Here is a 125,813-nt window from a genome sequence, read left to right on the forward strand (position 1 = left end):
TGACGTTTTTTATGACATTTTGAGGTCGAAAAAAATTTTGACTTTTTTTGGCCGATTTTGACGCCTTACTATACTATGACGTTTTTAATGACATTTTGAGGTCGAAAAAAATTTTGACTTTTTTTGGCCGAAAAAAACGCCATACTATACTATGACGTTTTTTATGACATTTTGAGGTCGAAAAAATTTTTGACTTTTTTTGGCCGATTTTGACGCCTTACTATACTATGACGTTTTTTATGACATTTTGAGGTCGAAAAAAATTTTGACTTTTTTTAGGCCGAAAAAAACGCCATACTATACTATGACGTTTTTTATGACATTTTGAGGTCGAAAAAATTTTTGACTTTTTTTGGCCGATTTTGACGCCTTACTATACTATGACGTTTTTTATGACATTTTGAGGTCGAAAAAAATTTTGACTTTTTTTGGCCGAAAAAAACGCCATACTATACTATGACGTTTTTTATGACATTTTGAGGTCGAAAAAATTTTTGACTTTTTTTGGCCGATTTTGACGCCTTACTATACTATGACGTTTTTTATGACATTTTGAGGTCGAAAAAAATTTTGACTTTTTTTGCGGGAAAAAAACGCCATACTATACTATGACGTTTTTTATGACATTTTGAGGTCGAAAAAAATTTTGACTTTTTTTGGCCGAAAAAAACGCCACTCTGTACTATGACGTTTTTTATGACATTTTGAGGTCGAAAAAAATTTTGACTTTTTTTGGCCGAAAAAAACGCCATACTATACTATGAGGTTTTTTATGACATTTTGAGGTCGAAAAAAATTTTGACTTTTTTTGGCCGATTTTGACGCCTTACTATACTATGACGTTTTTTATGACATTTTGAGGTCGAAAAAAATTTTGACTTTTTTTGGCCGATTTTGACGCCTTACTATACTATGACGTTTTTTATGACATTTTGAGGTCGAAAAAATTTTTGACTTTTTTTGGCCGATTTTGACGCCTTACTATACTATGACGTTTTTTATGACATTTTGAGGTCGAAAAAAATTTTGACTTTTTTTGGCCGATTTTGACGCCATACTATACTATGACGTTTTTTATGACATTTTGAGGTCGAAAAAATTTTTGACTTTTTTTGGCCGATTTTGACGCCTTACTATACTATGACGTTTTTTATGACATTTTGAGGTCGAAAAAAATTTTGACTTTTTTTGCGGGAAAAAAACGCCATACTATACTATGACGTTTTTTATGACATTTTGAGGTCGAAAAAAATTTTGACTTTTTTTGGCCGAAAAAAACGCCACTCTGTACTATGACGTTTTTTATGACATTTTGAGGTCGAAAAAAATTTTGACTTTTTTTGGCCGAAAAAAACGCCATACTATACTATGAGGTTTTTTATGACATTTTGAGGTCGAAAAAAATTTTGACTTTTTTTGGCCGAAAAAAACGCCATACTATACTATGACGTTTTTTATGACATTTTGAGGTCGAAAAAACTTTGACTTTTTTTGCCCAAAAAAAACACCATACTATACTATGACGTTTTTTATGACATTTTGAGGTCGAAAAAAATTTTGACTTTTTTTGGCCGATTTTGACGCCTTACTATACTATGACGTTTTTAATGACATTTTGAGGTCGAAAAAAATTTTGACTTTTTTTGGCCGAAAAAAACGCCATACTATACTATGACGTTTTTTATGACATTTTGAGGTCGAAAAAATTTTTGACTTTTTTTGGCCGATTTTGACGCCTTACTATACTATGACGTTTTTTATGACATTTTGAGGTCGAAAAAAATTTTGACTTTTTTTGCCGGAAAAAAACGCCATACTATACTATGACGTTTTTTATGACATTTTGAGGTCGAAAAAAATTTTGACTTTTTTTGCTGGAAAAAAACGCCATACTATACTATGACGTTTTTTATGACATTTTGAGGTCGAAAAATGTTTTGACTTTTTTTGGCCGAAAAAAACGCCATACTATACTATGACGTTTTTTATGACATTTTGAGGTCGAAAAAACTTTGACTTTTTTTGCCCAAAAAAAACACCATACTATACTATGACGTTTTTTATGACATTTTGAGGTCGAAAAAAATTTTGACTTTTTTTGGCCGATTTTGACGCCTTACTATACTATGACGTTTTTAATGACATTTTGAGGTCGAAAAAAATTTTGACTTTTTTTGGCCGAAAAAAACGCCATACTATACTATGACGTTTTTTATGACATTTTGAGGTCGAAAAAATTTTTGACTTTTTTTGGCCGATTTTGACGCCTTACTATACTATGACGTTTTTTATGACATTTTGAGGTCGAAAAAAATTTTGACTTTTTTCGGCCGAAAAAAACGCCATACTATACTATGACGTTTTTTATGACATTTTGAGGTCGAAAAAACTTTGACTTTTTTTGCCCAAAAAAAACACCATACTATACTATGACGTTTTTTATGACATTTTGAGGTCGAAAAAATTTTGACTTTTTTTGGCCGAAAAAAACGCCATACTATACTATGAGGTTTTTTATGACATTTTGAGGTCGAAAAAAATTTTGACTTTTTTTGGCCGATTTTGACGCCTTACTATACTATGACGTTTTTTATGACATTTTGAGGTCGAAAAAAATTTTGACTTTTTTTGGCCGATTTTGACGCCTTACTATACTATGAGGTTTTTTATGACATTTTGAGGTCGAAAAAAATTTTGACTTTTTTTGGCCGATTTTGACGCCTTACTATACTATGACGTTTTTTATGACATTTTGAGGTCGAAAAAAATTTTGACTTTTTTTGGCCGATTTTGACGCCATACTATACTATGACGTTTTTTATGACATTTTGAGGTCGAAAAAAATTTTGACTTTTTTTGGCCGAAAAAAACGCCACTCTGTACTATGACGTTTTTTATGACATTTTGAGGTCGAAAAAAATTTTGACTTTTTTTGGCCGATTTTGACGCCTTACTATACTATGACGTTTTTTATGACATTTTGAGGTCGAAAAAATTTTTGACTTTTTTTGGCCGAAAAAAACGCCATACTATACTATGACGTTTTTTATGACATTTTGAGGTCGAAAAAATTTTTGACTTTTTTTGGCCGATTTTGACGCCTTACTATACTATGACGTTTTTTATGACATTTTGAGGTCGAAAAAATTTTTGACTTTTTTTGCCGGAAAAAAACGCCATACTATACTATGACGTTTTTTATGACATTTTGAGGTCGAAAAAAATTTTGACTTTTTTTGCTGGAAAAAAACGCCATACTATACTATGACGTTTTTTATGACATTTTGAGGTCGAAAAATGTTTTGACTTTTTTTGGCCGAAAAAAACGCCATACTATACTATGACGTTTTTTATGACATTTTGAGGTCGAAAAAACTTTGACTTTTTTTGCCCAAAAAAAACACCATACTATACTATGACGTTTTTTATGACATTTTGAGGTCGAAAAAAATTTTGACTTTTTTTGGCCGATTTTGACGCCTTACTATACTATGACGTTTTTAATGACATTTTGAGGTCGAAAAAAATTTTGACTTTTTTTGGCCGAAAAAAACGCCATACTATACTATGACGTTTTTTATGACATTTTGAGGTCGAAAAAATTTTTGACTTTTTTTGGCCGATTTTGACGCCTTACTATACTATGACGTTTTTTATGACATTTTGAGGTCGAAAAAAATTTTGACTTTTTTCGGCCGAAAAAAACGCCATACTATACTATGACGTTTTTTATGACATTTTGAGGTCGAAAAAACTTTGACTTTTTTTGCCCAAAAAAAACACCATACTATACTATGACGTTTTTTATGACATTTTGAGGTCGAAAAAAATTTTGACTTTTTTTGGCCGAAAAAAACGCCATACTATACTATGAGGTTTTTTATGACATTTTGAGGTCGAAAAAAATTTTGACTTTTTTTGGCCGATTTTGACGCCTTACTATACTATGACGTTTTTTATGACATTTTGAGGTCGAAAAAAATTTTGACTTTTTTTGGCCGATTTTGACGCCTTACTATACTATGAGGTTTTTTATGACATTTTGAGGTCGAAAAAAATTTTGACTTTTTTTGGCCGATTTTGACGCCTTACTATACTATGACGTTTTTTATGACATTTTGAGGTCGAAAAAAATTTTGACTTTTTTTGGCCGATTTTGACGCCATACTATACTATGACGTTTTTTATGACATTTTGAGGTCGAAAAAAATTTTGACTTTTTTTGGCCGAAAAAAACGCCACTCTGTACTATGACGTTTTTTATGACATTTTGAGGTCGAAAAAAATTTTGACTTTTTTTGGCCGATTTTGACGCCTTACTATACTATGACGTTTTTTATGACATTTTGAGGTCGAAAAAATTTTTGACTTTTTTTGGCCGAAAAAAAACGCCATACTATACTATGACGTTTTTTATGACATTTTGAGGTCGAAAAAATTTTTGACTTTTTTTGGCCGATTTTGACGCCTTACTATACTATGACGTTTTTTATGACATTTTGAGGTCGAAAAAATTTTTGACTTTTTTTGGCCGATTTTGACGCCTTACTATACTATGACGTTTTTTATGACATTTTGAGGTCGAAAAAAATTTTGACTTTTTTTGGCCGAAAAAAACGCCATACTATACTATGACGTTTTTTATGACATTTTGAGGTCGAAAAAATTTTTGACTTTTTTTGGCCGATTTTGACGCCTTACTATACTATGACGTTTTTTATGACATTTTGAGGTCGAAAAAAATTTTGACTTTTTTTGCGGGAAAAAAACGCCATACTATACTATGACGTTTTTTATGACATTTTGAGGTCGAAAAAAATTTTGACTTTTTTTGGCCGAAAAAAACGCCACTCTGTACTATGACGTTTTTTATGACATTTTGAGGTCGAAAAAAATTTTGACTTTTTTTGGCCGAAAAAAACGCCATACTATACTATGAGGTTTTTTATGACATTTTGAGGTCGAAAAAAATTTTGACTTTTTTTGGCCGATTTTGACGCCTTACTATACTATGACGTTTTTTATGACATTTTGAGGTCGAAAAAAATTTTGACTTTTTTTGGCCGATTTTGACGCCTTACTATACTATGACGTTTTTTATGACATTTTGAGGTCGAAAAAATTTTTGACTTTTTTTGGCCGATTTTGACGCCTTACTATACTATGACGTTTTTTATGACATTTTGAGGTCGAAAAAAATTTTGACTTTTTTTGGCCGATTTTGACGCCTTACTATACTATGACGTTTTTTATGACATTTTGAGGTCGAAAAAAATTTTGACTTTTTTTGGCCGAAAAAAACGCCACTCTGTACTATGACGTTTTTTATGACATTTTGAGGTCGAAAAAAATTTTGACTTTTTTTGGCCGAAAAAAACGCCATACTGTACTATGACGTTTTTTATGACATTTTGAGGTCGAAAAAAATTTTGACTTTTTTTGGCCGATTTTGACGCCTTACTATACTATGACGTTTTTTATGACATTTTGAGGTCGAAAAAAATTTTGACTTTTTTTGGCCGATTTTGACGCCTTACTATACTATGACGTTTTTTATGACATTTTGAGGTCGAAAAAAATTTTTGACTTTTTTTGGCCGATTTTGACGCCTTACTATACTATGACGTTTTTTATGACATTTTGAGGTCGAAAAAAATTTTGACTTTTTTTGGCCGATTTTGACGCCTTACTATACTATGACGTTTTTTATGACATTTTGAGGTCGAAAAAAATTTTGACTTTTTTTGGCCGATTTTGACGCCTTACTATACTATGACGTTTTTAATGACATTTTGAGGTCGAAAAAAATTTTGACTTTTTTTGGCCGAAAAAAACGCCATACTATACTATGACGTTTTTTATGACATTTTGAGGTCGAAAAAATTTTTGACTTTTTTTGGCCGATTTTGACGCCTTACTATACTATGACGTTTTTTATGACATTTTGAGGTCGAAAAAAATTTTGACTTTTTTCGGCCGAAAAAAAACGCCATACTATACTATGACGTTTTTTATGACATTTTGAGGTCGAAAAAACTTTGACTTTTTTTGCCCAAAAAAAACACCATACTATACTATGACGTTTTTTATGACATTTTGAGGTCGAAAAAAATTTTGACTTTTTTTGGCCGAAAAAAACGCCATACTATACTATGAGGTTTTTTATGACATTTTGAGGTCGAAAAAAATTTTGACTTTTTTTGGCCGATTTTGACGCCTTACTATACTATGACGTTTTTTATGACATTTTGAGGTCGAAAAAAATTTTGACTTTTTTTGGCCGATTTTGACGCCTTACTATACTATGAGGTTTTTTATGACATTTTGAGGTCGAAAAAAATTTTGACTTTTTTTGGCCGATTTTGACGCCTTACTATACTATGACGTTTTTTATGACATTTTGAGGTCGAAAAAAATTTTGACTTTTTTTGGCCGATTTTGACGCCATACTATACTATGACGTTTTTTATGACATTTTGAGGTCGAAAAAAATTTTGACTTTTTTTGGCCGAAAAAAACGCCACTCTGTACTATGACGTTTTTTATGACATTTTGAGGTCGAAAAAAATTTTGACTTTTTTTGGCCGATTTTGACGCCTTACTATACTATGACGTTTTTTATGACATTTTGAGGTCGAAAAAATTTTTGACTTTTTTTGGCCGAAAAAAACGCCATACTATACTATGACGTTTTTTATGACATTTTGAGGTCGAAAAAATTTTTGACTTTTTTTGGCCGATTTTGACGCCTTACTATACTATGACGTTTTTTATGACATTTTGAGGTCGAAAAAATTTTTGACTTTTTTTGGCCGATTTTGACGCCTTACTATACTATGACGTTTTTTATGACATTTTGAGGTCGAAAAAAATTTTGACTTTTTTTGGCCGAAAAAAACGCCATACTATACTATGACGTTTTTTATGACATTTTGAGGTCGAAAAAATTTTTGACTTTTTTTGGCCGATTTTGACGCCTTACTATACTATGACGTTTTTTATGACATTTTGAGGTCGAAAAAAATTTTGACTTTTTTTGCGGGAAAAAAACGCCATACTATACTATGACGTTTTTTATGACATTTTGAGGTCGAAAAAAATTTTGACTTTTTTTGGCCGAAAAAAACGCCACTCTGTACTATGACGTTTTTTATGACATTTTGAGGTCGAAAAAAATTTTGACTTTTTTTGGCCGAAAAAAACGCCATACTATACTATGAGGTTTTTTATGACATTTTGAGGTCGAAAAAAATTTTGACTTTTTTTGGCCGATTTTGACGCCTTACTATACTATGACGTTTTTTATGACATTTTGAGGTCGAAAAAAATTTTGACTTTTTTTGGCCGATTTTGACGCCTTACTATACTATGACGTTTTTTATGACATTTTGAGGTCGAAAAAATTTTTGACTTTTTTTGGCCGATTTTGACGCCTTACTATACTATGACGTTTTTTATGACATTTTGAGGTCGAAAAAAATTTTGACTTTTTTTGGCCGATTTTGACGCCTTACTATACTATGACGTTTTTTATGACATTTTGAGGTCGAAAAAAATTTTGACTTTTTTTGGCCGAAAAAAACGCCACTCTGTACTATGACGTTTTTTATGACATTTTGAGGTCGAAAAAAATTTTGACTTTTTTTGGCCGAAAAAAACGCCATACTGTACTATGACGTTTTTTATGACATTTTGAGGTCGAAAAAAATTTTGACTTTTTTTGGCCGATTTTGACGCCTTACTATACTATGACGTTTTTTATGACATTTTGAGGTCGAAAAAAATTTTGACTTTTTTTGGCCGATTTTGACGCCTTACTATACTATGACGTTTTTTATGACATTTTGAGGTCGAAAAAAATTTTTGACTTTTTTTGGCCGATTTTGACGCCTTACTATACTATGACGTTTTTTATGACATTTTGAGGTCGAAAAAAATTTTGACTTTTTTTGGCCGATTTTGACGCCTTACTATACTATGACGTTTTTTATGACATTTTGAGGTCGAAAAAAATTTTGACTTCTTTTGGCCGAAAAAAACGCCATACTATACTATGAGGTTTTTTATGACATTTTGAGGTCGAAAAAATTTTTGACTTTTTTTGGCCGATTTTGACGCCTTACTATACTATGACGTTTTTTATGACATTTTGAGGTCGAAAAAATTTTTGACTTTTTTTGGCCGAAAAAAACGCCATACTATACTATGACGTTTTTTATGACATTTTGAGGTCGAAAAAATTTTTGACTTTTTTTGGCCGATTTTGACGCCTTACTATACTATGACGTTTTTTATGACATTTTGAGGTCGAAAAAATTTTTGACTTTTTTTGGCCGATTTTGACGCCTTACTATACTATGACGTTTTTTATGACATTTTGAGGTCGAAAAAAATTTTGACTTTTTTTGGCCGAAAAAAACGCCATACTATACTATGACGTTTTTTATGACATTTTGAGGTCGAAAAAATTTTTGACTTTTTTTGGCCGATTTTGACGCCTTACTATACTATGACGTTTTTTATGACATTTTGAGGTCGAAAAAATTTTTGACTTTTTTTGCGGGAAAAAAACGCCATACTATACTATGAGGTTTTTTATGACATTTTGAGGTCGAAAAAAATTTTGACTTTTTTTGGCCGAAAAAAACGCCACTCTGTACTATGACGTTTTTTATGACATTTTGAGGTCGAAAAAAATTTTGACTTTTTTTGGCCGAAAAAAACGCCATACTATACTATGACGTTTTTTATGACATTTTGAGGTCGAAAAAAATTTTGACTTTTTTTGGCCGATTTTGACGCCATACTATACTATGACGTTTTTTATGACATTTTGAGGTCGAAAAAAATTTTGACTTTTTTTGGCCGAAAAAAACGCCATACTATACTATGACGTTTTTTATGACATTTTGAGGTCGAAAAAAATTTTGACTTTTTTTGTCCGATTTTGACGCCTTACTATACTATGACGTTTTTTATGACATTTTGAGGTCGAAAAAATTTTTGACTTTTGTTGTCCGAAAAAAACGCCATACTATACTATGACGTTTTTTATGACATTTTGAGGTCGAAAAAAATTTTGACTTCTTTTGGCCGAAAAAAACGCCATACTATACTATGAGGTTTTTTATGACATTTTGAGGTCGAAAAAATTTTTGACTTTTTTTGGCCGATTTTGACGCCTTACTATACTATGACGTTTTTTATGACATTTTGAGGTCGAAAAAAATTTTGACTTTTTTTGGCCGATTTTGACGCCATACTATACTATGACGTTTTTTATGACATTTTGAGGTCGAAAAAAATTTTGACTTCTTTTGGCCGAAAAAAACGCCATACTATACTATGAGGTTTTTTATGACATTTTGAGGTCGAAAAATTTTTGACTTTTTTTGGCCGATTTTGACGCCTTACTATACTATGACGTTTTTTATGACATTTTGAGGTCGAAAAAATTTTTGACTTTTTTTGGCCGAAAAAAACGCCATACTATACTATGACGTTTTTTATGACATTTTGAGGTCGAAAAAATTTTTGACTTTTTTTGGCCGATTTTGACGCCTTACTATACTATGACGTTTTTTATGACATTTTGAGGTCGAAAAAATTTTTGACTTTTTTTGGCCGATTTTGACGCCTTACTATACTATGACGTTTTTTATGACATTTTGAGGTCGAAAAAAATTTTGACTTTTTTTGGCCGAAAAAAACGCCATACTATACTATGACGTTTTTTATGACATTTTGAGGTCGAAAAAATTTTTGACTTTTTTTGGCCGATTTTGACGCCTTACTATACTATGACGTTTTTTATGACATTTTGAGGTCGAAAAAAATTTTGACTTTTTTTGCGGGAAAAAAAACGCCATACTATACTATGACGTTTTTTATGACATTTTGAGGTCGAAAAAAATTTTGACTTTTTTTGGCCGAAAAAAACGCCACTCTGTACTATGACGTTTTTTATGACATTTTGAGGTCGAAAAAAATTTTGACTTTTTTTGGCCGAAAAAAACGCCATACTATACTATGACGTTTTTTATGACATTTTGAGGTCGAAAAAAATTTTGACTTTTTTTGTCCGATTTTGACGCCTTACTATACTATGACGTTTTTTATGACATTTTGAGGTCGAAAAAAATTTTGACTTTTTTTGGCCGATTTTGACGCCTTACTATACTATGACGTTTTTAATGACATTTTGAGGTCGAAAAAAATTTTGACTTTTTTTGGCCGAAAAAAAACGCCATACTATACTATGACGTTTTTTATGACATTTTGAGGTCGAAAAAATTTTTGACTTTTTTTGGCCGATTTTGACGCCTTACTATACTATGACGTTTTTTATGACATTTTGAGGTCGAAAAAAATTTTGACTTTTTTTGCCGGAAAAAAACGCCATACTATACTATGACGTTTTTTATGACATTTTGAGGTCGAAAAAAATTTTGACTTTTTTTGCTGGAAAAAAACGCCATACTATACTATGACGTTTTTTATGACATTTTGAGGTCGAAAAATGTTTTGACTTTTTTTGGCCGAAAAAAACGCCATACTATACTATGACGTTTTTTATGACATTTTGAGGTCGAAAAAACTTTGACTTTTTTTGCCCAAAAAAAACACCATACTATACTATGACGTTTTTTATGACATTTTGAGGTCGAAAAAAATTTTGACTTTTTTTGGCCGATTTTGACGCCTTACTATACTATGACGTTTTTAATGACATTTTGAGGTCGAAAAAAATTTTGACTTTTTTTGGCCGAAAAAAACGCCATACTATACTATGACGTTTTTTATGACATTTTGAGGTCGAAAAAATTTTTGACTTTTTTTGGCCGATTTTGACGCCTTACTATACTATGACGTTTTTTATGACATTTTGAGGTCGAAAAAAATTTTGACTTTTTTCGGCCGAAAAAAACGCCATACTATACTATGACGTTTTTTATGACATTTTGAGGTCGAAAAAACTTTGACTTTTTTTGCCCAAAAAAAACACCATACTATACTATGACGTTTTTTATGACATTTTGAGGTCGAAAAAATTTTGACTTTTTTTGGCCGAAAAAAAACGCCATACTATACTATGAGGTTTTTTATGACATTTTGAGGTCGAAAAAAATTTTGACTTTTTTTGGCCGATTTTGACGCCTTACTATACTATGACGTTTTTTATGACATTTTGAGGTCGAAAAAAATTTTGACTTTTTTTGGCCGATTTTGACGCCTTACTATACTATGAGGTTTTTTATGACATTTTGAGGTCGAAAAAAATTTTGACTTTTTTTGGCCGATTTTGACGCCTTACTATACTATGACGTTTTTTATGACATTTTGAGGTCGAAAAAAATTTTGACTTTTTTTGGCCGATTTTGACGCCATACTATACTATGACGTTTTTTATGACATTTTGAGGTCGAAAAAAATTTTGACTTTTTTTGGCCGAAAAAAACGCCACTCTGTACTATGACGTTTTTTATGACATTTTGAGGTCGAAAAAAATTTTGACTTTTTTTGGCCGATTTTGACGCCTTACTATACTATGACGTTTTTTATGACATTTTGAGGTCGAAAAAATTTTTGACTTTTTTTGGCCGAAAAAAACGCCATACTATACTATGACGTTTTTTATGACATTTTGAGGTCGAAAAAATTTTTGACTTTTTTTGGCCGATTTTGACGCCTTACTATACTATGACGTTTTTTATGACATTTTGAGGTCGAAAAAATTTTTGACTTTTTTTGCCGGAAAAAAACGCCATACTATACTATGACGTTTTTTATGACATTTTGAGGTCGAAAAAAATTTTGACTTTTTTTGCTGGAAAAAAACGCCATACTATACTATGACGTTTTTTATGACATTTTGAGGTCGAAAAATGTTTTGACTTTTTTTGGCCGAAAAAAACGCCATACTATACTATGACGTTTTTTATGACATTTTGAGGTCGAAAAAACTTTGACTTTTTTTGCCCAAAAAAAACACCATACTATACTATGACGTTTTTTATGACATTTTGAGGTCGAAAAAAATTTTGACTTTTTTTGGCCGATTTTGACGCCTTACTATACTATGACGTTTTTAATGACATTTTGAGGTCGAAAAAAATTTTGACTTTTTTTGGCCGAAAAAAACGCCATACTATACTATGACGTTTTTTATGACATTTTGAGGTCGAAAAAATTTTTGACTTTTTTTGGCCGATTTTGACGCCTTACTATACTATGACGTTTTTTATGACATTTTGAGGTCGAAAAAAATTTTGACTTTTTTCGGCCGAAAAAAACGCCATACTATACTATGACGTTTTTTATGACATTTTGAGGTCGAAAAAACTTTGACTTTTTTTGCCCAAAAAAAACACCATACTATACTATGACGTTTTTTATGACATTTTGAGGTCGAAAAAAATTTTGACTTTTTTTGGCCGAAAAAAACGCCATACTATACTATGAGGTTTTTTATGACATTTTGAGGTCGAAAAAAATTTTGACTTTTTTTGGCCGATTTTGACGCCTTACTATACTATGACGTTTTTTATGACATTTTGAGGTCGAAAAAAATTTTGACTTTTTTTGGCCGATTTTGACGCCTTACTATACTATGAGGTTTTTTATGACATTTTGAGGTCGAAAAAAATTTTGACTTTTTTTGGCCGATTTTGACGCCTTACTATACTATGACGTTTTTTATGACATTTTGAGGTCGAAAAAAATTTTGACTTTTTTTGGCCGATTTTGACGCCATACTATACTATGACGTTTTTTATGACATTTTGAGGTCGAAAAAAATTTTGACTTTTTTTGGCCGAAAAAAACGCCACTCTGTACTATGACGTTTTTTATGACATTTTGAGGTCGAAAAAAATTTTGACTTTTTTTGGCCGATTTTGACGCCTTACTATACTATGACGTTTTTTATGACATTTTGAGGTCGAAAAAATTTTTGACTTTTTTTGGCCGAAAAAAACGCCATACTATACTATGACGTTTTTTATGACATTTTGAGGTCGAAAAAATTTTTGACTTTTTTTGGCCGATTTTGACGCCTTACTATACTATGACGTTTTTTATGACATTTTGAGGTCGAAAAAATTTTTGACTTTTTTTGGCCGATTTTGACGCCTTACTATACTATGACGTTTTTTATGACATTTTGAGGTCGAAAAAAATTTTGACTTTTTTTGGCCGAAAAAAACGCCATACTATACTATGACGTTTTTTATGACATTTTGAGGTCGAAAAAATTTTTGACTTTTTTTGGCCGATTTTGACGCCTTACTATACTATGACGTTTTTTATGACATTTTGAGGTCGAAAAAAATTTTGACTTTTTTTGCGGGAAAAAAACGCCATACTATACTATGACGTTTTTTATGACATTTTGAGGTCGAAAAAAATTTTGACTTTTTTTGGCCGAAAAAAACGCCACTCTGTACTATGACGTTTTTTATGACATTTTGAGGTCGAAAAAAATTTTGACTTTTTTTGGCCGAAAAAAACGCCATACTATACTATGAGGTTTTTTATGACATTTTGAGGTCGAAAAAAATTTTGACTTTTTTTGGCCGATTTTGACGCCTTACTATACTATGACGTTTTTTATGACATTTTGAGGTCGAAAAAAATTTTGACTTTTTTTGGCCGATTTTGACGCCTTACTATACTATGACGTTTTTTATGACATTTTGAGGTCGAAAAAATTTTTGACTTTTTTTGGCCGATTTTGACGCCTTACTATACTATGACGTTTTTTATGACATTTTGAGGTCGAAAAAAATTTTGACTTTTTTTGGCCGATTTTGACGCCTTACTATACTATGACGTTTTTTATGACATTTTGAGGTCGAAAAAAATTTTGACTTTTTTTGGCCGAAAAAAACGCCACTCTGTACTATGACGTTTTTTATGACATTTTGAGGTCGAAAAAAATTTTGACTTTTTTTGGCCGAAAAAAACGCCATACTGTACTATGACGTTTTTTATGACATTTTGAGGTCGAAAAAAATTTTGACTTTTTTTGGCCGATTTTGACGCCTTACTATACTATGACGTTTTTTATGACATTTTGAGGTCGAAAAAAATTTTGACTTTTTTTGGCCGATTTTGACGCCTTACTATACTATGACGTTTTTTATGACATTTTGAGGTCGAAAAAAATTTTTGACTTTTTTTGGCCGATTTTGACGCCTTACTATACTATGACGTTTTTTATGACATTTTGAGGTCGAAAAAAATTTTGACTTTTTTTGGCCGATTTTGACGCCTTACTATACTATGACGTTTTTTATGACATTTTGAGGTCGAAAAAAATTTTGACTTTTTTTGGCCGATTTTGACGCCTTACTATACTATGACGTTTTTAATGACATTTTGAGGTCGAAAAAAATTTTGACTTTTTTTGGCCGAAAAAAACGCCATACTATACTATGACGTTTTTTATGACATTTTGAGGTCGAAAAAATTTTTGACTTTTTTTGGCCGATTTTGACGCCTTACTATACTATGACGTTTTTTATGACATTTTGAGGTCGAAAAAAATTTTGACTTTTTTCGGCCGAAAAAAAACGCCATACTATACTATGACGTTTTTTATGACATTTTGAGGTCGAAAAAACTTTGACTTTTTTTGCCCAAAAAAAACACCATACTATACTATGACGTTTTTTATGACATTTTGAGGTCGAAAAAAATTTTGACTTTTTTTGGCCGAAAAAAACGCCATACTATACTATGAGGTTTTTTATGACATTTTGAGGTCGAAAAAAATTTTGACTTTTTTTGGCCGATTTTGACGCCTTACTATACTATGACGTTTTTTATGACATTTTGAGGTCGAAAAAAATTTTGACTTTTTTTGGCCGATTTTGACGCCTTACTATACTATGAGGTTTTTTATGACATTTTGAGGTCGAAAAAAATTTTGACTTTTTTTGGCCGATTTTGACGCCTTACTATACTATGACGTTTTTTATGACATTTTGAGGTCGAAAAAAATTTTGACTTTTTTTGGCCGATTTTGACGCCATACTATACTATGACGTTTTTTATGACATTTTGAGGTCGAAAAAAATTTTGACTTTTTTTGGCCGAAAAAAACGCCACTCTGTACTATGACGTTTTTTATGACATTTTGAGGTCGAAAAAAATTTTGACTTTTTTTGGCCGATTTTGACGCCTTACTATACTATGACGTTTTTTATGACATTTTGAGGTCGAAAAAATTTTTGACTTTTTTTGGCCGAAAAAAACGCCATACTATACTATGACGTTTTTTATGACATTTTGAGGTCGAAAAAATTTTTGACTTTTTTTGGCCGATTTTGACGCCTTACTATACTATGACGTTTTTTATGACATTTTGAGGTCGAAAAAATTTTTGACTTTTTTTGGCCGATTTTGACGCCTTACTATACTATGACGTTTTTTATGACATTTTGAGGTCGAAAAAAATTTTGACTTTTTTTGGCCGAAAAAAACGCCATACTATACTATGACGTTTTTTATGACATTTTGAGGTCGAAAAAATTTTTGACTTTTTTTGGCCGATTTTGACGCCTTACTATACTATGACGTTTTTTATGACATTTTGAGGTCGAAAAAAATTTTGACTTTTTTTGCGGGAAAAAAACGCCATACTATACTATGACGTTTTTTATGACATTTTGAGGTCGAAAAAAATTTTGACTTTTTTTGGCCGAAAAAAACGCCACTCTGTACTATGACGTTTTTTATGACATTTTGAGGTCGAAAAAAATTTTGACTTTTTTTGGCCGAAAAAAACGCCATACTATACTATGAGGTTTTTTATGACATTTTGAGGTCGAAAAAAATTTTGACTTTTTTTGGCCGATTTTGACGCCTTACTATACTATGACGTTTTTTATGACATTTTGAGGTCGAAAAAAATTTTGACTTTTTTTGGCCGATTTTGACGCCTTACTATACTATGACGTTTTTTATGACATTTTGAGGTCGAAAAAATTTTTGACTTTTTTTGGCCGATTTTGACGCCTTACTATACTATGACGTTTTTTATGACATTTTGAGGTCGAAAAAAATTTTGACTTTTTTTGGCCGATTTTGACGCCTTACTATACTATGACGTTTTTTATGACATTTTGAGGTCGAAAAAAATTTTGACTTTTTTTGGCCGAAAAAAACGCCACTCTGTACTATGACGTTTTTTATGACATTTTGAGGTCGAAAAAAATTTTGACTTTTTTTGGCCGAAAAAAACGCCATACTGTACTATGACGTTTTTTATGACATTTTGAGGTCGAAAAAAATTTTGACTTTTTTTGGCCGATTTTGACGCCTTACTATACTATGACGTTTTTTATGACATTTTGAGGTCGAAAAAAATTTTGACTTTTTTTGGCCGATTTTGACGCCTTACTATACTATGACGTTTTTTATGACATTTTGAGGTCGAAAAAAATTTTTGACTTTTTTTGGCCGATTTTGACGCCTTACTATACTATGACGTTTTTTATGACATTTTGAGGTCGAAAAAAATTTTGACTTTTTTTGGCCGATTTTGACGCCTTACTATACTATGACGTTTTTTATGACATTTTGAGGTCGAAAAAAATTTTGACTTCTTTTGGCCGAAAAAAACGCCATACTATACTATGAGGTTTTTTATGACATTTTGAGGTCGAAAAAATTTTTGACTTTTTTTGGCCGATTTTGACGCCTTACTATACTATGACGTTTTTTATGACATTTTGAGGTCGAAAAAATTTTTGACTTTTTTTGGCCGAAAAAAACGCCATACTATACTATGACGTTTTTTATGACATTTTGAGGTCGAAAAAATTTTTGACTTTTTTTGGCCGATTTTGACGCCTTACTATACTATGACGTTTTTTATGACATTTTGAGGTCGAAAAAATTTTTGACTTTTTTTGGCCGATTTTGACGCCTTACTATACTATGACGTTTTTTATGACATTTTGAGGTCGAAAAAAATTTTGACTTTTTTTGGCCGAAAAAAACGCCATACTATACTATGACGTTTTTTATGACATTTTGAGGTCGAAAAAATTTTTGACTTTTTTTGGCCGATTTTGACGCCTTACTATACTATGACGTTTTTTATGACATTTTGAGGTCGAAAAAATTTTTGACTTTTTTTGCGGGAAAAAAACGCCATACTATACTATGAGGTTTTTTATGACATTTTGAGGTCGAAAAAAATTTTGACTTTTTTTGGCCGAAAAAAACGCCACTCTGTACTATGACGTTTTTTATGACATTTTGAGGTCGAAAAAAATTTTGACTTTTTTTGGCCGAAAAAAACGCCATACTATACTATGACGTTTTTTATGACATTTTGAGGTCGAAAAAAATTTTGACTTTTTTTGGCCGATTTTGACGCCATACTATACTATGACGTTTTTTATGACATTTTGAGGTCGAAAAAAATTTTGACTTTTTTTGGCCGAAAAAAACGCCATACTATACTATGACGTTTTTTATGACATTTTGAGGTCGAAAAAAATTTTGACTTTTTTTGTCCGATTTTGACGCCTTACTATACTATGACGTTTTTTATGACATTTTGAGGTCGAAAAAATTTTTGACTTTTGTTGTCCGAAAAAAACGCCATACTATACTATGACGTTTTTTATGACATTTTGAGGTCGAAAAAAATTTTGACTTCTTTTGGCCGAAAAAAACGCCATACTATACTATGAGGTTTTTTATGACATTTTGAGGTCGAAAAAATTTTTGACTTTTTTTGGCCGATTTTGACGCCTTACTATACTATGACGTTTTTTATGACATTTTGAGGTCGAAAAAAATTTTGACTTTTTTTGGCCGATTTTGACGCCATACTATACTATGACGTTTTTTATGACATTTTGAGGTCGAAAAAAATTTTGACTTCTTTTGGCCGAAAAAAACGCCATACTATACTATGAGGTTTTTTATGACATTTTGAGGTCGAAAAATTTTTGACTTTTTTTGGCCGATTTTGACGCCTTACTATACTATGACGTTTTTTATGACATTTTGAGGTCGAAAAAATTTTTGACTTTTTTTGGCCGAAAAAAACGCCATACTATACTATGACGTTTTTTATGACATTTTGAGGTCGAAAAAATTTTTGACTTTTTTTGGCCGATTTTGACGCCTTACTATACTATGACGTTTTTTATGACATTTTGAGGTCGAAAAAATTTTTGACTTTTTTTGGCCGATTTTGACGCCTTACTATACTATGACGTTTTTTATGACATTTTGAGGTCGAAAAAAATTTTGACTTTTTTTGGCCGAAAAAAACGCCATACTATACTATGACGTTTTTTATGACATTTTGAGGTCGAAAAAATTTTTGACTTTTTTTGGCCGATTTTGACGCCTTACTATACTATGACGTTTTTTATGACATTTTGAGGTCGAAAAAAATTTTGACTTTTTTTGCGGGAAAAAAACGCCATACTATACTATGACGTTTTTTATGACATTTTGAGGTCGAAAAAAATTTTGACTTTTTTTGGCCGAAAAAAACGCCACTCTGTACTATGACGTTTTTTATGACATTTTGAGGTCGAAAAAAATTTTGACTTTTTTTGGCCGAAAAAAACGCCATACTATACTATGACGTTTTTTATGACATTTTGAGGTCGAAAAAAATTTTGACTTTTTTTGTCCGATTTTGACGCCTTACTATACTATGACGTTTTTTATGACATTTTGAGGTCGAAAAAAATTTTGACTTTTTTTGGCCGATTTTGACGCCATACTATACTATGACGTTTTTTATGACATTTTGAGGTCGAAAAAAATTTTGACTTTTTTTGGCCGATTTTGACGCCTTACTATACTATGACGTTTTTTATGACATTTTGAGGTCGAAAAAAATTTTGACTTTTTTTGGCCGATTTTGACGCCTTACTATACTATGACGTTTTTATGACATTTTGAGGTCGAAAAAAATTTTGACTTTTTTTGGCCGATTTTGACGCCTTACTATACTATGAGGTTTTTTATGACATTTTGAGGTCGAAAAAAATTTTGACTTTTTTTGGCCGATTTTGACGCCTTACTATACTATGACGTTTTTTATGACATTTTGAGGTCGAAAAAAATTTTGACTTTTTTTGGCCGATTTTGACGCCATACTATACTATGACGTTTTTTATGACATTTTGAGGTCGAAAAAAATTTTGACTTTTTTTGGCCGATTTTGACGCCATACTATACTATGACGTTTTTTATGACATTTTGAGGTCGAAAAAAATTTTGACTTCTTTTGGCCGAAAAAAACGCCATACTATACTATGAGGTTTTTTATGACATTTTGAGGTCGAAAAAATTTTTGACTTTTTTTGGCCGATTTTGACGCCTTACTATACTATGACGTTTTTTATGACATTTTGAGGTCGAAAAAAATTTTGACTTTTTTTGGCCGAAAAAAACGCCACTCTGTACTATGACGTTTTTTATGACATTTTGAGGTCGAAAAAATTTTTGACTTTTTTTGGCCGATTTTGACGCCTTACTATACTATGACGTTTTTTATGACATTTTGAGGTCGAAAAAAATTTTGACTTTTTTTGGCCGAAAAAAACGCCATACTATACTATGACGTTTTTTATGACATTTTGAGGTCGAAAAAATTTTTGACTTTTTTTGGCCGATTTTGACGCCTTACTATACTATGACGTTTTTTATGACATTTTGAGGTCGAAAAAAATTTTGACTTTTTTTGCGGGAAAAAAACGCCATACTATACTATGACGTTTTTTATGACATTTTGAGGTCGAAAAAAATTTTGACTTTTTTTGGCCGAAAAAAAACGCCACTCTGTACTATGACGTTTTTTATGACATTTTGAGGTCGAAAAAAATTTTGACTTTTTTTGGCCGAAAAAAACGCCATACTATACTATGAGGTTTTTTATGACATTTTGAGGTCGAAAAAAATTTTGACTTTTTTTGGCCGATTTTGACGCCTTACTATACTATGACGTTTTTTATGACATTTTGAGGTCGAAAAAAATTTTGACTTTTTTTGCGGGAAAAAAACGCCATACTATACTATGACGTTTTTTATGACATTTTGAGGTCGAAAAAAATTTTGACTTTTTTTGGCCGAAAAAAACGCCACTCTGTACTATGACGTTTTTTATGACATTTTGAGGTCGAAAAAAATTTTGACTTTTTTTGGCCGAAAAAAACGCCATACTATACTATGACGTTTTTTATGACATTTTGAGGTCGAAAAAAATTTTGACTTTTTTTGTCCGATTTTGACGCCATACTATACTATGACGTTTTTTATGACATTTTGAGGTCGAAAAAAATTTTGACTTTTTTTGGCCGATTTTGACGCCTTACTATACTATGACGTTTTTTATGACATTTTGAGGTCGAAAAAAATTTTGACTTTTTTTGGCCGATTTTGACGCCTTACTATACTATGACGTTTTTATGACATTTTGAGGTCGAAAAAAATTTTGACTTTTTTTGGCCGATTTTGACGCCTTACTATACTATGACGTTTTTTATGACATTTTGAGGTCGAAAAAAATTTTGACTTTTTTTGGCCGATTTTGACGCCTTACTATACTATGACGTTTTTTATGACATTTTGAGGTCGAAAAAAATTTTGACTTTTTTTGGCCGATTTTGACGCCATACTATACTATGACGTTTTTTATGACATTTTGAGGTCGAAAAAAATTTTGACTTTTTTTGGCCGATTTTGACGCCATACTATACTATGACGTTTTTTATGACATTTTGAGGTCGAAAAAAATTTTGACTTCTTTTGGCCGAAAAAAACGCCATACTATACTATGAGGTTTTTTATGACATTTTGAGGTCGAAAAAATTTTTGACTTTTTTTGGCCGATTTTGACGCCTTACTATACTATGACGTTTTTTATGACATTTTGAGGTCGAAAAAAATTTTGACTTTTTTTGGCCGAAAAAAACGCCACTCTGTACTATGACGTTTTTTATGACATTTTGAGGTCGAAAAAATTTTTGACTTTTTTTGGCCGATTTTGACGCCTTACTATACTATGACGTTTTTTATGACATTTTGAGGTCGAAAAAAATTTTGACTTTTTTTGGCCGAAAAAAACGCCATACTATACTATGACGTTTTTTATGACATTTTGAGGTCGAAAAAATTTTTGACTTTTTTTGGCCGATTTTGACGCCTTACTATACTATGACGTTTTTTATGACATTTTGAGGTCGAAAAAATTTTTGACTTTTTTTGGCCGATTTTGACGCCTTACTATACTATGACGTTTTTTATGACATTTTGAGGTCGAAAAAAATTTTGACTTTTTTTGGCCGAAAAAAACGCCATACTATACTATGACGTTTTTTATGACATTTTGAGGTCGAAAAAATTTTTGACTTTTTTTGGCCGATTTTGACGCCTTACTATACTATGACGTTTTTTATGACATTTTGAGGTCGAAAAAAATTTTGACTTTTTTTGCCGGAAAAAAACGCCATACTATACTATGACGTTTTTTATGACATTTTGAGGTCGAAAAAAATTTTGACTTTTTTTGCTGGAAAAAAACGCCATACTATACTATGACGTTTTTTATGACATTTTGAGGTCGAAAAATGTTTTGACTTTTTTTGGCCGAAAAAAACGCCATACTATACTATGACGTTTTTTATGACATTTTGAGGTCGAAAAAACTTTGACTTTTTTTGCCCAAAAAAAACACCATACTATACTATGACGTTTTTTATGACATTTTGAGGTCGAAAAAAATTTTGACTTTTTTTGGCCGATTTTGACGCCTTACTATACTATGACGTTTTTAATGACATTTTGAGGTCGAAAAAAATTTTGACTTTTTTTGGCCGAAAAAAACGCCATACTATACTATGACGTTTTTTATGACATTTTGAGGTCGAAAAAATTTTTGACTTTTTTTGGCCGATTTTGACGCCTTACTATACTATGACGTTTTTTATGACATTTTGAGGTCGAAAAAAATTTTGACTTTTTTCGGCCGAAAAAAACGCCATACTATACTATGACGTTTTTTATGACATTTTGAGGTCGAAAAAACTTTGACTTTTTTTGCCCAAAAAAAACACCATACTATACTATGACGTTTTTTATGACATTTTGAGGTCGAAAAAAATTTTGACTTTTTTTGGCCGAAAAAAACGCCACTCTGTACTATGACGTTTTTTATGACATTTTGAGGTCGAAAAAAATTTTGACTTTTTTTGGCCGATTTTGACGCCTTACTATACTATGACGTTTTTTATGACATTTTGAGGTCGAAAAAATTTTTGACTTTTTTTGGCCGAAAAAAACGCCATACTATACTATGACGTTTTTTATGACATTTTGAGGTCGAAAAAATTTTTGACTTTTTTTGGCCGATTTTGACGCCTTACTATACTATGACGTTTTTTATGACATTTTGAGGTCGAAAAAATTTTTGACTTTTTTTGGCCGATTTTGACGCCTTACTATACTATGACGTTTTTTATGACATTTTGAGGTCGAAAAAAATTTTGACTTTTTTTGGCCGAAAAAAACGCCATACTATACTATGACGTTTTTTATGACATTTTGAGGTCGAAAAAATTTTTGACTTTTTTTGGCCGATTTTGACGCCTTACTATACTATGACGTTTTTTATGACATTTTGAGGTCGAAAAAAATTTTGACTTTTTTTGCGGGAAAAAAACGCCATACTATACTATGACGTTTTTTATGACATTTTGAGGTCGAAAAAAATTTTGACTTTTTTTGGCCGAAAAAAACGCCACTCTGTACTATGACGTTTTTTATGACATTTTGAGGTCGAAAAAAATTTTGACTTTTTTTGTCCGATTTTGACGCCTTACTATACTATGACGTTTTTTATGACATTTTGAGGTCGAAAAAATTTTTGACTTTTGTTGTCCGAAAAAAACGCCATACTATACTATGACGTTTTTTATGACATTTTGAGGTCGAAAAAAATTTTGACTTCTTTTGGCCGAAAAAAACGCCATACTATACTATGAGGTTTTTTATGACATTTTGAGGTCGAAAAAATTTTTGACTTTTTTTGGCCGATTTTGACGCCTTACTATACTATGACGTTTTTTATGACATTTTGAGGTCGAAAAAAATTTTGACTTTTTTTGGCCGATTTTGACGCCATACTATACTATGACGTTTTTTATGACATTTTGAGGTCGAAAAAAATTTTGACTTCTTTTGGCCGAAAAAAACGCCATACTATACTATGAGGTTTTTTATGACATTTTGAGGTCGAAAAAATTTTTGACTTTTTTTGGCCGATTTTGACGCCTTACTATACTATGACGTTTTTTATGACATTTTGAGGTCGAAAAAATTTTTGACTTTTTTTGGCCGAAAAAAACGCCATACTATACTATGACGTTTTTTATGACATTTTGAGGTCGAAAAAATTTTTGACTTTTTTTGGCCGATTTTGACGCCTTACTATACTATGACGTTTTTTATGACATTTTGAGGTCGAAAAAATTTTTGACTTTTTTTGGCCGATTTTGACGCCTTACTATACTATGACGTTTTTTATGACATTTTGAGGTCGAAAAAAATTTTGACTTTTTTTGGCCGAAAAAAACGCCATACTATACTATGACGTTTTTTATGACATTTTGAGGTCGAAAAAATTTTTGACTTTTTTTGGCCGATTTTGACGCCTTACTATACTATGACGTTTTTTATGACATTTTGAGGTCGAAAAAAATTTTGACTTTTTTTGCGGGAAAAAAACGCCATACTATACTATGACGTTTTTTATGACATTTTGAGGTCGAAAAAAATTTTGACTTTTTTTGGCCGAAAAAAACGCCACTCTGTACTATGACGTTTTTTATGACATTTTGAGGTCGAAAAAAATTTTGACTTTTTTTGGCCGAAAAAAACGCCATACTATACTATGAGGTTTTTTATGACATTTTGAGGTCGAAAAAAATTTTGACTTTTTTTGGCCGATTTTGACGCCTTACTATACTATGACGTTTTTTATGACATTTTGAGGTCGAAAAAAATTTTGACTTTTTTTGGCCGATTTTGACGCCTTACTATACTATGACGTTTTTTATGACATTTTGAGGTCGAAAAAATTTTTGACTTTTTTTGGCCGATTTTGACGCCTTACTATACTATGACGTTTTTTATGACATTTTGAGGTCGAAAAAAATTTTGACTTTTTTTGGCCGATTTTGACGCCTTACTATACTATGACGTTTTTTATGACATTTTGAGGTCGAAAAAAATTTTGACTTTTTTTGGCCGAAAAAAACGCCACTCTGTACTATGACGTTTTTTATGACATTTTGAGGTCGAAAAAAATTTTGACTTTTTTTGGCCGAAAAAAACGCCATACTGTACTATGACGTTTTTTATGACATTTTGAGGTCGAAAAAAATTTTGACTTTTTTTGGCCGATTTTGACGCCTTACTATACTATGACGTTTTTTATGACATTTTGAGGTCGAAAAAAATTTTGACTTTTTTTGGCCGATTTTGACGCCTTACTATACTATGACGTTTTTTATGACATTTTGAGGTCGAAAAAAATTTTTGACTTTTTTTGGCCGATTTTGACGCCTTACTATACTATGACGTTTTTTATGACATTTTGAGGTCGAAAAAAATTTTGACTTCTTTTGGCCGAAAAAAACGCCATACTATACTATGAGGTTTTTTATGACATTTTGAGGTCGAAAAAATTTTTGACTTTTTTTGGCCGATTTTGACGCCTTACTATACTATGACGTTTTTTATGACATTTTGAGGTCGAAAAAATTTTTGACTTTTTTTGGCCGAAAAAAACGCCATACTATACTATGACGTTTTTTATGACATTTTGAGGTCGAAAAAATTTTTGACTTTTTTTGGCCGATTTTGACGCCTTACTATACTATGACGTTTTTTATGACATTTTGAGGTCGAAAAAATTTTTGACTTTTTTTGGCCGATTTTGACGCCTTACTATACTATGACGTTTTTTATGACATTTTGAGGTCGAAAAAAATTTTGACTTTTTTTGGCCGAAAAAAACGCCATACTATACTATGACGTTTTTTATGACATTTTGAGGTCGAAAAAATTTTTGACTTTTTTTGGCCGATTTTGACGCCTTACTATACTATGACGTTTTTTATGACATTTTGAGGTCGAAAAAATTTTTGACTTTTTTTGCGGGAAAAAAACGCCATACTATACTATGACGTTTTTTATGACATTTTGAGGTCGAAAAAATTTTTGACTTTTTTTGCGGGAAAAAAACGCCATACTATACTATGACGTTTTTTATGACATTTTGAGGTCGAAAAAAATTTTGACTTTTTTTGGCCGAAAAAAACGCCACTCTGTACTATGACGTTTTTTATGACATTTTGAGGTCGAAAAAAAATTTGACTTTTTTTGGCCGAAAAAAACGCCATACTATACTATGACGTTTTTTATGACATTTTGAGGTCGAAAAAAATTTTGACTTTTTTTGGCCGATTTTGACGCCTTGCTATACTATGACGTTTTTTATGACATTTTGAGGTCGAAAAAATTTTTGACTTTTTTTGGCCGATTTTGACGCCTTACTATACTATGACGTTTTTTATGACATTTTGAGGTCGAAAAAAATTTTGACTTTTTTTGGCCGATTTTGACGCCTTGCTATACTATGACGTTTTTTATGACATTTTGAGGTCGAAAAAAATTTTGACTTTTTTTGCCGGAAAAACACGCCATACTATACTATGACGTTTTTTATGACATTTTGAGGTCGAAAAAAATTTTGACTTTTTTTGGCCGATTTTGACACCTTTCTATACTATGAGGTTTTTTATGACATTTTGAGGTCGAAAAAAATTTTGACTTTTTTTGGCCGAAAAAAACGCCATACTATACTATGACGTTTTTTATGACATTTTGAGGTCGAAAAAATTTTTTGACTTTTTTTGGCCGATTTTGACGCCTTACTATACTATGACGTTTTTTATGACATTTTGAGGTCGAAAAAATTTTTGACTTTTTTTGGCCGATTTTGACGCCTTACTATACTATGACGTTTTTTATGACATTTTGAGGTCGAAAAAAATTTTGACTTTTTTTGGCCGAAAAAAACGCCATACTATACTATGACGTTTTTTATGACATTTTGAGGTCGAAAAAAATTTTGACTTTTTTTGGCCGAAAAAAACGCCATACTATACTATGACGTTTTTTATGACATTTTGAGGTCGAAAAAATTTTTGACTTTTTTTGGCCGATTTTGACGCCTTACTATACTATGACGTTTTTTATGACATTTTGAGGTCGAAAAAAATTTTGACTTTTTTTGGCCGATTTTGACGCCTTGCTATACTATGACGTTTTTTATGACATTTTGAGGTCGAAAAAAATGTTGACTTTTTTTGGCCGATTTTGACGCCTTCCTATACTATGACGTTTTTTATGACATTTTGAGGTCAAAAAAAATTTTGACTTTTGTTGTCCGAAAAAAACGCCATACTATACTATGACGTTTTTTATGACATTTTGAGGTCGAAAAAATTTTTGACTTTTTTTGGCCGATTTTGACGCCTTACTATACTATGACGTTTTTTATGACATTTTGAGGTCGAAAAAAAATTTGACTTTTTTTGGCCGATTTTGACGCCATACTATACTATGAGGTTTTTTATGACATTTTGAGGTCGAAAAAAATTTTGACTTTTTTTGGCCGAAAAAAACGCCATACTATACTATGACGTTTTTTATGACATTTTGAGGTCGAAAAAATTTTTTGACTTTTTTTGGCCGATTTTGACGCCTTACTATACTATGACGTTTTTTATGACATTTTGAGGTCGAAAAAATTTTTGACTTTTTTTGGCCGATTTTGACGCCTTACTATACTATGACGTTTTTTATGACATTTTGAGGTCGAAAAAAATTTTGACTTTTTTTGGCCGATTTTGACGCCTTACTATACTATGACGTTTTTTATGACATTTTGAGGTCGAAAAAAATTTTGACTTTTTTTGGCCGAAAAAAACGGCATACTATACTATGACGTTTTTTATGACATTTTGAGGTCGAAAAAATTTTTGACTTTTTTTGGCCGATTTTGACGCCTTACTATACTATGACGTTTTTTATGACATTTTGAGGTCGAAAAAAATTTTGACTTTTTTTGCCGGAAAAAAACGCCATACTATACTATGACGTTTTTTATGACATTTTGAGGTCGAAAAAAATTTTGACTTTTTTTGGCCGATTTTGACGCCTTACTATACTATGACGTTTTTTATGACATTTTGAGGTCGAAAAAAATTTTGACTTTTTTTGGCCGATTTTGACGCCTTACTATACTATGACGTTTTTTATGACATTTTGAGGTCGAAAAAAATTTTGACTTTTTTTGGCCGATTTTGACGCCATACTATACTATGACGTTTTTTATGACATTTTGAGGTCGAAAAAAATTTTGACTTTTTTTGGCCGAAAAAAACGCCATACTATACTATGAGGTTTTTTATGACATTTTGAGGTCGAAAAAAATTTTGACTTTTTTTGGCCGATTTTGACGCCTTACTATACTATGACGTTTTTTATGACATTTTGAGGTCGAAAAAAATTTTGACTTTTTTTGGCCGATTTTGACGCCTTACTATACTATGAGGTTTTTTATGACATTTTGAGGTCGAAAAAAATTTTGACTTTTTTTGGCCGATTTTGACGCCTTACTATACTATGACGTTTTTTATGACATTTTGAGGTCGAAAAAAATTTTGACTTTTTTTGGCCGATTTTGACGCCATACTATACTATGACGTTTTTTATGACATTTTGAGGTCGAAAAAAATTTTGACTTTTTTTGGCCGAAAAAAACGCCAATCTGTACTATGACGTTTTTTATGACATTTTGAGGTCGAAAAAAATTTTGACTTTTTTTGGCCGAAAAAAACGCCATACTATACTATGAGGTTTTTTATGACATTTTGAGGTCGAAAAAAATTTTGACTTTTTTTGGCCGATTTTGACGCCTTACTATACTATGACGTTTTTTATGACATTTTGAGGTCGAAAAAAATTTTGACTTTTTTTGGCCGATTTTGACGCCTTACTATACTATGAGGTTTTTTATGACATTTTGAGGTCGAAAAAAATTTTGACTTTTTTTGGCCGATTTTGACGCCTTACTATACTATGACGTTTTTTATGACATTTTGAGGTCGAAAAAAATTTTGACTTTTTTTGGCCGATTTTGACGCCTTACTATACTATGACGTTTTTTATGACATTTTGAGGTCGAAAAAAATTTTGACTTTTTTTGCCGGAAAAAAACGCCATACTATACTATGACGTTTTTTATGACATTTTGAGGTCGAAAAAATTTTTGACTTTTTTTGGCAGATTTTGACGCCTTACTATACTATGACGTTTTTTATGACATTTTGAGGTCGAAAAAAATTTTGACTTTTTTTGGCCGATTTTGACGCCATACTATACTATGATGTTTTTTATGACATTTTGAGGTCGAAAAAAATTTTGACTTCTTTTGGCCGAAAAAAACGCCATACTATACTATGAGGTTTTTTATGACATTTTGAGGTCGAAAAAATTTTTGACTTTTTTTGGCCGATTTTGACGCCTTACTATACTATGACGTTTTTTATGACATTTTGAGGTCGAAAAAAATTTTGACTTTTTTTGGCCGATTTTGACGCCATACTATACTATGACGTTTTTTATGACATTTTTAGGTCAAAAAAAATTTTGACTTTTTTTGCACGAAAAAAACGCCTTACTATACTATGACGTTTTTTATGACATTTTGAGGTCAAAAAAAATTTTGACTTTTTTTGGCCGATTTTGACGCCTTACTATACTATGACGTTTTTTATGACATTTTGAGGTCGAAAAAAATTTTGATTTTTTTTGGCTGATTTTGACCACTTACTATACTATGACGTTTTTTATGACATTTTGAGGTCGAAAAAAATTTTGACTTTTTTTGCCGGAAAAAAACGCCATACTATACTATGACGTTTTTTATGACATTTTGAGGTCGAAAAAAATTTTGACTTTTTTTGGCCGAAAAAAACGCCATACTATACTATGAGGTTTTTTATGACATTTTGAGGTCGAAAAAAATTTTGACTTTTTTTGGCCGATTTTGACGCCTTACTATACTATGACGTTTTTTATGACATTTTGAGGTCGAAAAAAATTTTGACTTTTTTTGGCCGATTTTGACGCCTTACTATACTATGACGTTTTTTATGACATTTTGAGGTCGAAAAAAATTTTGACTTTTTTTGGCCGATTTTGACGCCTTACTATACTATGACGTTTTTTATGACATTTTGAGGTCGAAAAAAATTTTGACTTTTTTTGGCCGATTTTGACGCCATACTATACTATGACGTTTTTTATGACATTTTGAGGTCGAAAAAAATTTTGACTTTTTTTGGCCGATTTTGACGCCTTACTATACTATGACGTTTTTTATGACATTTTGAGGTCGAAAAAAATTTTGACTTTTTTTGGCCGATTTTGACGCCTTACTATACTATGACGTTTTTTATGACATTTTGAGGTCGAAAAAATTTTTGACTTTTTTTGGCCGATTTTGACGCCTTACTATACTATGACGTTTTTTATGACATTTTGAGGTCGAAAAAAATTTTGACTTTTTTTGCCGGAAAAAAACGCCATACTATACTATGACGTTTTTTATGACATTTTGAGGTCGAAAAAAATTTTGACTTTTTTTGGCCGATTTTGACGCCTTACTATACCATGACGTTTTTTATGACATTTTGAGGTCGAAAAAAATTTTGACTTTTTTTGGCCGATTTTGACGCCATACTATACTATGACGTTTTTTATGACATTTTGAGGTCGAAAAAAATTTTGACTTTTTTTGGCCGAAAAAAACGCCATACTATACTATGACGTTTTTTATGACATTTTGAGGTCGAAAAAATTTTTGACTTTTTTTGGCCGATTTTGACGCCTTACTATACTATGACGTTTTTTATGACATTTTGAGGTCGAAAAAATTTTTGACTTTTTTTGGCCGATTTTGACGCCTTACTATACTATGAGGTTTTTTATGACATTTTGAGGTCGAAAAAAATTTTGACTTTTTTTGGCCGAAAAAAACGCCATACTATACTATGACGTTTTTTATGACATTTTGAGGTCGAAAAAAATTTTGACTTTTTTTGGCCGATTTTGACGCCTTACTATCCTATGACGTTTTTTATGACATTTTGAGGTCGAAAAAAATTTTGACTTTTTTTGGCCGAAAAAAACGCCATACTATACTATGACGTTTTTTATGACATTTTGAGGTCGAAAAAAATTTTGACTTTTTTTGGCCGAAAAAAACGCCTTACTATACTATGACGTTTTTTATGACATTTTGAGGTCGAAAAAAATTTTGACTTTTTTTGGCCGATTTTGACGCCTTACTATACTATGACGTTTTTTATGACATTTTGAGGTCGAAAAAAATTTTGACTTTTTTTGCCGGAAAAAAACGCCATACTATACTATGACGTTTTTTATGACATTTTGAGGTCGAAAAAAATTTTGACTTTTTTTGCCGGAAAAAAACGCCATACTATACTATGACGTTTTTTATGACATTTTGAGGTCGAAAAAAATTTTGACTTTTTTTGGCCGATTTTGACACCTTTCTATACTATGAGGTTTTTTATGACATTTTGAGGTCGAAAAAAATTTTGACTTTTTTTGGCCGAAAAAAACGCCACACTGTACTATGACGTTTTTTATGACATTTTGAGGTCGAAAAAAATTTTGACTTTTTTTGGCCGAAAAAAACGCCACACTGTACTATGACGTTTTTTATGACATTTTGAGGTCGAAAAAAATTTTGACTTTTTTTGGCCGAAAAAAACGCCATACTATACTATGACGTTTTTTATGACATTTTGAGGTCGAAAAAATTTTTTGACTTTTTTTGGCCGATTTTGACGCCTTACTATACTATGAGGTTTTTTATGACATTTTGAGGTCGAAAAAATTTTTGACTTTTTTTGGCCGATTTTGACGCCTTACTATACTATGACGTTTTTTATGACATTTTGAGGTCGAAAAAATTTTTGACTTTTTTTTGGCCGATTTTGACGCCTTACTATACTATGACGTTTTTTATGACATTTTGAGGTCGAAAAAAATTTTGACTTTTTTTGGCCGATTTTGACGCCTTACTATACTATGACGTTTTTTATGACATTTTGAGGTCGAAAAAAATTTTGACTTTTTTTGCCGGAAAAAAACGCCATACTATACTATGACGTTTTTTATGACATTTTGAGGTCGAAAAAAATTTTGACTTTTTTTGGCCGAAAAAAACGCCATACTATACTATGACGTTTTTTATGACATTTTGAGGTCGAAAAATTTTTTGACTTTTTTTGGCCGAAAAAAACGCCATACTATACTATGACGTTTTTTATGACATTTTGAGGTCGAAAAAAATTTTGACTTTTTTTGGCCGAAAAAAACGCCATACTATACTATGACGTTTTTTATGACATTTTGAGGTCGAAAAAAATTTTGACTTTTTTTGGCCGATTTTGACGCCTTACTATACTATGACGTTTTTTATGACATTTTGAGGTCGAAAAAAATTTTGACTTTTTTTGGCCGATTTTGACGCCTTACTATACTATGACGTTTTTTATGACATTTTGAGGTCGAAAAAATTTTTGACTTTTTTTGGCCGATTTTGACGCCTTACTATACTATGACGTTTTTTATGACATTTTGAGGTCGAAAAAAATTTTGACTTTTTTTGCCGGAAAAAAACGCCATACTATACTATGACGTTTTTTATGACATTTTGAGGTCGAAAAAAATTTTGACTTTTTTTGGCCGATTTTGACGCCTTACTATACCATGACGTTTTTTATGACATTTTGAGGTCGAAAAAAATTTTGACTTTTTTTGGCCGATTTTGACGCCATACTATACTATGACGTTTTTTATGACATTTTGAGGTCGAAAAAAATTTTGACTTTTTTTGGCCGAAAAAAACGCCATACTATACTATGACGTTTTTTATGACATTTTGAGGTCGAAAAAATTTTTGACTTTTTTTGGCCGATTTTGACGCCTTACTATACTATGACGTTTTTTATGACATTTTGAGGTCGAAAAAATTTTTGACTTTTTTTGGCCGATTTTGACGCCTTACTATACTATGAGGTTTTTTATGACATTTTGAGGTCGAAAAAAATTTTGACTTTTTTTGGCCGAAAAAAACGCCATACTATACTATGACGTTTTTTATGACATTTTGAGGTCGAAAAAAATTTTGACTTTTTTTGGCCGATTTTGACGCCTTACTATCCTATGACGTTTTTTATGACATTTTGAGGTCGAAAAAAATTTTGACTTTTTTTGGCCGAAAAAAACGCCATACTATACTATGACGTTTTTTATGACATTTTGAGGTCGAAAAAAATTTTGACTTTTTTTGGCCGAAAAAAACGCCTTACTATACTATGACGTTTTTTATGACATTTTGAGGTCGAAAAAAATTTTGACTTTTTTTGGCCGATTTTGACGCCTTACTATACTATGACGTTTTTTATGACATTTTGAGGTCGAAAAAAATTTTGACTTTTTTTGCCGGAAAAAAACGCCATACTATACTATGACGTTTTTTATGACATTTTGAGGTCGAAAAAAATTTTGACTTTTTTTGCCGGAAAAAAACGCCATACTATACTATGACGTTTTTTATGACATTTTGAGGTCGAAAAAAATTTTGACTTTTTTTGGCCGATTTTGACACCTTTCTATACTATGAGGTTTTTTATGACATTTTGAGGTCGAAAAAAATTTTGACTTTTTTTGGCCGAAAAAAACGCCACACTGTACTATGACGTTTTTTATGACATTTTGAGGTCGAAAAAAATTTTGACTTTTTTTGGCCGAAAAAAACGCCACACTGTACTATGACGTTTTTTATGACATTTTGAGGTCGAAAAAAATTTTGACTTTTTTTGGCCGAAAAAAACGCCATACTATACTATGACGTTTTTTATGACATTTTGAGGTCGAAAAAATTTTTTGACTTTTTTTTGGCCGATTTTGACGCCTTACTATACTATGAGGTTTTTTATGACATTTTGAGGTCGAAAAAATTTTTGACTTTTTTTGGCCGATTTTGACGCCTTACTATACTATGACGTTTTTTATGACATTTTGAGGTCGAAAAAATTTTTGACTTTTTTTTGGCCGATTTTGACGCCTTACTATACTATGACGTTTTTTATGACATTTTGAGGTCGAAAAAAATTTTGACTTTTTTTGGCCGATTTTGACGCCTTACTATACTATGACGTTTTTTATGACATTTTGAGGTCGAAAAAAATTTTGACTTTTTTTGCCGGAAAAAAACGCCATACTATACTATGACGTTTTTTATGACATTTTGAGGTCGAAAAAAATTTTGACTTTTTTTGGCCGAAAAAAACGCCATACTATACTATGACGTTTTTTATGACATTTTGAGGTCGAAAAATTTTTTGACTTTTTTTGGCCGAAAAAAACGCCATACTATACTATGACGTTTTTTATGACATTTTGAGGTCGAAAAAAATTTTGACTTTTTTTGGCCGATTTTGACGCCTTACTATACTATGACGTTTTTTATGACATTTTGAGGTCGAAAAAAATTTTGACTTTTTTTGCCGGAAAAAAACGCCATACTATACTATGACGTTTTTTATGACATTTTGAGGTCGAAAAAATTTTTGACTTTTTTTTGGCCGATTTTGACGCCTTACTATACTATGACGTTTTTTATGACATTTTGAGGTCGAAAAAAATTTTGACTTTTTTTGCCGGAAAAAAACGCCATACTATACTATGACGTTTTTTATGACATTTTGAGGTCGAAAAAAATTTTGACTTTTTTTGGCTGAAAAAAACGCCATACTATACTATGACGTTTTTTATGACATTTTGAGGTCGAAAAAATTTTTGACTTTTTTTGCCGGAAAAAAACGCCATACTATACTATGACGTTTTTTATGACATTTTGAGGTCGAAAAAAATTTTGACTTTTTTTGGCCGATTTTGACGCCTTACTATACTATGACGTTTTTTATGACATTTTGAGGTCGAAAAAAATTTTGACTTTTTTTGGCCGATTTTGACGCCTTACTATACTATGACGTTTTTTATGACATTTTGAGGTCGAAAAAAATTTTGACTTTTTTTGCCGGAAAAAAACGCCATACTATACTATGACGTTTTTTATGACATTTTGAGGTCGAAAAAAATGTTGACTTTTTTTGTCCGAAAAAAACGCCATACTATACTATGACGTTTTTTATGACATTTTGAGGTCGAAAAAAATTTTGACTTTTTTTGGCCGATTTTGACGCCTTACTATACTATGACGTTTTTTATGACATTTTGAGGTCGAAAAAAATTTTGACTTTTTTTGGCCGAAAAAAACGCCATACTATACTATGACGTTTTTTATGACATTTTGAGGTCGAAAAATATTTTGACTTTTTTTGGCCGATTTTGACGCCTTACTATACTATGACGTTTTTTATGACATTTTGAGGTCGAAAAAAATGTTGACTTTTTTTGGCCGATTTTGACGCCTTACTATACTATGACGTTTTTTATGACATTTTGAGGTCGAAAAAATTTTTGACTTTTTTTGCCGGAAAAAAACGCCATACTATACTATGACGTTTTTTATGACATTTTGAGGTCGAAAAAAATTTTGAATTTTTTTGCCGGAAAAAAACGCCATACTATACTATGACGTTTTTTATGACATTTTGAGGTCGAAAAAAATTTTGACTTTTTTTGGCCGAAAAAAACGCCATACTATACTATGACGTTTTTTATGACATTTTGAGGTCGAAAAAAATTTTGACTTTTTTTGGCCGATTTTGACGCCATACTATACTATGACGTTTTTTAGGACATTTTGAGGTCGAAAAAAATTTTGACTTTTTTTGGCCTATTTTGACGCCTTACTATACTATGACGTTTTTTATGACATTTTGAGGTCGAAAAAAATTTTGACTTTTTTTGGCCGAAAAAAACGCCATACTATACTATGACGTTTTTTATGACATTTTGAGGTCGAAAAAAATTTTGACTTTTTTGGCCGAAAAAAACGCCATACTATACTATGACGTTTTTTATGACATTTTGAGGTCGAAAAAATTTTTGACTTTTTTTGCCGGAAAAAAACGCCATACTATACTATGACGTTTTTTATGACATTTTGAGGTCGAAAAAAATTTTGACTTTTTTTGGCCGAAAAAAACGCCATACTATACTATGACGTTTTTTATGACATTTTGAGGTCGAAAAAAATTTTGACTTTTTTTGGCCGATTTTGACGCCTTGCTATACTATGACGTTTTTTATGACATTTTGAGGTCGAAAAAAATTTTGACTTTTGTTGTCCGAAAAAAACGCCATACTATACTATGACGTTTTTTATGACATTTTGAGGTCGAAAAAAATTTTGACTTTTGTTGTCCGAAAAAAACGCCATACTATACTATGACGTTTTTTATGACATTTTGAGGTCGAAAAAATTTTTGACTTTTTTTGGCCGATTTTGACGCCTTACTATACTATGACGTTTTTTATGACATTTTGAGGTCGAAAAAAATTTTGACTTTTTTTGGCCGAAAAAAACGCCATACTATACTATGACGTTTTTTATGACATTTTGAGGTCGAAAAAAATTTTGACTTTTTTTGGCCGATTTTGACGCCATACTATACTATGACGTTTTTTAGGACATTTTGAGGTCGAAAAAAATTTTGACTTTTTTTGGCCTATTTTGACGCCTTACTATACTATGACGTTTTTTATGACATTTTGAGGTCGAAAAAAATTTTGACTTTTTTTGGCCGAAAAAAACGCCATACTATACTATGACGTTTTTTATGACATTTTGAGGTCGAAAAAAATTTTGACTTTTTTGGCCGAAAAAAACGCCATACTATACTATGACGTTTTTTATGACATTTTGAGGTCGAAAAAATTTTTGACTTTTTTTGCCGGAAAAAAACGCCATACTATACTATGACGTTTTTTATGACATTTTGAGGTCGAAAAAAATTTTGACTTTTTTTGGCCGAAAAAAACGCCATACTATACTATGACGTTTTTTATGACATTTTGAGGTCGAAAAAAATTTTGACTTTTTTTGGCCGATTTTGACGCCTTGCTATACTATGACGTTTTTTATGACATTTTGAGGTCGAAAAAAATTTTGACTTTTGTTGTCCGAAAAAAACGCCATACTATACTATGACGTTTTTTATGACATTTTGAGGTCGAAAAAAATTTTGACTTTTGTTGTCCGAAAAAAACGCCATACTATACTATGACGTTTTTTATGACATTTTGAGGTCGAAAAAATTTTTGACTTTTTTTGGCCGATTTTGACGCCTTACTATACTATGACGTTTTTTATGACATTTTGAGGTCGAAAAAATTTTTGACTTTTTTTGGCCGAAAAAAACGCCATACTATACTATGACGTTTTTTTATGACATTTTGAGGTCGAAAAAAATTTTGACTTTTTTTGGCCGATTTTGACGCCATACTATACTATGACGTTTTTTAGGACATTTTGAGGTCGAAAAAATTTTTGACTTTTTTTGGCCGAAAAAAACGCCATACTATACTATGACGTTTTTTATGACATTTTGAGGTCGAAAAAAATTTTGACTTTTTTTGGCCGAAAAAAACGCCATACTATACTATGACGTTTTTTTATGACATTTTGAGGTCGAAAAAAATTTTGACTTTTTTTGCCGGAAAAAAACGCCATACTATACTATGACGTTTTTTATGACATTTTGAGGTCGAAAAAATTTTTGACTTTTTTTGGCCGATCTTGACGCCTTACCTATACTATGACGTTTTTTATGACATTTTGAGGTCGAAAAAATTTTTGACTTTTTTCGGCCGAAAAAAACGCCATACTATACTATGACGTTTTTTATGACATTTTGAGGTCGAAAAAATTTTGACTTTTTTTGGCCGATTTTGACGCCATACTATACTATGACGTTTTTTATGACATTTTGAGGTCGAAAAAAATTTTGACTTTTTTTGGCCGATTTTGACGCCTTACTATACTATGACGTTTTTTATGACATTTTGAGGTCGAAAAAAATTTTGACTTTTTTCGGCCGAAAAAAACGCCATACTATACTATGGCGTTTTTTATGACATTTTGAGGTCGAAAAAAATTTTGACTTTTTTTGGCCGATTTTGACGCCTTACTATACTATGACGTTTTTTATGACATTTTGAGGTCGAAAAAAATTTTGACTTTTTTTGGCCGAAAAAATCGCCATAGTAACTATGGCGTTTTTTATGACATTTTGAGGTCGAAAAAATTTTTGACTTTTTTTGGCCGATTTTGACGCCTTACTATAGTATGACGTTTTTATGACATTTTGAGGTCTTACAAAAATTTGACTTTTTTTGCCATTTTTTGAGGCCTTACGGCCGTATGACGTTTTTTATGACATTTTGAGGTCTTCCAAAAATTTGACTTTTTTGCCATTTTTTGACACCTTACTATAGTATGACATTTTGAGGTCTTCCAAAAATTTGACTTTTTTTTGCCATTTTTTGACGCCTTTCGGCCGTATTACATTTTTTATGACATTTTGAGGTCTTCCAAAAATTTGACTTTTTTTGACGCCTTACCGCCGTATGACGTTTTTTATGACATTTTGGGGTTTTCCAAAAATGTGACTTTTTTTTGCCATTTTTTGACGCCTTACGGCCGTATGACATTTTTTATGACATTTTGAGGTCTTACAAAAATTTGACTTTTTTTTGCCATTTTTTGACGCCTTACGGGCGTATGACATTTTTTATGACATTTTGAGGTCTTACAAAAATTTTTTTGCCATTTTTTGACGCCTTACGGCCGTATGACATTTTTCATGACAGCATTCTGTGTTTTGCACAGCTCTTACTTTAACGAACTCGTCCTAGGAGAATGGTCCGATCATGCTGAAAATTGCTCTGTTTGCTCTTAAGGCCTTCATGACTAAAAGTTTTGAAAAACTTTGGTCTGGGTTACACGGTTTGGCTGTGGCACGGCCACGAAATTGACCCTTCGCCAACACACAGGAAATGGATGTATTTGTGCCTGTATCTCCCACATACTTCATCCAACATGGATCAAACTTTACAGTCATGTTGATCATGTGATTCAGAACAGATTGATGTACTGATACCATGGTACACAAATAGCGCCATCTACTGGGAATAGGAAATATGTGTATTTTTCATGTAGTTATGTGTATTTTTCATGTCGTTCACTGGAAAGCAGACCAGATGAAGAGGGAGAAACCGATCAGCATGCAAAAGAGAACACAGTGACATGCTCATATTATGCGACACACATACAGCACCTACTGGGGGAGAAGACATGTCATGCATTGGTGCAGTTGATCTCCTTTTACTTGGAGCTATAAATGTCTGTTTATGCCAGTGTGCCTTGTGAGCTATATAATGGAAATACATACATTCTACATTGATGTGTTAACATGGAGTTGTTATGACAAGCTGTGTAGATTTAGGATTTTGTGTGGATCTTACATCATCAATCTATTAGCAGGGCACTGCAGGGAATTGAACCCCACCCTAGTGTACTAGGTGTACCATAACCAGTGCCTTTTGCTTTTTTTGAAGTGATGCATAGGTAAAGCAAAACCTATATTTCAACAGCATTTCTTAAATTTTGTGTTATCAACATGTCTAGTTAGAATGAGATATGGCATTTGTGGAAATGCTGTTGTAATGTAGGAAAGAAAACCTTACTTTGAATAATGTATATGACGTATTACTGCTATAGAATCAAAGCATGGATTTATGACATACAATCTATAAAGTGTTATGTATTTTTGCGTTACGTCTGTGGGTAAATGGTGATGTACATGATTGTATATGATTTGAAATAGTTCTAAATTGTTGAGAAAGTAGAGAAAGCAAAGGATTAGGACGTTACAATTAACACACTGTCCATCAAACCAAATTACATGTTTTATCTGCACAGATAATGCATCTTACAATGCAGATCAACATTTGTACTGCCAAAATAAACCCCATCTAACCAAAACCCAACACACTATGCAAATTATACAAAGCTTTAACTATTACCAAATCATCCACATGGCAAAAATGTCTACCTACACTCACCTTGTTTTTTTATTCACACTTTGGCAGAATTCCCAAATCAAAAGGGGGTGGGGCCACAGACATCATTCATCAATCATAAGACACCACTGAACCAAACAACTAGTCCCACTCAACTAAAGTCCCAGCTCCCTACATTTAATCATGAAATGTGTATGGTTAAAATACAAATTATACAATGTCTAACAACAGGCTCCATTAACCTGCTTCATCAACATCTCTCAAACTGAACACTGATTACGTGAGTTATCCTCTGACAAACTTCATGATACTTTTTCTTAACATGTGCAACTTTCTTGTAACCACATTACACATGTAGTCACAAAAACACAACTCACTCAAAGTACAAACGTCCATTAAAGTTAACTTTTTCCTATATATATCAACAAATACCAGGGTATATTTAACCAAGGACATCCTGGCATTTAACATATGTGGCTGAAAATAACACCATTGAAATGTCTACACAAACTCTAAACAACACTAAAGTAATTTACAAATAACAACACACTGTCCATTAAACCAAATTACATGTTTGCTCTGCACAGATAATCAGGATGACCTTCACACACTCAACTCATTTATATGCTCATATGATGATACACTCATAGCGCCCCCTGCTGGGAGGAGGCTGTGTCTTTTCTGTTGCTGTATACTCTTGTGCTTCTCTGGGGAGAAGAGCAGGAGAGAGGAGAGGACATAGGAGGACTCCTGAGCGTGGCTGCGCTGGCTGCGACTCCCGCGGCTCACAAGGGGTGCGAGGGCCCACCCATTACTGCTTGCAGCTTTAATTTTAGTTTGTATTTTTATTTCATAAATACGAGGAGGACTCTAATAGACACTAAGTATTTTATTTTAAAGTTAGCATCAAACAAGCGTCTTTTGTTCAGAGAAAATGTTTTTGTTACATACAACATAAAATTTCACGTTCTCTGTAGCAGTTCATTGATTTCATAAATGCAACACACTAGTTTTTTATACATAGCATACAGGTAAAAAATATTATATATATATATATGCAGTGTTATCCTCATTTTAGATATCAAAAGGGTTTTGTGGCTCCGGGTGTTTTCTCTTCTTGTGGGAGACGGTCCAAATGGCCCTTTGAGTATATAAGGTTGCCGACCTCTGGATTAGATTAACTGGTGTGGCTGTGGACAATCAGTGGAACCTAAATATTCATGTCTCTTGCAAGGGCCCATTCAATGTGCTACATGCATCAACAAGGTTGTTTTGAGCATCCATGTATCCAGCCATCCAGTTTACAAACCGATTATCCAGGTAAGGACTAAGAAGTGGGCTTTTCCAGTTCATATTGGGCAGAGGTAGGTGTACATTGGACAGACACCTTCACAAGGCCTGGCCCTGAAGTTAACATCTGTAACAAGTCCAGAACTAAAGAGAAGGCAATGCAGGAATGAAAGCTGTACTGTTCAACTCTCTATAAATCAACAGACAATAAAAAAGGATACATCTTTAATCAACTGTCAAATTACCATCTGTCAAATCAAGGCCAAGATGTCCCTTCTCAGCCCCCTTATCTCACCCTGTCACTCCCACAACTCTCTCATTTTTCTTCCCCTCTCTCCGTTAATATTTATCAGAAGTGTTTTCAGTCTGTACAAGCTTCTGACAGGTTGTTCTAAGGTCATCATGCCTCACACAGAAATCCACAGAGGAGTTGGCCATAAGTGGTCTCTCTTTCTTGTTTCTTTGTCCGTCTTTCTCACTTTCACTTTCCCTCTCCTGCCTCTACAACCAACTAGTTCACCATTGACAGGACCATTGAGATGAGCTCCTTTCTTTAACACCTTGCAATCTTCAGCTGAGATTCCGATTCAGAATCTACTCTTAAAGCTAATTAGGACAAGAGCTGCTTCTTTCATGGAGTAATGCTCCTGCTCTGTATTAACGGTGCCCACCTACTCCTTCCCACTCCAGCTCACTAACAGTACTTCACTCTGCATAGATTAGAATGGGAAAGTCAGATTTTCCCCATGAGCTTTGCCAACACGGCATTGATGCAACACAATGAGTCTGTTTCTGAGCCGTCTTTGCTGAGTGCTTTGTTATATTCCTGGATGGGCTGTGGATAGAAAGCAGGATATTAACTATCAAGAAAGGCAGTGAGAGAATGAGAGGGGTAGGAGGGGAAAAGAAGGAAGACGGAGAGAAGAAGAGAGGAAATGAAGGGTGAGAGAATATCTTAATATCCACATGTTAAACGTCAGATCCAGAGATCTGGAGTCTTCTTTCTTGAAGTGTATAGTTTGATTTGAGTCTGTCAAAATGGGCTCGCTGCTTCAGTTAATCCACAAATAATCTATAAATAAGTCAAGATTTCTGAAACTGAATATTCGAATGAAATGAAAAGTTGGCCATTAATTCAAGATCCACAGTGCATCCATCTCTTGAATAGTGTCATTTTTGAAAGAATGTCAAATAATGTCCTTAAAAATGTTGCATTTTAATTTAACTGCAAAAAAACAAAACTTTTTAAAAAAGTTTTTGTGACATTTTGAAAATTGTCAGTAAAATGTGGAGGCACTGCAACACCACACTCACAAACGCTTGCACACACACACGTTGGTCCACTTGTTTCATATTGAATACATGAATACATTTATTTCTCCTCGTCACTGGGTGAGTAAACGCACTTTAAATGAGGTAAAAATAAGTGTCTGTTGTTTGACACTCAATATCCCTGCTTGATGCTCTCCATTGCGGCCCAGTGCCAGTGCACCCCAGTGTCATTGTCCTCCAAAAGAAAAACCATTTGCCCAGTCACCCTCTAAGCCCATGTGCCACCTTTGTCTTAGTTTCTATGGAGACGCTTTCCTCCAGGCCAAGTATGTGGAGGGCACCCCTCCAGCGGAAGGAGGTGGAATAACATTGTGGCAAGGCAATCATACACCAACCTCATTTACATATCCAAACATGAACCATGGACCGTAGCATGCAGTGTTTGTTCACTAAACACTTCACAGTAGTTGATTAAACCCAGCTGGAAATGGAGGACACACACGTAAATGATAATAATTTTTTTAACAACACATAGGTTGGCTCTGAAATTGTGTAAATGCAGGAGTCAAAGAAATCAGATGAAAGGGAAGTTATAGAAAAGACTGTAGAAAATATCTGCCTTTGTACACTGGGTTCATTCAGCATTCTGATCACCGTTGCTCCCTTTGTACAGTTGACATGAATGATGCATGCCCGTGTCTGGGCCTGATGTGGTCACTCCTCAGCACCTCCAGCTGGGGGTACTGTTCTGTCTGTCTGTCAGTGACTCTGTGGTATTTCCTTACCTATTCAGGAGACGCTCTGCTGTCAAATGGAGCTAGGTGTCTCTGACCTTGAGGAAGATGAAAGACAGCCACCACGGAGGCTACTGCATTCAAATACACAGACCTCAAAGACTCCCCAATGTTAAGCATGTGGCACAGAGGCAAGGACACAGACAAAGAGGGGAAGAAGCAAGGTGATAAGTGACTTTTTTATTTTAAAGTTCTAACCACATTATATTATTTTCTACCACATTATATAATCAATTATCATTTCTGGACTACTTCCTTAAAATACTTTTATAGTTGAGACTTGTGATATATTTTTTGGTTTAATGTCAAATCCAATGCTATTTGTTTTTGACTTTTTACACAAAGACACAGAAAAATAAAGCTTATAAAACATCACAAAAAACAGGACAGTTTTCTCACTCTTTTAAACACTTGTGAAATGGAAAGGCCACTAATTAATAGGCCAAATAACAATGGAAGCAAAGAAACAGAATGCAAGCTAACAGTCATTAACATATTTTACTGGGGCAGTAATTGTGGCAGTGACTGATTGCTATGCAGCCGCACTGATTGCTATATAATCCAACACTGATTCTCAAACAGTAGGACCAACTGCTGTGAGGACGGCAGTAATGAAAATTACTGTTTTAAAGTCACCGGAATGCCCTTTTCAAACTTATCACAAGAACACATGAGTATATATATAAATTTCAAACAAAGGCTGAAAAAAACAAAAAGCAAAATCAGACACATTTTTACACAGGAAGTATCCTATGTTCACTTACTTCACACACACACACAAAAAAAAAAAAAAAACTTGTGATGGTATATAAATCATTTTCACTACCATACAGTAATGGCACTTCACTAGTACTGCACCACAGAGTGGCTAATGAACCTCATAATAAAATCATCAATATAGATTTATTTACAATTTGTCATTTCTAAGAGAAAAAACACACTCATCTGATATCATGTTCACTACAGAGGAGACATTTATGAAGCTTCACCTATAATGTCTCATAGTAATGATTGGAATTGGCACTAAGTGTACAGTGTGTGTTCTTTATGAATGATGGTAATGAATAATAAGTATGTCACCATCATTACGCAGGACACATAAAGTGCTATTAGCTAATAGAAAGATACCAGAAAAGCATGTTATTACAGTTAAACGATTCATATGTTTGGTTCTGCTTGAGAGCACCAATCCTCATATTATTCAGTCTCCTGTAGTGCTGTGTAATTAGTAAACAAAAAAAAAAACCCAGAAAATTTATATATACTCTGAACTCATTTATATTATTCAAAGCAGAGCTAGACAATGTATCTCTGTGTCAAATCTGTGTGAAATTCAAGAATATTCTTAAAACAGCATCCTATCATATTCTAAGAGAGAGCTTCATCTAAAACAGGAATACAACAGTTATTAAGATGGACATTTTCTGGAGTGCAGCAGGGTTGCTTAGCTTCTCACTGACCAATTACAATATTGTCTGTAGTGGAAAAGTCTAATTTGTTTTCAAAGAAAGACAGCAACACTGACCTACCTCTCTCTGCCAAGAAAAAAAAACTACTAAAACCTCTTGCTGTTTGACTCAAGCCAGACAAGTTTGCTATCCTAATTGCTCTCAGTGGGCAGAACATCAAATGTGTAAATAATTTTCTCAACAATTGGCCTGCTCTGTCTTTGGCTACCATGGCTTTCTTTCTTCGACTGTGAAAAGAAAGCTGTTGGGACGCCGTTCTGTGCTGAAATTCCTGGAACACATTGTTTTTCATTTGTACGAAACTGCTTTAAATATGGTAATGAGAGACCAGCTCAATCATAGAGCCACCAGTCTCATAACACATATCAGCCAGAGCGCACGGCCAGCCGCGTCTGTCGGAGGCAACAGTTTTCAAACGGGGCTTCAACTGTTGCTGCATTATGTTCAGCTGATTTGTGGTTTAAGGGAATCAGGTTACTCTGTAATTAAGAACATAACTAGGAGCAGGTCCCACCCTCCACTGGACCAGCCTTTGAGGTTCTGAAGGGCCACAAGCTGTTAATTTCTGTCTGTCTGGACTGTTGGCACTGCAACATAAACTTGGATTAACATTGTATAATTGTGTCCTGTATTGCTCACTCTTACTGCTTTTTTACTTTCTTACAATAACCATCCAGTGGAGCAGCATACACACACACCAAATGTGTGTTAGAGGCACGCAGCCAAACCTCCAGCAAATAGTGAAGTGTCAACATTTTATGACAAAATTGAACTAAAGCTATTTCTTTTACATGGTTTGTGAGCTGATATCACAGCGCTTTTAGTGATTTGCGAGCAGCTGGTAGTTTGTGTTCATTATTTTTGCAGCAGCTGGGGAGGAAAAAGGAGAAGTGCGGAAATTACAACTTGACCACAATCACAGAGGACACAGAAATGCTATTAGTTTTCCAATGCAATCACATAATCTGATGGCCCAGACATTTGCTTTAATCAGACACCTGGGACATGCATCCATTCCATTTCATTTCATCAGCTCAAATCAATCTTATGTCGGTATTAAATGAATACGCTGAGATGAGAAATCTGGCTGGACAAGCTATTATTATCAAAGGGAACTCCTTCATTACTGCCTTTCATGATTGTCTGTCTCCCTTCTCTGTCTTGCATGCAGTATGCAAAGCATTCTGCTCTTGTGTATTGTAGATCCATTTTGAAAAAACAAAAGGCGGCTGTATTCAAAAGCACAAATGTTACATTAAAATTCAAATGGTGCAAGATGACTCCTTGCTGATCTGTAACAGGCATTCTTTTCATCCCAACAAGCAATTTATGAGAAGAAGTCACATCATCAAGAGGTGCATATCGCACTTTGGAACTTAAAAAAGCACGTTCATTACAGTGTAACAAGTAGCAGCTCTGATGTATATGTGAACTGCTTCATCTGACTGGTTAAAGCCTTTACTTTGAGCTTCTCTCTCCTGCTCTATCTTTGTATGCTGGTGAATGTGGGGATGCTGCTGGTATCAGTGATGCTGAGAGTGCTGCACGAGACCAGTCTTTGTCTGCTCTGGGAAGGCTGGGCTCCAGCTGGCTCCTGCTATGTGGTTGCATGCAAAAGTCAGCGGGTCCCTCAGCACTGAGTGCAGGAGGCGAGCTGGTTGATTGATTGGGATACACACCACTAACACCCCCCCACCCACCCTCCTCCCGTCCCCACCTCCTCCTCCTCCTCTTGCTTGTTCTTGCTCAGAGAGCACATGTGCCTCTCCTGCTCTCCATTTTTTTCCTACCCAGACCTGCTTTATCACACACAAGCATTCATGCAGCCATGCATGCCTACATGACCATGTACATACATAAACAAAGGTAGATGCTCACCCACAGATTTTGAAAAAGAAAAAAAAAACAAAAAAACAACACTAGGGTTAATTGATTAAATTATATAAAATTAAGGAGAGTGGATTTTGCATGATTGGAAAATAAGGTTTTGCTGATAAACATCAGAACTATCTCCAACACTGGGTTCATTCAGGGCAACACATTAGCAGTCATTACAGATAACCACTTAGCCAGACCATTCTCCACACTTCGTTTTGCTCTAGCAGAGAATGAAGCATTACCCTAACGAATTCATCGTCCCAGACAGACGGAGAGGGCGCCTGGGGTAAAATATATTTTGACAAATTTGATATGAAGTGTTTCAACCGCGTACCCGCTTTGAATTGATCCTCCCAAATGTTAGTGGAAGGCATGGAGCTGAACAAAAAAAAACGGGGGGGGGGGGGGGGGGTGTGTTAGAATCACCGACAGCTTTTCAGGACTCCAGCGACTACCAGCCAGCCAGTGTCTGGTGAGCGTGCGCGCACGGGAGCGCGCGTGCGCCCGTGTGTGAGAGTGGTTGTGTGTGTGTGTGTGTATGTGTGTGTGTGGGGACCAGCAGCCAACACACACTTAACATTCGTTCGCAACATGGCGTTGGAGCGCCGAGAGACACGACGGCTCTCCCCCGACTAATGCAACCTTATTGTTAGGAAAGCCAGGGGACTGTTTACCAAAGAGACCTAAACATTCACAGAGACTCTTTTACGCACCGGCGGAGACAATAGCGGATTCTAACATATGCATGTCGCTGTAACGGTATAGCTGATTGTATAGAGACGCACGCTGCTACCCCACTGGTTGGAAATCAAAGGCTGTACATGGCGGTGGAGAGTACAATTTGGCTGTTCTGTCTTCTTTCGCTGTTTTCTGGTCCATCCAAGCAAGGTAAAACGCTCACTTAAATCATTTGTAGGTTTTTCTGTGGAGTGCATGTGTGAGGCAGCGGGCCACTCGTATTACACTAAAGTAGTGCAGTTACTCACTACATAAGTGGGCTGTGACATAAAGATATAGGAGAGAGCTACTGGGTGAATTTGCACCTTGCACGGTCCGTGTCGTATCCCCTCCGTACTATTCTGTGTTCACCTCATGTGGCCTCTCCGGTGCTTATGAGGTAGTGGTGTATTGTTACTTCATGGGTGTTTCTCTCAGGACGCGCTGGAAGGCTTTAGCGATACGAAGTTGCAGCACATTGCCCGAGGAACAGCCTTGAATGTTGCCACAGGGCGGCCAGGGGGAAGTTTGGGATCAAACAGAGGATGGGGCTCATTATGAGGCTATATGTGGCTCGGCCGTGGTGTTTAATAAGAGCGGAGCGCGCTGGAAGCAGCCCAGACTTAAATGTGTTAATTGCTTTGCCAAAAAAAAAAGTCTGCACTTTTTCTCACAGTTTAATAACCTTGAACGACTGCGCGCTTGGGACGTCTGGTTTTAGCCACTGGCTCACAAAAAGTTGAGCGAGAGAATATGTGAAAATAGTAATAATGTCATCAAAAGGACAAAAGATTTAGAAACACACGATCTTCATTAATTTGCAGACGCATGTATCTGGGACACGAGATGATGACAGTGAGAGATGCACATTAGCTTCTGAGAGTGAAAGCGGGCTGGTTGGAGAGGAAAGTCTGTGTCGCCTTCCCACACAGGCGACGACGAGTGGGTGAAAGACTGGCCACATGGATTTACATGACAAAGACCTGTGCAGATCCTTAAGTGAAGGTTATACAGTTAAATGCTCTGCAGGGTGAGGAAAAGAAGCTATTAATAATAGTGAACCTACCATTCATTTGTTATCTGAAAACTTTTTTTTTGAACACCCATAGAACACACACAAACATGTTTTGTCCCATGCACTGACATGTGAGAACTTTTCTGTGTGACTGTATGAAATCACTTTGAACAAGCTACAGGTGAAGAGGTGACAAAAGTAAGAGCGATGTAGTGAAGCTAATTAGACCAATTACCTTAACTGTAGTATATTACCAACATTATCCTTGTACAGACCTTTAGGGAGTGAAGGAGAGGTGAAATGTAACAGCTGCTTTCGTGTAAACTGTGGTAAACTCTCATATTGTAGCTGTAGTGTTCTGCTTTCAAGTTTTAAGTTTGAAGTACCAAGCATTAACATTTTAACAGGTGCATCTGTTAAGAGTCTGTCACAAGGACCAAACAAGTAGGATTGTGTGTAGACATTATGTGTGTGTTTGACAGAGAACTACAGAACTTTGAGATTTATCCTCTTTGAGATCGCCAAGAGCTGGCATTCATATTCAGGCTGGTCAAGTGGTAGGATTGATGACGTTAGTACTGAAAACATGAACATGAAACATGAAATCTGTGGTGTTTCACAGTTTGAAATGAATCAGCAGCTATCTTGGTAACTGATTTATGGTTGTAGTCATTTTTCAATCAAAAATGCCAAAGATTATCAGAAAATGATCCCTGCAGGGACGTCGCTTTGTCACAACTGCACAACACAGGAAAGATGAAGTAAATGAGTAAAAAAAAAGTAAAAACTATATAAAATAGTAATAATAATGATAAACAAATTATCTGGTTACAGGTTCTCAAAAATGAGGACTGTTTACATTATCTTTGGGGTTTGTGCTCATGGTCTTGTAAAACAAGGAATCAGAAGATGCTGCATTACTTGTGGAAAAGGATGTTACTCACTCTTTTTCAACATCTTAAAAACAAAATTGCTAATATATGAATGCAGTAAAAAAATATCTCCAGATCAACTGATAAAGAAAATAATTATTAGTTGCAACTCTAGTCTGAACTTCTACCAAATTAGCGTGGAAAAGGCTATCGCATCTTCTCCGTGATATTCTGTTTTATTTTATTTGTGTAGTTCTGTTGTAGCTGTGCTATTAAAAGTTTTTCATTTAGAATTTTATCCGTCTCTTGTGTCTGGAGGTTTGCTTGCACCATAGATATGCTGCTGCTGCAACTCTAGTGTGTCAAGCTCTGCAGTGATTGTTACCCACACTCATGAGAAATAAAGCAATATTGTGCACAAGGACTGGTGTGGTGGTGAAAAGTCAAGCGTGGCAGAATGAATATTTCAGAAACTCTAAAGTACCCACGCACATCCAGTCAGACTCCGACTCCCTCTGAGATATAGTGTAATTTTATAACATAAGTTCTGTTATTCATTGTTCACTTATGCAAATCAAACAGAGGCAACCAGAGGTATGCCTCCTTGACTTCCATCTGATACAGTAGTCGAAGGTCAGCGGATACAATTTATATAGAGTTAGATTACCATGCCCTGCAGACTCCAGCAGAGACAGAATAAGGAATTACTCCCCTTGAGATCCTCCTGACAGGAGAGTGAGTGCCACACTGAGGGCAATCACATCCAGATGATGAAATCTCATGCAAGTAAATGGCGATTGTGATGGAGGTTGTCTGTGATAAGGGTGAAGGGGAAATTAATTTATTTGCACTGCAAGATTTATCACTGAAAGTTGGTACCAAACAGTCCTGACAGTTTGCTTGGTATCCTAAAAGCTTTTGAATTCTTAAAGCATTACATTTATAAAAAACCATCAGAAAGAAAATTAAATAAATCACAGATCAAAATCTGTTGCAGTATTTAAGAGTTGCCATCAAAGAGTGTTTTGCTTCAGAGCAAAATTCATATTTGTATCCATGAGCTCTGCTGACAGAAGCATCATGCTTTATGATCAAATGAACTGATTAGTATTTATCATGTATTATTATAAAATAATTACACTGCATTGTTATTAGTCATCAAGACCAGTAAACAACACGGTCACTGAGGGCGACTTGGTGTGTGCATATTTCTCTGTGTGTGCATTTCGTTTGGTTCTGAAACTGGAGCATGAATGTCGTGGGTGTTGGTGGTTGTGGGAACAGAGGCTGGTAGTGAGCGGGGGCTGGGAACAATTCTGGGACAGGGATGAATCGGCGGGTGCTGGTGGGGCGAATTTGAGGGCAAGGGCCATTGGTACATCCACAAACAAAGAGCTTGTTTTGTCCATTCTAAAGATCAAATGAAAATATGTCAGCCTCACTTAACACATCACCAACAAATGAAAGAGTATGAGTGCCTGAGCGTCTGTGTGTTCACAGTCCACATGGTACTGCACAGTTATTAATGGACATAATAAAAAAAAAACATCTGCAGTCCTGAAAGACTTTATGAGCAAATGAATGTGATTATTCTAACGCCTGTGGCTTTTTTATACGCACATGAAAATTGTAAACACAGCAGCATGATGAAGTGTAGGTGAAAATATGAGTATGTCACGAGTCCATTACCCACATTTCTCTACACTGTTATGAAAAAATGTTTACATTAACAGTCTAACAGTTCATTAACTCTTATAAAACTCCTCTCCTCTCAGTCCTTGTCAGTTTTTGATCGAGTTCACACAATGCTTTTCTGCACTGGCTTTACAATCACATAGTGACACAGTTGGGAGGTGCCCAGTGCAACAGCAGTCTCCTGCAATACCATAGTGTGCAGCATAGCGTGATATGCCTTGATTAAGGGGAAAGGTACGTCAGATTAATTTCCTTTCCTGGTACCAAGGAGCATCCATTCTCTCCACTGCTTATTCTGCATGTCTGTGGCAGAAACTCAAGAGTACCTGCAGGAAACATCAGACACAGAGAGAACATGCACACAACACCCAGAAAGGCATCATCCTGAGCAAACCATCTCTTATTTACATATACAGCAGTTGTGAAGCAACACAATTGTTCATTGTTTAATTTCAGGCAAATGTAAGTCCAGTGCTCATTCTGTTTGAGCTCTGGTTTTGGTCTCTATCAATACCCGAGGGAAATATTTGGCTTTTTTGTTTCTAAATGTTCCACTATGTTCACCAGCTGGTCACTATCTGTGTCTGTTTGCCATTTGGTACTGAGCAGGTTGTGCACAGTGAGTTTTTAGAGCGGAAACAGAGGAAAACGACACTATGAAAACTAAACCGGAGCAGTGAGAGCGAACCAAACAGTGAAGTTGCAGGCCCGGACAGCTGAAACTCATTCTAAAGCTCTGTAAAGCCGAGAGGATTGTAGATTCAGGCGATAATTCTCTGGTGATTCTGTAGGTTCATCACTGCCGGTGTCCCTTTTCACACAGTCGCACTGTCATTTGATAACATTGTTATTATAAAAATATTGATTATTGCTGTTTTTAAAGCGAAAATGACAAAAAAAAGTCTCATTGTGCTGTATGCAGCAAAAAGTGTTTTGGTTTAAAAACAATGTTTTTAATGTTTAACATTTCTACTCTTTAACCTTTTCAACAGAACTGTTTTATTGCTTTATTATTACTATTTAAAGCAATTACTTATAATTGCTTTTGCAGTGCATTTAATGTTATTGTTTTTTAAACCCCAGTGGTATTTTGTTCTCACAGTGGATTTAAGTTAATTGGATTTTAAGCCCCAATTAAATTTGGTTAATTTTTATTTTCATTTTGTGAAATTCATTCAAATAAATCTGAACAACCCATGTGGATGGTTACTAATGGCAAAATGAAGAGCCTTTGGCTTAAAATATTAGAAACAAACCTCTGGTTTAGAGTTTGGAATAAGAACCTGGTTGCCTGCTTCTCTTCTCAGGTTCTGCCACACTTCTACTACCAGCACTAATTAATGTGTTTATGATTAAATTATGCTTTCATTGCAGCTTGTCATTGTGTTAACTTGAAATGTAACATTATATAAATAGACAGTCATATTCTCATATAAAGATGAGCAGCATTTGCTCACATGTTCTTGAAATGCCTGTAAAGGGTGTGAGCCTCCACATCAACAACACCACATTGCCTATTTCATATTTTTAGCTTGCTCTGAAATCACCTTAGACCACCTCTGTGGGATCAGTTCTGGGAGGGATTAAATTATATTCTTATATTCTGAAATAGATGGATATCTCTACCACTCAAAATGCAATCTCTGTGTTACTGTTCCAGGAAAAAAAAAGTACTGTTATTCCTCCATTATTCTCTGGTCAGACGATGTCATCTCAGCAGCTTGTTTCATAAAAGTTCTTATTTCCATTGAACCCCTGAGGAAAATTAGCCTTTAGGAACCCTGCTGCCGGAGTGACCCTGTGTAATGTTAGGCATGGTGGTGGGAGGGAACTGTTTTTTTGAGTCAACCATTTATTCCACACTCTGCACTAGGGTACTCTGGGGCAAAGTCCATTCTCTAGCTTAAATATTATGGAGATGTAAAGTTACACAAGGGGTTACATTCTCAGCTTGGCACAGTGTCAGAGGAAGATATTTTGCATGTACTGAGGTTGTTGTCTTACAAATGTATCTTTTTTTTTTTTTCAAAAGGTCTGAACAAGGTTATTTGTCATGAAATTTAAAGTTCATGTTTTACCACAAAATCCACAAATACCAGTTTGCAGCACAGAAAAGTCATTGCTGTTAAAGAAGTTGCATCACTGACTGATAAAGTGGAATGACATTCTGCATGACAGATGTTTTATTATCTTCCCTCATTACGCGTTAACTTTACATTTCCGTGATCTCCGTCATCATCATCATCATGCAGTATATTGCGTACTGTGCAGCCAGCAAACTTACAGCAAGCTTACGATACTGTAGGTTGGCGCTAAGAGCAGCAAAGCAAATTATCGCACTAGGAGCAAAGTTTTCTTTAATGCCTGGTTTTGGTATACTGGCACTAGTTTTCTTCCTGCTGACTGCTTCTGTCTGATGAGTTGATTCTGCACCAGTTCACATGAGTATACCAGTGGTGTAGAGGTACTTTTTGGAAGTTATCCTTCATCCTACATTTTTATACTTGGTATCAAACTGATGTCAGAACTGTAATTTGAATCAAGTTCATTGACCCAGTTTGCACAGCCATACAAGGAGGTGGTGGAGTAACTCAGTGTATGTCCTTAAAAGCATAAATACAAACAGAGCATTTGTGGCAGGTTGAACTTGCTCAGCCACTACTGGACGAATCCTCTGCTGTGTCCTTTTTATGATTGAGTCAAATGGTTGTCTCCATCTTTTAATTCCCCTGATAGCTGTCATCTATGCCTCCTCCTGAACTCTACTGTCATCTTGAATGTTTAGCTTGTTCAGCTCCAGTTTGTTGTGTCTACACCAGAGGACCAGCTGTTCAACCTCCCCTATAGAGGCAGCTACAGAATATTAAACACTGAATTTGTAGAGGGATGTATGCTGTCTGCAGTATGGCTTGTGTTGGCCCTAACCTTGTTGATATATGTATCTAATAACAGTGTGTAACTACTCTGACGTCACTTAAAATATTTCTCCGTATGGACTGCATTTGTGCTTCTTACCCTGACAAGTAAATGCTGTGGCTAAATTTATGGAAAAATAAATTATACCTGCTTTTACCTAACTGTCCTGTAGTAGATAATAGATCATCTCACTTTCTGAACACTCTACCTCAAAGGGTTCACTTAACTGCATTTGGAAATTAATTGTAAATGATGTGGTTATGTAAATACTGCCTTTAATGACTACATTTAGCTTCATTTGAACTTGTCCTGGGCTCAAACTCTACAATTTCCACTTTCTCATTCAGTAATTCCGTGAATATACAGTACACACTCAGATCTCTAGAGACTTAAAACCAGAGCTTGTCGGTCAGCAGCACCTGTGGAGAATAGCTCATTACATATTAGCAGTAAATTAAGTATCTGCCTGTGTTTGTGTGTGTTTGCTGAGGTACATACACCCTGTGTGCCTGCTTGCTTGCTGGCTTGCTTGTGTGTAAGTGTGGGTGTGTCAGCTGCGATTTGTGAGTGCATCTTGATCTCCTCCCCAGAGAGTCCATGCTAAATTAGGATGCATATTATTTAAAGATGCCTTGGGCTGAGTTTCAGCTGGGTATATTTGTGCAGTGAATATGTTGATTTTTATGGTACCCTGTGTGCATCTATTCATGCTGCCAGGGAGGCAATCTTTTGTCTGCTATGAATTCAAATGATTTGCTCCTTTGGGATGTTCAAGTATTGTGTTTAATTTATTTTTTGCTAGTGCTTTTTTTCAGTTGTAAATAGCAAAACTTGTGAGCTAATGAGGGATTTATTTCAGTAAGCATACATGTACAATATCTATTTAGGATTAGTCTGGGTCAGATCTTTGGTAAAGGAAAAAGAACAATTGAAAAATCAAAAAGACTTTTTTTCCATCTAAAACCTTTGACAGAGATGTAAGTTTTTTTCTCATTCGTTTTCTGACATACTATTTCCCAGTATGCTGTGATTATACATATAAACCACTCTAAAGATTTTTTTCTGGCTTTGTCTTTCTAGTGTTGTCTAGTAAAGTCATGAAAAAGTTCAATTTTGACTCATGTCTCATTTCTGATCATGTAATCATGACAGTATCTATACAGATAGAGCCTCAGCATGTGCCCATCAGACAAGTCTAGCTACACATCATATATAATTTGATGAGTATATGTGTATAATATAAAAAAACAAAAACAAACAAAAAAAAAAAAACAGCCATTTTTACAAAAGTACTGTAGCTTGCATAGCTCACAAATGTCACACTCCAGAATCACATCCTACTGGTTTGTATACTATATGAAAAAATGCCAAATGTAAGAGCAGTGTAATCTTGTGTGTGCCTTCACTGGCAGTGTAATTGCTTTTATTCACACTTGAGCCATGTAGAAAATGTTACTGAAATGTTACAAGGTGGTTCTCCATCCGGCTTTTGCACAGAGTTGCACCTTAGTTGCACATAGAGCTCGAATGTTGGTGAGTCAGTCTGTTTCTGAGTTGCTCTTTGGTTATGCTGCTTTCTGTTAATTCTTTGATCCCAGGAGCAGAAATTAATATTACAACTGCAGTGATGCAACTCAGGCAGATTGTGCTATTTCATCCTGTTGGCTTACTAGGTCATTGCGGTGTCTGAAAATTGTAACATGATGGGATTTTCAGCAGATGCTCACAGATGAACTGAAGGTGGTATACTTTATATCATCTGAGCCTTACCCAGCACCAGCTTCATGCCAAGATCTAATCATAACTTCATTTGAATCCCAGCACCAGCTCCATCCAACTTCACTGACACTGCTGGCGGGCTTGAACATCATCTAAATGTAAACGTTACATTTACAGATTTATCAGTGAAGCTGCAGCAATATTTTGTCCAAATGAGGTTACCGAACATGAAAGGGAGTCAATCAAGCAGCTCCTTATTATGATGGTCATTGTAAAGCTGTGGTAAGCTCTATGCATCTGGCACAACTAGATTTGTCACTAATATGTGACTAATGAAAACACTGATGTTTTCATTAGTGTGTTTTTTTTATTCTGCCACTGTAGTTTTATCTTTGTGTGTGTGTCTTTATGTGAGAGGCAGCAGTCTGGCGGCTCTCACTTATTTAACTAACCTGCATTCACATTCCTTCCATTCCTCCCTGCTGTCTGCTTGGTCACGTGAGTTGCACTGGGGGTGGCCATGTAGGTGCAGGTAATTTTAAATAAATAGTGCAATATCACCCTTGAGTTGTTGTTTAGCTGTAGAACTATGGCATGAGAAATATGCTGCAGAGGGTATGGCAGTTCAAGAAATTCAAGAAAGAAGGGTTGTGCTTGAGTACCTAGATCACTAATACTACATATAACCATCACCCAATAAAGGGTACATATTTATGAATCATTTGTGTATTCACGCTGAATACACACGCCCTTCTGTTCTCATTCATATGCAGTATATTTCTCAAAGATCACAGCACATCTCTCTCACACCAGCGATGGAAAATGTCATTATGGAGAACACAGAGTGAGCACAATATGTAAAGCCTGCACAGTGCAGCATGCCCTTCCTTGGTGCATGTACCAAGTCGTGTCACATAGCACTCTCATTCATCATCCTGACCTTGTGTGAGATGCTCAACCCTGATCCTTGCACACAAGCAATATAATGTACATGTGCCTCACTTCAAAGAGCAGTGCCAAGGAAAACAGAAGTATTGTTAGACTGTTCTGCCTGTGTGTTCTCTTCTATCTTTGCATCTAGTCCAGTTTTCATTGAATACCTTCAAGTATTTCCTTTTGTCCAGCATACTGGGAAATTTTATATTGCCGGTCTCATGCACCCCAGTGTCCCCAGTGCACATTCCTGTACATTTACAATGCTGCTGCGGGAATAAACAGATTCTGATTCGGATCTCCCATGTTACTCCCATGTTAGTTTTACTGCTCGCTTTGTTGACTCATGCAAGTGGGCCTGGCACTTGACATGGCCATGTGGAGGCCCCATGCTGCTGGGAGGCCCTGCCTGCAGGAACGTTGCTCTGTGATTGGAGGAAGCCAGACTGGGATGAATGAGTGCTGAACATAGAGCAGGAGACAGGAGGGACTGCGCTGGTACACCCCCTCTCTCATTCTCTAACCTTCGTTCTCTGTTCTGCCCCCCCCCTTTATAAACACACACACACACACAAGTTTAGAGGGATACAGGAGCCATGTTTGTTTCACCACAAGCCCTCTTTTTTGTACACTTTCATATTATTTGGTATTAATCTGTTTGTGAGTTTATAATTACTTACTGTATGCAAACCTTGGAAACTTCATATTTCAACAGCAGAGCTTTTGTACATCTCAGTGTGACAGGTGAAAACAAGTTGACAAATACATGAAGACAGGTCTTGTTTTACAAGTGGGGAACTGTTTAGAGCTCAAAGATTAGTCGATTTGTGAATTGCTTGAGTGACAGAAAACTAATCAGCAACCATTTCTAAATTAAAATAATGATTAATTAATGATAAAATGCCCAAAAGGTTCCAGTCTCTGAAATGTAAATTTTTGGCTGTTGTCTTTATGACAGTAAATTAAACATCTTTGGGTTTTTTACTGTTGGTCAGATAAAACTATCATTTTGAACATGTAAAGTTGGTCTTTAAGACATTGTGTGGCAAAGAAATGCCTGTAAAAGTTTTCCTTCAGAGAAAAAAGTACAGCCACTAAAGTTAAAAAAGTGAATGTAGAGAATAAACTATTTGATTCATTTTATTTGCTTTCTGATAGTGAAAGCGGTGTGTTTGTGGTTAGGATGACTGGGTGCGAGAAGAACCCTGCAGTATCATCATGGGAGGAAACACAACTGGAACGGTTAACACCCGACACGGCAGCTGTTCAGATTGCTGAGTGACTCACATCCTCAGTGTGGATTCAGTGAAATGTTAAGCCCTCTGTATGTAGCTTTGCTTAACTAGTAAACGGAGCATTTTAATTTGGCATCAGAGCAATTTAAGCCTCATAAAGAGGGTTGAATGCATAGCACGCTTCAGACTCCGGGCGGTGCTTTACATTTCAGCAGCAGGAACCTGGCGCCCAAGGCAATATCTTTAACATGAAAAGCCACAGACGAAGCCTAAATATTTAGACAGTAGTAGTCTCTTGTTCTTGTACAGGCATTTCCACCTGAATACTGAAACATGAGAATCTCCGTCTCCCTGCAGGGCTTTATGGCAAGCTGCCTCTCTTCTCAGATTATCACAACTGTGGCTTCAAAATATCGATTAATTCACACGCCGGGTAGATTTTGGCCACAAGCGCATGCAAGCACCAGAGCTTTTTTTTTTTTTTAATTGTGTTGTGATCGAGTTAAGGTAATTGAATTAGCAAACAAAGACATCACTGAAACAACAGCCAAGCACTACTTGAGCCCATTTTGAGGTTTGGTTTGTGGCATCCAGACCTACCACACACACACACACACACTTTTCCTGCTCAGTGCTATCAATCAGACCATCTGTCCCTGTCCACTCAACCCTGTATTTAGGTTTCAGTGCATCGTGATGTCCTACAATCCTGTTTTTCTGAGACAAGTACTACATACATACACAATACAAGACATTGCTAATATCATTCAGAAACAGCTCATGGCAATTATCTACTGCCGCTATGTCAATTTAGCAGATGTACAAGGCAATCTGGTTATCACTGCTTTTGAGTGCTTTAGTGGTCCCTCTTCACAAAAGCGTCTGTAATCACATTTCGCTGCTCTCTTTCAATTGAGTCTCAAGGCTGCTCTAATCTTATCTGCACTGCTCAGTCCTCTATTTCATTCCGTAATTCTGAGTCTCTTTCTTTGTCTCATATCCTCTCTTTCCATTTCTTACCTCACATTCTCCACCTTTTTGGTGACCTCTTCCTGTTCAGTTTGCTCTTGTTCATGCTATTGCTTTTAATTTTTAGCCCTGCTCGCAGTGTGGTTTTATGAATGACATTGTCAGTGTGGTGGTGGATGTACCACTTTTGTCCAAACTGAAATATAACATAGATTATTGGTTAGATTACCATGATATTTTGTAAAGACATTCATGGTCCCCAAAGGATTGCTGTGAGGATCCTGTGACTTTTCCTCTAGTGCCACTATGGGATTGATAGTTCTGGTTTTTAGTTAAATATTTTGATAACTCTTGAATGGACTGTTGTGAACTTTGACTCACAATATACAATACCAGTCAAAAGTTTGGACACACCTTCTCATTCAGTGGTTCATTCATTTTCTTTATTTGTATTACTTTCTACATTATAGATTCATACTGAAGTATGGAATTATGTAGTTAATAAAAAAGTGTTAAACCAACCAGAATATGTGCACACAGAATATGCACACTCTTGGCATTCTCTCAATCAGTTTCATGAGGTAGTCACCTGAAATGGTTTTTAATTAACAGATGTGCCTTGTCAAGAGTTCATTTGTTGAATTTCCTGCCTTCTTAATGTCTTCAAGACAATCAGTTGTGTTGTGCAGAAGTGGGGTTGGTACAGTTAACTGCACTATTTGACTACTGTTATAATCCATATTACATCATTACTTTAAGACATGATGGTCAGTCAGTCTGGAAGATTTCAAGAACTTTGAATGTATCCTCAAGTGCAGTCGCAAAAACCATCAAACGCTATGATGAAACTGGCTCTCATGAGGACGGCCCCATGAAAGGAAGACCAAGAGTTACCTCTGCTGCAGAGGATAAGTTCATCAGAGTTACCAGCCTCAGAAACTGCAAATTAATAGCACCTCAGATTAGAGGCCACGTAAATGCTTCACAGAGTTCAAGTAGCAGACACATCTCAATATCAACTGTTCAGAGGAGACTGTGTGAATCAGGCCATCAAGGTGGAAACCCCTACTGAGGAAGAACAACAAGAAAAAGAGAATTGTTTGGGCCAAGAAACACAAGGAATGGACATTACAAACTGATGAAAAAGAGAGAAATCGATTGAGAGAATGCCAAGAGTGTGCAAAGCTGTCATCAAAGAAAAAGGTGGCTACTTCGAAGAATCTAAAATATAAAACATATTCTGGTTGGTTTGACACTTTCATACATAATTCCATGTTCCTTCATAGTTTTGATGTCTTCAGTATGAATCTACAATGTAGAAAGTAATAAAAATAAAGAAAAAACATTGAATGAGAAGGTGTGTCCAAACTTGACTGGTACGGTACATCTACCATCTGCTCAAAATTTCAATTTGTCACATACTTTTGTATTTTGATTTATAATCATATCCTCACAAAACTAATGTCATTCTTGTCAGCCTCAGCTGTGGTTTGTGTTTAGTGCTAATTTGCTAAACAGCATAACATTAGGTTCCACACATCATCATGTTAGCTGTCACTGTGAGCATGCTAGCATGCTGACATTAGCATTTAGCTCAAAGCACTCGCTATGCCCAAGTACAGCTTCACAGAGGTGCAAGTGTGTGACTTTAGTCTTGTTTTGTTGCGAGTTTTGTTGTGTGTACAAAAAGGGTCCTTCACTTTAATCTGAGTGACTACAAGGGGTAAATGAAAAAATATAATTCTTTGTAATTTGGATGAGCTGACTCGATACATTTTCTGTAACAAAAAAAAAAATCTAATAAATAAATGTGAGCTGTATATAAGACTGCTCAAATTGATTTATCAATTACAAGCAAAATTTTATTGTAATTGTGCAGTACCAGTCAAAAATCTGGACATACTTAATGATTGTTTGATCTGCTTTTTGATTGAAAACGTTTTCATCAAAGGTAATAAAGGTTTGAGCTGAGCTGTCATTGACAGCCATGGTGTGTGTTTTTTTTTTTTTTTTTAGAAAACAATAGTTAACAGCTAACATTAATTACAAGGCATGTCCAGATGTTCGACTAGTTCTGTATGTTTTATCAATTTTTTTTGGAATAAACTTTGCTAATCTTGCTCTTGCAGGCTAGTTCAACTTCACACTGACAGATCCTGAGCAACACTCGACAAATTCATAAAATTAAACAAATAGACACTAAGTATTTGTTCGTCTTGCTCTCCTTCTTCCTCTTCGGGTTCAATGGCAGATTAGGTACAATTTGGTGCATTACTGCCACCTAAAGTACACAGTCATTTGATATAAAGGTTCTGGCACTTTCTAACCACAGCTGGTTAGTTGCTCAACTAAAATCATTGTGACTGGATGTTCCACCAGAACATGCATTGCAATGATTTGTTGTTGCACGCACTGCTGTTAGCATTTATTTCAAATCACCACTGTGCCTAAGTGCAGCTTCACAAAGTCGCTAGCATGGCTGTAAAACCTTGTGCTTTTATTGCTTTGCTGTAGTACAAACTCATTAATTCCCACTGTGAATTAGTAATTGGTATTATACACAGTGCACATGAGGACAAGATAATTAAAATGACCGCGCAACACAGCTAAAATTCCTCAAAAAATGGCAGCAACAGCAACATATGTTGTACTAGGGTATCAGCAGGAGGTAAAAAGAACATTCACTTCATTTCATGAAGCACCAGTTTTTGGACCCTTTTAACTGAGCGTCTTTGTGCATATCTCTAGTCCCTGATAGGCTTGGGGTATTGTATCGCTTTACTTTAGAGGCTGTGGAAACCTGAGCTGTGGCCTCAGGGTCATGGGGCGTCCAGTCTCTGTTGACAGTGAGCTGGGCTGGGTGAAATAATCGCTGTGTTGGGTCACTCTCCCCCTCCTGCTCCTCCTCCTCCTTCTGTTCCCCCAAACGTTTTGTGAATAGGTGATCCATTAACAGAAAAGGACGAGCGGAATAAGTGTTGATGGTAGCGAGAGCACTGCCCTTCTCACTCCTCCATCTCTCCTGGCTTCTCTCTCTTTTTCTCTTTCTGAGTGACAGACAGAGTCAGTCTGTTTCTTTGTGTGTGTGTGTGTGTGTATGTGTGTGTGTGTGTGTGTGTGTGTGTGTGTTTTGTTTCTCTTCTGTCTTTTGTGTTTTTCATTGTGAATAGCAAATCAGTCTTTTGTCTATCCACCTGATATACAGCAGTAGTATGGTGGTACACAGAATTTTGGGGATCATTCCACCACTGTATTCTTACGTTATCCAAAATACTGTTGTTGGCACAATTAGGGGGCTGTTACAAATCCAGATAAGGTTTCAGAATTGTTATTCATGTGCCCCATGAATTGTTGTTCATGGGCAGTGTATCAGTTATGGGTGAGATATTTGCTTCTTTTTTTAAATCTTTTTTTCAATGTGTCTAATCGTCTCCTGCTTTCCATCTCTGTTTCATCCTCTCTCCCTTTTGTAAACTCGTCCTCTCTCTACTTAGAGTAAGCTATGAACCTCTTGGCACACTGCCATCACAATCCATTCACTACAGCTCAGCGAGACCGCACAGCCGCTACTATATCCCAGAGTGTGCACCCTGTCCTTTCCAGCAGCTCCCACTTGTACAGTAAAATGGCAAAATGGCCACTTCACAGATCCCCCCTCTTCACCGCATTGTGTCCTCATGAGACACGAACAGTCACGGTGCAGGCTTGTATGCGTCTGTGTGTTGTAATGGGTCTGTGTATGTGGGTACATGTTAGCATGTGGCTGTGTGTGTCTATGTGTGTGTGTGCAGCTCATGGCCACAAATCTAGGACATGTCGAGGTTTGGGGCGTGAATGTGTGTGTGAATATCAAGCTTTTTATTCCCAAATGAAATAACCACTGCTTGAAATATGTGATACAGTGTACTTACCTTGCCTACTTTTTTAAAGGATAGTAGGTCATGCCAGTCCTTGCTACTAAAAATGTTACAGCAACTTTTCTAGGTTGGACACCTATGTTTTATTTCATTTTATGAGATAATTGGTTTTACACAGTTTAAGACATCTGAACTTTGCTAAAAGAAATTAATATTTTCCTGCTTATTTTCCAGTTTTGCATGTTCCTCATCACACCTCTATCCAGTTTCTGTGAGGCATAATGGCTTCCATATCCAATACAGAATGATCCCCACCTCTCGCCAAGTGAAACCATTGGCAGTGAGCTGGCAAATGGCTGCTAACATTTTAATGACTTAATGAGACCTAATTAGTTGAAATGGGAGAGAGGAAGAGAGGAGCCGTGGAGGTGATCTGCTTCACTGTGTGTTGGTCTTGCTTGTGCGCAAGTGTTTCTGTTCCTACAAGATTGTGTGCATGTTTGAGTGTTCTTCACATGTGTGTCCGTGGCTTTTGGGTGTGTGTGGGTGCGTGCGTGTATATGTTGTCTCCAAGGCAGGTGTGCGTGTGTGCGTGTGTGCCTGAGAGAAGTGCAGCAGCTTTTCTCAGCATTACCCAGCCTCTTCATCAGGAAGTGATGGTGGGGGGTCAGGCCTCATTTAATCAAGGAAAAAATTCCATCTCCCATTAACTTAATTAATCCAACGCCTGAGAAAAAGAAGCTGAAAGAAACCTGTCTCTGTTTGTGTGTGTGTGTGTGTGTGTGTGTGCGTGCACATCTATGAGAAAATAGTGTTTCTTAAGCTGAATTCACAAAGAGCTCTGTCAAATGAACTGTAGAGGAGGAGTTTAAATGAGATGACTTACACAGGGACACACAAAATCATGTAATGACTTAATGTAAAAGTCGTTTGAAGTGACTTAACCTCAATTCACAGTATTTGTCAGACCCAGATTTGACAGAAAAATCTCGGTTGAAGGCAGAAGTAAACAAGCTACCATTTCTTCTGTTCACTTCGTTAGCACTTTTGCTGAGAAATCTGTCCAAGAGACACTAGAACCAGTTACATGCTAAAAATATAGTCAAATTAAGGTTGTGTTTAAAAAATGAAAAAAAAAACACACAGAAACCTACATCCCATTTGATCTATTTTACTTTTAGAAATTTCTATTAAATTATCATGTTTTGGCCACACTTTGAGTGACATGAATGCAGATGAAGACCAACCAGGTGCCGATAGAATGAGTGATCTGCCATAAGGCAGCCAAATAGCCCATGTATCTCTTGCTGGCTGGGTAGTCTTATATGTTTCTTGGCTGACATTCCACTTTTACATTATTTTGTGTTTCTGATTTTTATTAAATGCTGCATTACCTCTGATTTTTCTGTTTTTGACTGTGGAGGTTGGACAGAAGCAGTACATTAATGTCATTTTCCTCCCAAAGGCTTTGTCAAAACTAATTTCTTACCCGCGCTATGAGACTGAATAATTTTCACATTCAGACAGACTTTTTGTCGGAGGGTGTTACTGCTGACCATAGGCAAGCCAAACATATCTACTTTCACTGTCTTTGTAAATGAGTTCAGTTGAATTCTGCAGCAGCAGTATTGGCAGCTGTGCAGCACATAAATCTGCTACCAGGTTTCTCTATAGAGGAGGTCAGACAATAAGAATACAGTGTAAAGCTTTTCAAAGCAAGATGAGGCAACTCACTCTGAAGCTCCACAGATGCTAAACTGCCTGAGTGAAAATGGAGATACTTCAGTCAAAAAGCTGAAACTACATAATGGAAACAGGACACTGCATAAAGTATGTCAGCAGTGTTTGCAGTGATTTATTATCTGCAAAATTTACCATGTGTGCCTTTATTAATATGTTGTATTCTAATTGCTACTCACCTAAACTAACATACCTAAGCCCCTGAATATAGCTCTTTTAAAGAGGTTTGAGTTGTAGTCTTTAACTTCTTCCTTAATAAAATACAAGCATAAAAATGCTTTTTCATTTTACATGTGCACTAAAAGAAGCACATTCAGTAAGTTCTGTTTTACTGTACTTTGTTGTAGTTTGTTCTGATATAGTAGGTAATATAACTTCATTGTCCACTTACAAGGAAAATAATTTCCTCTGGTCTTAAACAGATTACAAAAGCAGATGCTAATGCATAATGTATGACAAAGTATGTGCTCATTAAAAGCATTAACAATAGATCATCCATAGGATAATATGTGTATTCTACAGGAAGCAATGCAATGTAGAGCTACACTTGACCCTTATTTTTTTAGTTTTTTTTCCTTATGTTTCTAATTCTATCCAGCACCTTCATGAAAGATAATTAACTGTTCGTCATGTCAGTCAAGATTTGAAGTCCGTTCAGTTCTTTTTGCTTCCCATCTCCGATTCTGTCTTGATCCTTCCCCTTTTCGTTTTTCATTAAGTATCTTTTCTCCTAAGATCTCTACTTTACTACTACACTACATTTTTTTTTTTACCGTTTTCTCTCTCCATCCTCAAAAAAAAAAAAACTTTCACAGCACTGTCTTAAAATAGAGGGTGAAAACAGAGATAATATCAAATTGTGTTGGTGAGACGGTGATTTAAAGGTAGGAAATGAAGAAAACTGTAAGGAGTGTGTTAAAACATCTGAGCTTCTTGTGATGGCTGATACTATTGCAGGGCATCCATTTGCAACTTTACTTCCAAATTATGTTGTGTTTAATGGAATACTTTCATCATTTTAGATAAGTATAAATTGTTAAAAAAAAAAAAAAAAAAAAAAACCATGGTGAAGTTTCAGCAGGGTGAAATTTCTGTGGTTAAACAACATCTCCTTTGACTGCCGTTGATGTGGCACTCTGCTCCTCACCTCACACCAGCTCATCAACCTTTCACTCCAGCACTTCCCCTCTCCCTCTGACTTTAATGTCCTGCTGCTGAAATACAAATCCCTTCATGCTTCTACACCCATTTCATTTGCAGAGCTCCTCCTCCGCCTTCTCCTCCTCCTCTGGCCTCCTCTCTGTCCCTAAAACACCCTGCTTCTGGAATGTAACACCCCCCCCCATCCATCTGTGCTGCCAACGCTATTGACTCTATTGAAGTTATGCTACAAAATGACAAATGCTGAAACAGATAAAATGTGTGCTGTGATTCTGTTGACATATCAACAAAAAGGTTCCTACAAAGGGTTGCATTGAGGCTCTGCATGTACATGTTGTGAGAGTTATAGTAAAAATAAATACAAAAACATACTTTTTAGAATAAGGATGAACTTAGCTCAACCTACACTGTTGCAGGTACTGTGTTTAACAAATTTTACTTTCCCTTGTCCCACACAGAAAAGCCTGTTTCCTTGGAGCTGAGCTGTGGGGCTGGGCCCAGCCATGTAGTGTTGGAACCAGGTTTGCCCCTCTTGCTGGACTGCAATCTTGGGGCCAGCGATACACCTTTCAATGTCACCTGGCTTCAGAATGGCAAGACCCTGCCTCTGGAGGGAGCTGACCATCTGCAGTATTTGGCCAATGGATCCCTCCTCCTGCTGCCGACCTCCAAGGATGGTCAGCCTGCCCAGGATGTGGAGGGGGGCTACAGCTGTGTGAGTGCCAGCGCCCTTGGAGCCCTGACCAGCAGGACTGTAAACGTACTCTTGGCAAGTAGGTGTCCAGCAACACCCAGAGCACATTGGTTTATTTTGGGTGCTTTGGTTTCCTATCACACTTTTAAAACTGGAAAGCTCAAAAGTGTCCACAGATGTATATGAGTCTGTCATTCTGTCTGGGTGTGTTAGCTCTGTGATAGACTGTCAGTCTGTCCAAGGTGAACCCTTCCTTTCTCCCTATGCCTACTTGGATAGACTCCAATCTTCATGACCCTGAACCACAGTCAGACTGGGAAAGAAAAAAAAGCCCTGATTTTAGATAGATGGATAAGTAGATTGAACAGAAATTTCCATTTTTGTTTTAGTTAATCAAAGAAAATATAATGTGTTCATTAGTGACCGATTTTTGCCTTTGGTCAGAGCCAGGCTAGCTGTTTACCCTGTTCTCAGGCTTTATGCTAAGCTAAGACAACTGGCTGTAGCTTCATATTTAGTGTCCAGATATGAGAATGGTATCGATCATATCTGGACCATCTAAATCTCAAAGAAAGCACATAAGTTGTCTTGCTTCAGTCAAACTACTCCTTAAATACCAAAAAAATGGTAATTTCACAGATATGAAAATACTGTGCTACTTAATTTTCATCACACATGTTGGTCTGTGTCTGTTTGTGTTTGGGTGGTCAAAATGTTGTTTGCTATGGTTTGTAAGGTAATGTGATGGAAATAATATTGGTTTGATTCATTCATCCATTTAAAGGATTTAGTTGGGTATGCATGCACAGACACGCACACGCACGCACGCACGCACGCACGCACACACACACACACACAGCAATGTGATTTCTCAGATTTGCCAAGAGAATTTCCTTGCATGGATGGAGATGAACTGAGTTCTCCTCTGCTGCAGATTGGAGATTTATCCTCTGGTGGAGCGCTAACAAGTGTCCTGGGAACAGGTACACTCTTAAACAACAGTCTGTTAAAAGGCACCGAGTGAAGGAGAAAGAGTGTGGAGGAGATGAAAGAAATGAAAAGGAAGATGTGAGTGTGAGGGACGAGAGGACAGGCTGTAGCTTTTTAATCGCCCCTCCTAGGAGGCCTCTTTCTCTCACACTCCTAAGTGGTAGTCTTTATTTAGTCGTTAGCTTTGTGTAAAATGAGACAGTATCCTTTGTGGATGCCCCTACTTTTGTCAGCTGTCACTTGCCTATTTACGAGGATCTCTTGTTTGAGGGACAATAAGAAGTAAGGGCTGGGGGGGCGCGTTGAATGAATAGTGGGAAGGCGGAAAAGGCTGAAGAGAGTTTGTGGTGATGGTGAAAGGAAAAGCTGAAGAGACCATTAAGAATGACCTTCAGTTTGTGTGTGTGTGTGTGTGTGTGTGTGTGTGCGTGCGTGCACGTGCACGTACATGTAAGTGTGTGTGGGTTCTGAATTAAATCGGCAGTAAGAGGCTATGAGATAGATGTGGCCAGCATGCAGGAGGTCGAAGCCGAACTGCCTCGACATTGACATTGAGCGGGCATTCTCATTTCGTACTGCTTCCTCAATACCAGAAATCAGACTGAAGAGAGAACATAGCAGAGATCACATCTGTGAAAACACATTATGAAAGCCACCTGCTCCAGATTCCTTGTCGCAGTATATGATGCATTCGGCCTTGTCTAAATACATGTGGATGTGTCAGCGCCAGAATGAGACAGTAAAAGGTCCCTCTTTAAATGCAGACAAAAAAAAATGTAAACAAGTTTACAGTATTTCAGTTTCTAACTCACTCTTTTCTCTGCAAAATGCCAAACATTGTGGACATCGTGTTTCCCAAATACATCCATGGATAAATGATGATGTTGGAGGTAGAACAAAAAGCAGCCTTTAGTGTTAATTAGACCAATTAACCTTTCTGATTATGAGACTGCAGGGGTGAATATCAATATTTCCTAATTCCTAGCAGCTTTCAAGATGTACTTCATTCAAAAGGCTGATGCCATGACTGAAACACATGCTCTCTCCTCCAGGAAAACCAACCATTTTAGTTTTTGGTCTTCATCACAGTTTCATGCATTTTAAGAGAAAGATTAATTTTCATACCAGTTTTGAGTGCAAACTTTTTTAAATGAATTTGGTGTTTTCATCACAGCATTTCTCTGCCTCTTTATGCATCTCAGATTAAATTCACATGATTTTAATGAGCTATCTTATAAATAACTATGTACAAACTGGCTTTTTCTTTTGTTAATATTTCGTCACTATTTACAGGGCATTCCTACGTGCATGTCAAAACTGACAGGACTAAGTACATTTTCGGGGGAGTTAAAAGGGGTAATATACTGTAAATAGGAAATACAAAATTTCATATTTTCCAGTAGCTGTTACAAATATCTGTTGAGGCTGGGGGCATGCTTGATGGGTTTTCACACTGTTACTCTGTCTGAAAGCTGGGTAGCAAAGAGGTCATGGGTAGAATTATCTGCTTGCACAAGGGGAGGGGAAAAACGCTGCAATCTGATAGCTCTGGGGCCAAAGAGTGGGGCATAGACAGAGGGACGGACAAAGACAGAGAGAAAGAGACGGGGTAAAGTCAAGGGCAGGAGATAGAGAGAGAGAGGGAAGCAATGAAAAAAGAAAAATGAGAGGGAGTAAAGAAAGAGAAGATGGGGACTTTTTACATAGTGTATGAAAGGATTACACAGAGAAGTGTCCAAGGAGCTGCCTGAAAATGTTCCTTTAAAAAACATAGAAAGATCTTGTTGCTAGGAAACAGTCGGACATAGTGTTGACCCTGTGGCTTGATATGTCACCTTTCTTGGGAGTGTTACTCTGAAAAATTGCCCAGTGTATCAGCACAAGCCCAGGCAGAACAGTGTCAACTTTACAAAATGTGTGTGTGTGCTCTGCGTGGTGCCCGATGGATCTGCCATGGAATTTCATTGCAGGCCTGGGGGACACTCATGGAGTCCTGGGAAAAGACTAATATGATTATGCTTTGACAGAGCGGAGGTGGAAGCCCAGCCAGTTGCCATTGTTCCATCACAGCATGGGCAAAGTGTCTTCTCTGAAAACCCTCTGCCCCCTTTGCATTAACATCTACTAATGTGCACTCTCGCTGATCAGCTGTTACATACAGATACCCCCCAACCCCTCTCCTTCCCCCAGGCTTTGCGCACACGCGTTCACATAGACGCACACGGTGATCCAGTAATGTAATCACAAGCAGTCTGTGTACAGGCATCGAGGCACGCACTAGAGCAAACACTGAGGTACAAGTAGCTCTGCACACATGCACTCAAATTTACACATGCTACACACTCACTCACTCAGACACACACACACACACACACTCAGTGAGTCTGGCACCCTGTCAGGCGCTCTCTGGCAGTGTTACAGGTGGTGTGTTTACATGAGGGCATCGCAGCGCGTAATGGCTGGAAGTGGCAGGGGTTAATCATCAACTCCTCCGGCAAAGCTTGCCACACAACAGTCATTGCAAGTTTTTTCTGAAATGAATCAAATGCTTTCCACTACTATGGCCAAGCATGTGCGTCGGCCTCTGTGTACTCATTGAGAAACTTTGTTCCTTCAGTGCAGTAGGAAAACACAGATGGCCAGTTTGTTGCCATGACTAACAGTTGGTGTGATAGGGGTTAGGGGCTGTGTCTCCTCGAGCTCACAGTGGTTTGGAGGAAATCTTGTCCAAAAAGACAGGGATAGTAAGACTTTGGAAAACTTGAGGCAGTCATATGATAGGCTGCAAGATTGAAAATACCCAAATCTTGTCCACAAGTTAGAGAGACAGTACAAATCTCTGCACTCAGTCCTCCCTTCCATAGTTTTGTTTGTTTAAAGTCAGATGACATGTCACTGTGTCTACACTCTTTTTTTCTGATCGAAATATTTTGGTAACTATTGGCTGGATTGCCACTAACTTTTGTGATTTTCATGGTCGCCAGAGGAAGAATCGCTCTCTTACTTTAGTGATTCAGGGACTTCTACCTTTAATCACACAAGCAGGTTTATAGTTTTCGGTTTACAGTGAAATATCTCAACAGTTATTGGATTGGTTACCATAAAATTTGTTACAGCCATGGGGCTGAGAGGATAAGTCCAAATAACTGTAGTGATTCTTTGACTTTCCATCTATCGCCACCTGCAGGTCAAAGTGTTTACATTCCAGTGAAATAGCTACTTTGTCTGTAGCCACACAATTAAGTTGGCATTTGTGGTTTTGATATTGAAGCCTTGACAACCATTGGATATGTTGCTGAAATTAAATTTCATGCATTCATGCTCCCTTCAGGATGAATTGTACTAAATTTATTGATATTTTTTTTCAACTGGTACCATTATCAGGTCAAAATTTAACTTTGTACAATGTTTTGGTTTATGACCAAATACCTAAACTTTAATGACGTTCCCATCAGCCTCTCCTGTACCAGCAGGCTGACACACTGGAGCACATCCTGTCTCCAGAACTCTTTCAGAATCAGATTCATAGTGCAATTTGTTCAGTTCTGAAAACATTAGTTGCTCAAATAGTGAGCAATGAGTCCTCAAGATCAAGGTTGAACTTAATATAAAGAAACTGACAATCTTACTGATACAAAACAATATCAAGTGTAGTGAGCAGTGCCACACTGATGTGAAATGTCAGCACAGCAGTTGAAATTGGGATCTCTAAAAGCAAATTACATGTTACCCCCGAAGTAAGATCTAATCTATTGTGAAAAGATAGCTAGGGAATTAGTTCGCACCTAATCGCTTATGTAATAAAACAGTATCTCCTCCTCCAGCGGCACTTTGTAATGTGTGAATCAGCTTTGTCTTTCCTGCGAGGCAGATTTATGTATGTAGCACTGCTGGATCATCTTTACATGTTTTCACGCTGTGCAGATCTGGTCTGAATCAGTTGTGTGAATGGCTCCACATGGAGATAGTGGGTTACAGAAAAGGATACAGAAACCAGGACTGATTAATTTATTCAGATATCTTACTTGACACATTTTTTTTGTTTGTTTGCTTGTTTTTTTTACAGTTCATAATGTGTCAGTGTGTTGGTTTTATTCCATTATTACATAGTGTAAATACTGTATTCTCTAGCCCAGTTATATCCATTGGGATTTTGAATCTCCTTCTTTTCTGTTACCTTCCCGCTTCCTTCCTGCCTTTGGTTGCCTTCTTCTTTCTCTGTTCTCTCCTTTGATCCACCCCCCTGCTTTCTGCTCCTTAGTCAGAGCTGCAGGCGAAGTGGCTGGGACAGCCAACCAGTTTTGTTCTCTTCTCCAACAGCCTGTTCGGGGTCAGAGGTGAGAGGCCCTCAGACAGTGCTCAGTGCTGCCCCCTGGTGCTCAGCATCACCTACAGTGGGAAGCTTTCCTGTCTGTGTGAATGTGTTGAGGCTGTGAAAATTGGAGCCCTGCCAAGATTCGACCTGGAGAGAGAAATAATCTAGCCAAGCCTGATTAAATCCCCAAATTTCTCCTAATCAGGACATTCAAGGGTGTTTAAATGGTCTGAACAAGCCTTTAATTAAATTACAAAATTTAAAATGGTACCTTTGAAAGCCCTAAAATGGTTTGAATACAATAGTCAGAAGTCTGTGAAATAGAGACTATGCACAGATTCTGAACTTACTCAAGCTGTTTTTAAAGTAAACCAAGTGAAATAAAGGAGCTCACATTAATTGGGCTGTTTAATCAAAAGCTGTGAATGGGATCAGCAGTGGGGTCAGTTTTATTTGTATTGAATTAAGGCTTGAGCCAACAATTAGCGTACAGACCCCCTTTTGCCTCGGCCACACTGGTTTTGCAATTGATACTATATAGTGTATTTTGTAAGCGCTCAAATGCCGTCCATGTTGGCGCTGATGGAAAGGGAGCGGTGGAACAATTGTAGACCATGGCGTCAATATAATTGCAGTCTGTCACATCATGTGTGACCTACATTAAACACAGCGTATCCTATTCACCAAACCAGAGGTAGACAACATGACACAGATTCCAGATTTTTAAAAAAGGTCAGTTGCAGAAGTACTACTTCAGATACGGGTTGCTTTTTTGTGTCATATCACCAGTTCTGCTTTGATAAACATGTCCCCTGATCTGTGTCATCTCTATACCCTCAGGTCTGTCTAAGTTCCATCAGGAGCCATCACCCCAGACAGTGCCCACTGGGGGAGCTGCACGCTTCGAGTGCCAGATTGAGGGAGTACCTACACCTGTTATTACATGGGAGAAGAACAAATTGGCTGTCCCAGAGGAGACAAGGTGACCCTACTTTGTGTTGTTGTCCTTCATCTCCTTATTCTAGCCTTATGACTGCATACTATATTTTTTATATATTATTCTTATTATAGGTCTTTTTTACCTGATGTTTTTCTCTTCATGTGTTCCCTTATTAATGTCCCAGTACTGTCCATTATGTCAGGTCTCAAAATTTCTCCTGAAACAAAAGAAAAGTAATTTAAATAAATGACATAATAAGTCATGTGGGTGACATTGTGGTTTAATTATTTCCCATAAAAGTTACTGAAACCCTGTTTAGTGAACTACTTAATCTGAGAAACATTTGTACAAGCGACGTTTGTTCAAGGCTAATTGTGAATTTTATGCATTCATAAAGTGTCAAAGTGTTACAGTTACACTGGTTAAGTCAAAATCCTTGATGTTTTCTACAACACAATATTAAAGTTACATAAAAACCTGCACTGTTGTAGTCATCTAGTTCATTTTACAATAGCAAATTTTGTGTCACTGTCAGTTTGCAGAAGCTGATCCACAGATTATCAGAAATGGAAACACAGCCATACTAAATTACCTTTTTTATTAAGCTGTTAAACCCATATTATATACTGAAATATGAGCTATATATAAATGTATGTTTTTTTTTTCAATTTAAAGTGTTGCTTAGGATTTTCAAGCTGAAAATGCAGCCAAAGACTTCTTGTGTAATTTCTTATTATTACTTAATGCTATGCTGATGTTGTTGGAAATACGAACTTGTCAATCACTTATGTAATAGCTGCTTTTTTGTAAACATTATCCCACCATGACATAGTAAATTATTGTTAGAATCTGTTTGCATCAGGAAAAAAACATTAAGCAGCTGGGCTGCTCTGAGTGGACTTGTTGATTACGTTTGTGAGTTTCTATCAGCTTTAATTGAAAAGGGCCCAAGAACTTCCACTTGCCATCCTTCCTGCCTGTCCCCAGCTGCGACAAAGTGAACCTGGAAAAGCATTTTATTGTGTAGTTTGACATTTAAAAGTCACTTCTACATTCATTAAAGATGTGAAACATAGAAGTATAAATAATTTTAATGCTGTTTAATTGCAGCCTCACCATTACCTCATTGTTTCTTTGTATATTCCTCTGGAGCATTTATTGTAGGCAATTACATGCTTCAGTGAAGGGGTCAGAGAGCAGAGATAGCTAAACACATACATTTGACCCTGAAACAATGCAAGGCTTGATAATAATTGTAGTAACAATTAAAAAAGAATGCAATTTATTGTTATGCAGGTTTGGAGTTAAGTAGATAAAAAGCCTAACCGCAGAACTATGTTCAGTGAAAATATTCAGGATTTCAAAAACTCTAAAAAGGAGCACTGAAGACTCACTTTGAGTTTTAAACAAGCTAACACTACACACATTTTGTGCTTTTATAAATAAAAAACTGTTTCAAAATATACACCTGTCGCCACATCCACTATAGGTCTCTCTCTTTCTCTCTGTCATTTCTCTCCCACAAATATTCTCATTTACTGTGCCACTTAACTATATTGACATTTTGCTGTGGCTCTACTCGCCCTGTCGCCTTGGAATTTGTTTCCAGCCTTATTGCACAGGACTAAGTGCTAATGGCTGTTGTAGCCCTGCATGACCCACAAACAGCTTGCTGCTTATAAGGTCTTATTGGTTTGATGTGGTTCTCCCACCTCAGGCGCTGTTAATGGCCTCTCACAAAGATGAGCCAAAGGATGGCTGATACATCACTGGCTTTTTCTCCTCTCTCTGTTCTCGCTTTCTCTAATGTGCCTTTTTCCACTGTGTTGTCCCCTTTGCCTTCCCTTGCTCCTTTTCTTCGCTATTATCCCCTTTCCATGTCTATTTCTGTCCCTTTTCTATCCCTTATTTTCTTTTCAGTTTGCCTTTCATTATTTTGTTTTTTTACCCTCCACTTCCTCTGTTTTTTCTGCCTCCCTCATTTTTCTCAAATTGCCCAACAGGCTACGACCAGTCACATTTTGGTGGGATTAATAGGCTATGATAAAGACGATAAGAGCTTGTGGGATGGCAATATGTCTGGAACGTGAGGGAGAAGTAGGATTAAAGCAAATACAGTAAATATCAACAGAACAAAAAGACCTTGAAGCCAAAGAAGATACAACACAAACACAAATGTGTCTATTTTTATATAGTTTTTTGAGAATTGTGTGATTCGATAGAGCTTGAGACTTTGTCCAGAAAACAACGTCCCAGTCCCCGTATTTCTTTCACTTTTTTTTAACTGTATAGCTTGTGATTGTATTCCCTCCCTGCAGTGGTTGTACACAAAAAAGCCTCTCTCCAGAATAAAGAAGATGGAGACCTGTGAAGACCCAGCAGGGTCCCCACAGAGTTGATCAGCTGGATGCTTCATGCTACAGGGCACTAAGCCATTTATTCAGTTGTTTTCCTCTCCTCTGTTTTGCCCTGCGTGCAACAGGTTCATTTCCCTTCCTAACGGGGTGCTCCAGATTCTTGAGGTGACCAAGGAGGATGAGGGTGCCTACCGCTGTGTCGTGTCCAACTCTGCCAGGAAGGACATCAGTCGCGAAGCCAGGCTCACTGTCACCACAGGTGAGGTCTGTTGCAGTGCTTTATGGTGTTTGAATAGGCAGCCAGGCCCCACTGGGAGCTGCCAGGCCAGTCTCAAAAATGGAATTTGAGTTTTAGGACAACAACAACAACCACTGCTATCAAAGTGGCACTATCTCACCCTGTCTTTGTATTGTGTGCTGTGCTTTTGAAACTAACATGATTTATCTAAACACCCAGAGTGGGTGTTATGTGATCAAAATATTGCATTAAAAGAACCACGCAGAATTACTAGAGCACCATGGTCAACCATGGTCATATTCCCAGAGACCTGGGAATGTGAGAGGACTGAGACTGTTTCCATTACAGAAAAAGAAAACCTACCTTTACCCCTGTTTTCATCAAATTAGACAAAAGATAAAATGTGTGTGGATATAAGGTGATGTTCAGCTCAGAGTTAAACATTTTTCCTCTCAACTCATCAAAAAGGCTCAAGGTTTAGAGCCACATGCTTGTCTGAATTGATGGCTGATGCTCAGGTCACCCGGGGGACACGGCACTAATTGCTCCCTTAAAACAAAGTGAAGCAGTATTCGGTAATTCAGTAACAACAATTTTTCTTTTCTCAGCTCTTAACTACTTCAGTGACCTTTGCCATCATGCAATGTTATGATTATACATTTTCCTCTACCTTTCTCAAGAAAAGAATTTTTATTATATAAATAACTTTAAACTGATGTCGAGTATTAAATGAAAATGTTGTACATTTACATTGCCTGTCCTTCAGGTTTTGTTTGCTTTAACACATACAGTATTCAGAGACTTTTATTCTGTGAGTGTTGACTGACTGTAGTCTCATTCTGTATGGCTACTGACATTGGCCTTACACTTTTAATGTAGTCTTCTAGTGTCAGGCGCTGTGCTTTGATCATCTTGTGGGTTATCGATAAAGGTTATCAATAAAGGCACATTTTTCAATGACTGCTCAGTGAATAAATATAAGCATAGCAAATCCCAGATTGTGTGATTCAGGTGCAAACTTTATTCAAGTCATAAATAAGTAAGTACTGGTCTGTGGGAAAAACCTTTATATATATATTTATTATGTAGGATTCACTTCATTGTTTCATGGCAGTGTATATATTAGTACCTTAAAGTGTATCAATGATCAAGACGTGCTTTGATTTATGTAATTTGCCTTAATTGTCTTTGATGAAAATTAGTCTTTACACCATAGAGAAGAAGAAATCAATCACTCAAATATCATCGTATCATCATAACATGGCAATAAAGGATAAATGTTACATTTTGGTGTAATTATGCTCATCACTGAAATCATTGAAAACCCATTCTAACAATAAAATGAATAGTGCTGTTGAATCATTATACTGTATGTACAGCATATGACTAGTTTGACATCAGGGTGCACCTTCCTCCTCCTCCTTCCTTTCTTCTCCTGATCCAAATCCTATAATCTACAAGATCTCGGGTGATTACATGGCTCGGTGAATCACTCACTAGTATTGTGAGGTAAGATTTCACCATTAGGCAGCCCACATTAAAGCCATGCCACATTATCAGTCTCTGCCACTAGCTAGCGAGAGATCAGTCAACTTTAATTGGCTGCTCTGTGGAAACCATTGTGTCGTTTTTTGTGTCCTTCAAAGGAAAGACAAGAAAAAGGGAAAAAGGAGAGAGAATGAGTCAGATGAGGCCAACGTATGTGAGTCAGATGCAGCACATTTACATTCAAAGTTTTCATGCAGCTGTTACAGCCATTCATTTTCAGGGCCAGACGTCACCACTAAGTTTTCAGTTTCACCTTTGTTCAAATCTTAGTGATCATGCGTCTGCTCTTGTGCTTCTGTTGTCATTTCAATACACAATATACAACTGAGGGAGAATATTAACTCTTACTTCACTTTTAGCACAACAGGTGCACTGCTCTCATAACAGACATTACGTTTTAGGAAATTAGTTGCAGAAGTACTCATAGTACATTTTAATGAATTTCACACCTGTAACGACAAGGAGGCTGATGTTTCTGGGTTATTTTTCCCCTGGTAGTCTTGCTGCTGTCATGGAACCGTTGGAGGAAGCTACTTAAGGCTCTGTTGTGAGCTATTACATGAAGGAGATGTCAGATCTAATGCCATCGCTTCACTCACTTGCACTTCAGAGTTCTATGAATAGAATACCTCAACTCTCACAGCCAAGCTTTGACAGCCTGATGTTGGGGTCAACAAGTTCATGTGCTTAACTTGAGAGGATGCAGAAAATACGAACAACTAAGCTGCCTTAAAGCTCCAGTTTCCACTTTCTACAGTCGTTTTCTTTAATTTGCCCTCTTTGTTTTTTATATTCTTTACACTGCACCACACCCATCAAGACCCCTACAGAGGTGCACACTGCATGCAGTGCAGTCCTTGCAAAGACAGACTGACACACTTAAAGCCTTCTGCGTAAGCAAGGCTTGGTGTATGTAATCGCAGTGATTAATTTATAATGTGTTTACAGAATACCAAGCCTCTTCCTGGCATTCATTAGCTTTATGTGCTACTGAGACTGCCTGGGCTGAGCAGAAAAAAAGAAAGAAAAAAAGACCTCTAACACCAGCTGTACCTTGGGGACTGATACACATTCATTAAATAAGTGTCTGGTCCCTTCAATGCATCAACAATACGCTTTGACTAATATCCTTAGTCACTGAAGGGGAGAAATGTGCCTCATTTCCATAATTTGGGGCCATTCTTCAAACTGACTTAATGGTTTACCTTTTCTCACACAATAGGATTCTTTCTTTTGCGTTTTCTTTTTCTCCCTTTTCTCAATCTCTTGTCCCAAAGCCAGGTATCTTCTATCACTGAGATACATCACCTCCTTTCTTTGTCAAACCATCTCTCCTCAGACGACTCTTTGTTGGATGGTTCATTGGTGGTTTGGTTCAATACGTCTACGGCAGAGGTGTCCAAACTGTTCCACAAAGGGCCGGTGTGGCTGCAGGTTTTTGTTCCAACCAATGAAGAGCACACAGTTTGACCAATAAACTGTCTGAAGACTGAGATCAGTTGATAAAATGAGTCAAGTCTGGTGTGCTGCTGCTTGGTTGGAACAAAAACCTGCAGCCACACGGCCCTTTGTGGAACAGTTTGGACACCTCTGGTCTACGGTGTGTTAGCGAAGGACCCTGCCGGATGGGTACTGCTACCTGTAAATAAAATTTTCTGCCTTAAGGGCTTTCATCCTGTTTCCTTGCAAATCCTCTCACATCAGAACCGCTATAATCAAGATATCCTGTTAGATTCAGGCCGTATCCACAGCCACCATCTAATAAGAACTGATGAAACCTCAACCAGATAGCAATCAGCCAATTCCTCTGATGTCTGCTCTGTAAATCATGTCCTATCATCCACCTGAAATATGACAGTACACACCTCACATGGCATATACATTATTACGACTACGATCTCTGTGTGAAATGCTAACTGCAGCTCAGTTGTGCAGGGTATGCTGGCAAATGCTAATGCAAAGGATTATCAGTTTTTTGGTTCTCAGCAGCAAGTCAGTAGCACATGTGGCAGGAATATGTCTAAAATCAGCATTTAATTATTTTTAGCTGTTTTATCAGCTAAAACAAAGGCACACAGAAATATTACTGTGCCATGTTTCTCCATTTTACTAGAAAACAGAAAATGTACCACCTGTCATAAAGACGAGAACATAAATATTTTAGAAATCTTTCAAAAACTTGTTTAAAACTAAAAAAGTTATTGTTATTTAGTTGGCAAATAACAAACAGAAAAAACTAAATAGTCCTTTAATAACTGAAAAAAAGAAAAGAAAAATCAAACATGACATTCAACCACTAAAACTAATTTTTCTGTTCAGGAATGCAAGTAAATCACTATAATTTGACATCTTAATCAAGAAGTAATAATGTGCTTTACTTTTTTTCATATTTTTTTTGTAAAACAGTAAATCTGAAAATTCATTGATAAAAATAATAATTATATTTTAGCATTAAAAATGTAATTTTGGTTAAAAAACTAGAGCAGAGCCACCTGTTGGTCAGCCTGTGTGTCTAATAAATTTGTTAAGCACTGTATAACTCAATCATAAAACATAGCTGTGCACAAAATGTGTATGCCACCAGCCACTGGTCATGAATATGTTCGGATCCCCTGTCCTGTAATGGGCTACATAACTTAAACTTCAAGTGTGGATACAGGAGTAGAAAGTAAATCTGTTCGCCAAGTGTACTATAATTTCCAGCAGCTCATCCTCACATAGGAGATAATCTTCACCATACCTCAATGAGAAACATTTTGGACCGGTATTGTAAGGCTGACCACCTTCCTGTTTTTATCTCATGTTTTTCAACCTAATAATTTATCAGCAGTGTACACGAGCTGTTATGCTGTGGTTACACCCTAGAGTGCCGGGAAGATTTTAAGCACACCCCTACTTAGTGGTGGAAAGAAACTAAGTACATTTACTCAAGTACTGAACTTAAGTACAACTTTGATATACTTAAGGTAAATAATCAACAAATAAATTATTTTGTATTTTAGTGATGCTTATAATGCATCAATAATCAAAATAACATGATATTATGAAATTGATCATTCTGCTTAGGGAGTACTTAATTCTCAAGTACGTACTTCTTAAAAAACATTTCAAAAGCAGAAATATTATTTTAAAAAGGGTAATTTACACTGTGGTGTTGATACGTGTTTTTAAGAAAAAGATCTGAGTACTTCTTCCACTGCTGCTCTCAATGTAGTATTTTCATGCTTGGGATTAAACAAGAAATGGTCAGAAACTTCAACAGTAAGTGGTGAGAGATGGGATAACACTGAAGCAAAATAATCAGACTGAACTGCCATTTGTTTCACTTCATTGCTGAATATTGACATCTGTGGGTTCAAACTGTCAACTTTCCTGTGGCAAGCACTAACTTACCTAATGTTCACTGATCCACAAAAGAAGTATAAACCTTTTTTTTTGTTGTTGTAGGCTCTACTGAAGCCCTGAACAGAGTTGTGATTGTTGCACCACCTCAGAATGCCACGGTGGTGCTTGGCCGTCCAGCTGTGATGGAGTGTATGGCTCAAGGACAGCCAAAACCGCTGGTGTCCTGGAGCAGACAAGGTAATACTTGCAAATGCTTACTCATTGTCTATCCTTGCTACTTCTCATCATATTTGTTTTTCTCCTTTATTGCATCTGCTGCACCTTCAGTATTTGCATCTCAGCGTGTAACTTTCTGTCTCTCACACACAAAAAACAACCTTATCACCTCAGGATCAGATTTGCGAACCTGTGGCTATAAAGTTCTTCTTCTCCACCTGTTGTTCTGTTGCACATTGAGCCATGCTTTACATAAGATTATTTGCCACAGTGATTGATCCACAACCTTGAAGCACAAACACATGAACACACACAAAGATACACACACGTACCTATAAAGTTTTGGTGGGAACGATGTTGTGAAACGTTTGGAATTCCCTCTACGTACTGTGATTTGCCTGCATTACAAATTCTTCCCTCATTCACAGTTAATATTAGAGGATTATATATTATGTCAGTTGTCAGTTTCAGGCAGTTTCCACTGCAAAGTGGTAGTTGGTGTTTGGATAGCGGCCATATGTTGTTAATTATTCTCCTGTATGTGCTTTGTAGGTATCTGTAGAAAATCCGACAACACCACAAAATGGCACATCAACTAAATAGAGGTCTATATGGTGAGCAGTGAGTGATTTCACTCACAGCCTTGGAGTGTGCCAATGCAGGCGGCTCAGTGAACCCAGACTGAAAAATCACAGAGCCACCTGTTGGTCAGCCTATGTGATTACAGGTCAAATCCCCTGCTGCTCAGAGAGGTGCCTCTTCCTAGTGTGCGGTTTCTCAGGCAACTGAAAGCCTGAGAAATGATCTCCACTTTTCTTAAGGCCAATCTTTTGTTTTGTTCTCTTTTTTTTCATTTGTATGATCCAGCACTATCCTCTGTTCTTTCTTGCTTTCTCCTTTGATCAGATGGAAAGTCCATTTCCACTGATGTGGTCGTCCTCGCAACAAACCTGGTGATTAGGGACACAAGGCGTCACCATGCCGGCGTCTATGTCTGCCGAGCCAACAAGCCCAAGACCAGAGAGTTTGTCATTGCTGCTGCTGAGCTGCATGTGCCTGGTAAGAGTCTTGTTATATGCTGTGTATAATGACAGATTAGACATTTCTGAGAGCTGTTCTGAGACCAGTTTCTGTCACAAGCCTGACAGAGCCTGACTTCTGTTTATGCACAAAACTTTGTTTTTTTTTGCAAGTCATTCAGTTTCAGTTAATCCGGAGTTAGCTGCTGGTAGATATAACTACCTTTCAGGTTGGCCACCCAGGTTTAGGGGACAAGATGTCAATCACAGCCTTTGACATTCGACTGGATAAAGTTACATGCATGAACTCTGAGTCCAAGTCATCAAGTCATTAAAAAGACTGAAAGAGAAAAGTATATATATATATATATTTTCATATAAAAATGCTCAAAAATCTATTTTAGATATGTCTGTGAATGTTCTCATTCATCCAGGTCATTGTTCTCTCTCTCTCAAATTGAATTAAAGGCAACTGGACTTGTATTTGTCTGGGAAGACGTTTCCCCTCTTATCCAAGGGGCTTCATCGTCTAGACATCGTCAGACTAGTGCGGACTAGAAAGACCGATGCATACAAACTGATGAAGCCCCTTGGATAAGAGGCGAAACGTCTTCCCAGACAAATACAAGTCCAGTTGCCTTCGATTCACTTTGAGAGAGAGAGAGAACTATTTTAGATATGTTTAACATTTAACAAAAGACAACTGATTTTAGTCAAAACCTGTATTGCTAGACTTAAAATTCAGCAACAAAATGCTAACTCTGAACACAGATAACAAACCACTGAATTTCCTTGTTTGTTTGTAGGGGCACTCCAAGATTTAAAGAAAGATGTCATTGTGTTGAATTATAGGAAGTGAAGGTTAAAACTGAAAGTCATGATATCTTTTTCTTTCCTTTGACCTTTCTAGCTCTGACAAGATCCACAACTAACCAAGAGCAATACCAAATCTTCCTTTAATTTTATAGTATACAAGTAAAAGCTTTGTTTCCTACTTCCAATAGCCCCTCCAGTGATTCTCCAGCCCCCAGAGACGGTGTCCCTCTCAAGGGGGAACACAGCCAGGTTTGTGTGCAACAGCTCTGGGGAGCCTCCTCCAGTGTTGCACTGGCTAAAGAACGGCCAACCCATCAAGTCGTTCAGACGAGTGAAGACCCAAAGCCCCGGAGTCCTACTCATCAACCAGCTGGCACTGGAGGATGCGGGCTACTACCAGTGCATTGCAGACAACGGGCTGGGCACGGCATGTGCCACTGCCAAGCTGACAGTCATTGTGAGGGAGGGATTGCCCAGCCCTCCTCGACACCTGTCTGCTACACCCTACTCCAGCACAACTGCCCTGCTCACCTGGGAGAAACCTGAGAACAACTCAGACCAAATCATCGGCTACTCTGTGCACTGCCAGCTCGCTACAGGTGTGCCTGTAATCATAAGTGTGTGTGTATGGCCATATAGTAAGCACATCCATATTTTCAGAAAAAGTATTTGATTTGAATATTTTTTTTCCAGGCTCAGATAATGTGGAATACCAGTTTGCGATGAACAACGACACCACTGAGTATCACGTCAAGGAGCTTCTCCCCCACACTGCCTACACATTCTTTGTGGTGGCTTATTCTCCCATGGGTGCCAGTCAGCCGTCCCTGTCTGTTAGTGTAGAGATGCTGGAGGATGGTGAGTTGTCAAACTAATACAAAGATGAAATAAGGCCACACGGGTAAAATGAGGCCAGCCTGGGATGGCTGACTCACTGATTCACACAAACATTTGTAGCTTGCCAACTTTAGAACTCCACAGGATTTTTTTAAAAGCTCATGAATCATGATTAGCATTCATTCATCTAGTGTTTTTTTTTTTGTCGCCATTTAAAAAGTGGTAGTAGCTCAGTAGAGACATTTCCACATGGAGCATTTCCATAAAGCTGCTTTTAAAAGCTGACCAACATTTTGTGTCATTTTCTATTTTAGAAGAACACAACCTAACTTGACCAGCTCTTTAAGAAAACACAATTTGGTGCACAGTTTCAAAGCTTTACAAAGAATTGATTTGTCATACATAAAGTGTTTTACAGTTATCCAGTAATTGTGCAGATCTATAGGACATGGCTTGAATGTGCATCATCCGACAGCTCAGTATCTCCTTTTTCATTCCCTCCTGCAGTGCCAAGTGCACCTCCTCAGTTGTCTATAGCCAGCACCTCCCCCACAGACATCAGACTGATGTGGCACCCGTTGTCCTCACAACACAGTCGAGGAGCTGTCACCCGGTACCGCATTGAGTACAGCTCTCTGGATCAGGGTTAGTAACTCCAGCTGGACAATCCTGACAACAACGCTGCATTGGTCTCTTGACACAAGTTATTTGAAATGATATGGTTCTTCTCTGTTTCTGAAAATAGTCGATAATAATGGTTATGAGTTATGAGATAATGGTTTAAGAGTGCAGAGGTTTGCAAATTTGTACGATAGGGTTAATTATATTTAGACAATACAGAAGTGCACTTGCAGAACAGTACCATTTATTATGAATACCTGTCTCTCCAGAATGTACAGAGAGATCAAGCACTCTCTGAAAGGAGCTGTTTTCGTAACAGGTTGTCCTTGAGAGACAGCAATTTATTTGTATAATTGCAGAAACACCACAGTAACGAACACATATTTTGTTCCCTTGTTGATACATATTATTTGTTGAATCATCACTTCCAAGAAAAAAATATATATAACTCTGCGTTTCCTCTTAAAAAAACAAAAAACAAACAAACAAACAAAAAAAACATTCAGGACATTAGGAAAAATGGTAGATACATATATATATAAAGATGTATGAGTGTGTGTATTGAATGTTCCCACAGAAGATACTGTGTTCTCAGTGGAAGTCGGGGGTAATGAGACTCAATTTACACTGAGAGAGCTGCAGCCTAACCAGATTTACCGAATGAGGATAGCAGCTGGAACAGGCGCTGGCTTTGGCGTCCCTTCTGAGTGGGCCCAGCACCAAACATTGGCCCACTACAACCACAGCAACCACAGCATGGGTAAGGAAGACCCCAGACTTTTCTCCTTTCTGAAATTCTTTTTTTTCTTTGTTTGTTTTTTAAACAGGGCTAAAAATTATGAATATCATTTTGGCATATGATTTTTTATTGAGCGCTAGAGACGAAAACAAGTAACGCAGGTATTTTTGGTGATAAAGTCAGACCTATCTGTATCCTGTGTTTGGTCTAGTCCAGCTTGGACTCATGAATGACATGAAAATAATATCTTCATTTGGCTCTTAATGGCTGAATATATCTTGGATCCTAATGATTTAAATTTTGACAACTTAAAGAATACATTTTGAATGTTTCAATAAGTAAATATAAAAAAAAAAAAAGGACTACGCCTACCTTGATGGCTACTCAGATTAAATAATACACATGACACATTTTAACATAGCAAAATGAAATTACAATTTCTGTGATTTAGGCATACAACTAATATGGATTCGTGTACACCCTTCAATGTAACATGCATGACAGGTAGTCAGATGCCAGTACTCTAAATATTCAGACAGTATGTGATCTTTTCCAGAAACAGCTGGTCAGAATATAGCCATAGATAAAGTCTCATGTTTAGTTGTAATGTTGCATCATGTGGACTTGCTGGTCACAAATTTTTTTTTTTTTTTTTTTTTTGTCAGTGATCTTTGCCCCGACTGAGCTGAAAGTCAGAGCCAGAGCGAACACACTCAATGTGACATGGCATCCGTCACCCAATCACACATTGATCTCTGGTTACAAGCTGTCCTGTCGAGAGGTGGAGGCTGAGGACTCAGCCAATGGAGAAAGGACTACACAAACCCACACCATCAGGCTCCGTAAGAAGCCTAGGTATCATCTGCTCACTGGGCTGGGTGAGTTGTCAGCAGAGGGCTCTTCAACTGTAATGCACTTTTAAGAGTCTTCTGCTTTCATTTTCCCCGATACACACTTACTCACACACACTATCAAAGTCCAATTAAACGTAATGACAACGAATGTTCACAGTCATTTTTCTAACCTTGCATTTAGCTTCCCATTACAGTATTGCCAGCTTTGAGATAGCCTTATTACTTCAATTCTGAGCAATGGAAATGCTGTTTTACTGCTGTCCTGTCACTCAAAGGTTGCTTTAACTAGAAATCTTACTTAAAAATAAGGAGCAGACATAGACAGGTGCCTCTCATGGAAAAACAATAGTTAATAATTTAGCATCTCATTCAAAAGCTCCCTCGTAGGTTAAAGCTTTTGAATGCAGGTTGTAGCACAGTTGCCATTTGTGGTTTTCAGGATACACATGTACTATCTAGAGAGACCTCTAATGGGCTACCTGCATTTAGATTGTATCTAGGGCCTATTGTCTTCTCTTTGTAAGAAGCTGTCTTGGTTTACTCGTAACATGTATACAGCATGTATTACTAGAAAAATCATTGCTTTCTCTCTTAATCTTATTATTTTGTCCTCCTTTTCCCTCTCTCTCTCTCTGTCTTCGTCTGACTCTGTCTTCTCCTCTCACTGTGTGCTTGTGTGTGTCAGTCCCTGACCGACAGTATGAGGTGAGGATTTGGGCATTCAACAAGCAGATAGATGGAGCAGCTGCAGTCTGGAAGGGAAGAACAGACAAGGCCCATGACCGAAGTAAGATATCTCTTTTCACGTGTGAACGTGTATACATAATAGGAAAGAATAACAAATGATATTTACACTTTCCAAGATTCAAGATGAGTAATTTGTATGTGTGTGTGTGTGTGTGTTAAAGCGCCGTCGCCGCCTACGCACCAGCTTCTATTGCCCCCAAGCAGCATCCAGGCCACAGCCAACAGCTCAACCTCCATCTGGCTGCGCTGGGAGAAACCACGGTTCAGTAACATACAAATCATCAACTACACAGTTCGCTGCAGTCCAGTGGGAACCACCAACGCCTCCCTGGTCTCCTATCACACCAGGTTAGAGCACCAGTACTACAACAAATTACTTCCTGCACAAAGCTCAGCTCCACAGTGTTTGTGTGATCATTACATTGTGATCAAACCCAAGCTTTAAAAGTAACATGATTTTACTTGTAAAAATTGGTCACCAAACAGAAGCATTCAACAGGCACCCTTAGCTAGAGCAAGGACAAACTGTGTATCTAAAGTCTTGATTTAGAAGCCTTGTGAAGGCAAAATCTGTTGGTGTTTTAAGTAATTAAATTGCTCCACTAAATAAAGGCTTTTAGTGTACCTTTTCTTCTTTCTCTGCCTGAGAGTGCCAGACGAGTGTTTTCTTTTGGTGGATTGTTTATTTTTTCATCTGTAAGAGCAGCTCAGTCTCTGCTTCTCGTTTCATTAAAAAATGTTTTCTGTCCAACACCAAACAAACCAATGTATTTATTTCTTGTGAGAATTCTTATATTTTGAATAGCGATGAGTAGGTCTCTTATTAACATCATTTGTACAACAATGAAAGTGAATTGTCAGTATGAGGTGTCTAAGAGCTACAAACTGCCAGCACGTTAAGTTGTCTTTGCATTGATATTATCTTCTACACGTACACTGGGACTACTACTTCTTGTCAAGAAGTACACTTCTATCCCTCCTCTTTTCACCATTGTTGGTATTTCATATTTATTCAATAATTTAAGAAGGACATAGAGTGCTTGGGCTGAAGAGGTGCATAAATACTTGCAAGCCTAATGCACTAAACAATTGCCAAGCAGGATGCAGGTGAGAAAAAGTAACAATATCAAGCAAATACATATTATAGTCACACAAAGTAAAATATTTTTCTGTTGGTGCAAAATATAACATATATATCACACACTCAGGACTCTTCCCTATTTGTGTGTTGCAGCTCTGCACAGGAGATACTGCTCGAGGCGCTGAAGCCCTTCACCCGTTATGAGCTAGCAGTACAGTCTAATGGAGTGGATGTGGCAGGACCCTTCAGCGCCACTGTGGAGGAGTCCACTTTGTCCGACCGTGAGTCTGTGCTGTGCTCCTGCCAGTTTAGTCAGTTACCTGTCTTTTCCTGTTTTAGTTCTTATTGACGTTCAAAAAGCCACAAAATTTTCCTCCAGGTTTTAAAACATGTCAAGTAATCAGCAGTCTACCTACAGCAGGTGGGAGCTTTTTGACACACACTTTTTGCATTTAGCTGGTCGGAGAATTCACTCAAGTGTGTGCTTCAAGTCTTTTTTCACTCACGTAATATTGATGAATGAAAACACTACTTTCCCTACCAATCTCTGCTGTGCCCTTGAACAAGTCACTTAACATGTTCAAGTGGAAATACACTGTGCCAAAAAAATAGGAGTATGTAGTTATACTGGATGGCTAATAAGTATAGATGTGAGTAAATGTGTGGGGAATATGTTTCTGGAAGAGCAGGAGGAGGATGCAGGGTGAGTGAACATTCTCTTTTTGAATAAAGTGTAAGGAACTAAGTAATAGCTTGAATTTAAGGGTATTCATTGGTCCTTTCAAATTCTTGTGGCTGTTAGAGACTTAAGAGATTTACCCTTTTAGATTTACAATTGGCCTTAAAATATGTCTGCTAAAATATAAAACCTCATGTCGCTTTTAAATTATTGTTTCATCTTGTTCTTCAAGTGCACATTCGTTCTTTTATAGTTTTTTTTTTCTGATGAGCTGCCTGATTTTACCAGTTTTATTTAATTATTTTAATCTTGGCCTCCAGGTAGCAAGGTGAAGGTGTGTTTTAATGTGTGTGGTTGTGCTTGACTGCCTGTGGGTTCAAATGATTGCATGCTCACTCGGGCGGATCAGCATCACGGCTGGCCAGTGGCCAGCGAACACGGGAATTAGTGGTTGGCATTGATGACTAATAACTGGCTGTAATAAAACACCCAGGTGTAGTAGTGGCTCTCATGTAGGCCAGCAGCTCTGTCCACCGGCCAAGTAAGGGTGGTGAGTGTGGAGTGTGACGCTTTAATGACATTATTACCACCAGTCACCCTGTCACGCTCTCCCCTTCCATGTATCATCACCTGAGCCCCAGCCCATTCCCCCCACTGCCCTGCTTGTCCCCTCTCTCCTGTACCCAGGTGGTGGTGACATGAGGACGCAGATGGTTGTCGCACAACATGTCAAATCCCCCACAAAGACAATATGCATTCCCCAGCTGTGAGGCCTCATTTCTGGGTTCTAATTACTGACCCAGTCCTCTTTTCTCCTTCAGGGCCCTCCACACCTCCAGAGGAGCTGCAGCTGAGTGCTCTGGACTCCTTTTCTGTGCTGGTGAGCTGGCGCCCTCCACTGGAGCCTAATGGTATCATCATCAGCTACATGATCCTGTACAGTGGCAACCTCAGCCTACCTGAGCACTCGTGGAAAAATCTCACTCAGGATGGTGGGTGTTCGCTGGCATGACACGACTTGAAAGCTTGGCACAGTAAAATCTGTTTGACTGGTGATGGATCTTGACAATATTTCTCTGTCTGTCGCTGTCTTTCTCAGGAAGCATTACCAGCTTGGAGGTCCAGGGTTTGTCCACTGGAACACGTTACTTTTTTAAGGTGGGAGCGTCTACTGAGGTGGGGCCAGGGCCCTATTCACCTGTCAAAGAAGTTCACACTTCCCTTCAGAAATATGGTACGTATCATGTAGAATATGTATGGATGGCAATACCAATAAGAAAATACATTTACAAAAAGACTAACTAAATACATAAACCCGCCAGCAACCCTAAACTGAAATCTGTGAATGAAACTGAAATTGGCATGAAGATAACACTACAAGGCCACACACACATACACACGCCACATTCACGAACGCATACGCATATACTTGTTAAAGTGGGTAATTTATCCTGGTCAGAAGAGGAAGTGCAGCGCTGCAGGACACTGTTATTTCTCCTCTCCCATTCTGGTTCATTTTGAGGATAATATAAAGTGTAGATATCAAAGGGGCAGCATCATCAGTAACCCGCTGGGAAGATCTCTGAATTACTGCTCTCTGTACCCAGCAAAATTGCTGTGAAAAGCACTTTCTTTACTGTCATGTCACATTGTGTTTAAGTGTGCAATCTAATTATATACTTTTTAATTCCAACAGTCAGCATTTTAGCTTAGCTACCTCTAATTATTAAATGTCCTTTTTTGTCTTTAAATAGAGGGAATCATAAATCAGCTCCCGTGTGAAAGATTATAAGATTATTCAATATGAACCAGTAATTTACTTATTTTCCTTTATATATATATATATATATATATACACACACACACACACACACACAAATATATGTGTATTTGTGTACACTCACATGCATTTGCACTTGTGTGTGTGTATGTGCACAAGTACATGGGTAAGCAATGGGCAATGTGATATTTACTCAAACCATTACTAAAAAGACAGTGTTGCCAGTATGCAGTGTGAATGGGACTGAGGTAGCTGGTGGGTGGGTAAGAGCTCCCACCATCTGTTTCCTCTCTATGTCCAGACTGCCAAAGATACCCAGCATAAATGAATATCAATGAAGGTCTGCCTTATATCACTTTACTAAAGTAACTTTGTCTTAAATGAAGAAATCAATACATTCTCACAGTCTATGTCAGGCCTGAGCCAAATAATATTTCAAACTATGATAATTCTTTGGTTTTCTTTTTTTTAAAGATGGAGTTCTAGATATGAGCCAAATATAGTTATTGGCAATAGATCAAATGTGAAAATAAATATTTCTGGTACTGGCAACATTTCTGCCATGTGTAAACTGTTTTTCTTCTTCTTCTTTTCCATGTTGTCTGATATTGTGACAGATTTGGACATTCATGCAGTGACAGGCATCATAGTCGGTGTATGTCTGGGACTGATATGCATCCTCCTCTGCATGTGTTTCAGCTTTCGTAACGGCAAATCCAGGTATGTTAACACTCATCTAGCTTCCCAATTTATGTTACTTGTTTTGTGTACACAAAATGTTGTGTCACAAACATAAAGTCTGTATCACAAATAGGACAACTGTATTGAAATTCAGGCTTCTATAATGTCCCATCTATATCATTCCTCTCATGTCTGCTCCACATAGGGAGATATCTGGGGGCCTCGATTCCACAGCTGTGACCCCTCAGTACAGGAGAGGAGGCTGCCCCATACCCTCTAACGTGCCAGAGTGCAGTGATAGCCACGAGCTGGAGACACTGATGCCCCCAGGCAGCCAAGAGTCTGGTCAGCCGCTAGTAGAGGCCCCAGAGGAGCAGAGCCTGATGGCAAGTGCTAATCCAGGGGAAGGGGAGGATGCCCCTGCACCTGAACCCAAGGTCAAAACCTGCTAGGGAGACCTCTTTTCCAGATGGACCTTGGATACTGTTATTTTTTCATGCGCAGATAGAGGGAATAACAGAACTAATTTTGATGCATCCACTGTGTTGTCCATCTTGCAGGCTGCTTGGAACGGCTCTGTGAGTCATAATTGGGCCAACAGAATCACTAGATACAGAGACACCATAACAGAAGACTCTCCAACGCTAATTAATGGAGCTCTCAACATGCTGATTACTGATAACGGCACGGTAAATGAACGAACTAAATGCAATTATTTCCAGTTATCAATCTGTCTGACGAGCAATGAACAAAAGAAGCCTCTCATTTTTGGCTGGTGATCTGCTGGCTGAAATGACAGCTGTCTCTGGCAGATTTTATTAGCTATTGCTAGTTATCTAATTAAGCCACCATCACAATTAGCTAACATTATAGTGTTTCCAACTTGTTTATAACAAGAACCCTATAAAAGTGGGCCTAAATATACGGTACACTGATGGCTACATATCAGTTGATCCATGTATAAGACATGTAAATAAAGAAACAGCATTATTCTAGTACTGCAGCGTAAAGCTTGTTAGTCCTAGCATTATAAGTATGTTAAGGAAAAATGTAAGATCAGGCTGTTATTGCTTTCTAACACAAACTTGTTTGGCTGCTCATAATTTAAGCAGTTGTTTGTGTTTTCAAATATGTTTTCACAAGTAATGTTAAATGAAAAAGGCGATACTTGTTTTTGGCAACAAATGTAACACTATCGCAGGTAACTTTGCTGGACTGACAGGAGAGTGGGACAAAGCTGTTTACGTTACCCTAAATTTTGACACCATCCAGAACTACCTTCCTCACAGTTGGAAAATATGACACAGTGGATGTGTTAGCTTAGTGGTCACAAATATCACAAATAATAAAGTACAACTTATCTTTTTTTTGTGTGTGTGTGTAACCTAGTCACTTAATGAATGCTCTCTGGCCTTTGAAGTAGACTAATGCTAAGTTACCACTGTAGTTACTGTAGTAAGCTAGTTCGCCAGACATGCTAACAATTGCATCTTATGTTAAAGCATATAAACAATTTAATCCATTCCTTCCTTTCCTTACACATCTGGTCTTGTGTTTTTGGATTTGGAGAGGTTAAAAAGATACACCACCCACCAAACTCCTAATATACCACAGCCCTATGCACACCTCTTCAGCAAGTGGAAAAAATCCAGGTTGACAGGCAAGTTATAGTCTCTAAGGCTATGGTTGGACCATCACTGTTGAGGAAAGGGGTTTAGCGAACAGCCCACTGTGATAATTGCTGATGTCTGAAGTGCCTGCAATAACAGTGACATTGTTTTGTTGCAGAGCTTAGAAGATCATCTTTGTACATCCTTGTGCAGTAACCAGGTCGAGGCAGAAGTCATTGTTCACTCAGAGCTGTCAGATCCCGGGAAGAAGAAAGAGGAGGACGGCAGCGAGAGGGAGAAGGATTCTAATACTGCCAAGGGCCCCTCATTATCAGAGGACAGATATTCCCCTTTGAGCAAGCCAACCCTGCCAGGAGAGGAGGAACCTCTAGAAAAACTATCTCTGGCCCAAAGCCCCTCAAGTTTTCCCTCGATTAAGTTGGTGGGTAACCACAACGGGGAGCTAGAAGGCATGGGAGACCAGCTGATCGCAGACATAGAGCCACAGCAGGACATGGGGTTAACCAATGGCTTCCACTCCCCTAAGACTGTGAGGTCTGTGCTGAGGTCTGAGCATCTGGAGAACGGGGACTCCAGACACTGCCCTTCTGCACCAGGGAAGGCCATCTCTGTTGGGCTGTCCCCTGCCCCCTTTGTCAGCTCCGGCCTTGTCCACTCTACCTCAGCAGCTCACAGTTATCTGTGCCCATAGTATCCGCATGTAGGGCACTGACCCTTACACAAACACAGACATGAGACTGATTTTCTTTCAGAAGTACAAAAGTACCCAGGAAGAATCCCTAAGGATTATTTTTATGCACCTCATTGTTGGATTTCTTTCTCTTCCTTGCAAAGTTTTTATAAGTACTTTGAATCCATTGTTTCATATGTGTGTACAGTATACATATACATTATATTTTTAGTGGTAGAGTACTGTATATAGGTATACTTCCTCTGGCATTTCAACCATACTTTCCTCTGGGTTTCTTTCCTGTCCTTAGGAAAGAAAAGAAAGATTTAACTTAACCAAGCAGATGGAAGTGGATTGAAGGAGGCTATTCCCACTGTGTCACACATGGCTCTGTTCCACTCTGGAATGAGAAAAAGCCTGGAACGTTCTCTGAGTGAGTGAGCACTTGGACAGGCTATAATCATGGATGGAGGGATCCGAAAGCGGAGGCTCAGTGGGTCTCCCTGGGCTTCGTCGCGTGGATGCTACTTTACCGTGGCACTGAGGAATAAGCCTTAAAGAGTATCTGCACACTCTGAGAGTGCAGAACACCTGTGTCTCTCTCCAGCCTCCTGCTGTCTCAGGGTCCACACACACACACACACACACACACAGAAAAACACACACACTGAAACACACACACACACGCTAAAAGCATAGTTGCTTTCATTGTATCTCACAGAAACTCAATTGGCCATGTATAAACACACATTAACACACATTTCCTGACTGGAGTGTGGGGGTCTCAGGTGCCTAAATATTCTAGGTGCATTTATAACCTCTGTATATTTCTATAGATTATTATATTCAGAACAAGTTCAAAACACGACAACATAACGGGAAAAAAATACTAAAAATACAAAAAGATACTGAGTGTACAGATTTGGTACACATAAAGTATCTTTTCCAAAATGACATATTTCCAGGTGGTGTGATTTTGTAAACCAGGGACACTCAGTTGACGTTTTTTTTTTTCAGTTTTGAAGATGGTGGATATCTCATTTTGGAATCGAAGTATTTACATGTTCATGGTGACACTGGTCTATTGATGTTGGTGGGAGAACTAGAGGAGATGTTAGAGCAACCCATCTGTAGACCACTCTTCTGGTTTGGCTCCCAGTTAGGGATGCACCAATGTCCAAACTGTTGATAAGATACTGTCCTGTTAGTTGGAGCCAATTGTCATTTTCAGCTCAGTATAAAAATTCTATATGTGAAATGCTTGCCATGGTTTTAATTCAAAGGAAACTCAACTTGACTCTACAAGCCTGATTTAGCTGGATGGGAAAATGTCCACAATGCTCTACTGTCTGACCAGATACAAAAGGACTTTAATGAGGAAAAATAAATTTGCTCCATTTTTTTTTAACTTTGACCCAAAACTGTTCAATGTATTCCTTAAGTAGTGGATCAGATTTCTTTTCCTAATTAACCAATATATGAAGCTGAGGGAGTCAGTATGGTTTTTAGTGTAAAAACGGGAACTGGTGCATCCCTACTCCTTATCAACAGCACTACCTCATTTCTTTTCAGGACAGTTTCCAGTGTGGTTTTATTAGTGTTATGTAACTAGCACCTTTTAAAGATCTTTTTCTTAACTTGTCTGATTTGAAAGCCTTTGGTATTTGAAAGAAATAATCGTCCTACACTGAGTGTATGTTCTTGTGTTACGTTCAACAGGAATTTATGTCGCTTTGGTGCATTGCAGCCTCCTGTCAGATCTGAAAGATTGTTTCACTCAGTATTATGTCACTGTTGAACCCCTACAGAAAACAAGAACACACAGCATCTTTAATACAAATCAAGTGAAACAACGTGTAGCCAGTTTCATCCAGTTGCAGTTCCAGTAAAAACTGATGCCAACTATAGAGAAGGAAATAAATAGCTGCTGCAATTTAACAACTGTGCCACTTGTGCACCTAATGGATGATTTACGGGATACATATGATATATATGGTGTGGGTGTTTAAGGGTTTTGAGAATTTGTTGATAAGTTTGACCACCTGCATCCTCTTATGTCAAGGACGCACTGATACAGGGTCCTTGTTCAAATTTCATAGGAAAGGGTTTGCTCTACAGCCTGGACGGGAGAGTAGTGTTAAAAGCTGAACTGTAATCAACAAAAAGGATCCTTGCATAGGTGCCATAGGCCTCTAGGTGTTGAAAAATACAGTGTGGGCATCATCAACAGACATGTTTGCTCTATATGAAAACTGATAAGGCTTTTGGACAACACTGGAGATTCAAAGATTTTTATGATAACAGATGTCAAAGCAACAGGTCTGTTGAGTTTCAGACAGCTTGGGTTGGGTTTTTTAGGCACAGGCACAGGTGAATTAAAACATGCTGGGACTCTCTGCTGTGCAAGAAGCCAGTTAAAAATCTCAGTTAAAATAGGAGCAGGTTCATATGCACAATATTTCAGAGTAGCAGATGATACCAGATCAGGCCGTGCAACCTTCCCACTGTTTTGCCTGTCCTGCAGGTTTCTTACTTCATGCTTCCTGATTAAAATCGGTGGAGCAGCAGGCTAAGATACATTAACAGAACAAGGCTGTGGGTCTGCTCCCAATATCAAACCTGCAATAGAAGTTATTCAACTCATCGGGCAGGTTAGGTTCGGTATCTTGGGTGACATGATTTGTTTTATAATTAGTTATAAATTAAAAGCCCTGCAATAGCCCACTGCTGTCGTTAAAATTAAGCTGGTTCCCTAGCTCTCTTCTCTCTCTCTTTATATTGTTTTAGCTTTATCGCCTTTTCAAATTCATACTTAGATGTCTTATGGAGATTTCTAATTTGACTAATCTGAAAGCTGCATTTCTCTTCCCCCACAATGTTTCAACATCTCTACTAAATCCTTGGCTTATTATTAATGTAAACCATTACAGACTTGGATGGAACACTTACATCTTCAACAAACTTGTTGTAAGATGTGACCACATCAGTGAAAGTGTCCCCATCGTCATTTGGCTCTTTCAATACTGTCCAGTCAGTTGTAGCAAGACATATCCATCACTTGGGGGGACCATTGTCTGACAGTCTTTGTGCAGCATTTGATGGCTTTCAGTCTTTGATGATACTTGGGAATGAGAAAAAGATTGTTCCCGTGAAATAACACAGAGTCTGGATGGGAGTTTTCAGTCCCTCATACGCTTTCCATGATGAAACACAAAGCAACAAACAAATACACAGCGTGAGCAGCTTTATGTTTCCATAGAACGGCGCCATCATCAGAAAATCAGTTCTCCAGTTTGCCCTGCGAGTAGTCACTAAGTTGCCACCTATTTCAAATGTCACTTTTTGGTGTAGCCACAGCTCAACATTCATTGCTTGCAGGTGGCACAAGTGGTTAAAATTACAGCAGCTTTAACATCATATGCCTGTAGGAGGTGAAAATTGACACGTTTTTGCTCATAAGAATGAGTCTAGGAGTTAGTTTCAAGCTGGTTCCCATAGGTAACTTCACATCAGGAAGACTATTTTAAGGATGCTAACACTGTAAATGAACTAATTTCACTTGGTGGTGGAAAGAAAGAGCAAGTGTTGACTCTGTTTGAGTGTGTAATGTAATCTGTAGATAATATTATGGTCTACAATGGAGTGATTCGGAAACAATGGCATATTTGCCATGGTTGGGGTCAGTTAATAATAATAATAATAATAATAATAATAATAATAATAATAATAATAATAATGACATCCTTAAGATCAGATTTAAGCAGAACATTGAGTCCAGCCCTTTCGTACATGATGTCTCATCTTCTCTCAGGTAGTTTTCTTCTAGTCATCCAGCAGTGAAAAGGGAGTGGACAAGCCCCCTTCTATCCTGCCTATGTTCCTACTCATTTCCATGCAACTGTAAAAATCTCACCAGCTCAACTCAAATTCATCAGCAACAGAAATGTAAATGGTTCCACCTGACATGTATGAAACATCCTCAGCATGTTTCGTACCAACTTAATTGTGTTTATTGTAAAACTCTTATTGTTCTTGGTTGGTACCTCAAAGAGACTTTTTTTTTTTTTTTTTGCCTTAACATGTATGTACTTAACATCACAACAACATTATCTTTTTTTTTTTTTTTTTACTGCAGTAGCAATCATTGGGACAGAAGTGAATGTGTTGTTAGCAAACCTGGGTCAAATATTAATTGGAAGGTCATTTAAGCATGAATTAGTTGGGGTTTGCTACATCAGGAGAATTCAGATTTTACAAACTGTCACTTATGGAAATGTTTAATAAATACTTTCTTATTAGACTTCTAAAACATATGGCACTCACTGCACTGTGCTATTTGGCAAACCACACTTAAATGGTACGTGTAGAGCAATTCAACAGCAGGCTCTCGTGGGAAGCAAACTGCTGCTGTACCACTCAACTCATCAATCTAAAGTGGGGAGTGTGTTTTACATGTGGCCACGGTCCAATCAGTGATGTCAGAACAGGTTTCCACTGCTGTTAAAGTCAAGAACCTGCTGGGGCATCATTGATTAGGGAGACAGTTTAAATGTATAGAGAGCAATGCAGCCACAGCTTTCTGTCTTGTGGTGCAATGATGACTTGCCCTTTATATAAGCTAAAGCAAACCACCAAAAAAAAAAATCAATGTATATTTTTGACCCAGGTTCTTTAATGATGCTGTTCTACATTGATAAATGTTTCTCATCATCCTCAAACACTTGTATGTCCTGAGTCCAGAAAGATGCATACAGTAATATTCTCAAAAGCATTCCAGTTTGATATCTTAAACATACCTCTCAGTCCAGGTCAGCCATGATTAGCCATGCTACCTTAAGAAGAGAAGTGCTAAAACCCCAGACTGTGTTCCTGCTGCTCTGACAGGCTTTATCCAGAAACCAGGTTCAGTTCTTCCATTCACTATAGCTTTGCTGATACTGGAGGCCAAGCTGCAGTGTTTGCAAAACTGCTCGGACTGCGAACAAGTGGATGGCAGTCACTGAACTGGGGCAGTTCAGTTAAGATAGTGTTTCGAGTCAGTCATGGGAACAAAACACTTTCTTGCTGATCCTCATCTTACAGAGGCTTTTCACACACTATGAGTTTTGTGGGGCTTCTTCTGTCTCCCACCCAACATGTGGAGTGGACAAGTGGACTCCCACCCAACGCGGGTGGGAGAAAGAAGAAAATACCACACCAAGTTTTTATTTTGTATGTATATTTCTTTTAAACAAATCAAATGCAAACATTGCTTTGCACATAGCAAGATGGAATGTGTTCACAAGCATTTTGTGAAAAAAGCCACTGTTGTCACTGCAGACAGACCACAGCCATTTGGCACTCAAGTGGACTAACAGAAAGTACATATTATTTGCTGATGCTCCTCTGCCTAGTAAAAGAGAAAAGTAAATTCTCTACACCAGTTCAGAGCGACTTGTTATAATAGACATTTAACACTTTTGGAAATGAGTTGACTTGTGCCAGTGAGTTGCAGTTTTTTGTTGTTAGTTAAACAAAGACACAATCACTATCTATCTATCTGTGATGCAGGAGTTAGATATTATTATGATATAGCTGCCAAAATCTAATGTAAAATCTTCTGTTGATAACTTTTAGTAACATACAGTATTTAAAACTAGGGGTTTCATGTTGTTTTTTTTCCACAGATACTTCAGTTAAATCACTGAGTTTTGCCTGTGTTTTAAGTCTTGATGCAGTAGTGGGTTACTGTGGTGTGTGGAGCCGACACAGAGGATCTGAAATGGGGTTTAGCATAAAGCCTGCCTCCAGCATAAAGGATGTATGCTCTCCTTATAGGAGCTCTTTTTAACTCTTTAACCACTATCTCTTAAATACATGTAAAGTTTTTCCTTTTGTTCGTTTTGTTTTGTTTTGTTTTTTTGGCTAGAACAATCAGATTTTTTGGGAGGAAAATTGCTCATGCTCTCATTTCATAGAGATGATAATTACTTTGATAATTAAGTTTATTTCATCCTCTTTTCGTAAGGGTTTTATTAAAACAGTATACCTCATGTTGGTAACTTGTTGATTTGATTCTGATCAGTTTGATACTGCACATTTTATAATGAGTAGAACATATACAAGTAAGCATCCTGTTGTTTTGTGAGCCAAGTTTTTTCGTAGAAAAAAAGGATAGACTGTTTCGTTTTACCTCAGTGTGAGTCTTTACTCATTACAGTGGCCTGGATGGTCTAGTCTAGTGGTGAAGGGGTAAACAAATGAGGGGAGGAGGGGTCAGTGGAAGTAATCAAAACTGACTTTTACACCGTTATCCTGAAATAGTTTGTTATTACCAAGGTGGAGTTCAAAACATGGGTTAACTCGTGTCTGGATGAGTAACAGCCTAAAAGTCAGTTTTTGGTAGAATACCACTTTTACGCAACCCAGGTGACTGAAGTACTAAGCAGGGAGAAGGGCTAAAGGGACATCCTCCCCAGGCAGGTCATACCTCTCAGTGCAGACAGCCATTTAGAAATAATTGTCTCTTCTCTACTCAGGTGCCCCATCTTTGCATAAAAATTGTAGAGGATCATGCCAGCATATCTGACTCAGATACATGTCATTTGTTGTCAAACAAAGCCTCGTTTTGTCCTTTTGGAAAGTAAATCAAGGAAACTCTTATGCACAGATGATATTTTGTTTTGTACAAATCACTCAGTGTATTTCTGTCTCTGGCTTTTCTCTGTACATTCTGATGCTTTGTGGTGAGCTGCTTTTGTCCAGTGGTGTCACATTGTTGTGCATTTTTTTTCTGTACGTCTTCTTCTCTAGTTTTGTGTACTGGCTCAGTCGTGCTTCTCAGAATGCGTAAGCACAGACTCAGACTCTGTGGTCATGTGCCACCAGCGAAGCTCTGCAGCTACTCAGACGCCTTTGTAATCATTGTGTGCCGAACAAGACCTCATTCATGTCACAGACGCTACCGTAGGAGCAAATTTGTAGAAGCACGTAATAGATTAGCACTTCTTCGTGGGCCATGAGCAACTTTGGACTGTCATCTTTTCATTTCTAGAAGTGCAATTTTCTTAGACTGTAAAATGGCAGATGGATTACTCAGTGTTAGTCGTGGCAACCGTAGCCATGATTTGAGATAGAAACATTGCTTGTTCAGAGGAATCAGTCAGAGGATAGGTAGTACTTGTGGTCTGTAGAAATATTTCCACTGTGTTACCATATGTGAAAATGTTAAAACTCACAGCAACTCGCAAGATGTGGAAAGTACTCTTCTGTAAATAAACATCAAAGAAAAATGAAAGAAAGACTTGTGTCTCTTTGAGTCTCTACAAAACCGTGTATGCAACAGCCCAACTTCAGCTCAATTCAGTTCAATTTTATTTTTATAGTGCTTTCCACAATCAAAATTGTGTCAAAGCGCTTTACAGACACCCAGAGCCTGACCCTCACTTGGATTTTCTCTTCTATTGCTTTTGTCTCCATTCAGTCAATTGAACTCACTGAGATGCTTTCCTCGTATTTTATGTTCCCAAAAATGACATCTAAAATACCAGGGAGCTTGCTACACGGGTTAGTTTTAGTCATAATGCACTAATTTGAACCTTTATGTTATATCTCAGGGTATGACGCATTTGTATGTGCTGGTTCATAGATTAAAATTAAACCCACCTTCTTAACTGTGGGAAAGGAGTGAGAAAAAGAGCCCTGCAGATGATTTAATGTGATAATGATCATGTTAAGCTAATGCAATTAACAATATCAAAGTGTCTGCTTAAGTGGTTCCTCTCTAAAGCCTGTATTGTATACTTTATACATTTGACTATAAAACACTGAAAAACAACAAAATTATTTTTTTTTTTTTCCCAAATAATAGTTCCTATATATACACCATATAACCACAATGCCACCTTATAAAGCATTTGGCATTTTTGGAAAATATAATAATAATTCAGTTGCCAAGGGAGAAGACTGATACTCTCATGTGGTAAATATGAATCTACAGCTTGCAGCTCATTAGCTTCACTTACAAGACCCCAGGAAGTCACTGATCCTGTTTAAGAACTATTCTGGTCTGTAAACCCCAGTTCGTCATTTATATATATAACTTGTTCATTTGTAAGCTGTGGAGGTGCCGGTAGGTGGATTTTGTTACCTTTGGATGGAGCTTGGCAGGATGCTCCCCCCTGCTTCCAGTCTTAATGCTAAGCTATTTACATAACTGGCTACTGGTTCTAGCTTCATATTTACGACACAGTATGTGGAGAGTGGTATCAAGCTTCTCATCCAAATCAAGCATGCAAATAAACATATTTCTCAAAATGTCTAACTATTTAAATGCTGCAATATTATTGTGTCTTAACTTTTACCATATATACCACATTTGTAAATGAGAACATTTACAACAAAGGACATCTTGTTAGAGGACACTTATTTACTACAGCTAGTTCTATTAGAATATTGCCATTTATTACTTAAAAGAAAAGGAAATACAGAAACTGAATGGAGTCACTTTACTTTCTAAATGTGGCTGTCCCAGCTCCCCTAAAGGATAATAGGTTCTACACAAAATATGATGTCTCAAGGGCTCAAGCCACAGCTAAATAAATCCGGCATAACAATAACCACCCTCCCAGCTTCCCTCCGGACACACACTTCAGTCAGGTAACATACCCTCAGTTGCTTTGTGCCCCACCCTTTTCATTCTAGCATAGCCTGAGGACAATAATCAGTCATACTTAAAGTTGCCATTCTTGTATTAACCACTTGAGGGCAGTGTGGTCATTTCCTATGATTCTTGAAAGGAACCATTGTAACCTGATGCCACTCCCATTAGGACTGCTGCTTGACCGTCGGATGCAAAAAGTGTGTGTGCGTGTGAGTATCTGTGTGTATGTGCATATGTCTGCACATCTGTCCTTCTGTGTTTCTGCATCTTGGATGAATGGGTAATTCTGTGTGTTATGTGCACACAGGGGAGAGAGACAGACAGACATGTTGAAAAAAAAGACAGAAAAAGGGAGATAAAAGGGGGAGATGAGGGCAGAGAGTTAGGACAGGAGCACTGAGGCGACATCACATGGCACAATCCCCTGGAGAGTTAGATAAAAGCTCTTGCTGAGCGACACAGGGGTCGGACTCCCTATCTCCAGCCACTCATCACTGTTAATCAGAAGGTGATGCTGCTCTGCAGAGGTCTGAGAATGGACACATAAATAATATCACACCCCCATGCACAAGCAGATAGACAAATACAAACTTGCATGCCTGCATTCTCATACTAAACTATGCTTGCCAGTGCACCTGTATGAATGTGTAATGTGTGTGTATTGTTAGCGTGTATATGGTGTTTCCACCCTCCAACAAAGGAGTGGTCTCTAGGCTACTTCAGGATGCCTCATATTTCATCGGCGAGGCAGGCGAGTGGAGCACAGAGAGTCAGGTGAGGGCTTTACTAATGAGGTAGAGCTCACTGCCTGTGGGGAAATAACTGTGTGAAGCTCTTGAATCAGCCCATTCATTCTGCCTCTTCCTGCCTGCGCCTGCTCCTACACTACTACAGTCTCCACCTTCAGAATCAGCTCTGCTTGGTTCACTGCTGAACTACGTGTGTTCTCTGACAGTTCAAAGCATACAGTAGAAGACCTCCTGGGTTGGCAAGTGTTTGCAAATTGATCTTTGTGTCTGTAGAAAGTAGGGGTTCTAGTCACAGCTAAACCACTAGTAAAAAGAAAAATCAGACGCTAACACCAGGACCAGAATATCAAGTACAAAAGAACCTATTTGGAAGTACAAAATGAATGGATGTTTCTTATTGATAACACAGGTAATTTCAGCCATATTGAACCTGCTTCTTAACCATGCTGTCTTGTATTTTTATCATCTTTGCCAGACTCACATCATAACCATCATGTGTCTAAATCTTAAAACATTATCATAACATTTCTACAATTTTCTTCCCTGCATGCGTAAAATCCACCATGTCCTCTGTGTAGGTTAAGAACAAATATTATGTGAATTAGGTCTGAAAGGTCGAACGGTTGCCACAGTTTATTTATCTCTGAATATTGGTTCATTCCACCCTTTACATTTATAGCATTATACTGACCACATTCCCTTTTTCTCTGACTATTCTCGCTTTATATCCCCACATAAAAAGCTCCTGGTGTCTTATATGTCGCGATGACATCATGGGTACAGGTCTGGCACATGACCTTAGCTGAATGTCATTCCATCTTTGCTGTCTTTCCTACTGTTTGCCCCTATAAAAACAGAGAAAAGAAAAAAAAAACCTGTGATTTTTGTAAAATATATTTCAACAAATATATTCTGATTTATGTATACTTGATTTTCAAGCAATTTCCTTCACTTCATTTATGACAATTAAATGGTTTCTTCTTCTTCTGATTCACATCTATATGTACAATATGTCCATATTTGTTAGTCTGACAGTATCTTCATGTATGTTCACTGTCTTTCCCGGCATTCATTTAGCAGTTTTCTGAAATCACTGTGAGGAACAATGCTACTTGCAGATTAGACATTTTCTCAATGTCAGCCCTACTGCGGGTTATAACCTGCCAATCAAATATTCCCTAAACAGAGACAGCCTGAGGAGAAGTAGAATGAAGCAGGATAAGGTAGAAGATAAATGAATGAATTCAGGGACAGGGGGATTTTAGAGGAGGATGAATGTGGAGGAAGTCAACTGCTTTATTTGGACTGCGTATCTCTGGAATTATATTAAATCCTGTGTGCTTTACAATAAGCTTTAATATACCCTACGAAGTAGCTGTAAAAGGTGAGCTCACGGGGGCATGGCTGGCAGAGAAACCAGGGAGCTGTCAGTAATGGCTGTGGACTGTTTGCCCCAGCTTCTTCTCTCCCCTGGGTTCTATGTGCTGCTCTCCATTCACTGTTGGCTGGCCACAATGGGACCCCAGAGGGGAAGCAGCTTTAAAACTCAGTGTATACCAATTTTCTCCTCTACAACTGGGGGCAAAATGTTATACTTTTATTTGAAGATGCATCCTTCACTTCCTCGTCAACACAAGCCAGAGGATTTGATGAAGGATGCAAGACTTTTAAAATGTTAAAATGATTCAAGTGTTAGTGTACAGTCAGTAAATTGAAGAAAATTTTTTTTTTTTTTTTTAGTTTTGTTATCCTTCATTCTAATGTCCTCCCCTCCTACTTACAATCCAAACCACGTAAGTCCACAGCTGATAAGATGCCAATGTAGGAGGATGCCTTGGATCTGGTAATGGACTGACAGCATGCCCGTCCATTGGCTTTACATTGGGCCAACGGTGAGTTGATCCAGCTATAGTTGTGAGCCAGCCATGGCAATGAAAACCTTCAGCTCTGGGCAGTGCATGTGGATTTAAGCCTGCATGTTGCCTCTCAGTGAGGGCTTGCTCCAAGTTAAGTGCTGGCTCCTGGCCATCAGTCATCCGACAAAGGGTTTTACTTGCCCTTACATTATATCCAGCTCTGACCTGAAGTCAAAGCTGCAGGAGCTCAAATCTCTGCATACATTACACCATGCCTGGCAGAGTCATATGAAACACACAGGTCCTCTAACCTCAAGGCATATAATTCTATCAATATTTATGTCTGTTAACAATACAAAGTTATGCATCTCTAGAGTTTTGCAGTCTGTCAACAACAGTGACAGCCAAGTTTATGTGGCTAACTGTCCGAAATATGTGACTTGCATGAAAGTCTACAAGCTGGACTCAGTGCACAGTGTTTGTGTTTTTTTCTAGGTTTTGTTGTTTGCTAGGCTCCATTTCTCTCTGCTTAATACTCATGTAGGCAGAGAAAATACAACAGAATACTACTAAATAAACAGGGCTGTACAATTTGTGGAAAAGAGCAAAGACACGTTGGATAGTGATGAAAAGTGATAAAGCCATTCCCTTTATAATAACATTATTTATAATCACATTAATTGCGATAATAACTTAATTTTTTTTCTTTACAAAGGAACTTTTCTGGCGCATCTTTGAGGAGGATAAGAATATCCTTTTAGAGATAAAAGACCTAAAAAAGACAAAATTTAACACACTATGCAGCATGCATTTTTTACCCAACACATTATCCTTTTTCGCATGTGTGTAAAATTACAAAACAATGACTGTAGTCCTGCATTATATACGCAGATGTGGCAAAAATGACACATTTTTGTTGAGCTTTGTGTAGAACAAAGCTGGGTGCTGGCTGTGGCAGTGTTTGGTAGTGCAGCCTTGCTAGCTGGGCCTGATGCAAAAGACTTATTTCCACATCACTGAATGGTACAGGCTGAATCTCAGTGGGCTGGGTGACCCACTTTTCAGCTCTCCAAGTATGTGCAAGCATTGTGCGTCGCACATCACACAGCACTCGGCCGTTATCTAGATTCACTCACAAGTTGCTGCCAGCTTCTCGTGGCAAAAGGCAGGGACGACAGCGAGGCATGTCAGCCATTAACGTCATATCCCAAAGAGCATAAAGAATGTCATTAAAAAAAAATTGTTGTACATTTTACATAGGCTGTCGCTACAGTTTGACCATCACAGCCCTGAAGAAGTTTTGTTAGACGTGGATGAATGATAGCCAGGCTTGAAAAAAACATGTAAAAAAAAAAATTATGTACAGACAATGTATGTACATAACATTGAAGCAGTTTTTGGTGACTGTAATCATCCTCCTTCCCATACTCACCCTGAAATTATCTCCACGGTCCTTCTTCTGTGCAAAATTACATTCTAAAGTTTAGCAGAAGCTAATACGAGTTAGTCAAATCAAGTGGGTACAATACAAAGGTAAAATGTTTTTAGACTCACTATCCCTCTAACCAAGCTCAGCGAGTAACCACTGCATGTGGAAACAGCAAGAGGAAACTTGGTACTAAAACGTCTGTGACTTTGAACGATACCTAGCTGAAGCTTCATATTAGCTGCAGCTAAAATATAAGCCTCTCCTTTCAGTTTAGGCAATGCATTGCCTATTTCAGAATCTGCTTAGATTTGGTATGTGTGTTCAATTGGGTCTCTACACCTCAGCTGCCCACGTTATGAGACAGTGATGACATAGTGGAAAACAGGCCTCCAAGATGTACCGTAAATACTTTTGTCTGTCTGTGACGGTGGTAAAGAATCCACACCTCAATCAAGCATGAAGATACACACTGTAGAAGTAAATTTAAAAATATGGAGAGATGTGTGTACAAAATAAAATGGAAGTTAGGGCTCTGCTCAATATGAAACACTGCTGATTAAAGCATAAACCAAGGACCATTACCCCACCAAGTATTTCTGTAATGTAAAATAGTTGCATATTAATATTATACTTATTCATAGGAAATAAATAATCTTGATCAGGCCTACTGTTAGTTAATCTGAAAATGCTCCAAGCATTTTTTTGTCCAATCAAAAGTGAAAGAAAAGTGAGTAATTCATCATGTCATATAATTACTCAAGGTAATACCTTCCATGCAATAAATGACACTGGAATGGTTACTGTGTGTTTACTGCTGTAAGAGTTATTGCTTTAACAGATAGGTAGCAAAGAGAGTGGCTGCAAATATTCTGACTAATATGAAATTAGAATGTTTTATATACTAAATGATGATTTATTTTACATTAAGGCAGTTAAATGTTTGAGACGGTCAAAGATCGAAACATTTAAAAACAAAAGTGTGACCTAAATATACCTTAGAACACAAATTGTTTCAAAGTATAGGCCAATTTGGAGTGGAGGTCACTGCAGAAAAATAGCGGAAACAAGTGGCAGGAAACCTTTATTATAGAATACGGTCGTCAAAGCGTTCTTTGAAGCTGCACATAGACGTTTATGGTTGCAAGCAATTAAACGTACCGACTGGACTGATGAGTATTTCCCTTTAATGCCTGGCGCCATTACTTCATTGTAGAGCTGCGTATTGATTCACTCAGACCCTCCTCTCCCCACTCTCCCTTTCTCTTTCTCTCTCTCTCTCTCTCTCTCTCACACACACACACACACACACACACACACACACAAACATACTGACAACGGACCCGTCAATCATAGCTGGACAAGTGATTGGGAGCTCCAGGACAAATCCTGCCACATAGGTCGGCCGGTAGACCAGCAAAAAAAAAAAACCCAAAGTTTTCACCATCCCTCTTTACCGGCTCTGTCTGCACAATTGTCATTTGGGATGCGCACAAGAGTGTGCTTAACGGGACTAGACTCATTGGTTCATCAACCCTCACATCAACCAAAGACAAAATCAACCACGTAGTTCATAAAGATAAATTAATTATCGTTAATTAAAATGAACAGAAGCAACCACAAAGCTGGCGTTCTCAACAGAATATTTCACAATGGTAAAAAACCTTGACCAACGTTAGAAATCTTAGCATGTTAGCATGTAAACAAGCCAAACTGTTCATAGATCCTTAAGCCACATCACTCAGTATTTATGCAAGCAATCAGTGAATGAAGGATGGGACATGTGTCTGTGGTATGATATTTATTCACATTATGACTGAGCATGAACTTAGCTAAGCTAAGGCGCAGGACCATTAGTTACATAACCTTAGAAACTGACCAAAACTTTAGTGCCTGTGCATGTGTCACTTTCTGCCATTACGTTCTATAAGGCTTCAGTATGAGTTTCCCAGAGTTTGTGCCCGTGTAGACTGAAGAGCATAATAGAGTGTATCGCTTCCAAAAAAAAATCTTCCATACCAACAGATGTTTGACCATCAAAACCTAGTGCCCCCTGGAGACCCCCTAAACTCCCTAAGCCCCCCGGAACCACTGTACCAGTAGTTACATACAAGCTTGTTCTCCCACCTATCCCACAGAAAACCAGAGGTGGCAAGCCATCTATGGCTCTGAGTAAAGATGTGTCTCCTGAACCCAGCAGCAGGTCTTGCAAAACACAGGTACCAAAAAAGGATTTAAATTTAGGTTCTCAAAGTGCCTCCTCACCTACAGCCATGATACAAGTAATTGGAAACAAGTGTGCCAATATAAGACCTAAAGGTTATATCTGGGTGTCTTATGGTCAGCACTGTCTGTCCACAGCTGACAGCTACATAGTTCCCTTCATATATACACACAATAGAAAGAGAAGTAAAATATCTTGCACTGGTAGAAGCACTGTTAATTTGCTTATATTTTAATCAGCTATACTAAGTGTGCATCAAAGGACTGTTTAAGAGTCAAAATAGCTCAATTAAAGAATAGTCAAGTTCTAGTGTTAACAATGGCCAATTGCTGCTCTTAGTCTTTTTTGAAACACATTACTGAGCCTGTTTTTGCTCCTGTTTCTCCACACTGGAATGTGTAGTTTCCTCTACAGTGCAGTCATTTTCACTTCTAACTCTACCATTAAGAAGATGCTTCCTTGATGACACAGGCGGTACAACACAGTACACAATCAGTGCAGTGACAAGGACCCTCTCTGGTTTCACAGCTGCAAACACAGGCAGTTGTTTTCTTTTGAACACATAAACCTGGGTATCTTCAGGGTGAACATAAACTTCTTCCCCTGCATCACCCCTGCAGAGTCAGGTTATACAATTAATATTGCTCCTTCTCAAGCCATGTCAAACTGCAAAATTATACAATAAACTTTACATTTACATTTGAGTCTGTTCAAGCTGCACTGAATGAGTAGTAACCAAAGGGTTTCACACAAAGCGGTCAAGAAAATTGCTCAGGGGTTGAGCAAGTTATGCATGGCTTGTTTATTACTGGGCTTATTTATACTAAATGCCCTTGAGGTGCTTTTAGGGCCACGTGCCTGTAAAATGTGTTATGGAATTGCAGTGTTATCTGCCCCATTATTATTATAGCCATATCACTCACATGTGGGGCTAAAGTGTGGGGATGGTGGTAGGAATAATTGAGGGGTAGAGGCTTGTTACTTGGCAACCTCTGTGTGTCACTGCATCAGTCAGAGATAATGGTCAACATGACTGGTATAGTAAAAGAAAAAAAAAAAAGCATGCTTGCCTCTTTTGATGTATGAGATGCAAAGTGCTGCTGTGAAAACAGCTCCTTAGTGTGATCTACAGGGTACATAACTAATGTGGTTTACAATGCTAATGCAAAAGACTGCCTGGGTGGAGGATGATGTATCCTTGCTAACTAAAGGCTTATCACTCATCGACAGGGTCCACATGTTGACCCCACCTTTTCAGGTTTACACAAGAGGCTCTCAAGTCATGAGATGATTTTCATCCTTCACTGTTTCCTTCTTCTATAAGATTTAAGCCTCAATTATACTCCCTTGCAGATACACACAGTTGTTCTTATTGTATTTTACTAATGAACAGCTGCAGTGCTGTTGCAACAGTACAGACAACAGTAGACCTTGACAGAATTTCAGCATGCTTGATAGCAGTAGCATGCTGTGACTTTTTTCGCCTGAGAAAAAGGGACTAAAGACTAAAACAAACCGTTTCATGATAGCAGTAGTAGCAGACCTCTCTTAAATTCGGGGCCCATCCAGTTTCATGATTTTGTGCTGCCTGTCTTTCCTGCTGAAAGTCTCTCTCCTGTATCTTGCTGCACTCTGCCTGGACATCACCTTTATGCACTCCTTCCTGGCTTAAGTATTAGGATGATCTCTTTGAACTGACGGTAAATATATCAAATGTTAAGTATAGAGGAAAAATATTTTAAAGATCACTTCTATGGTAATCTTCAAAATACTTACCATTAACTGACAATGACACACTCCAGTGACAATGCAGAAACCTGTACTTTCCTGCCTCAATATGCCGCCTTACGCTTCTCAAACTTACTTTCCTCACAAAACGACTTCTTAAAAACTGCTCCACAATACACCCTATTTCCTTATCATCGCACAGCAACCGAGGTGATTTTGATTTGAGATGATAAATCACAGTGTAATTTTCAGATCTCAGAACAGTGGAAGCTGAGTTAAGGGCAGCTTGACAAGCACACTTGTGTGTAGCTAGCCATAGCTAGTCTCTTTTCAAAGATCCCAGGATTATCCACAATGCGCAAACATCCCAAAAAAAAATGCTGCTACCAGCATCTGTTTGACAGGCCCCAGTTTTTGTCATTGAGACATAGCCACAGCCACGAAAATGACAGAAATTATGAATGCAAGGGTTGGTAGTCTACCTAGCTTACAGAGACAAGAGCCTACTGCGCCCACAAGAGGGCAGTAAATTAAAAGATGAATGCAAACCAGCAATATCGGTTCCTTAATGAGACAGAGCACTGATCTGAGATGTAATGAGAGATATCGCTTCCTCACAAATTATTCTAATTTATATATATTTTTATCTGGTCAAGCACCAGGCTTGTCCTGACAGCACACCACTGCTTGACAGACAGACACACAGAGAGACGTACTGTATGAGTAGGCTATACAGTAGTTCTGAGCAAAAATAAATAAATAAAAGTATGAGCATGAAAAATGCTTCTAAATATGGAAAATCATAATACCCATTCAAGTGGAGGCATGTGCAATTCAGAACACTAAAAATAATAAGATGATGCTTCGCACCTCTTCCCATTCCTCTTGTCTGACAGGAACAGCTGGTACATTGTGTGGAAAAACACAGCAAACAAGAGGCAGAGGTTAATTACACATCTGAGATGCACTGCCTGTTCTGCATCATTCTGCAAGTCTCCAATGACTTTTAGCTTTAAACAATCTTAGGAAACCTTGGAAAAAGTCTGCATATGTGAGCCTTCAGAAATTATTTCAGTTTCACTGTCTCACTTCTAATTCAGAAGCTAATAGGCAGTTTACTATTGGGTTAACTTGGTAGCATCTGCAAAGCATAACAATCAAAACTAAATGAGGCCGGAAGATTTAAATCACGGGTCTTGGAAGTGGTTTGATATTCAACAGCTCATCTTCCGGCAATCTCACTGAGGCTTGATGCAGGAATGGCCTGGGCTTGACCCTCATTTTCTGTTTATATTGTAAAGCCAAGGTCTGGCTGCTGCCCAGCACCCTGGAGATATACCCTGCACCTTGTTATCAACAAATATCTTCCAGGGAGGCAGCGTCAGACATCCTCTATCCTCTCTGCTATTCCAGGTTACAGTATTGAAAGACAGATATTTGGTATGCACCGAATCAGGAATATTCACATCAAAGGTGTTTCTAGCGCTAGCAAAACATACTGGTCTTTATTTGTTTTGTATTATTGCAGCATAAATGATGGTGCATGACAGGCCCCTTTTGAAATTATTAATACTGCTCTCTATAGTGCGCAAATTACATTCTGTGATTCTGATTCATCGTCAGAGAAGATTGAAAGTTTATGGTCCATTGGAACGACTAAATATACAGTCTAAAGGTGCAAAATGTGCTCCATGGTGAGTTGTTGGCAATTTGGAACACTGTTGTATGTACATAAATCACTGCCTCAGCTGGTTTTCACTGCAGATGTATTGGTTTCACCCCTGACATAACCACCAAACAAGAGCAAGCATATTTCTAAAGGCTGCTGCAAAACATTGAACACCATTGAGAGGAAACATCATTCAACCAGAAACTGCTGCAAAAAAAAAAAAAAAAAACTGAACTAAAAGCACCATGAGCAATGTGTGTCAGTGGCGGGTACCTCAAGTTGTCAATTGTGGAATAGTTTTTTTAATGGACTTTCAAATAATATAATGGCTGAACCTTTACACTGCTCTGTGTGGTGATTCCTGCTCATAGTAGGGTCAACAACGTCATATAAAGAATTTAAGAACACTATTTGACTTCACTTGGCACAGTAAGGACACAATGACAAACTGTAAGACTTTTATTTATTTTTTTTTTTTTACAAATGTCCCATTAAACAACCCATCTTACACTGATTTTTCAGGTGAGGACATTAGCAGAGTACCATTGTCTTAGAGAGAAGGCTCTGAGACACTCCAAGCCAAACAGATGACTTGTGCCACGAGGCCACTAGCCCAGCCTGAGCGTGCTTGGGCTTGGCTGATTTATGATTTCAGCGCTCTGCCTGAGCTGAGATGATTATGCAGGCAGCTCCCTGGGCCCCGAGCAGCACCATAAAGGTTATTAGAGGTGCTCCACCACTCCACATCCAGCCATATGGAGAGGCTGAGTACAGATGAGTTTTTAACTGCCGCATTGTGGATCCAATCCCTCAGAAGGGGTTGGGATCACATCTATACAAGCTGGTCAGCAGAATACGTTACAGCACAAACACTTTCACTTTCTCTTATACAAGTTTCTAATCTCAACCTGAGCTTGGCCTTTTGGCAGCCGAAGCCACTATCAGCCCATCTGTGTGGTTCCCACCAAGAACCTGAGTATCTCTTGCCAAAGAATTGTGTGCAGGGCCTCTGGGGAGAAAGGGAAATCAATACAGGATTGACTCTACCTCCTTCTCACTGATCCTCCAAGGTTCAGTCATGTAAAGTCATTTTCTTTGCCATGTAGGTGTTTATTGGGGACTGCAGCCTATAACCCTTGGCTTAGGAGAGACCACCAAAGGAATTCTCAATGGCTCGTTAAAGGAATCTTCATTTGGAAGACAAATGGCCCAATGAGAAAAGGCAATGAATCTCCATCTGAACAACCTCTGTGCCCTGTCCTGAACTATTTGGTGAACATAACATGCAATCGCATCTGTGCACAAACTGGGCTAAGAACAGGGCTTGTGGAGAACAGGGAGTAGGACAGGTTTTGCTCTTGCTATGAATTCATGATAAATCAATAATCACTTTCATTATTTCCCTTTTTATTAGCTTATTTATTAGAATAATAATTGCATTAAAAGTATTTTGCATGCATTTGTCTCTAGTTTGTAAATGACGGCTCAGTTGTTAGTACTATTACCTTGCAGCATGAAGGCTGAAAACAGATTTTGTCTTTGGTTTACTCTGTGTGAGGCTTGAATGTTGGCCTTTTGCTTAGGTTTCCTTAGTATTCCAGTTTCCTCCCACAGTGCGAAGACACATAGATCAAGTGAATCAGTGATACTCTAAAGCACTCATCGGTCTGAATATCAATGTATTTGTGTATTTATGTCTTGGCTCTGATGCGTGAGTTGTCCAGGATTTTGCCCATACACCTTCCATCCAGTGCGTCAGAGAATCCTCTGCACTTGTGACCCTGAATAGAAATATGTGGAGAATGGAAAATGAAAGAAAACGTCACTGTACACATCATTATACGTTCATTCTGGCCCAGTATACTTTGAATTGTAGGATCAATTCGTTACCAGAAACTGTGGGGGATAATCAATAGCTTGATGGTCATCAGTGAGATTTACTTTGACAGCAGTTCTTCTGAAAGCGCAACAACAGAAGTGTGAGATATTACAGCTGTCCTCCCGTGGGCTAACCTTTTTTCAACTCATCATGGCCTCATTTCAAAGCATTTTATTATTGCGCAGCAGTAGCAGCCCCGGCTGAATACAACCAATATCTCTAACGACATCCTAATGTGCCGTCGTTTCACCAGCTGAAACAAACAAACAAACAATCAGCTATGCTGTCATTAACAATTCACTTTAACATTTCCTGTTGGGGAAGCTGTACATGGCTTTTTTTCTGCAGTGAGCCCTTATTTACCTTACCAGGGTTAATTTTCACTATGAACCCAGGAGCACTTCTTTACATGAGTTAAAACAGACATTTGTGAAGGATTCTGAGAGCAATTTCTCTGATTTGTATTTCTGTTCGATACTATAACACTGATGGTGAGGGTCGTCTACTCTCTTTATGGCTCCAGCTGTTTAGATATTGATAGACTCAATGGTTTTACTTCTCACAGTAATCACCACTGGGTATGGTGAAAAATGGGCAAGTGCTCTAAGGACTGGATCTGGGTAAAGCTCCCTGTCTGCCTTTTAATCGAGTCAGAGACAGTTAAGGTTATATTAGCAGCAAGGACCCTAGTTACTGGTACTAAAAACAGGGTGTATTAGAGGCTTTTTTAACAAGTCTAAATGTTAAATGGTAATTGCTTCTACCAATTAAAATTGAGAATATATGCGTAGCTTCATTGTTGCAGTCACATTAAGACTGGTCTGTGTTGCGTCGTAGCTGCCATTATTATGTCATTAACCACTGTTCTCTAAATTCCTAGATCAAACACATCCCGTTTTAGGCCATACACAAACACGTACGCTCAAATTAAACATATGCAAATGAGATGCTGACTCACCACTATTAAGGAGCAAAGAGCAGCTCTTTTTCTAACACCAAAGCACAGAATACATTCTGCAGCAGTCACTCCCCATTATGCAATTAAAATATAATTTTTATTACACCATAAACAATTTCAAATACTCCGGACAGATTGTCACTCAGTCTTTGGAAATTACTTTGCAGTTATACTAAAAAATGAAAATGATAGAATAAAGTGAAAAAGAATTTACCGAAGCACTTGCGCTTGTGAACTGAACAACCAATTATTTGTCTACATATTACTGGTCACAGAGCCTTTAATTGCCTTGCTCCAGCAGACTGCCGTTTTATCTGTACTATAAAGATACCTTTCACTAATACTTTTTCTTGTAAATTAACACAAATGAAAATGTGGACTTGTGCTTTGAAAGGCCTCCAACCTCACTACTCATTTGTCAGAATAACAGCCAGGTCACCCCCTATTTTTCCATTTATCTTCCATCGTGAGTTGAACACTCATCTCTGAACCTGGATATGTCACTCTCTCCCCACTGGAGGCCATCACACCTCTCTACCCTTTGTGTTTGCTAAAAACAATAAATCGATCCCAGTTCTGCTCAAGTATTCTGTTTCTTTTCTCTTGTACATTTAATCCAGGAGAATAATCAACAAAGCCTGGCCTTTAAATTGCTCCTTTTTCACTGCCTGTGATTTTGGTGATGTAGAAATTGAAGTAATTTTAGTGTGAAGTCATGCAACATCACTATAATTATTAGTCTTTGCTGCACAATTTGAAAACAGGTAGTTAGTAACTTGAAGTCTATTATTCCTGAATTAGTCAGTGTGTTTTTTTTAAGTGCTCATGTGTAACATGTTAAAACTCTTCATTATCTCAGTTGTTTGCCTCCCTGTTTAAGTCAATCAAGTCAGTTCCTAAAAGTGAATTCTGAAAAATAGAAGAGCTCTGTAGCAAACATGTCATTCTTAAGTTGTGTTAGCATTTGAATTTTGCAAATCCATAATACAAACAGAACGCTTTATCTTTGCATTACCTTAAAGATGATCTGATTCTGAGAGAAATATTTGAACGTTTTAGGAAATATGCTGATTTGCCTTCTTGCCAAGAGTTAGATTAAAAGACTTATACCACTCTCATGTCCTTTCGCTAAATATGAAACTTCCACCAGCAGTTGACACAAAGACTTTAAACAGGGGGAAACAGCTGGTCTGGCTCTGTCCAAAGGTATCCAAATCCACCTAACAAAGCTGCTAAACCTCACAAATTAGCACATCTAATATCATTTGTTTAAACTACACTAAAATTGAAGTGTATGAACAACATATTTGGTTTTCCCATGTTTCCTGTTTTTATGCTAAACTGAGCTAACTGGCTGCTCCCTGTGGCTTCATATTTCCCTCAAAGACATTAGAGTTGTATTAATCTTCTCATCTAACTCTCAGCAAGAAAACTAATTATATTTCCAACTTGGATTCTCAAAGTAGCCCTTTAAGAGACCATCACTGATAATGAGACCAGAAAAAAATCCCTGACAGCACCTGCATTAGAAACAGTTAACCTGTTTTTTTGAAGTTTACTCTTCTGTTATTCTTCTATAAAACAGCCTGGTCTCTCTCAATCTGTAATTTGTCAGCAATTCCATGCAGTAGACAATCCTATAATCATTCCAAGACAATTTCCCTGCCTTCCCCTTGGAGATATCCCTTACCAGACATGCAATTAAAACTTCCAATCATGGCAGTTGTGTATTCACAAAAGTTAGTCAGCCAGAGAGTGACTTTGGTGTTGTCTTACCACACCTTAGACTCTCTCTGGCTTCTCTGAGGCTCTGTGGGTGTTAAGGGATGCCGTCAGATGCAGAAACAAAGATGATTGTGCAAAGAGCCAGGCTGCTGGTGATGATGCATCATCCGAGGAGGGGAGCTCCTTAACATGGCCGGTATTCCTGCACCATCTCCTCTCCTCATAGAGATTAATGACCCAGACATCCATTTAAGCCTATGGACGAGCCTGGACTACGGCGTACCACAAATCATCAAGTCTTTCAATGCAGGTAAAAGCAACCCATCCTCATTCTCTAGACAATGTAATGTGGATCAACTCAATGAGTTGTGACCCCTAAATCATAAGGCTGTCCGGCTGGGACACGGTCATATTGGTGTATACACAGAATGGTTGTCCAACAGTAATAAGACTATGTATATTTGAGACATTACTAAAATCACAGATTTAAATGCTTTGCCATACTTCACATCTGGCTTGACATTTTTTTTTAAATATCTGATATAATAATGTACATAATACATTGCATAGCAGTCAACTATTTATAAATGTAATATTTTTGGAAACTTGAGGCCTGTCTCATCACAGCTGTTCAATACAGTTAGTGTATCTTAGCAATTGCTGGATTAATAAACATGTGAGTACGTACAGTACCTATATGCTGGCTAATAGTGGCACTACTGAGCAGAGACAGGTGAGGATGTGTTTGGCTGGTGCTCCACAAAAAATAAATAAAAAAAATCACAGTGTCAAAAGTTAAATTATTCAGTAGGGAAAATGAAATGAAACATAATCACAGACACATGCATATAGACTGTAACATTAAATAAAATAAAAAAACTGGGAAAAGCATGGATTAATTTTTCTGTTTTTCTCTCAAGAGTAATGCTATGAAAGTGCAATACAAACATTATCAACAGTGAAAGGTAATATGTTAGGGTAGAGGCTTAGAAAGGATTATTAGTGGGAGAACTCAAATACTGTAAAAGCATAAGTAAATAGGTATGTTGCTACCCAGGCACTAAGACACAGTAGGGGTGTTTTATATTTTCTCTGGTTTCCCAAACTCCATTCTGTCTGACCACATGTTCACAGGTTTATCTTTGATGCTGAAGAGTTAAATTCACATTCTGTTGTATAAATGTCAGCGAAGATGTTTGGGGGTGAGAAATGAACTTGGCTACAATCATTGACAGAAAATGCCTGTTGAAAGCACAAATGAAAATATCCTTTTCCACATCATCATGCACATCACTGGTCTGTCATTCTCTCATTTTATTGCAGTTTCATGCACAGTCCCGACACCACCGCACTGTGTTCTGGTTCACAGTCAGACTCTGGACGCTTACACATGGTGTTGAACTCAGGTTTTTTCCTGGTTTGAGCCCAAAGAGAACAAAACGCCATTTCTGGATTCACAACAACAAGGCTCTGACAGTCAAGTTCAACTCAGACCAACTCAAAACATTTAAATAAAATTCAATAAAATACGAACAAATTACTAATTGAATCCTGTTAATGACACCAAATTACTGCCAAAATGTGAGCACTAAATAAAAAACAATGCAAAGAATTAAATACTATAAAGTACAAGATTTTCTTCATCCAAGTGACAACATTAAATGAGAAACATACAAGAAAAGGGACAAAGAAATCCTATGGCTTTAACCTGTTTTTTTTTTTTTTTTTTTTAAAACATACCATTTCCCTTACATAACACAGATACTGGCACAGTTTCTCCGGGGTTTGGATTCAGGTGTTCAACTGTCAATGGCACATAGCTCAGAAGGAGCAAATTAATCATTATTGTTCAACCTGGTAAACTTGACAAACTTAAGCGAATATACCCAAACTGGGTGCATCTTTACAGTCGTCTGAGCTATCTGAGTCGTCTCTCTGACAGGCTTCCTTCCCTTACCCTGTTCACCACACACGCTTAAACCTGACCCAAATAACCCCACGTCGCTTGATACTGCAGTGAATCTTGTCCACGATTGACCGTACGTGGCGCTTTACAGGGGCCTAGGTCCTACTCCAGTCTCCCCTTGGAACAAAACTTGGCAGAGAGAGACTCACTCTCCCTCCCTGTACAATAAAGCTTCTATGAAAATTTGGTTGGTGATGATGGACAGCAACGCAACTATGCTCAGGACACGGGCTGAATACTATTAAAACACAACTCTTACTTTGGAGGATCCCCAATCAATCAACATCAGACCTGCCTGTGTACCTCCAGCATTTAATAATGGAAAGTTAGCAACTTACTGACCTAACAATGATTTTACACATTATCAAAAAAAAAGGATCACAAGTGTATCTCAGATACCAATACAGATTTTAAATGCATTCATAAAACATCATCCATGGGCGGAATAACTGCTTGAGAAAGCCAACATCAGAAACACATTTAGAACCAATTCATCAGATCAGAACAGCAATGTTCTATCAATAATTCCATTTAACCCAGTCATCAATAACCAGTCAGTACAGGCAAGTCACTACTAAAAACATCTACTTGGAGGAAACAGCATTGGTGCTCATCAGAGCCTAAGAGACGACAAGGACACCAACATGGCGGCTGCAGGTGGCCTCCTTGCTCACACTCTACCTTTTTACCTCAACAGTAAAAACTTCTATATACAGTAGGCCTAGGACACGCAGTTGTGGCCTATGACTTCAGTTCAGTGAAACATGATGCATGCCCTGACCTAACCTTAACTATCCAAACTGAAAGCAGGGTCTGGCTTATCAAAATGCCTGATTGTTAATTTTGTTTCCTTGTAAGGCTGTGTATGTGTGTGACAATGACCGACCGATGTTGCAGAGAGAGAGAGACAGGTGGCACGGCGGCCGATCAAACACCCCAGCAGCAGAATAAAAACTTCACTTACTATTGGTTGATTTCTTCTTATGCTGATCTGTTTGTGGGCCTGGAAGAAGAAGAAGAAGAAGCAGCAGCTCAGTCTGAGTCTGCAGGTCAGAGCCAGTTCACCTGTGAACACACAGGGTGGACTGATCTTGTCCAACACTCACACTCTGTGGACATCAGTTCACTGAATATAAATCCATCTGTGTGAAGCTTTACACACACACACACACACACACACACACACACACACACACACACACACACACACACACACAGGAATAATCATTTCCTGTCATAGTTATTGATATATTGGAGACTGTGATGTTTGAGTGAGGATGACTGTGGTGCAGTTGAAAGATGAAGATCTTCAGACTGACTGCAGGTGGTTTATTGATCAGCAGCAGGTTCTCTTAACTGAGCAGCGTTTTACACTCTTTAAATATCGTTTATTGATTAAATTCTGTGTACTCACTTTTCATAGAAAGTCCAGAAAGCCGTTTCCAAGCCGTCTGTCCAAGGTGAGCGGTGCAATGGAGACACGCGCACTGTGTAATATATGAAGTGGACAAAGTCATGTTTTGTCAGTCTACCGCTGTATATTTATTATTCTTTAGTCTCCAGCACAACACAACAAAGCCACAGCGACACCCATGGACCAAACCAAGCACCGCACCTCTGGTACTCAATACACCACATCTCCCTTTCTTAAGTTTTTTTTTCTTTCAGTGTCTATGCAGAATATTGACACAACAGTTATGAAAAACAGGCGATATATTGCCTCCAACCATGTTTAACAAACAGGAACTATAAACCATACTATAGTCCTGATTAGACTTAATTAACCAACCAAAATGCCATCTTATATTACTGATCAGATTCACTTATAAGTCTGCACAGTTTCTTGCACATCAGAAGAGCAAGTGACCTTAACAAGATGAATCTCAATTTGAACAAAACATATCCGTATGTTAACGTCATGACTGAACTGTAAAAAATCTCACTCGGTACACAACAGCTCAGTGTGTAACACTTACCAAACCTGTGTTTTGTTTTTTTCACAATTCTTTACTCAAACCTTGAACTAAGCGCATAACAGTCTTTAAGTTAGCCTGTTCTGGTTAGACCAGATAACGTTGTGGCACTCTTACAGGCCTTCCACAGCGTGTTGTTGTCACAGGGCGGTTTGTACATACAGTATCATCAGTCACCATTTCTGGACTCTGTGGTACAGTGGAACAGTCTCGAGTGGGACTGGGTGGATCAGCACTTGGCAAAGTGTCTTGTACCACCTGACATGGGTACTCTGATGGAGTATCATCAGGTGTCCCTGGGAAAGAAGTCTCTTTAGTTTTGAGCAAGTGTCTGCGATTCCTCCTGTACACTTGTCCACCTGGAGTTTTGACTATGTAGGATCTTGGCAGGTTGTGTTTCTTTATCACAGTGGCTGGTTCCCACTTGCTGCCTTGTCTAATCCTCACATTTTCCCCATCTCAGAGATCAGACAGTGTCCTGGTTCCTTGGTCAAAGTATTGTTTCTGTCTTTGCTGTCTACTCACCAGGTCACTCCTGGCATTTTTATAGAGAGCCGGCTGCAACAATGTCTTTGTCACCGGTAATTTTGATTTGAGCCTTCTCCCCATGAGCATTTGTGCAGGTGAGAGGCCAACCCCACTCAGTGGTGTATTCCGGTATTCCAGCAGGGCTAAGTATGGGTCACCAGCACCGTCCTGTGCTTTCCTCAGGAGGTTCTTGACCGTCTGGACAGCCCTCTCAGCTTGCCCATTTGACTGCGGGAAATTCGGACTGGAGGTGGTGTGTTTGAAACCCCACTCAGTGCTGAAGTCCATCATCTCCTGGCTCACCAGCTGTCTGCCATTGTCTGAAAATAACTCATCTGGCACACCATGCCTTGCAAATATAGACTTGAGTCCAATGATGATATGTTTGCTTGAGGTTCCACTCTGACAGGCACTTTCCTGGGTGCATGAACAACTAGAGTGACATCTGGATCTGTCTTAATGTGGTATACACCCGGTATGCAGCCTAATCCAGTGAATAGATCCTCATATTCACCAAGAATGTCACTCTCTGTTTTAAGCACATGCAGTCTTTTGACAAGACCCATTTCCTCACATGACTCTCCTCCCAGAATTGCAGGTGCCTTGTTCTTTATGACTTTAAACTCCACATCATAGTTTTTATCTTTGTACTGACATGCCAACATGATTTTTCCTTTAGCTTGAATTTGTTGGCCTGCATAAGCAACAAGCTTGGAGTGAGATCTGCTCACCTTTTCGTCCAATCTCAGCTTTCTGAGGTCACCTACGGAAATGACGTTACAATCAGCTCCCGTATCCAGCCTGACTTTTAGAACTTTCTTGTTGACAATCAGATTTTCATGCCATTTTTCTTTCTTTGCATCCACAGCATTAATCTGCGAGACTGGATGGTCATGTTTTTCTGCTTGAACTGAGCCAATGAAGAATTCCTGATCATCTGCCTCTGCCTTATCTGTTGCACTTTATGGTTATCTGGTTGTCTTCGTGAATTGCACATTTTTGCATAATGATTTTTTCTGTGGCAGGCTTTGCACATTTGTCCGTAGGCAGGGCATTTCTTTGGCTCATGTCTGTAGCCACATCTGGTGCAGTTTCCTTGATTTCTCATCTTTATACTCTGTGATGTGGCACCATTATCTTTCTTTTTATCATGCTGTTTTTGCTTGGTGACTTTATGAACAGGAATTTCAACCTCCTCGTGAGGTCAGGTTCTCTCAGTAGTCGTCCTCTAACTTGATCATCCATGATTCCACACACGATTCTGTCCCGGATCAGTGAGTCGGTAAGGTGCTCAAACTCACAATCTCTCGTTTTATTCTTTAAATCAGTCACATATGCATCAACAGTTTCCGATTTTCCTTGCACACGTGTGAAGAACAGGTGTCTCAAATACGCCACAATGTCGCCTGAACAGCTCTTTCAACACATTGTAGTCATCGACGTCCTCATCGAAGTTAAACGTGTTGAATACCTTAATTGCTTCGTCCCCGGCCACATGCAGGAACGTGGCTCTTTTCACTGCGTCGGACTTTTCATCAATTCCGCTAGCGACAAGGAAAAGTTCAAACCTCTGGATCCAGACCCTCCAATTTTCCGCTAGATTTCCTTCTAGACTTAGTGAGGTCGGGGGTTTCATCTGCGCCATTTTCTTCCTCTTTTCTCAAGTTTCTCTTCTGACACCATGTAATATACGAAGTGGACGAAGTCATGTTTTGTCAGTCTACCGCTGTATATTTATTATTCTTTAGTCTCCAGCACAACAAAACAACAACACAACAAAGCCACAGCGACACCCATGGACCAAACCGAGCACCGCACCTCTGGTACTCAATACACCACACGCACTGAGGCTGTGTGCGTGAGCGTGTGCGCGGGCGTGAGCAGAAAGTGGCGTCTGTGGCTCACGCCTCTGTTGCAACATCTGAATAACAGAGAGTCACAGGCTGATATACCTGGTCTGATACACCTGCTCTGTTTCCCTCAGTGTGCTCACACTGTCTCCATACTCACTCAGAAACTCGGTGGAAGTCTGCGTTCCGCGCACACGCGCTCTCCTCTCCTCCAAACCGGCGCGGTAATGGCGGACTCTGCACGGCGTGGTGGTTACAGTGGCACCGTGGTTTAGCTGAACTACGAGCTGAAACCAGCTCCAACACACGACTCAGCGTCCGGTTTTATCAGGTTACACATTGACTCAAAGTCCCGGGTCTTCACCTGATTAACAACAGTATTTCACAGATTTGAATGAACTCACAACCAGCGTCTCCCTGTCCACCTGTTTCTAGCTTTTTTTCCGGTCGGCACCTGCCCTTTTTAAGTCCCAGCCCTTTAGCAACCAGGTGGGTCCTCATCTCTGATTGGCTAATGATTGGCCAGTGATAATGAAACATAGAAACCAATAGGGGTGTGCCATACTGCAAAAAAATTGGTATGATCCCATACCAAGTAAATACAGGGCCAGTGCTGCTGATACCCATACCAATATCAATACTTTTTTACTCAGAAACTTTTGTGTAGGGCGGAGCAATGCGTCATAATGACCTGAATGCAATATACAAACTTGAATGAAAATTGAAAATTTTAATTTTCATGATCATTGAATGATTTTGTGATTGTCAACAATATAAAAATATAACAAAAAGTTTGCTTGCATATAGACACCATTGTTTGTGAAAAATTAAAATCAATAGGGCAAATAAAAAAAGTGCAAATAACTAAACAAAAGCAAAAACTACTATTGACTCGTTCACGACCTTTGGCTAAAGTCCCCTTCTGGTTCCTGTGCCCATGTTTAGAGCCACAGATTTATAGGCTTTTGCTCAGAAACAATAACATGTTTACATTTTTCCCTTTTATTGCACTTGCTGCAATTGCAATTGCTGACCACTAAATCTGCTACTGTTACTACTTTTATCTAATTTATATTTGACTTTTACTGCAGTTAGTATGACTACTGTTATCACTGCTAATCACAGTAATAATTTGTCTGATCCTATGAATGGATCCAATGTGCCTGCACCATGCCAGGACACTGGAATCCACACAGGACTTTGTTTTCTCTTGTTTACTTGTATGCTGATGTTTTGCCTTTGGGAAATTTTTGAAGCCTGTCAAACTACTGCTATTTATTCAAAAACCAAACATGATATCGGCAAACAAATTTCACAGTCAAAGCCACGCAACCTTAAGGAACACAGTGGTGTATTTTTTTGGTCCTACTGTCAAAAATGTGGATAATACGGCGAATTTAAAAAAGGGTATTTTCTGCTTTTCTCCAAAAATACTGTTCTCGATTTACATTGGAGTCAGTGGAGCAGTTGAGAGCGACTCATGTCGGTAAAAGGCAGCAATTATGTCGTGAAACCTGAATATTCTGGAGAAAAAAATACAAGCACGCCAAGACCGATCGAGCCGCATGTTTTGATGTATAATTTGTTGGTGTGCGCTCAAGAGTGTGGGACAAGTTAAAAACCCAAATAGTCTAATAGTGTGCATGCGAAGCAATGCACCACTAATAGCTCTGCTATAGAGGTGCTGCACCCCGCACCACTAATCACCAGGGAAAGAGGAAAATGTCCCACGTGCACCTAAGTCGACCCGAGAGTTGATTAATTCGGATTTATGCTTCGATACATCTGGATCTAATAGCCTGAGGATAATCTACCGTGGAGAAGGTTATCTGAGCAGCTTAAGTTACCATGGTGACATACATGACGTAAAAATGAACATCCATCAAGAGGTGCAAGAGTTCATTCAGATCTCACTTTTCTTAATAATCTCACTTGACGAGGTAGTTCTGTGAATTGAACCAGAGAGGTAAACAAATGGACAAGACAGAAGCCAGAGAAGAATTATTTCACTTTAAACTTAAACAAAGAGTAAGCAAATCAAAGTGTTAACTTTGTGATGCTTAATTCATACTTGTATGTTATATATATTACATGTCTATTTTTATCTACTTAGTCTCTTCCTTTGAATTTATAATCTCTACAGTGAACCCGTATTATGAATACTAATAATATATAGTATCATTTTATTCCAAATTTATGTCAGTTCGTCCATTACTTGTTCAGACATTTCACTTAAAACCACAGATGTCAGTCTCATGGGGGTGCTCGGAGAAAAGTCTGTGCAAAATTTTGCACCAAAAAGTGCTGTAAATGTAACTTACATTATTTTATAGTGGAAGATTTTTTTTCCAGCTCTGATTTTGACGTGTGGAAATAGACATGTCGCAGAGTTTAGAATTAATGGCTTGGGACGCTATAATGCCACATGTCCATTCAGAGAACCACAGACACTTAAGCAGTTTGGTGGTGAGCACTGAAACCCCTCTCTCTGACCATCTGCCACAGGGCTTTCCTCTATACTCTGCAGTCTGGACAGAAACAGGGGCAGACTGTGGTGATCTAATGTTGAAACTGAGACATAGTTGCCTTCCAACTGGGCAGAACATCCCTGCCTGGTTATTGATGGTCAGGGAGGGAGATGAAGCCACAAGAAAGCTGTGCATCTTAAACTGTCGCTGCTGATATTTGCAAGTCTGACAACCTGCCTGAATCCCAAATGTCATGCTGCTCAAACACACACACAGAGACTTACTCATGCATATATAAATATACACTTAACCCTGTGCACAAATATACACATGCAAATAAATAAATAAATAAAATAAAATAAAATAAAACCCAAAGCCATCATACAACATGTCAATGAGCAAAGCAACAATTAGCATACAGCGTGTGTATGAGGTGTGAAAGGTGGAGCTGTTCCAGTGATTATGATTAATAGCAAAATTGTCACTGCAACAGCTATGGCTGAGTGCCTGCATACAAGATTATGTTCACTCTGTGAAGCCATGTCACACTGGTGATGGGTTTGCGAGGCAGCACATGCACATAGACAAGCCACGCCATTTACATTTAACATGTAGGGCAGCCCTCACGGTGCAGGGAATTTTACGTGACATTATAAACATTATGACCATGTTGTTCATGACCCCACCTTAGCTGTGACAGAAAATACCAGAGGGGATCTTGATGGTTTGTGGGCATAAACAACTGAAAATAAAGTATTTGTCATATAAATTGTCAGGAAAAATAGCCCATAAACCAACCTGGAAAGACATCATCGCTCCTCTTAAATTATACACCACTGTCTGTTTTCTTTTCCTGCTCACATTTCCCTCACACTCAAATCCAGTCAGCTAGAGAGGTATTTAACAGTTCACTCCTGACTTAAAACCATGTAAGCTGCGGTGCAGGAGACACAGCCAGCATTTACCTCTCAGCCAGGCTATAGGTTGGTCAGAGGGCCCTGGATTCAGACTGAGCCGAGAACCGATCCAACAGAGGCCCAAAGCTGTAATTACACATGAACAGATGGCCTTGCTGGAGGACTCTCCTCCCTCTATCCCTCCCTCTCTAAGACCTACTACCTGCAGCGCACTGAGCTCTCACCGCCCTCAAAGCATTGTTGCTCATAGATTATTGTCCACAGTAAATGGGGGGCTGGCAGGTTGAGTTTACTGTTAGAGAGACGGCAGCATGGATCAAAGACCTCCATCACCGAAACAGCTTACAAAAAAAAAAAAAAAACAACATGCCCTCCATGGCTAACCATCTCTGAGCACTGGATCAAATAATGTGAGTCCTAGGGCTGTGTTGTGTTAGTGCACCTACACTCATACCACTGAGAGGTCTTCAAATTCCCAAAGGGAAGCCGTCCCCTATTTCATGATTTCTCTCTGGGCATAAAATGGAAAATATTTACTTTTTCTAAGATTTAAATGAGAGCTGCATTTCACTGATTGCAGCAGTAAGAAGACAAAAAACAAAAGGTATGCAGTGCAGCATAGCTGGCGTTTTCCGAGAGCTTTTCTGTGGACTCCCACGAGATAGAGATGGAGTGGTATAGATGCTTGCTGTGCTGGCCATGTCCTTTGTTCTGTCTTTGGAATCATGCGGGTGATTTACGAGTAAGGAATATAAATAATGCCTGTGTTGTGTTTCACTGTGTATCAGAGGCCCAGTGCAGACAGAGGCAGAAACATATATTTCAGTCCAACTCGAGCGATTTGTCAGGCAAAGACGATGCATAGAAAGAACAAAGAAGACAAAAACGGGGAGAAACTCTTGGAGAAGTTATCTATTTGTTGAATAAAATTTCATGCAAAGTACTTAGGGGCGACCACATAAATGATTCAGGCGCCCTGCAGTTCTGGGGACAAACCCGAGATTGTAGGTATTTACTGTTTCAGAGCCCCTGTTGAGCTGTAAGAATTTTTTTGAAAGTACTTGATAGAGATAGGACAGCTATAGCAGGTTTTGAAATGTTATTATTTGTCATAACACAAATACTTGCCACTGAGTGATCTGTTGACCAGATTCTAGATGCAGGCACTTCCTTTTAATCAAAAACTGCAAAATGAGATTGTGCGCAGTCAACTGAAAACTACACCCAGATGACTGTATTGCAGAAGGAAATAAATTATGTTGCCCCCTCCCATGTCGTCATGTGTGTTTGTTATAAAACTGTCAACCGGCAGAAGCAATTACAGCATTGTTTGCGCCAACTACACACTAACGGTTGGCTGCTCTGTGTCATGGTTCAGTTCAACATCTCATCTATCAGGGTCAAAATGCCTGGGCTTGTCGTCCCGCACGCCGTGACACAGGTCGCTGCAGAAATCTCTCACTGCATTTAATGACCATAAGATCCCACCTTGTGCCCCTCTGGTGGTGTGTTACGTTATAGTGCTCAACAAGTACAGCGTCCACCTCTGTGCCTTGATGGCTGCCTCTTACTTCCCCATTGTGGCTGTAGACCTGCTTTCCCTGTGTTTAATGGCAGGAGGAGGAGCAGGCTCCCCATGCCCGCTGAGACACATAGAGCTGTAATTACACTCAGCCAAATTGGTTAGGGAGAGAGGGCAGGGCAAGTGTGCACCCACAGGAC

The 125,813-nt window shown here is 37.6% G+C and overlaps 1 protein-coding gene across 2 annotated transcripts; it reads left to right on the plus strand.

Annotated features, from left to right (window-relative positions):
• Window positions 1–46,515: 46,515 nt before the first annotated feature.
• igdcc4 (immunoglobulin superfamily, DCC subclass, member 4) lies at window positions 46,516–95,235 on the plus strand. 2 transcript variants are annotated; one of them, XM_041042769.1, is made up of 20 exons: window positions 46,516–46,795; window positions 65,195–65,509; window positions 71,576–71,717; window positions 74,158–74,291; window positions 79,266–79,400; window positions 80,286–80,438; window positions 81,403–81,813; window positions 81,908–82,072; window positions 82,559–82,696; window positions 83,250–83,432; window positions 84,077–84,289; window positions 84,951–85,052; window positions 85,174–85,360; window positions 86,247–86,374; window positions 87,594–87,764; window positions 87,872–88,006; window positions 89,170–89,272; window positions 89,439–89,670; window positions 89,794–89,922; window positions 91,022–95,235. In XM_041042769.1, the coding sequence occupies exons 1-20, from the start codon at window positions 46,729–46,731 to the stop codon at window positions 91,553–91,555; spliced, it is 3,777 nt and encodes a 1,258-aa protein (XP_040898703.1). In that variant the 5' UTR covers window positions 46,516–46,728; the 3' UTR covers window positions 91,556–95,235. The 2 variants fall into 2 exon arrangements, with proteins under 2 accessions (XP_040898703.1, XP_040898710.1); XM_041042776.1 differs by lacking the exon at window positions 91,022–95,235 and adding an exon at window positions 90,805–90,986.
• Window positions 95,236–125,813: the final 30,578 nt, after the last annotated feature.

Source organism: Toxotes jaculatrix, chromosome 1, assembly GCF_017976425.1.
Source record: "Toxotes jaculatrix isolate fToxJac2 chromosome 1, fToxJac2.pri, whole genome shotgun sequence".
NCBI classification, from domain to species: Eukaryota; Metazoa; Chordata; class Actinopteri; family Toxotidae; genus Toxotes; species Toxotes jaculatrix.

What these genes read in the sequence shown, in the direction of transcription:
- igdcc4 (XM_041042769.1), top strand. Translation starts at nt 46,729, where the DNA reads ATGGCGGTGGAGAGTACAATTTGGCTGTTCTGTCTTCTTTCGCTGTTT. An exon ending in GAAAAATCTCACTCAGGATG is followed by an intron (nt 87,765 to 87,871) that starts GTGGGTGTTCGC and finishes TGTCTTTCTCAG; the next exon opens with GAAGCATTACCAGCTTGGAG. An exon ending in CACTTCCCTTCAGAAATATG is followed by an intron (nt 88,007 to 89,169) that starts GTACGTATCATG and finishes ATATTGTGACAG; the next exon opens with ATTTGGACATTCATGCAGTG.